At 42.1% G+C, this 115,766-nt stretch overlaps 1 protein-coding gene across 1 annotated transcript; it reads left to right on the forward strand.

The window, feature by feature from the left end:
• Positions 1–14,677: 14,677 nt before the first annotated feature.
• GCH1 (GTP cyclohydrolase 1) lies at positions 14,678–67,775 on the forward strand. The gene is made up of 6 exons (XM_082647076.1): positions 14,678–15,141; positions 40,750–40,859; positions 52,496–52,551; positions 63,645–63,676; positions 64,733–64,817; positions 65,593–67,775. The coding sequence occupies exons 1-6, from the start codon at positions 14,802–14,804 to the stop codon at positions 65,717–65,719; spliced, it is 750 nt and encodes a 249-aa protein (XP_082503202.1). The 5' UTR covers positions 14,678–14,801; the 3' UTR covers positions 65,720–67,775.
• The last annotated feature ends 47,991 nt before the right edge of the window (positions 67,776–115,766 follow it).

The raw sequence follows: 115,766 nt of genomic DNA on the forward strand, positions 1-115,766 counted from the left end.
AATCACCTCCTCACAGGTGAGAAGAAGAAATACACAGCCTGGCAAAGCAAAGACTTTAAACACTCAAACTCACAGGGTGATAGCAACTGTCACAGAAGCCCAAAGCCTGGAGTGAGGAGGAGGATGAAGAATGAAGAAAAATATACTAAAGCAAAGTTAGAGTGTAGTAGCTGAGAGCTAGAACACCTGGATTAATCCTGGCTCTGCCACTCATTAATTCTGATTGTGTGATCTTGGACAAGTGACCTAGCTTATCTGTGCCTTCTGTACCTAGAAAACTACTATAATAATAGTTTCCCACCTATGGAATTATTATCATAATAATCATATGTTATCGGATGGTAGTAAGGATTAAATCAGTTAACAAATTTCTTAGAACAGTGACTGGCACATAGAGGGCATTCAAAAACTGTTAGCTATCATCATTGTCTTATGGTTTCGTCGAGGGCTAGATATCACAAAGTCCAACCTCACTTTTTTTTTTTTCTTTTGCGGTACGCGGGCCTCTCACTGTTGTGGCCTCTCCCGTTGCGGAGCACAGGCTCCGGACGCGCAGGCTCAGCGGCCATGGCTCACGGGCCCAGCCGCTCCGCGGCATGTGGGATCTTCCCGGACCGGGGCACGAATCCTCATCCCCTGCATCGGCAGGCGGACTCTCAACCACTGCGCCACCAGGGAAGCCCCCAACCTAATTTTTTAATCAATCTGTAAACTGTTTATTTTCCTGGAGCAAGGCATAATAAATTGGCAGATAAGTAACAGTAAAACCAACAAAAGCAAGGTCCTCATTTATGTACATTCTGAAGTGAGACAGATAGAATGATAAGAGCTTCCCATTTAGTTATTCAACAAATTTTTTAAATCTTTTTTAAATTTAATTTAATTTTTATATAGCATGTTCTTACTAGTTATCTGTTTTATACATATCAGTGTATACATGTCAATCCCAGCCTCCCAATTCATCCCACCACCACCGCCCCCCAACAAATTTCTATTAAATAGTTTCCATATGCCAGGTACCATGCAGGGTATTTGGAATTATTCCTCTCATTTATATGCCTTAAGTAGAATGCACTCTATAACGTAAAATGCAAAGAAAATATAAAGGATCATTCTTCTTACCCAATAAGAGGTCTGGGTGTGGCAGACCTGGTCTAGAATAACTTGGCAATACTATCAATGAACAAGGTCCCAGCTCTCTTCCTCTTCTGCCATCAGAGTGATGACTGACGTACTGCAAGAAAGGTACAGCAGAGAACAGTCTGACCAAATGCTTTGCCTTGCTGAAACAGGGACCACTAGCCTTCCAGGCTCCAGTAGGTGGATCTTTAAAGCCCTCTGTCAAACACTTAGTTTCCCATTTTACTTGCAGCATTCCACTACAGGCTAGGAACTGTGTTTGGCTTCTAATGACAGGGACTCAAACGCCAGTGGCTCAGTAAATTGTTTCCCTTTTCTCAAATAATGGCAAGCTGTGGTGAGGTGATCCAGGGCTGGAACAGAGGTTCTTCTGTGTCACTGGGGACTCAGGATCTTCGTATCTTTCTGCTCAGTTATCCTGAGCATGTACTTGGGGCACAAGATGGCTAATCCACTTCTTCATGACCTCTGCGTTCCTAGCAAGAGAAAGAACGTGAAGGGCAGGAGGCACCTATAGGCTGAGCACCTATCTTCACCCTTTCAAAGGCCTTTCCCAGAAGTGCCACCTAGCAACGGATATCTCATTGGACAGAATATGTGATCATTGCAGCTCCAGGAAACTTGGAAAATTTGTGTTTTTTAGCCAAGTCCAGGCACACTGCCTCTCTGAACTAAGTTGGAGATATTTCAGTAAAAAAAGAAGGGGAGAAAGAGTATTGGGTAGGCATCTAGCAGTGACTTCCAGAAACCAATGGTCCACCCAGTACTGGGCTTCATCTCACTATATGAAGATGCATGACTGGCTTCTAAGATTTGATCCTGCAAAGGACCAACCATGGTCTTGGAAACATCAGATCAATACAGATTCGCCTATATCTTCCCAGACATCTCTTCTGGTAATAAAGATGTTTTCAATTTATATAGGATTCTTTCTCTGGTTATTTAACAAGTTAGTGGGATTTAAAAATGTATTAAAATTGCTTCAGATCCATCACTGTCGTGAATGATGTTAGGAAGTATTTGCCAGAAGCCAAACATTTGAACAGCTTTAAGCACGGCATCAGAAAAACTACAATTACACTCAGGAAAGATCTGCTTGACGTGCGACATCAAAATGCAGTTCCCCGGGCAACTGAGACGGAGATGCATTCAATAACGCAGAGCTTCCAAGAATTGCTAAGATCATCCAGAATTTGCAACACCATTTATTTATTTTTCATTGACAGTTAAATTACCACTTGAAAGCATCTGCTGACTAGCAAACAAATCCTTGATTCTGGATAAACTAGGCATCCTCCAGAAATAACTCCCACACTTATTGATAGAGGGGATCAGGGAGAAGACATGAGCCGTGGAAATATGTGGCTGGATGTACAGCCTTGCCATCAGACCCGGCTGTGTTGGAGATGGCACTCTTTGCAGATAAATGTTGGTCAGTGTTCAGGTCATCTTTGTCTCAGATGACAGAGCGCCAGCCCAGTGTTCTCATCATACATGAGTCTGACAACCTTTTATTGAACTGTGCCATTTCACAATGCCTGGTTGGGAACTCAACAAATAAGGTGTTTACTAGGAAACAATATTCAGCAAAATGCATTGTCTAAAGTATAATTCTGTACTTCCATGATCGGGGGTTGCACCAACTGTGCTTAAAAAAAAAAAACCAAACTCACAGTATTTACAACACAGTATTTACAATACAGTATTTACAATACACTTAACACAATCTATTACTGAAAAGCTTGAAACAAATCATATTCTTATGGATTTACATTATAATTTCAGAAATATTTTATTTCAACTTCTGATTAGTTTTCAGTTAATAAGAGATAACACTAAGTTTTTTCTGGTCTGTACTTAGGTTCCCTTAAGTAAATTAGCAGTTAAATACTCATTTTCCAAGGGATCTTTCTATAATCAGAATATTCTTTTTGTATTTTAAACACTCTTGCCATTAACAATGGCTAACATTTATCACTCAATTGTTCTGTCTCTAGTACTGTTGCTAAATTCTCTACATAGATTATCTCAAACTCCCACAACAAGCCTATGAAGAATATTCTATTATTAGTATACTCATTTTACAGATGAGGAATCTGAGGCTTAAAGAAGTTAAGAAATGTGCCCGTGGTCAACAAGCTGATAACCGATGGAGGCGAGGGCACGAACTCAGGGAGGGTGACACCTCAAATTGTTTCTTAACCACTACATGACATGGCCCTTATTTTTTCTAATTTGTGAGCTTACCCGGTTTTACTTTTTTTTCTTAATAAATTTATTTACTTATTTATTTATTTTTGGCTGCATTGGGCCTTTGTTGCTGTACCTGGACTTTCTCTAGTTGTGGCGAGCCGGGGTTACTCTTCATTGCAGTGTGCTGGCTTCTCATTGTGGTGGCTTCTCTTGTTGTGGCGCATGGGCTCTGGTGTGCTGGCTCAGTAGTTGTGGCTCATGGGCTCTAAAACGTAGGCTCAGTAGTTGTGGCCCACGGGCTTAGCTGCTCTGCAGCATGTGGGATCTTCCTGGACCAGGGCTCGAACCCATGTCCCCTGCATTGGCAGGTGGATTCTTAACCACTGTGCCACCATGGAAGTCCCAACTTATTTCTTTTGCTACATGCAAAAGGATATACAATTGTCCCAGTACCATTTGTTGAAAAGGCTCTTCTTTACCCCATTGAATTGTCTTGGCACCCTTCTTGAAAATCAGTTGAGATTAGGAACCAAGATGGTGGAGTAGAAGGATGTGCTCTCACTCCCTCTTGTGAGAACACCAGAATCACAACTAGCTGGACAATCATCGACCGGAAGACACTGGAACTCACCAAAAAAGATACCCCACAGCCAAAAACAAAGGAAAAGCCACAATGAGATGGCAGGAGGGGCGCAAACACAGTAAAATCAAATCCCGTAACTGCTGGGTGGGTGACTTACAGACTGGAGAACACTTATACCACAGAAGTCCACTCACTGGAGTGAAGGTTCTGAGCCCCACGTCAGGTTCCCAACCTGGGCGTCTGGCAATGGGAGGAGGAATTCCTAGAGAATCAGACTTTGAAGGCTAGTGGGATTTGACTGCAGGACTTCGACAGGACTGGGGGAAACAGAGACTTCACGCTTGGAGGGCACACACAAAGTGGTGTGTGCATCGGGACCCAGGGGAAGGAGCAGTGACCCGAGGGGAGATTGAACCAGACCAACCTGCTAGTGTTGGAGGGTCTCCTGCAGAGGCAGACTGTGGCTGTGGCTCACAGTGGGGACTAGGACACTGGCAGCAGAAGTTCTGGGAAGTACTCCTTGGCGTGAGCCCTCCCAGAGTCTGCCATTAGCCCCATCAAAGAGCCCAGGTAGGCTCCAGTGTTGGGTTGCCTCAGGCCAAACAGCCAACAGGGAGGGAACCCAGCCCCACCCATCAGCAGTTAAACAGATTAAAGTTTTACTGAGCTCTGCCCACCAGAGCAACAGTCAGCTCTACCCACCACCAGTCCCTCCCATCAGGAAACTTGCACAAGCCTCTTAGATAGCCTCATCCACCAGAGGGCAGACGGCAAAGCAAGAAGAACTACAATCCTGCAGTTTGTGGAACAAAAACCACATTCACAGAAAGATAGACAACATGAAAAGGTAGAGGGCTATGTACCAGATGAAGGAACAAGATAAAACCCCAGAAAAACAACTAAATGAAGTGGAGATAGGCAACCATCCAGAAAAAGAATTCAGAATAATGATTGTGAAGATGATCCAGGACCTCGGATAAAGAATGGAGGCAAAGATCAAGAAGATTCAAGAAATGTTTAACAAAGACCTACAAGAATTAAAGGACAAACAAACGGAGATGACCAATACAATAACTGAAATGAAAACTACACTAGAAGGAATCAATAGCAGAATAACTGAGGCAGAGTGTGGATAAGTGCCCTGGAAGACAGAATGGTGGAATTCACTGATGTGGAACAGAATAAAGAAAAAAGAATGAAAAGAAATGAAGACAGCCTAAGAGACCTCTGGGACAACATTAAATGGAACAACATTCACATTATAGGGGTCCCAGAAGGAGAAGAGAGAGAGAAAGGACCCAAGCAAATATTTGAAGAGATTACAGTCAAAAACTTCCCTAACATGGGAAAGGAAATAGCCACCCAAGTCCAGGAAGCACATCCCATACAGGATAAACCCAAGGAGAAACACGCCGAGACACATAGTAATCAAATTGGCAAAAATTAAAGACAAAGAAAAATTATTGAAAGCAGCAAGGGAAAAACGACAAATAACATACAAGGGAACTCCCATAAGGTTAACAACTGATTTCTCAGCAGAAACTCTACAAGCCAGAAGGGAGTGGCATGATGTACTTAAAGTGATGAAAGGGAAGAACCTACAACCAAGATTACTCTACCCGGCAAGGATCTCATTCAGATTTGATGAAGAAATCAAAAGCTTTACAGACAAGCCAAAGCTAAGAGAATTCAGCACCACCAAAGCAGCTCTACAACAAATGCTAAAGGAACTTCTCAAAGTGGGAAACACAAGAGAAGAAAAGGACCTACAAAAACAAACCCAAAACAATTAAGAAAATGGTCATAGGAACATACATATCGATAATTACCTTAAACGTGAATGGATTAAATGCTCCAACCAAAAGACACAGACTGGCTGAATGGATACAAAAACAAGACCCATATATATGCTGTCTACAAGAGACCCACTTCAGACCTAGGGACACATACAGACTGAAAGTGAGGGGATGGAAGAAGATATTCCATGCAAATGGAAATCAAAAGAAAGCTGGAGTAGCAATACTCGTTTCAGATAAAATAGACTTTAAAATAAAGAATGTTACAAGAGACAAGGAAGGACACTACATAATGATCAAGGGATCAATCCAAGAAGAAGATATAACAATTATAAATATATATGCACCCAACATAGGAGCACCTCAATACATAAGGCAACAGCTAAGAGCTATAAAAGAGGAAATCAACAGTAACACAGTAATAGTGGGGGACTTTAACACCTCACTTACACCAATGGACAGATCATCCAAAATGAAAATAAATAAGGAAACACAAGCTTTAAATGACACAATAGACCAGATAGATTTAATTGATATTTATAGGACATTCCATCCAGAAACAGCAGATTACACTTTCTTCTCAAGTGCGCATGGAACATTCTCCAGCATAGATCACATCTTGGGTCACAAATCAAGCCACAGTAAATTTAAGAAAATTGAAATCATATCAAACATCTTTTCTGACCACAACACTATGAAATTAGAAATGAATTACAGGGAAAAAAACGTAAAAAAACACAAACACATGGAGGCTAAAAAATACATTACTAAGTAACCAAGAGATCACTGAAGAAATCAAAGAGGAAATCAAAAAATACCTAGAGACAAATGACAATGAAAACACGATGATCCAAAACCTATGGGATGCGGCAAAAGCAGTTCTAAGAGGGAAGCTTATAGCTATACAAGCCTACCTCAAGAAACAAGAAAAATCTCAAATAAACAATCTGACCTTACACCTAAAGGAACTAGAGAAAGAAGAAAAAATAAAACCGAAAGTTAGCAGAAGGAAAGAATTCATAAAGATCAGAGCAGAAATAAATGAAACAGAAACAAAGAAAACAATAGCAAAGATCAATAAAACTAAAAGCTGGTTCTTTGAGAAGATAAACAAAATTGATAAACCATTAGCCCGACTCATCAAGAAAAAGAGGAAGGGCTTCCCTTGTGGTGCAGTGGTTGAGAGTCCGCCTGCCAATGCAGGGGACACAGGTTTGTGCCCTGGTCTGGGAAGATCCCACATGCCGCGGAGCGGCTGGGCCCGTGAGCCATGGCCGCTCAGCCTGCACGTCCGGAGGCTGTGCTCCACAACGGGAGAGGCCACAACAGTGAGAGGCCCACATACCACACACAAAAAAAAAAAAAAGAAAAGAAAAAGAGGGAGAGGACTCAAATCAATAAAATTAGAAATGAAAAAGGAGAAGTTACAATAGACACCGCAGAAATACAAAGCATCCTAAGAGACTACTACAAGCAACTCTATGCCAATAAAATGGACAACCTGGAAGAAATGAACAAATACTTAGAAAGGTATAGGTTTCCAAGACTGAACCAGGAAGAAATAGAAAATATGAACAGACCAATCACAAGTAATGAAATTGAAACTGTGATTAAAAATCTTCCAACAAACAAAAGTCCAGGACCAGATGGCTTCACAGGTGAATTCTATCAAATATTTAGAGAAGAGCTAATACCCATCCTTCTCAAACTCTTCCTAAAAATTGCAGAGGAAGGAACACTCCCAAACTCATTCTATTAGGCCACCATCACCCTGATACCAAAACCAGACAAAGATACTACAAAAAAAGAAAATTACAGACCAATATCCCTGATGAATATAGATGCAAAAATCCTCAACAAAATACTAGCAAACAGAATTCAACAACACATTAAAAGGATCACACAACATGATCAAGTGGGATTTATCCCAGGGATGCAAGGATTCTTCAATATATGTAAATCAGTCAATGTGATAAATCATATTAACAAATTGAAGAATAAAAACCATATGATCATCTCAATAGATGCAGAAAAAGCTTTTGACAAAATTCAACACCCATTTATGATAAAACCTCTCCAGAAAATGGGCAGAAAGGGAAACTACCTCAACATAATAAAGGCCATATATGAGAAACCCACAGCAAACATCATTCTCAATGGTGAAAAACTGAAAGCATTTTCTCTAAGATCAGGAGCAAGACAAGGATGTCCACTCTCACCTCTATCATTCCACATAGTTTTGGAAGTCCTAGCCATGGCAATCAGAGAAGAAAAAGGAATACAAATTGGAAAAGAAGAAGTAAAAGTGCCACTTTTGCAGATGACATGATACTATACATAAAGAATCCTAAAGATGCCACCAGAAAACTACTAGAGGTAATCAATGAATTTGGTGAAGTTGCAGGATACAAAATTAATGCACAGAAATCTCTGGCATTCCTATACACTAACGATGAAAAATCTGAGAGAGAAATTAAGGAAACACACACATTTACCATTGCAACAAAAAGAATAAAATACCTAGGAATAAACTTACCTAGGGAGACAAAAGACCTGTATGCAGAAAAGTATAAGACATTGATGAAAGAAATTAAAGATGATAGCTACAGATGGAGAGGTATACCATGTTCTTGGGTTGGAACAATCAATATTGTGAAAATGACTATACTACCCAAAGCAATCTACAGATTCAATGCAATCCCTATCAAATTACCAATGGCATTTTTTACAGAACTAGAACAAAAAATCTTAAATTTGTATGGAGACACAAAAGACCCCGAATAGCCAAAGCAATCTTGAGAACGAAAAACAGAGCTGGAGGAATCAGGCTCCCTGACTTCAGACTATACGACAAAGGTACAGTAATCAAGAGAATACGGTACTGGCACAAAAACAGGAACATAGATCAATGGAACAAGATAGAAAGCCCAGAGATAAATCCAGGCACCTATGGTCAACTAATCTATGACAAAGGAGGCTAGCATATACAATGGAGAAAAGACAGCCTCTTCAATTAGTCGTGCTGGGAAAACTGGACAGCTACATGTAAAAGAATGAAATTAGAACACTTCCTAACACCATACACAAAAATAAACTCAAAATGGATTCGAGACCTAAATGTAAGACCGGACACTATAAAACTCTTAGAGGAAAACATAGGAAGAGCACTCTTTGACATAAATCACAGCAAGATCTTTTTTGTTCCACCTCCTAGAGTAATGGAAATAAAAACAAAAATAAACAAATGGGACCTAATGAAACTTAAAAGCTTTTGCACAGCAAAGGATAACATAAACAAGATGAAAAGACAACCCTCAGAATGGGAGAAAATATTTGCAAATGAATCAACGGACAAAGGATTAATCTCCAAAATATATAAACAGCTTATGCAGCTCAATATTAAAACAACAAATAACCCAATCCAAAAATGGGCAGAAGACCTAAATAGACATTTCTCCAAAGAAGACATACAGATGGCCAAGAAGCACATGAAAAGCTGCTCAACATCACTAATTATTAGATAAATGCAAATCAAAACTACAATGATGTATCACCTCAGACAGGTTAGAATGGGCATCATCAGAAAATCTACAAACAACAAATGCTGGAGAGGGTGGTAGAAAAGGGAACCCTCTTGCGCTGTTGGTGGGAATGTAAATTGATACAGCCACTATGGAGAACAGTATGCAGGTTCCTTAAAAAACTAAAAATAGAATTACCATATGATCCAGCAATCCCACTACTGGGCATATATCCAGAGAAAACCATAATTCAATAAGACACATGCACCCCAATGTTCATTGCAGCACTATTTACAACAGCCAGGTCATGGAAGCAACCTAAATGCCCATCAGCAGACGAATGCGTAAAGAAGATGTGTTACCTATATACAATGGAATCTTACTCAGCCATAAAAAGGAACTAAATTGGGTCATTTGTAAAGATGTGGATGGATCTAGAGCCTGTCATACAGAGTGAAGTAAGTCAGAATGAGAAAAACAAATATTATATATTAAGGCATATATGTGGAACCTAGAAAAATGGTACAGATGAACCGGTTTGCAGGGCAGAAATTGAGACACAGATGTAGAGAACAAATGTATGGACACCAAGGGGGAAAGCTGCGGGGGCATGGGGGTGGTGGTGTGATGAATTGGGCGATTGGGATTGACATGTATACACTGATGTGTATAAAATGGATGACTAATAAGGACCTGCTGTATAAGAAGATAAATAAAATAAAATTCAAAAAAAAGAAAATATCAGTTGAACATAAATATAAACATTTATTTCTGGTAGAGAAATATGCTTATATCTTTGACTACATTCTCTCATTTGTTGGGTTCTCTACCTCAGAAACACTGATTTTTCTTATGCTAGATCATCCTTGTCTTCTCTAACAACTTTCATCTTTGTCTTTTATTCTGCATTCATTCCCATGCCTTTCTTCATGTCAATAATTACATTTTCAACAGTGTCTATTTTGTACATGGTTCTAATTAATCCCATAATAATGATGGTCCTCTATTTTCTTAGATTTGTAACTCCTTTTTCAATTCTATCATTTTATTATCTTGGTTTTTGTGTAATTTTTTTTTTTTTTTTTTTGCGGTACGTGGGCCTCTCACTGCTGTGGCCTCTCCCGTTGCAGAGCACAGCCTCTGGACGCGCAGGCTCAGCGGCCATGGCTCACGGGCCCAGCCGCTCCACGGCATGTGGGATCTTCCCGGACCGGGGCACGAATCCGTGTCCCCTGCATCGGCAGGCGGACTCTCAACCACTGCGCCACTAGGGAAGCCCTTGGTTTTTGTCTTATTGAACTCAATGTTTTTATTAAGTTTTTCTGTAGCAGAAAACATTTATGAGCCTCCATCTTCCACCCTGCGCCAGCTGTCAGTGCGACCATAGCCACGTTCCATCATCGTTCTGCCCTTGCAGCACCCCAGCCTGCAATGTTGGGCCCCAGTGGGGACCCGGGCATGCCGGTGGAGGCAAGCGTGGAAGGTGGGGACAATGACTTCAGGGAAGCAGAATACGCTGCCATTAACTCCATGTTGGACCAGATCAACTCCTGTCTGGACCACCTGGAGGAGAAGAATGACAACCTCCACGCCCGCCTCCAGGAGCTGCTTGAATCCAACTGGGGAGGCCCCCAGTGATGCCAGCCCCTAAGCTCGGGAGCCCCCAGCCATGCCCCAGCCCTACCTCCCTGGGCCAGGCTCTGGCCTGAGCACTCATCCTCTGGCTTAGACACCTTCTCCAGGGCTGGCCTATGGGTCTCCTGGGGGTCTGCCTGCCTAGGCCACCCTCTGGTACTTCCCTTGGCGTGCCTGGGTCAGCCCCCACCTCTAGCACCTCCTCTTGGGGCCAGGTGTGGGCCAGTGACCCACCCACCTTGCCCACCTGCCCAACTCCTGCATGCTCCCTAGTCTGCCCAGGCCTTGAGTGTCCACATTAAACGGGTGTCCAACACCAAGCAAACAAACAAAACATTTGTGAAGAATTTTCTTCTATTCTGTGAGTTTGTTTTCAGTTGCATTTTTTGATGTTGTGCTTTTTATATGATACATTATTATCTTTCTTTGTTTAGTTTTGTTCCATCTGGCCATTGTACAGTATGTTTGCACGGTTGCCATGCTGCTTCTCTGCCTCCTGTCCCTGCCTCATATTATTGAGGGTGACTTCTTTGTGTTTCCTATTACAGTGGAAGCCTGTTTGTTTCCCTCACTCTGCTACAGTCTGGGGCTGGAGGAGGTTGTGTTGTATCTTGTTTTCCCTGAGGGATCGTGACGATTAGGACAGAATTCAGCTGTGGTGGCTGGACTCTCCATTAACGTCCCCTTTTCAGCATCTGCCCTTTCTTCCGAGATGGTATTAAAGATCCTCTACCAGGGACAGGTGATTACCTGGCGTATGTCTGTTCTTCCCTTGTGAGGTACCTTTGGGCTATGGATAGTTTTCTCAACTCAGTGAGGTGCCCTCGAGCCTTCCCTTCCATCTCAGAGTCAGCTCAGTGTTCACATTCTCCCATTTTCTCTCTTGTTCCATTCCTCCTCATTCAGAAGAGAAGAAACGTAAGGGCTTCCATTCACTTTGCTTCTCCCTACATTTGGGGGATTTAGTGAGACATCTCAGGATTGCATTGACTCCACAGGCTAGCTTCTGGAAGTTAGGAGTGGAACAAGGACACTTTTCCTGCGTCCACCTTGTTATTATCTATGTCCAATCTTTAAATTATTTTTATTTTTATAAATTTATTTATTCATTTATTTAATTTTTGGCTGCATTAGGTCTTTGCTGCTGCACGCCGGTTTTTTGTAGTTGCTGAGAATGGGGGCTACCCTTTGTTGCAGTGCGTGGGCTTCTCATTGCGGTGGCTTCTCCTGTTGCGGAGCACAGGCTCTAGGCACGCAGGCTTCAGTAGCTGTGGCTTGCGGGCTCTGGAGCACAGGCTCAGTAGTTGTGGCACATGGGCTTAGTTGCTCCGCGGCATGTGGGATCTTCCCAGACCAGGGCTCAAACCCATGTCCCCTGCATTGGCAGGCAGATTCTTAACCACTACGCCACCAGGGAAGCCCTATGTCCAATCTTGATCCAGAATCTCCTCCAAAGTTTGGATTTCAAATAAAGAACCTTCATCAAGCACACTTGGAGAAATTTGCTTTTTTCCAATTACTATTGCCAAATGCTTAATGTTAGTTTACCTGTTACCCTTGGCAAGTGACTACATATGTCTGTAGCCCTGCAGTATTTTCAGTCTTTGGTGCTGTGTATCTCACTCATCTGCTTCTCTGTTTTGCTACTGCCCTAGAAATGGGAGAACTTAAAAAAAAAATTCCTTGGCTTTTTGATAGAAAGCAACTCGCAGGTTGAGTCCAAGGTGAAAATGAGTCCCCTTACTGGGTTAAAAACATGAATGCTGTTGTAATTCCTGGTTGTGAATGCTCATAGTTTCACTGCTGAACCATTTTATGCTAATTAATTCTGTGGGATATATCCCTCCTCTTTTAATTTATTCCCTCTTCTTCTCCCATTTCTACTTATAACCATCCCTGCCAACTACCTACATTTCACTGTTAAACTGTTTGCCTAGTGTTCATGATTTTAAAGCTTCCTTGTATTGCCTTTGGGCATTTGGCTGAAATACACTGCCTCCAATTTACAAGTAAATGTAGAACAAATCCAGAGACCTTGTACTGGTAACTGGCAATAAAAATGCTAATGACTTAGTGGCAGTGTTTATAAGAAAATGTTAATTTTTAGGGTAAAATTTCATTAGAAATTGCTTTGGGAAATATATTAGTTAATGTTTACAAGTGTTTTTAAAGGAAGGCAAATGATTGCCTCTAAAAAAAAAAATCTCATGGAAAGCATCTCCATTGAATCCCTCTGTTTTAAAAATACTTCACTTGGTATCTTTATTTTCATTTGTTAAATACAAGGCCATCCTTTAATGTTGTCTCCAGCTTGAAATAGTTTGAGACCCAGTGGATAATTCTGACCAGGAAGTATCCTTGGACAGTGGGCAGAGCAGTTACAGGGAAAAAATATTATAGGACCTTGACGAGGGGGACGGGTTGGAACACTGACAATAAATAGTAGGAGAGTGACAAAGAGGCTTTCCAAGGGATGTTCATATTTCTTGATCTATGTAATTTGATATTTACTGTATACAGAAATCCAATAACTATTTTGAAAAACCCCACTTACACCAATAATTCTTCTACTTTAGATTAAAGGTACCTAGGAGGCTAGGTATTTCCCATATTTCTTTCCTTAATGTTTAGAACAGGAATATGCCTGGAGCAGACATCCAATAAATACAAATTACTAATAATAATGACTGAGCTACTTTATTAGCATAGAATAATTCCAGGGGCTTCCCTCCTGGTTTGTCTGATCCTAAGCCTTTAAATATGTGTTTATATGTCAGAAAATCAGCATTAGAAACTCTCTGGGGCAAATCATAAAATATTAATTTGATACATGTTTTAAAACTCACCTTTGGTGTTATGAAATAATCCCTCTAGTGAGAAAAAAAAAGTCCATTTAAAAAATCTTAAACAGTCAAAGCAGATGTCACTGGTTAAGAGTCCAGTTGATCAATAACGTTTCACAATCTCTATCAGCATCAGGAGAAAGGCACTTAGCATGTCACTCTTAAAACGATCAGCACCAAATTTCCACAGTTGCGTTTCCACAAAACGCAAATGGGTTTTTAATGAGACCCCTAATTTTTCTTCGCTCGCAAACCCATTTCTGCAGGGTCAAAGTTCTGGCCACCACAGATACCGTCCTCCTAGATATAGGGACTCACTTAAGGACCACTTGGTGTAACATTCCTCCTGACAGCGGCTGGAGGCAGGTGCGTTGGACATGTTTTTAACTAACGAACGCAATCGTTTCAATTCATATTATTCTGTTGCCCTAAAAGTATGAGTTGGTTTCCATACCTACATTTTAACCCAGTCTCTTCCCCGGCGAGGCCACCTGTTTGCTCATCTTTCACAGGGCGAGGCGACCAGAACACTTCTGATGCAGCGTACTCTTTGCCCTAAGAGGAGAGGGCTGACGGGGCACCCAGACCTTGCCTCCCCTCGCCGAGGTTCCAGCTCCGAACACCTGCCCCCTTTAGGATTCAGTTCATCCGGCAATAGCCAGAGGGGTCCAACCCAATCCTCCCGCCTGGCGCGGGAGGGACTCGGACAAGGTCCGCGGGAGGGACTCGGACAAGATCCGCGCCACGGACTCGGACAAGGTCCGCGCCACGGACTCGGACAAAGTACGCGCCACAGGGGCCGGCTTCCAAAGGACCCGGCGGGGGGCGGGGCGAAGGGGCGGAGTGAGCTCCATGGCGCCAGGAGCCTCGGCCAATGGAAACGCCCCGCGGCGCCGGCCGAGCCGCCAGCCCATAAAAAGGAGGCGCTCCGGCACTCCTCAGTCTCTTCTGTTCCGGGCTCGGAGCCTACCCCTGGCCCGAGGCCTACGTTATTCAGGTGATTGCGGTCACAGTCCATTGCCCGCCGGCGAAGTTCAGTTGCAGCCCCTAACGCGTACGAGGGTCCCTCCGGGGCGGCAGCGGCAGGTCTATGGAGAAGGGCCCGGGGCGGGTGCAGGCGAAGCCGCGGGACGCCCGGTGCAGCAATGGGTTCACCGAGGGGGAGCCGCCGCGGCCCAGGCCCAGTACGCCCACCGAGAAGCAGCCGCGGCCGGAGAGCAAGAGCGTCCAGCCGGCGGACGGCTGGAAGGGCGAGCGGCCCCGCAGCGAGGAGGATAACGAGCTGAACCTCCCCAACCTGGCGGCCGCCTACTCGTCCATCCTGCGCTCGCTGGGCGAGGACCCCCAGCGGCAGGGGCTGCTCAAGACGCCCTGGAGGGCGGCCACGGCCATGCAGTTCTTCACCAAGGGCTACCAGGAGACCATCTCAGGTCAGTGCGCCCGCCGGCCGGCGTGCCGGTCACTGGGGAGGTGGCTGCAGGAAGCGCGCGCCGGTTCCAGTTAGTTCCCGGAGTTGCTCACTCTTGGCGGAGGAAGCCGAGTGCTGTCACTTTTCCGAACCCCGCCCTCGGCCCTGGCCCAGCCGTCCGGCCAAGGAGAGGGCCCTGCGTGGGACGCATTTCGGCCGCGGTGGGAGTCAGCGGCCTCTCCACCCGGGGACTAGTTGAAGCGGCCCTCGCGGGGTCCTCCCCGCTCGCTGCACGCGGCCCTCTCCTCCAGCCTCGGGTTGGCGGGACCGCAGTCACAGAGCCTCCCCACGTCCCTTACCCCCGCCCCCGGGTGGGAGCCTGGAGCCCTTGTCGCCTGAACGCCCAGGGCCGGATGCCCGAGGAACGTGCACCTGGGCTCGTGGAAGTGACGGCTTCCTAGGTCATCTCTGCTCTGGAGGTCTCATTTTTGGTAGGTCTGGGGTGAAGCCTTGGCTTTGTGTGTCTGAAGCCGGGGGTGATTCTTTGCTGCAAACTCGGGGACCCTCACTCTTGCTGGCTTGCCAGGGTACCCGGGTGTTCCGAAGGTCGTAATTCTCTTTTGTTCACATCCAGTTCACTCCAGCTCAGGACTTGGCCAGAATTTGGCATAGTTCTGGGCATGGGCTTTCCTGGAGTTTGAAGTGTGAGGTTTTTGGGGGGTTAGTTTGCTGCTTAAAGCGTTCTCCGCCTTTTCTCCCCCACTCCCCAAACCCCAAAGCAGGAAAGCGACTTCCTGGAAGTCTGGGAGGTTCGCTGGGCTGTGGGACCCGGAGTCTCTCTATCACGCACTTCCCACCCACGCATCCCAAAGGAGCCGGGTTGGCCCAGTGCTTTCGGCGCCTGAGGAGGGTCAGGCTTTTGCCCAGGAGGCCGGGAAGTAGGGGGCGCGGGGTGGCGGTGGAAAATGATTGAGAACTTCGCTGCCTAATTGCTGGGTGAGCGATGTTGGTCACTAATTAAAAAAAAAAAAAGTTAAAAAAGATCTGACTTGCACAGCTCGGACCAAGGGCGTTGTTTTCCAGTCCACATCTTCTGTACCTCTTGGTGACATTTATTCCTTTGGTCTAAGAAGCCTTCTGCCTTCACCATTTCTCAAAGAATAACAGTGCTGCTTTGCAAGGTAACCTCCCTGCTCAGATTATTTCCCCAATCAAGTTTCTGGAGACTTCCTGAATAGATTCTGGGGAAAACAGTTATTTTTGCCCAGTCTCCCCCACCCCAAAGGAAGGGTGAGAAATCAGTGTGAGAGGGGTGAGGCACATAAAGGAAATGACACTACATTTTAAAGCCAAGAAATGGATATCTAGTTCTTTGTCCAAGTTTACTTTTTAAACCTTTGTTGGTAAAAGTTTGGAGCCTCAAATACAGAATTGCAAAATGCGAAGACTGAAGAATACACATTCTTCATTTGGTGAATATTCTACCATTTGGTGATATTCCACGAATGTAATGAAGAAACATCTTCTTAGGGCCTTGCTCAGTCTGCCTCTTGTGGACACTGAAAGTGTCCGCCGCACTTGGTCAGGCTTTGGGAATCGCCCTAATAGAATTCACAGGAGAGAGGGATTTCTGACCTCGAGAGTAGGGGAGGTCCTCCTGACTTTTGAGACCGAAAGTGTCTCAAAAGGTTTACTTAAGAAATGATTAGCAGAAGTTTGTCTCATGAGCCATAGGACTAATGACTGCAAAGAACACTTCATTCTACCTTAGAAGACAGTTCTAGTCAAGTGTTAATTTATTATTTAAAAAGTCCATGGACCTAGGAACAGAAATCAGATGAGGGGGACTCTAATCATCTCCCTACCCAAGAGGACCTGGGGGAGAGGGTGGAATGGGGAGTGACTGCTCAATGGGTTCCAGGTTTCCTCTTGGGATGATGCAGATGTTCTAGGACTAGAGAGTGGTGATGGCTGCACACATTGTGAATGTGCTAAACGCCACTGAATTGCACATTTTAAAATGGTTAAGATGATTGTTATATATATTTTACGACAGTGAAAATGTCACAGACCATTTAAGAATTAATAGCCATTAATTGAATACTTTTTATGCTCTAAGTGCTTTTTGTGGATGGTCTTTGGTTAAGCCTCATTTTTGAGGTAAACACTGTTCTTTTACCCCATGATAAGGAACCTGAGGCAGAGAGGTTGACAGCTTCAGGTGGTAGAGCTGGTGTTGGAATCTAGGCAGCCTGAATGCAGAACTCTTACCTGCTTCCTTATGTTGCTACTTGGTGAGATACGTCAGTGTATCTTCTCTACTAAGCATTTCACACTGAGTTTGGACCTAATACTTGGGTCACCAGCATTAAAATAAGGTGGAGTAGAATGGAGAAAATCAGTCTATCATATGTAGTAAGGGTAAATGTTTTGAGAAGCTTACAAGTAGGTTTTATAGGTATGATTTTTTCTGGTATGTACTGGCTCCGGTTGTAGAATGTAGTATTTCTTGTATTTGTTGTGGTCAAAAGTTTGAAAGCCTCTGTCTAGAGGATCACACTTAAGGACTTAATATTGATTTCTTAGAGGTACATAAATAGAAGACAGACAGGAGAGGGTGACAAGGATGATGCTGAACTTAAAGGAATGAACCTGAAATGGTGGTGGTCCAGACCTTGGACCAACCTGGGTGGGAGAAGGAAGGATACTTTAAATCTATAGAAAATACAGAAGTAAGTAATAGAGAAAACACTCCTACCCAATCCCTAATTTTTATTTCTTTAGAGAGTATAAGTCAATGACCACTATAGATTATTTTGGATAGAAGCAAACTTCTTTGAAACTGTCACTTTTCTATGCTTGTAGATAAGATAGTTAACATCTTTTATATCTCTGTATATTAATTACTTGTTACTAGTGTTGACTTAAGTTTTTTAAAATATAAAATAAATAAAATAAGTTGGTACTTTACATTCCCCAAATTATTTTTTTTAGCTCCTCTTGAGTGAATTGATGCTAATTTCTGATGTTTGGGGAATTTGTCAGTTCTCCCTGCACTGCAGTGTATTTTCATGACCCTTGCGTGGTACAACTTTCTTTACTTTCCAGTATGTACCTCATTATGGGTGCATCTGTGGTCACCTGTAATGGGGCTCTGTCAAGGTTGTGCAAGTCTCCTGGTTATTGTTCACCACTGGGCTGTAGCTTGTAGTGGAGGGAGGGCTGGAAGAAGACACGATCACCTCTCCCAGGAATGGCTGTCCTTTGAATAGCATCACAGGGTAATCCTTGGACCAGCTCATCTTTATCTGTTGCTATCCCATTTCAATTTAACCATATCCTAGTTCTCTTACATATTCAGAGAACCTTTGATGAGATCTTCTTTTCTATATATTTCCTGTATTTCCACTATTTTTTAAATTCAGAATCCTAATTAAATTGGAGGGTCTGCTGTTGCCTGAGGTCTTTGATCTTCATGTTCTTGTGTCTGACCCTTCTCTTTCCCTGTCCTCTCCTGGGTATAAATAGGAACAACCTCTTAGATAGTATTATCCATCAAAGGTTAAGTGAATGTAACTTGTCTCATCAGTTGTCCTTTTTATAAGTTTATGGGAGTACACAAGAGTCTTGAGTCTTCTGTCACATTTCTAGTTGAAGTAGGTTTTAGCTTGTCTTATCCAGGATGCCAAGGCAGTTTTCATAAATCAAGTTGACAGTGTCCCAAATTTGGGAAGCCTGTGAGCCTGTATATAATGCAGGAAGAGGAGATGGTATCACAGGTGATGGACTTCTTATAAATTTATTTATTTTATTTTTTAAATTTATTTTTCGCTGTGTTGGGTCTTCGTTGCCGTGTGCGGGCTTTAGTTGCGGCGAGCTACTCTTCATTGCAGTGCGCAGGCTTCATTGCGGTGGCTTCTCTTGTTGCGGAGCACGGGCTCTACGCACGCGGGCTTCGGTAGTTGTGTCACACGGGCTCAGTAGTTGTGGCACACGGGCTTAGTTGCTCTGCGGCATGTGGGATCTTCCTAAACCAGGGATCGAACCCATGTCCCCTGCATTGGCAGGCGGATTCTTAACCACTGCGCCACATGGGAAGTGCCAGTGATGGACTTCATGACTGTTTCCCCACCCTGCCTCAACCATGTTCACTACAAGATGACAACTATTCTCTAAAGCTAAAGCGAGGCAATTAGATAGTTTATTTACACAAAAATGAGTCTTAGCCACTTCATACTGAAACGTGCCAGCACTCACAAAAGGTTTTTCTTTTTGAATCATGGACGTCTGTGATTTACCAAATCAGACTGCCATGATGAACTAAGAATTGTAACAACTTCTAAGATGTGATAATACTTATTTATCATAGCCTCCCATATTGTGGGCAAAAGGTAAGTTTATGTCCCATGTTTTAAAGTAGGTTGTAGAAAAGTTAATCTCATTATTGAGAGGTGCTATTTTAGAGGTGTATAGTTCATTTAAATCTTGATTCACTAATAAGCTTCATTTTCATTTTGTTAATGAATACTTCTTACATAGGACTTAGTTCTGTGTATTGCCAGAAAAGGTACTATGAATAAAGAAGAAAAAATAACAAGACCATTGAAGTTTATGACTGGAACTTGGGAGTAGTCAAAGTTGATTAAAGCTGTTAAGAGTCATTGAGCATGGAGGAGAAAATCTAGTCTTACTAGTTTCTTTTAAAAATGTATTATCAGGGGCTTCCCTGGTGGCGCAGTGGTTGAGAGTCCGCCTGCCGATGCAGGGGACACGGGTTCGTGCCCCGGTCTGGGAGGATCCCGCATGCCGCGGAGCGGCTGGGCCCGTGAGCTATGGCCGCTGAGCCTGCGCGTCCGGAGCCTGTGCTCCGCAACGGGAGAGGCCACAACAGTGAGAGGCCCGCGTACCGCAACAACAAAAAAAAGAAAGTACCACAGTCTGGACTGTTTAAACAACAGAAATCTATTGTCTCACAGTTCTGGAGACTAGAAGTCTGAAATCAAGGTATTGGTGGAACCATACTCCCTCTGAAAATCACAGGGAATGGGGAGGGGAGTGCGGTCCTTCCTTGCCTCTTCCCAGCTTCAGGTGGTAGCTGTCAATCCTTGGTGTTCCTTAGCTTGCAGCTGCATTACTCCCATCTCTGCTTCTGTCCGTGTCCAAATTTCCCTCTTTTAAGGACATCAGTCACATAGGAGTGAATCCACTTTACACCTGTATGCCTTATCTTAATTTAGCTAATTACGTTACTCTATTTCCAAGGTCACTTTCCAAGGTACTGAGCTTTAGGACTTCAACTTAACCTTCAACACAGTTTAACCTATACCAATGTTAAATGCTATTATTCATAAGACTGACTGGGAACTTTATAATTTCATTTAATTTATTCACTGAGTGCCAACCACTGCGCTGAATGCTGGGAAACAGGCTCAGCAAAACCAGATATGGTTCCTTCCCTCATGGAACAGACAGTCTATTAGACTAAAACAGATATTCATCAGAATCACATGAATGAGTGTGATTATAGATGGAGAAATCTAGTGATAAAAAGAACACAGCTCAGTGAGAGCATTTACCAAAGGAACTTGATCTATGCTAGGAGATGGGAAGTGTGGATGCTTGAGCTGACATCTGAATAACAACGAACACTCCTGATTACTGTGTGCTGAGCACAGTTGTGAGTTCTTTACATGTATTGCCTCACTGATCCTCACAATAACCCTACGGGGTAGGTAATATTAGCCGTGTTTTTAGGGATAAGGAAACTGGGGCACAGAGAGAACTTGCACAAGATCATATCTGAAAAGTAGCAGCACTGGGAGAATGATAGAGAATGAGAATCATCATAATCTCTCATAGTCTATTTAATTTTAATCATAATATTTTACTGATTTATTTGAATCAACTCCCCTCCCCTTCCCTTTTTGTATCTTCTCTGCTGTTTTCTTTTCTTTTCTTTTCTTTATTTTTGGCTGCTTTGGGTCATCGTTGCTGCATGCAGGCTTTCTCTCGTTGCAGGGAGCGGGGGCTACTCTTCATTGCAGTGCATGGGCTTCTCATTGCGGCGGCTTCCCTTGTTGTGGAGCACAGGCTCTGGGCACATGGGCTTCGGTAGTTGTGGCACGTGGGCTCAGTAGTTGTGGCTCGTGGGCTCTAGAGAGCAGGCTCAGTAGTTGTGGCGCATATGGGCTTAGTTGCTCCGCGGCATGTGGGATCTTCCCGGACCAGGGCTTGAACCCGTGTCCCCTGCATTGGCAGGCGGATTCTTAACCGCTGCGCCAGCAGGGAAGCCCTCTGCTGTTTTCTTTGTCCAGCTCTAGAAACTCTTCTATGCCTGGGCATTCCCCCACTGACTCATTTGCAGTATACCTCTATTTGAGTCCAGTATTTGGTTGAGTCAGGCTGCAGTAATAAAATTTGCCAGGAGAGGGCAACTATCTAATCTTTGATGAATCCTAGGTTATGAATCCTAGATTATATGAACAATTCATAAGTCCAGCTTATGTAATGAATATGTTCCCTACGGTTATACATTCTCTACTGAATTTAGGGCAATTAGATGGAGGGATAATTTAGATTGGGGTTAATCAAAGATTGTCTGAATCAAGGTAAATTTGTTATACTCAAGATTGAGAGGACATTTACTCACTAGAATTTGGTTCTATTATAGCCTCAGTCACAGTTTTTTAGAAGAAGGACTGTCTGTACTCACCTTTGAATGCCTAGCAAATTGCCCAGCACATGTAGATGACTTGATGAATGTTTGAATTAATTTCTTAAAGACAAGGATACCTTCTTGGGACTTCCCTGGTGGTCCAGTGGTTAAGACTCTGTGCTCCCAATGCAGGGTGCCCGGGTTTGATCCCTGGTCAGGGCACTAGATCCCGCATGCCGCAGCTAAGAACCTGCATGCTGCAGCTAAAGATCCCGCAGGCCGCAACTACGATTCCATATGCAGCAACTAAGACCTGGCGCAGACAAATAAATAAATATTGAAAAGAAAAAAAGACAAGGACCCTTTCTTAACACTTGTCTTTCTTCTACCACAGTGGTCTGTGCATAGGTGCTCAATAAATGCTGGCTTTTTTATACACTAAAGAAAAACGTAGGGGATTAGCTTTATGGAAAAGCCATGGAAGTTATTTCTACTGGATCTCCTGAACACTTCTCTTCTAGGCCAGAGGTCATCCTTTAGACATCTTTGTGTCCTTCATAGAGTCCTGTGCCTGTAGAAACTCACCTGTTTGGCGAGATGGCTTCTTCTATATCCAGTCAACATATTATTCCAAGGTATCAATTGAAGCAACTGGGGTGTTTCCCTGGCACATCAAAATTCTCATGGGGAAGAATCTCTAGAAAATCTGTCAGGACTGCAGTTTTTAAATTATTGTAGAAGTGTTCAAATGTACACAAAATTAGAATAGTATAATGAGTTTCTATGTGCCCATCACCCAACCTTTAACATAAACATAGGTTTGCTTTGTTCCTCTTGTCACACGCCTTCCCCCACTGAATTATTTTAAAGCAAATCCTAGATATGTCACTTCATTGATAAATACTTTACTGTATCTTGAAAATAGAGACTTAAAAATATTATCATACTTGAAATCAACAGTAATTCCTTAATAGAAAATATCTAACCAATATTTACATTTCTTTGATTTTTCTCACAGGTATCTCTTTACAAATTGGTTTGTTTGAATAAGGATTCAGACAAGATTCACGTATTATATTTGATAAATGTCTTCAAGTTTTTAAAAAATTTGTTAGTTTGGTATTCATTTTTATCCCCTAACAATTTGTTGAAGAAACAGGGTCATTTGTCCTATAGAATTTCCCACATTCTGGGTTCTGCTCGTTATTTTTCTCACGATTTAATTTAACATGTTCCTTTAGCTCCTGTGTTGCTTATATACTAGCAGTTAGATTTAGACGCTTGCCTTCCTGCTTCTCCCCACTCCCACCCCCACCAAATAACTCTTAAATGTAGTCAAGAATACTTCACAGGTGGTGACATGTGCTTCCATCAGTAAGCAGTTAAATATCTAGTTGTCTTTTTGTGATGTTATAATCGATTAGCTTTAAGTGTTATCAGCCGAAGTTGTCCATTACAGAGCTTTTCACCAGCATTTCACTTGACTTTAGAAGCCATTGGTGATTGCCTAGATCCAGTATTTTTTAGAAGTTGAAAAATAATGATGTTTGGTTCTTTAATTCCTTCTGAATTTATTAACTGGAGTTCGTCTATAAAGAAGATATATGGGAACTCTTTAGGCCATCTTTGCAACTATTCAGTAAGTTTAAAAGTATTTTAAATAAAGCTTAAAGATATATAAGGTTGTTAATTTCTCTGATATATTTCTTTAATTCTGCACTGGAGATTGACCTAATTATGCCTCAATCTAGAAGCCATAAAAGAAAATAATTGTTACTTTATATAAAAACTAAGAACTTTTACAGGTCAAATACTAACAGAAATGACAAACTGGGAAGAAATATTTACAATTCATATTGTAGACAACAGGATAATCATACTAATATAAAAGAGATGCTAGAAATTAATTTGAGAGAAAGGCCAAAAACACAATTGAAAAATTGGCAAGACATGTAAGCAGACAATTCACAGGAAAGGAAATACAAATGACTTTTAAATACATGGAAAGATGCTTGACCTCACCTTCAATAAGAGAAATGCACACAGACCACCCAAAGATATACTTTTTCCTTGTTTGATTGGCCAAAGTCTAGAAACTTGATACTGCATTACATTATGGAAGTTATAGGGAAACAAATATTACTGTTGAGAGTGTAAGCTATCTTTATGGAGGATAATTTGGCAACATCTATTAAATTCAAATACACATATCCTATTTGAAAATCCTGCCTCTGGGAATTGCATACATGAAATGACATATGCTCAAGGTTAGTCACTGCAGCCATGAAAAGAACCATCCTATATGTGTCTAGTCCCTTAGAATGGCTAAATGATGCAGAGGAGTTACGTTGGGGGGGACAATAAAATGTTTATATTGACATTAAGAATTGGAGGATACACAAGTGGTTATATGTTAATCAGGGATATGAACTGGGCAGATGGCAGACCAGAGTAGAAGCAAGACTTTTCACTATATTTTCAGTTTGTTATTTTTGAAGTATGTACATGTATTTTCAGATAGATAAATTAAAAACATTGTGACAAAGTTGTTTCAAATCTAGGAGCAAAGGAAATACAACTTTTTAAGGGCTAGCTAATAAGAAAAATCTAGTTACTGAAAACCTTTACCCTGGAATTAGAGAAAAATAGTTAGATGTATATATTTGCAAGCCTGATCTTCATTGTGATCCATGTAGTGTAAAGAAAGAGACTGAGTTTGAATGTGACCTTGTCCCTTAACTATCTGTATAATTCCTGGCATGTCTCCAAACGTAATTTTCATCTTTCTCTTTTTATAAAGAATGGTAATACTTGCTTTGCCTGGGCTCTTACAAGAATTAAGAAGGTATGCGAAAAGCACCTGATGCTTAATATATTCCTTCTTTTGTGATGAGGAAGAACTATGGGGTTGGATTAATTGGAAAGTGTTCTAAGAATGTGGGATACTCTGGAGCCCTGAGCCACCATGTAAAAAGTCCAGTTACTCTGAGGCTGCCATGCTGTGAGGAAGCTCTGCCACATGGCGAGGCCACAACTGGGTGTTCCGGCTGATGGCTTTAGCTGGGGTCCCACCCAACAGCTAGCACCAAACGCTAGAACTGTGAGTAAAGACTCCTCCAGGTGATTCCAGTCCCCAGCCAACTAGTCATCCCCACTGAGCCCCAGACATTGTGGACCAGAGGCCAGTCATCTCTCCTGTGCCTTGTCTGAATTCCTGACCCACGGAATCCCAGGACATAATAAAATAGTTGTACACCACTAAATTCTGGGATGTTTTGTTATGCACCAAAAGCAACTGGACCAGATTTTGAGATGAGGGTGGTTAGAATTTGCATTTGTGCAGAGGAAAAGGGAGTGACTTAAACAGGCCAAGAGATGGCATGGTGGTTTAAGGCTAGAAATTCAAATTTGTGAATTATCGGTATAAATCTGAGAGTTAAGCTTGGAGAGTGCCTGAGCTCCTCAAAGGAGTGAGAAGAGGAGATGTCAGCATTCCGACACTAAGGAGAATGAGAGAAGAACCAGCAGAGACTGCCCGAAAGGGAGATGTGAGAGGCAGGAGATCCAGGAGTGTAAGTGTTGGCAGAAAATGGTTTTAAAAGGAATGTGGAACAGAAGGAAAAGGTCCCGAGACATAGTAGACTTGAGTCAGATTGCCTGGCTTCAAATCCTGTTACTGACCAGCTGTGCCTTAATTGCTTCATCTGTAAAATGGGGCAGTTAATAGTAATCATCCATCTTATAGGGTTATTGTGAGGATTAAGTGAGTTAGTACATATAAAGTGCTGAGAGAAATGCCCAGCATGTATGAAGTGCTATAGACATTTTGTCTGTGTTAGCAGTGAGTACTGAGATTTTATTTGAAGGCGTTGTTCATAGTTTAAATAGCTTAATGTGTTCAGAAGCCAGACTGTAGGACTTTAGGGAGTAATATAACAAATTACAGAAAATAAGAAATTTTTTGAGGGTATTTTTTCCTGACTGGTAGGATCATGTGAGCTTCCCCTTGGTGTGTATCAAGGCAGCAATGTGCTGGTTGTTGGTGAATGAAAGTGTTAGGTGTTGAAGAGAAGAGTATGGGCACCCAAACCCTGGGAAGTGGGCCAGGTTGTATGCGTGTGATCTCATATGATCCTCCTGTCAACTTGGAGGCTGTACTCATTATAAAGAGTTGGAAACTGAGAGGCCTCTGGTCAAGTCACTTGCCAGAGGGCACAGAGCAAAACCCAGGTGTGTGTGATGACCGTGCTCATGTTCCAGTGGACACCGTGCCCCCTCAGGTTTTAAGTGCCTATGTTACATTTTCATATGAAGATCCATTTAAGATGTGAGCAGTGTAATTCATCGGCATTCTGTTTTTCTTCTTGAATTCTAGCAAACAGAAAGCCAAGTAGTTTTAGTTTGAGGCATTTCTTAACATCCTGACTTTAAGATAGTTCATGAAATTTTAAATCAGGGGAATTTGTAAATAATTGCAAAAAAACTTAGCTAAATTACATTCAGTTCAAAGGTGGATTAATAACTAACAAACTTTTCCCCACTTAATCTTTTCTTGTTGTTGTTGCGGTACACGGGCCTCTCACTGCTGTGGCCTCTCCCGCTGCGGAGCACAGGCTCCGGATGCGCAGGCTCAGCGGCCATGGCTCACGGGCCCAGCCGCTCTGCGGCATGTGGGATCTTCCCGGACCGGGGCACGAACCCGTGTCCCCTGCATCAGCAGGCAGACTCTCAACCACTGCGCCACCAGGGAAGCCCTCCCCACTTAATCTTTTGAGGGAGATATTTGAAAACCAAAATTTTATACATTTTGTCTAAAGCACATTTAATTATATTTTGATCATTTATACTTTACAAATGTGAGTCTGTTTTAATGGTTTTACTATTTGGAAACTTCAGTTCTGTTTTAAATCTTTGTTTTTAGGGTTTGTACTTTTTCTTAAATGCAGTTATAAATTCTTAATCTTTCCTTTTATTTAAAGTAATTTTTTCTGTAACTACAATGGTATGTAAGTTTGAGATACAATTTATTTTATCTTCTCTTTGAATAATTAGGCAAAATAATACAACATAATTATGTTGTATCTCTACCACTTACCCAGTTGTGTTTCCTACAGCATGTTTGCAACTGTGTTGAAGTGCATACAGTTGAATGTTGTATATTCTTTTTTTTATTTGTTTGCTTTAAAGCATACACGACATAAAGTTTACCATTTTTAAGTATATAGTTCAGTGGCATTAAGTACATTCGCATTGCTGTGCGACCATCACCACAGTCTATTTCCAGAACATTTTCGTTATCCCAAACTGAAACCATATTCATCAACCAATAACTCCCTGGTCCCCTTTTCTCTCAGCCCTTGGTAACCTCTGTTTTACTTTCTGCATTTGAGTATTCTAGGGACCTCATATGAGTGGAATCATATCATTTTGTCCTTTGTGTCTGGCTTATTTCACTTAGCATAATGTCTTCAGGGTTCGTCTGTGTTAAGAGCATCGTTTTAAAGTTAGAAAAGAACCGTTTGGTCCTTGTTTGAGCCAGTAACTCATCTGTAGAATGCTGTATGTTCTTAAATTTATAAGTATTTTATTTTCTTATTTTAAGAAATCTTTAGAATTGAAGATATATTAGCTGTGTGCATATTTATTTATCAAACATCAGGCCTGTGAATGACCCTGAGCTAACGGTTAAAAGGGAAGCAAAGCTGGTTGGCATCGGCTTGGCCCTCAGGGAGCCTCTGGTCTGTGCTAGCCGGGACCAGCACTAAGTTCCTGCAGAGAGGAGCAAGTGGGGTCCTGAGTGGTCAGAAGGAAGGTGGGTTCTTATGGCAGAGAGACTTGAAACCACAGATGACTATGGAGGAGGTAGATTTTGAGCTGAACCTAGAAGGAAATTCATTTTGAATTTTTTTTTTTAAACAAATAGTCCATGATAGTTAAGAGAAGATTACTCTCTTAGGTGTTCTGGAATAAAAGGAATACACTAATATTCATAGTTTTCTGTACCATAGAGTTAAAATTAAATGAAGCTTTCAAAGCAGGTTTATTTTAAACTTTTTAAAGATCAGCATGGGAAGGCATTAGGGCTGGCTTCTTTCTCTGATGTTTCTAAAGTCCATTTTGACCAGTCAGCCCTTCTAATGAACAACTTTACCTGAACACATGTTGCTTGTCCAGGCTTTATAATCTGGTCGTTCATTTCCTCTTGCAATTCTTCCTTCTCATTAATCCCCTTGGTTACTCGTGCCCCAGGTCCTGACTCTTATACTTCCTGAATATCTCTAGACTCTCTTACCTTCTCTTGCTCTGACTCTTAGTCATCTCTCACTTCTTTACTGCCTGTCTTGCCTCCTAGCTTGTCCTGCTCCCATCCATCAGTGCCAGAGTGATTTTACAGACATCGAGTAGATAGATCTCTTCCTTCCAGAAACACTTGACTTATTTCCTCCTGTCTTTCCTCACCACGGCTGTAATGTTTCGTTGTGTTCCAGCCTGTTGCCTGCATTTTTAAATTCTCTTCCATCACCACCTCCTCACGAGGGCAAGTGAGCATTTTAATTTAGTGCATAGCTTAGTGCATAGCCTGTTTTGAAAATCCACTCTGTCTCCTTCTCACACTGGAGCTGGAGACTGAGGCAGAAGTCCTACATGAGGCTTGTTCTGCAATATTTAGCCCTTATGCCTGCTCTCTTCCTCTAACTGTTCCTCTTTTTTTTGTTTTTTTTTTTGTTTTGGCTGCTAACCATGGGAATCCTCCCCCCTGCCACCTCCACCAGTCAACACCTTTTGCCTCTCTAGAGTTCTATGAACAGACATCCAGGTTTAGGTGAGGAAATTGGCAGTTGCTGAGTTCTGGGTTGACATGTTTTGAGATCTAGTTGGTCCAGATGCTGTTTCAGTGAAGTTCATGGCTACTGATGTGAGGCATGATCATACATGTATTAGTTTTCATTCCAAATAGGAATCAGAGCCCAGTTCAACAGAGGCCATTGACAAATGTCCCAAACAAGGAATTTGTCACTAAAATAGCTTAAAAGACAATTACACCGATGGTATAGTTTATGCACTCGCAGTAAGATGTTCATGAGCAGTGATGAAGGTACTGGGTGCTGGAGTTCAACTGAGAGGCTGCAAACTCGGCGAGGACTCTACAGAACTCCAGACCGCTTTAAGGTAGAGCTGCTGTAGATCACACCTCTCTAGCTGACCACCCCTTCAAGATATAAGTGCTTCTGTTAATGCACAGGCAACTGTGGAGGAGTGCCACTCTGGTTGCCCATCAAAAACAATTTGCCTTTCAGCCATAAGGGTAAGGTGCAGTTAGCTGACAGCCTCCAGCGCCTTCAGGATTTGCCTCAGTGGAGGCCAAGCTTAGCCCATGCTGTTTTTTTCTCTCATTTTAATATCTAACTCTTTCTATACCCCTCCAGCACAATAAACTGAGCCTTTTCAAGGGTGGCCCTTTACAAGTGAAGTAGTTTATAAGAGGACGACAAGTCTTTTAGCTACATATTTAGCATGTTAGAAATGTTCACTGATATAATATTGATGCTAAGGGTCCGTTGGGTGTTTCTCAAACCATTTTAGTGTTAACAAAGACTCATCCTGGTATAATGGGAAGAACAACTACTCTGGGTTAGTCACAGCATCTGCACTAACGAGTTTATGACCCTGCACAAGTCACTTTCAAGACTATTGTGGATCTGGTCTGCGGGGAAAGGCAGTTAGACTAGAGTTGGATTGTCTCGCCAAGGTCTCTGTAGTATGGGCACGCTTGTTGGCATTCTCTCTTTGCTCACTCTGTTGACTTCCAGCAGCTGACAGGTGAGGTCCTAGCAAGGACCTTAGGCTTCTTTTGTTGCTAGAGGTGCTGTTTTCCTTTGAAACATTCAAGCCACACAGATGGTTTCTACGGTAACAGGTCTCTCTTATTTTTCTTGTGACGCAGATTTTTTAAAAGGTTCTTCATCGATATGCTCTTTAGGGTTGGTGATCTTCTAACCTATAGCCCCTTTGCTTGGACAAAACATTTATTTAAAGACTTTCCCCTCAGGAGTATTGTAGACACTTCTCCAAGAAGAGTAAGTAGTTGCTAGTCATACTAGCACTTGAGGTTTCAGTCTATTAATAAAGCTTTTTATCAATTAGAAGAGGAATTGTTGGATTCGTTGGTTAAACAGTAATGCCAATAAAACTGATATTCTGTTAGAATCATGACATTTTATTTTACTTTTAATTTTTATTATGTAAAATTTCCAAACACAAAAGTAGACAAAATTATATGAGGGACAGCTGTATACTTACTACCTAGATTCAAAATTAACATTTTGTCATATTGGTATGATCTGTTCTTGTACTGAGAGCAAATCAGAGATGTGTATTTAGAGGTGAAATGTCACCCTTGAAGGTGTTTTTCTTCTTAACCGTTTATACTATCCTATACTAACTAGTAATTCCTTCTTATCATTTAGTACCTGATCTACATTCAGATTTCCCCAGTTGTCCCAAATGTCTTTCACTCATGATTTGTTCAAACTAGGACCCACTCAGTATCCATACGTTTGCATTTGATTGTTAGGTTTAAATCTAGAAAAGTTCCTACTACCCTCCTCCCCCCGATTTATCAGAGATTGTCAGCTATCCTGTAAGATACTCCACCTTTGAGATGTGTGTGATTCTTTTCTTCTTGTTTTCATTTAATTTGTTTCTCTATCCCTCATATTCCTGGAAACTGGAAGTTAGGTCTAAAGACTTGATTAAATTCAGGGAAAGCCTTTTTATTAGGAATGCTGTTTTCTTCATGCAATATCACAATCAGGAGAGACACAATATTTGGATCTTGAAGATTGTAAGATTCTAGTTGGTTTGAAAAGCTATCTTTTACTGATTTCCTAGAATAAACTTCCATAGAGAAGTTCCTTTTTTTAAAAAAAAGCCTTTTTATTAGTTTGAAGATTTAATGTGATTCTCCTTTTCCCCTGAAACTGTTCCAGTTTGATTTCGGAAAGTAAAGGTCAAAGTAGCATTAAATTACTGAATTTTCCTGCATATAAACCAAATAAATAGTTGGCTAAACAGTATTTTGTGACTGAGGTGCACCAGCTCTGGGCTCTAGCAGATGGTTGTGATCAGGCCACTCTTCCTAGCTGCTCTCCTAGGCTGGCGGTTAGCTTGACCCTCTCTTCTCCTTCAGCCTCCGTATACATAACTATTGATATTTTATTTTTCTTTTAAAGAATCGGATTTGCTCTCTTCATTTCCTTTGCTGTTCTAGGCCTTGTCACCTCATGGCTGCAGCAACTCCTGATTTGGCTTTCCAGCCACTGGGCTCACCAGGTTCAGACTTCCGGTGGCTGGTGATCAGGCTCTCACCTGGAAGTCAGAGGACAGGCGTCAAAATCCAGCCCTCAAACCAGCAGTTGGCTCTTCTTCAGCAGGCACAGCATCAGTTTCCTCATCTGTCAAATGAGGATAATAACTTCTGACCAATGCAGAGTGTGGCAGGACTTGAAAGAGGTTATGAACTAAATGTAAATTTTAACTTGAAAAATGCTCTAAAACAGAAGGGAATTTGGTTTCTGCCCAGTGCATGACCCATTCAGGCAGTGTACCTCTCCTTTTATTGTTTCTCACCTCTGTATTTCATCTCATATAGTACCTCCCTTCTTCACGTCCTCTAGAAAACCCTCTCTTCCTTTCCTCGTATCCATCCTTAAGGCCTGGCTCAAATCTTTATCCAATTTAGCCGTATTTCTTCTCCTGGCCCATAATTTTCCCTTTTTGTAAACTGTTGCTTTTGTAGTTTAGCTATAGTCATTATCCAAATATTTTTACACATAGACTTCTTATTTCCTCAGATCTTAAGGTTCTTGAGGTCACAGTCTGATATATTTGCATCCAGCTTGGAAATTAGTACAGGATTTCTATGAAAACATGATCATGTTACCTTTGAAACTGGTTTCTAGTGCATTGGCTGTGGGGGCCAAATGGTGTCTTTAAATGGCTGATATTTTTCCTGGGAGATGGGTACAACTTTCTTGTGTGAGGTCCTCCTTCCTCTATGTTTTGCTGGGCCATGTGGCCCTCTCTGCCACCCGCTCTGAAGGTGGCTCCAGCTTCTTCCCTTTGTCTCTCCTGGTCACTCACCCCACCACCTCCAACCTCAGTCTCTCTTCCAGGCCTCCTGGGCAGAGCTCACAGTGTTCCGTGCAAGTTGTCACCCTGTGACTTGGGGACTGTAGTGAGGGTTTATGGTGAAGAATTATATTGCCCACTGTTTGGCCTTGCTGAACAGCAAGTTAGAGCCAGTAGTGGGTCCATTTTCAACCTTCATCCTCTTTCACCCCTTAAAATCCTACGCTTCCAGCTTGACTGGTTATCGGAATCATTTGGGTTTTTAAAAGACGTAATCCTGGGATCACCCCGACACCCAGTGAATCAGACTTTATCAGGGTGGCTTGGGAAGCTGTGTTTTCCAAGGCTCCCTATGATTGGCTGTATTTGGGAGCCACTGTTCTAAAAGATGATCCCTTGTCCCTTCATCATTTGTCATGAATGATAGAGACTTGCACACCCTGCTGGTACTTATTTGTCGGATAGCATTACAAATGGTTCCATGACATCCGTCAGTGTGAAATCTCACGGCATAAGTGAAAGTAGGATGATAAGGGATGAGCCTATTAAAGGCTTTGAAGCAAATGAATAGTTTATCAGATTGGTGTGCTCTTTCTCTAGAACTGCTGCACACCAGACCGTGTTACCATCTGTTTTGTAAATTCCATTTTCAGTTAAACAGCTGGATTGTGAAAGGTATACAGAATTATCCAATTAAAAAACTAAATTTGGGCTTCCCTGGTGGCGCAGTGGTTGAGAGTCCGCCTGCCGATGTAGGGGACACGGGTTCGTGCCCCGGTCCGGGAAGATCCCACATGCCGCGGAGCGGCTGGGCCCGTGAGCCATGGCCGCTGAGCCTGCGCGTCCGGAGCTTGTGCTCCGCAGCGGGAGAGGCCACAACAGTGAGAGGGCCGCGTACCGCAAAAAAAAAAAACAAAAAAAAACCCCACAAAACTAAATTTGACAGGTGTGTATTTTTTTTAATGATTCCTTGAATACACTGTGTTTCTTTCTTTAAACAGCCTTTTTAAGGATCTTATTTTCCACAAATAAGAAACTTTTACCACAGATTTTCAGAGTAGTTAAGCTGTGACCAGAATGAGAGTTCTTTGGCTGAGGTAACTTTGAGAGTTAATAGTGTATATGATTGGGAGCCTTCAGTTTTATCCATGAATAAATCTGAATAGTTTAAAACAGGTGCTTTTGTCTTCCTCAGTACAGAAAGCCACTAGCCGTTGTTGTGCACGTCTCAGAAGCTGACCAGTGGAGCGGGAGGGTAATCCTGTTGTAATTTGGCATTGATCTCCAACACTCGCAGACTTGTGCAAACCAGGAACCTGGGAGTCATGTTGAATTCCTTTTTCAAAACCTTACTTGTGAGGACCCTGCCACCCAGGGCACAGTCGGCACAGAGCTTGAAAGAGAACTCGGGTCTCTGGACTCTTTTAACTCATTCCTTCTACTTTACCATACTATACTTCTTGAACTACTGTGCCTGTGGTTCCCTAAGAGCCAGTTAAGTAATTGTGGGTAGAGGGATTTTATGTGCTTCCATTTTCTCATTTCAGTGTTTTAATGTCTTATAGATAAACTGTAACAAACATTACTGTTGTGATCAAGGAAAAGGTCTTAATTAACTTCACATATGAAACTTGTCTCTCAGGGAGAGATGTTGTGTTCATAAAAACGGCTGCTGAGAGGATGGGAAGAGCATACTGCTACTGTATTTGCTGAAACATGCATATCAATACTCTGTTGAGGGCAGCTAGCACATTTATTTCCATAGCCTTGGTTATGTATTTTTTCCCCAGCTTTATTAAGATATAATTGATATGTAACATTGTATAAATTTAAGATGTGCAATGTATTGATTTGATACACTTATATGTTGCAATATGATTACCACCCTTTTAAGATCTACTCTCTTAGCAACTTTCAAATATTTAATACAGTATTGTTAATTATAATTAAAAAGCTATGTGTTAAATCCCTAGAGTTTATTCATCTTCTAACTTGAAGTTTGTACTCTTTGACTAACCTCTTCCCTTTTCCTCCACCCTCCCAGCTTCTTGTAACCATTATACTCTGTTTCTACAGGTTCGGCTTTTTTAGATTCCACATGTGAGATCGTACACTGTTTGTCTTTCTCCGTCTGACTTATTTCACTTAGCATGATGCCCTCAAGGTCCATTCATGTTGTCTTAGCTATATTTTAGTTGCTTAGATGCAACATGGGAATTTATCTCTGCCAAGGATGGCAGGAAGGAAAATTTCCCAAATAAACAAACTTTGACTTTCTTTGCAATGCACTGGATCTTTCCTGCTGACAAACTTGCAGTTTATGAAGTACGTTCATGGAGCATATCAGAGCTGTGCAGCAGCTCTGCCTACTTCAGCAGATGGTGCGAATGGTTGTCTAAAGTCATCTTAGTTTCTGTCATTATGTCAGTCTGTGGAATATTCGGGTTCATGCTTATTTTGGCCAGTTTACAAATATTAGCTCTGTCTTGTTAAGTGCAAAAAGCTGTGCCTGTTGGAATACTAACAAGAGGTGTATTACCATGATGGAAATGAAAGCAGAGATAGTGATTTTCTTTTCTCTTTTAATTTGTTTTAATGTTGCTCGTACTCATAGGACAAACTTTTCAAACAGGAGGTAGAAAGCAAAAAGTTTCAGTGCCACACTCAGGGCAGAAGCCTTTGTTTTAATTGCAGAGTGTGATTTAGGGAGGTTTCTGAAGGCGTTTGCAGCATTGCGTGAAGCAGGCTGTGTCTTTCCTGTGGAATCCTTCTCTAGCCCCAGTCTTGTGCAAGGGTAACCTCAGTTGCTTGCTTTTCTTTCAGGAAAAAAACAAAACACCAGCATGTGTATGAACTCCTCAGTTTAAAAAATCTTTTTTTTATTAATGAAATATCTCAAATATACAAGAAAAGGTATAAAGAACTAATTTAGCCAACATTCATCCGATTTTAGCAAACCTCAATATTTTGCTATAATTGCTTTAAAAAATACAGATAAAGCTCTTAGTTATCTCTTTCTGATCCTGCTAGCCTCCCTGTGCAGTTAACCACTATCCTGAATTTGATCTCTTACTCTCATGCCTATGTTTTTACTTTCATTTTATGAGTGTGTCCACAAACAACAGGTAGTATTGTTTCTACTTCATTTAAATGGACATACTCTTGTCAATGAAAAAAATTAATCAATAGTCAATCTAAGTAAAAAATGGAAAATTTTATTTGAGCCAACCTGAGGATTATAACCTGAGAGACAGTCTCTCAGAGAACTTTGAGAACTGTTCTGAAGTGGTAAGCGGGGAGGTCAGTACATATGTGATTTTGACAAGGGATAATCAAGCACACATCTTGGTCGAAGGTTACTGCTACTCACAGGGAAGAGATACGTTAGTTAATGGTTTTAGTGCTTTTCTAAGTAAGATGTATAATTGTTCTTCTGATGCACATTTAAATTCCTAATATTTGTTATTACCAATAATGTTGCAATGAGAATTCTTATGTTCCCTTGGCCACATGAGTTTCTTTGGAGTCTTCTAGTTTAAGGAAGTAAATCACAGGGTAAAGACTGAGATATTAATTAGATAAAATGGAAGATCTCTGTTTAGCTCTGGCTCTGTGCATGGTGTGTAGGGTATTGTGTGGAAACTCCAAAGCCTTCAGCTACAACACTTACCTCCAAGGTTGGGAGAAATCAACACAGATAAGTGGTACCAGGAAGTACAATGAAGTAAGTACTCTATGCTGGTTGAGGCAGCTCTAATGTTAGAGGGTTTGGGCCAGTGATTCAGATCTTTCTCCACTAAATCAGGTGGGCTTATCTTTGTTAGCCCCTTGAGTTGGTTTAATTCCAGCCAAGAGCGAAGAGGCCTGATGCCTTGTTAGGTCTCACTCTCTGCGTCTTGTTCTCTCTTAATTCGAAAACCAGTAAGCAGACCCCATTCTCTCTTTCCTGTCCCTTAGGATGGACACATGTTCAGCATTCCAGGTCTTCTTCCATTGTCTAAATGCTGTCCTCCAGGAAGATGGATCATCTGTGCGATTCTGACTTCCTCAGAGATCTCTAATTTTTGGTGCTGATCACAAAACATCCAGGATAGTGCTAATTACTGTTAACACTCATGCAAAAGAAAGTTCCTTAGATATAATTTTCCTTTTGTGTGGAATTTCCCCTAGGAGTTTCCTTTTACCCCAGCAGAAACAGGTCTGTGTTCCTTCATATATATGATGTATCAGTAGGAGCATTTTCAAGATGTAAAGATTCTATGTAGCAGCACAGAACATGGAATACCTCAAAACAGCGGCTCTCAAAGTGTGGTTCCCAGACCGGGAGCATTAGCATCTTCTGGAAACTTGTTAAAAATGCAAATTCTCAGGCTCACCCAAACCTCCTAAATCGGATGCTCTGGGGGTGGGGTCCAGGGATTTGTGTTTTAACAAGCTCACTGGGGGAGTCAGAACTTCTGCTTCAGAGGGTGCTTAAATACTTTGGGTCATTCGTGGGCCTGCCTTAATGCACTTTCAGGAAGGGACAAAATGCTTGAGGGGTGGCTGCCCAGCAGTGTTGTTTGTTGTCATTGCTTAGTCATTAATGACATGAGAAAGGTATACTTTTATACTTTCTGTGTGTGGTGTTGTTATAGATAGGCCTTCAACTTTTGGAGGTGGCTTTGGTTTCTTTTGTTGGTTATGACCAACAGTGGGAAATAGAATACCATAAATCCTTGTTTCCAGGGTTACCTCCTTGCTGCTGATAACAGACAGGAAATTAAAACAATCCATGAGTGTTTTGTTCTTATTAGCCACAGATGGTAGCTTTCAGATAATGTTGGAGCAAAACATAAATAAATATAGCAGGGAGACTTCATTACTGAAGAAAAATGATTAGGCTGGGTCAAGTTTATAGTCTGGATCCATTTTAATGAAATAGGATAGAGGCAAAGCATCAACGCTCCATTATCGCACAAAGCATCACAATGTATGGGGTCGCTAGTTGTTTTCTTTTTAGTTTAGTTTTGAGTATGTAAAACATTTACATGATTTCAAAGTCAAAATTATGTAACAAATTTTATTCAAAGATGTCTCATTTTATCATATCCCTTTTTGCCTGTTCTTTTAGTCCTTTATGGGTAATCATTTTTATTTGCTTTTTGATTTATTCTTCTAGTGTTTCCTTTTGAAGATAAGCATATATATGTGTATATATGTTCGTATCTCCTTTCGACTTTTACACAAAAGATTTCATAATATACCACAGCTTTTAAACTTTTCTTGTTTTTTTTTTATTTTTTGGCCACACTGCGTGGCACACAGGATCTTACTTCTCCAACCAGGGATAGAACCAGTGGCCCTGGCAGTGAAAGTGTGGAGTCTTAACCACTGGACTGCCAGGGAAGTCCCTTATGCCACAGTTTTTTTTTTAAGTTAGCTCTATTAAGGTGTAAGTTATATTCAATAAAATTTACCAACTTTATGTGCACAATTTTAATTTTGACAAACTCATAGCCACCAGTACAACGAAGGTTTAGATGGTTTCCATCAACCAAAAAAAAATGTCTTCATATCTTTTTGCAGCCAATCCTCTGTGGTCTCTGGTAAACTTTCTGTCTGCTTTCTATCACTATATTTGCTTTTCCTAGAATCTCACATAGTTTTTTGTGTGTGCAGGTCTTTGACTTCTTTTACTTAGTATAATTCTTCGGAGGTTCAACCATCTTAGTACATGAATCATTATTTTATCCCATCTTATTGCTGAGTAGTGCTCCATTGCTTATATATTCCAGGTGATGGGCATTGTTCTGTTGTGTGTTTTTTTTAATTAATTTATTTTTAAAAATTTATTTATTTATTGGCTGCATTGGGTCTTTGTTGCTGTGCACAGGCTTTCTCTAGTTGCGGCGAGCGGGGGCTACTCTTTGTTGCGCTGTGTGGGCTTCTCATTGTGGTGGCTTCTCTTGTGGAGCATGGGCTCTAGGTGCACGGGCTTCAGTAGTTGTGGCTCATGGGCTCTAGAGCGCAGGCTCAGTAGTTGTGGCGCACGGGCTTAGTTGTTCCGCGGCACGTGGGATCCTCCTGGACCAGGGCTTGAACCCGTGTCCCGCACATTGACAGGCGAATTCTTTTTTGTGTGTGTGGTACGCGGGCCTCTCACTGTTGTGGCCTCTCCCGTTGCGGAGCACAGGCTCCGGACGCGCAGGCTCAGCAGCCATGGCTCACGGGCCCAGCCGCTCCACGGCATGTGGGATCTTCCCGGACCAGGGCACGAACCCGTGTCCCCTATATCGGCAGGCGGACTCTCAACCACTGCGCCACCAGGGAAGCCCATGGCAGGCGGATTCTTAACCACTGCGCCACCAGGGAAGTCCCTCTGTTGTGTTTTTTAGAAGTTTTTATTCTGAAATAATTTTAGACTTACAGAATAATGATAAAAATAGTAAGAGAGATTCTCTATATACCCTTTTCCAAGCTTCCTCTAATGCTAACATCTCCCATGGCCATGGTGCAATCATCAACACTATGAACGAAACTACAGGCTTTATTTGGATTTTAGTTTTTCTGTTGCTTTTACTTGTCATGTGTCTTTAGTCTCCTCTAGCGTGGACAGTTCCTTAGTCTTTCCATGTCTATTTTTAAATCATTTATTTATTTTTTTGGCCACACCGCGTGGCCTGTGGGATCTGAGCTCCCCGACCAGGGATTGAACCCAGGCCCACAGCAGTGAGAATGTGGAGTCCTAGTCACTGGACCACCAGGAAATTCCCTCCATGTCTTTTTAAAAAGAGTTCTTCTTTAGATATTTTGTAGAATGTCCCTCAGTTTGTGTGGTGATTAGACCGCAGTTACAGATTTTGGGGAAGAATTCCACAGAGGTGATGTGCCCTTCTCATGGTCTTATGTCAGGAGCTACATGATATCAGTATGTCTTATTACTGGTAAAGTTAACCTTAATTATTTGATTAAAGTAGTGTCTGCCAGGTTTCTCCATAGTAAATTTATTACTTTTCCTTTTCTGCAGTCTGTTCCTTAGAAGCAAATTATTGCTTTTTAAATTCTGGTGTACATCAATGTGTATGGGAACATAGCTTAGCAACTCTCTTAATCTTAATTATAGTAATAGTAATAATATTATCTATCGCATACCCCACCTGCATATTTCTAAACACAAGTGGATTATCTCATTTAATCCTCAGGATACCTCTCTGAAGTAGATACTTTTTTCATGCCCATTTTATAGCTGAGCAGATTGAGGCACAGAGTGCCTTGCCCAAGGTTCTGCAGTTAGCAATGGAGCCAGATGCTAACATAAGCCTAACTTGAGGGCCAGCATTTAACACGTGCCATATGGTTGTTGTCAGAGCTTAGAATGGGGATGCTCTCATTTTTTGCCAGAGAAAACAAACGAACACTTCCTATATTTGACAATTCTCTTTTGTTCTTTAAGAAAAATTTTTTTGTTTTTACTTTCAGGAAGATTCCTTGTGTGACTAAAGATTTTATTTAGTCAGCTATGCATGGCAGTAACATTACATTAAAATCATGGAGAACTCCAAGATACTTTGGGGAGCACTGAGGATCTATTTTTGGACTTCTTTCAAAAATAGGACTGAAGGTTAGGACAGAGTATTCAGAAGAGAAAACTGCTTTTGGAGGAGTATTTACTTAAAGAATGGCCCTGAGCCTTTTCCTCCCTGGATTTTTTTAGCCTCTCTTAACCAGGGTGTCATGTTTATCTCTGTGTCCAAACCCCACATGTTCACTTTTGTTTACCACACTAATAACTGCTGTATCACACAAATATGTCTCTGAATAGCCTAAATCGGGGGATGACAACTGTGGTTAACTGATAACTCAATATCAGTGAGCCTCTCTTCTGGTAGCAACGGAGCCACTGAAGGTCAGGCTGTGTGGGTGGACATTTGCACATCTTCCCTGTGACTCACTCAGCAGCCTGCCTTTCCAAGGGGAAATAGCAGTATGTGGCTACAAAGCTCTGTTCATCTCTTCCCTTCTGTCTCATGCTGTGTAGATTGGGTATCCCCAAATCCTTGAAATCACATACCTAGATGACTTGAATGTATCTAGTCTGCCAAGCTGTTCAGATATGAGTGCAGTTTTTAAAAATAAAGTTTTTGTTTCTAAATGTCTGTTGTAAGCCTGGCCCTATATGACAGAGTCCACAGGTTAAACAAGACACTGTTCATCACCCAAAGCCAACCTGGACAGGCACACACATAAAAACTATAGAATTGATTTCCTTAGGAAGGGAGGAGGAAGGCAACTGTTTAGAATGAGTCTGATGCTTGCATACAATAACTAGAAAATTTTATAAGAATAGAAAATTATTTGGGGTGGTAATAACAGAGGTCAAGTTTATGGGTATCTGGATCTAGCTTCAGCAATCAGAGAGGTAAGAATTGGTTTTTTCTCAGATATAGTTTTCTACACATTTGTTATAGAGAAAGTGTTAGGTACAGGAAAATGTAAGGAAGGAAGTGAAAGTAGACCATTCCTATCACTAGAAATACCCACTCTTTTGTTTTGCATAATCTATCTCCTTTCTTCCCTCTCTCTTTTTCCCTTCCTCTCCTATGCTACAAATACATTGGTAATCCTGCATTTTTTATGTAATACCACATCATAAGGATTTTCCCCACCATTTAAAGAAAAAGACTTTGCTAATGTGGTGGGAGAAAAATAACTAGTTTTAATTTGCATGCCATTAATATTTTAGTTAGGATTAACATTCTTATGTTGACTGTCAATTTACACGTACCTACAGGGTGTTAGCTTTTCTATTCTTTATCTTACTGTAAAATTGGAAATGTTACTAAAGCAAGCCTCTGATTTCAGATGTCCTAAATGATGCTATATTTGATGAAGATCATGATGAGATGGTGATTGTGAAGGACATAGACATGTTTTCCATGTGTGAACATCATCTAGTTCCATTTGTTGGAAGGGTAAGTTTTTCTATGTTGTCTCCTAACAGTGTTTAAAAGCACAATGACAGTTTTAAAGTTAGGATAATTATATTTTAAATTGTCACCTGCTAATTCCTAATATCCCAGATATTTAGAATTACACATAAACAGTTACTCTTTATCAATCCTACTAATCTAATAGCTGGAAATTAACAAAATAAAAACAAAGTAGCAGAAGGCCCTCTGGGCAAGCATTTCACAGTAAATACCATGTTAATAGGTTAAAATAATGAGATTAAAGACCATCTTTTTTTTTTTAGGTAGCTGCTGCAGGCTCTGAAAACCTTTGCCCTTTATTTTGACTTGATCCAAGATATACTTTTGTATAATATGACATGAGCAGTAATGATTGCAGAATGTCTTGTGGCAGAGGTTATAGTATTAGTGGGTTTAATTTGTTTCCAACCCTTTCTATTTTAGGAAAAATGAATCTGTGAGCTAGATAATGTTATCTAGTTTGCTGTAGTTAAACATACTTTTGAGAACATGTGGGTTACCAAGAGTTGTCCTTTTCTCTTCCCTCCCCCCATATAATTTTATTTTATTTTGACTTTTTATTAATAATTTTCAAATGGAAGACTTATAGGAAATAGTGGTATGAATATCTAAACACCCATCACCTAAATTTAATGTGTTAACATTTGCTTCATATTTTTTTGTTAAAGTATTTTTTCATTTTTTATAGAAGTGAAACGTAGAAAAATGCACAAATCATTAGGGTACTTCCTACTACCTCACAGATCAAGAACTAGAACATTATCAGTGTCCTAGAAGCTCACCTTGTGCCCCTTGTTAATCCCTAACCCATCTTGTCCCCACAGGTAACTAGTATATGGATTTGTAACATTATAGATTGATTAGTTTTGCTGGTTTTTCAATTACTATATATAAATAGGTGGGGTCTACAGAATGTACTCTTTTGTGTTTAGCTTCTTTTGTTCCATATTGAAAGAGTCATTGATGTTATGTTATTGCCCGTCATTATATTTTCATTGCTATATATAATTCCATTGTACAAACATACCACAATTTATTCTGTTCTTGGAGGACATTTGTATTGTTTCCTCTCTCTCTCTCTGTTTGGGTTTTTTGGTTGTTGTTGTTGGTGGTTTTTTTGTTTTTGGCTATTGCAAACAGTACTGCTATCAGCATTCTTTTGGTGCACAGATGCATATATTTCTTTTTTAAATTTTTATTTATTTTTTAATTTTCTGAAAGAATTCATTTATTTATTATTTATTTATTTACCGAGCCACACAGCATGTGGGATCTCAGTTCCCTGACCAGGGATTGAACCTGGGCCACGGAAGTGAAAGCCCAGAATCCTAATCACTAGGCCACCAGGGAACTCACTAATTTATTTTTGAATTTTAGTTGATTTACAATATTGTATTAGCCTCAGGTGTACAGTAAAGTGATTCAGCTGTATGTGTGTGTGTGTATTTTTTTTCAGGTTATTTTCCATTCTAGATTATTATAAGATATAGAATATAGTTCCCTGTGCTATACATTAAATCCTATTACCTATGTATTTTATGTATAGTAGTTTGTATCCTAATTTATCCCTTTCCCCTTTGGTAACCATAAGTTTGTTTTCTATGTCTATTAGTCTGTTTCTGTTTTGTCTATACATTCATGTGTATTATTTTTAAGGTTCCACATATAAGTGATATCATATGATATTTGTCTCTCTCTGTCTGACTTAATTCACTTAGTATTGTATTCTCTAGGTCACCCCACGCTGCTACAAATGGCAATACTTTATTCTTTTTTATGGTTTAGTCGTAGTCCATTGTATACATACACCATATCTTCTTAAACCAATTGTCTGTTGATAGACACTTGGGTTGTTTCTGTGTCTTGGCTATTGTAAATAGTGCTGCTCTGAACATTGTGGTGCATGTATTTTTTTGAGTTAGAGTTTTAATCTTTTCTGGATATATGCCCAGGAGTGGGACTGCTGGATCATATGGTAACTCTAATTTTTGAAGGAACCTCCATAGTGGTTGCACCAATTTACATTCCCACCAACAATGTAAGAGGGTTCCCTTTTCCCCACACCCTCTCTAGCGTTTATTATTTGTAGACTTTTTGATGATGGTCATTCTGATCAATGTGAAGTGATACCTATTGTGGTTTTGATTTGCATTTCTCTAATAATTAATATGTTGAACATTGTTCATGTGCCCGTTAGCCATCTGTGTGTCTTCTTTGGAGAAACATCTGTTTAGACCTTCTGCCCATTTTTTGATTGGGTTTCTTTTTTCAGTATTGAGTTGTATGACTTGCTTGTATATTTTGGATATTAACCCCTTGTCGGTCACATCGTTTGCAAACATTTTCTCCCATTAGGTAGGTTGTCTTTTTGTTTTGTCGATGGTATTCTTTGCTGTGCAAAAGCTTGTAAGTTTGATTAGGTCCCATTTGTTTATTTTTGCTTTTATTTCTTTTGCATTGGGAGACTGATCTAAGAAAATATTGCTATGACTTATGTCAGGGAATGTTTTGCCTATGTTCTCTTCTAGGAGTTTTATGGTGTTGTGTCTTATATTTAGGTGTTTAAACTATTTTGAGTTTATTTTTGTGTACAGTGTGAGGGAGTGTTCTAATTTCATTGATATACATGTAGCTGTCCAGCTTTCCCAACACCACTTTTTGAAGAGATTGTCTTTTCTCCATTGTATATTCTTGCCTCCTTTGTCATAGATTAATTGACCATAAGTACATGGGTTTATTTCTGGGCTTTCTATCCTGTTGCATTGACCTTTGTGTCTGTTTTTGTGCCAATACTATGCTGTTTTGATTACTGTAGCTTTGTAGTATTGTCTGAAGTCTGGGAGAGTTATGCCTCCAGCTTTGCTCTTTTCCCTCAGGATTGCTTTGGCAATTCTAGGTCTTCTGTGGCTCCATATAAATTTTAGTATTACTTGTTCCAGTTCTGTGGAAAATGTCATGGGTGTTTTGATAGGGATTGCATTAAATCTGTAGATTGCTTGTGGAGTAGTATGGCCATTTTAACAATATAAATTCTTCTAATCCAAGAGGATGAGATATCTTTCCATTTCTTTGAATCATCTTCAATTTACTTAGTTTATTAATGTTTTATAGTTTTTAGCGTATAGGTCTTTCACCTCCTTGGTTAAATTTATTCCTAGGTTGTTTTTTTTTTAATTGGATGTGATTTTAAACAGAATTTTTAAACTTTCTCTTTCTGATATTTCATTGTTAGTGTAAATAAATGCAACAGATTTCTGTATATTAGTCTTGTATCCTGCTACCTTGCTGATTTCTTTTATTCTGATAGTTTTTGTGTGGAGTCATTAGGGTTCTATATATAGAGAACTGTGTCATCTGAAAATAGTGACAGTTTACCTCTTTACTTCCAATTTGGGTACCTTCTCTTTTTCTTATCTGATTGCTGTGGCTCGGACTTCCGATACTATGTTGAATAGGAGTGGTGAGAGTGGGCATCATTGTCTTGTTCCTGAATTTAATAGGAAGGCTTTAAGCTTTACACTATTGAGTATTATATTGGCTGTGGGTTTGTCGTAAATGGCTTTTATTATGTTGAGATATGTTCCCTCTATATCCACTTTGGTGAGAGTTTTTGTCATGAGTGGATGTTGAATTTTATCAAATAATTTTTGTGCATCTATTGAGATAATCATGTGGTTTTTGTCTTTCCTTTTCTTAACCTGGTGTATCACATTGATTTGTATGTTGAACCATCCTTGCAACTCTGGAATGAATCCAACTTGATCATGGTGTATGATCCTTTTTATGTATTATTGGATTCAGTTTGCCAACATTTTGTTGAGAATTTTTGCATCTATATTCATCAAAGATATTAGCCTGTAATTTTCTTTTATTTGTAGTGTCTTTGGTTTTGGTATTAGGGTGATGGTAGCTTCCTAGAATGAATTTGAGAGTGTTTCCTCCTCTTCAGTCTTTTGGAATAGTTTGGGAAGGATAGGTGTAAGTTCTTTGTATGTTTGGTAGAATTTCCCCAGTGAAGCCATCAAGTCCTGGACTTTTGTTTGCAGGGAGGTTTTGTTTTTGTCTTGTTTTGTTTTGGTTTTTTTTGCAGTATGCGGGCCTCTCACTGTTGAGATCTCTCCTGTTGCGGAGCACAGGCTCCAGACGTGCAGGCTCAGCGGCCATGGCTCACGGGCCCAGCTGCTCCCCGGCATGTGGGATCTTCCTGGACTGGGGCACGAACCCGCGTCCCCTGCATCGGCAGGCGGACTCGCAACCACTGCGCCACCAGGGAAGCCCAGGAGGTTTTGTTTTTAAATTTTTTTATTACAGATTCTGTTTCACTTCTAGTAATTGGTCTGTTCAAATTATCTTTCTTCTTGACTCAGTTTTGGCAGGCCATTGGTTTCTAGAAACTTGTTCTTTTCTTCCAGTTGTCCAATTTGTTGGTATACAACTGTTTATAGTATTGTCTTACGTTTTTTTTATTTTTTATTTTTGGTATTTCTGCAGTATTGGTTGTTATTTCTCCTCTTTCACTTCTTGTATATTTGGGTCCTATCTCTTTTCTTCTTGGTGAGCCTGGCTAGAAGTTTGTCTATTTTATCTTTTCAAAAAACCAGCTCTTGGTTTTATTGATCTTTTCTATTTTTTAAAAATCTCTATTTTATTTATTTTTTTCCTGATCTTTATGATTTCCTTCCTTCTGCTTACTTTGGGTTTTGTTTGTTCTTCTTTTTCTAATTCTTTAGGTGATAGGTTAGGTTGTTTGAGATTTTTCTTATTTGAGGAAATCCTGTATTGCTATGAACTTCTCTCTTAGAACTGCTTTTGCTGCATTCCATAGATTTTTGTAAGGTTGTGTTTTTATTGTTGTTTGTCACAAGGTATTTTCTGATTTCTTCTTTGATTTCATCATTGACCTATTGGGTTTTTAGTAGCATATTATTTAGTCTCCATGTGGTTTTTTTTGTTGTTGTTTTTTCCTGTTTTTCTTTGTGGTTGATTTCTCATGTCATATCATTGTGGTCAAAAAAGATGCTTGAAATAATTTCTGTCCTCTTAAATTTGTTGAGGTTTGTTTTATGACCTAGTATATGGTCTATTCTAGGGAATGTTCCATGTGTGCTTGAAAAGAATTTTTTTTCTAATAGATATCAGTTAAGGCCAACTGGTCTAGTGTCATTTTAGGACCTCTGTTGCCTTATTGATTTTCTGTCTGGAGGATCTATACATTGATGTCAGTGAGGTGTTAAAAGTCTCCTACTATTATTGTTTTCCTGTCACTTTCTCCCTTTGTTAGTATTTTTATATATTTAGGTATTCCAAAATGGGTGCATATATGTTAATGAGTATAATATCCTCCTCTTGTATTGATTCCTTTATTATATAATGTCCTTGTCTTTCTTTATGGACTCTGTTTTAAAGTCTATTTTGTCCAATATGAATATTGCTACCTCTGTTTTCTTGTCATTTCTATTTGGATGAAATATCTCTTTTCATCCCTTCACTTTCAATCTGTGTGTGTATCTTGCCCTGAAGTAAATCTCTTGTAGGCAGTGCATTTTAGTTTCTTTTTATTCAGTCTGCCACTCTATGTCTTTTGATGGGAGCATTTAGTCCATTGACATTTAAAGTAATTATTGATCGGTATGTACTTATTGCCATTTGAAACCTTGTTTTCCAGTTGATTTTGTAGTTCTTCTTTGTTCCTCTCTTTATGTTTTTCCTTTTGTGGTTTGATGGTTCTTTTTTATATTATGCTTGAGTTCCTTTCTTTTTGGTTGTTGTGAATCTGTCATGTGTTTTTGATTTGTGGTTATCCTGGTTTTCAAGTATGTTGACCCATAACTATATCTACTTGCTTTAAACTGATAGTCATATCATCTAAGTTTGAACATGTTCTAAAAGATCTACATTTTTATACTCTCCTTTCCCATATTTTATGGCTTTGATATCCCATTTTACATCTTAATGTTTATTCTTTTGCTGTTAATTGTAGTTATAATTGCATTTACAAATTGTTTTGATTTTTTTTTTTTTGCAGTGTAAATAGTGTAAACCTTATTTACAATGTCATCTTAGTTTCAGGTGTACACCACAGTGATTCAGCTATTGTTTTTTAATCTATGTACTGGCTTATTTAAGTGATCTGCAGTCCTTTTATATATTTGCTTTTCTTTTTTTTTTATATTTTATTTTTGGCTGCATCAGGTGTTAGTTGTAGCATGTGGGATCTTTCATTGCGGCATGCAGGCTCTTCATTGCGGCTCTTGGGCTTCTCTGTAGTTGTGGCACACAGTCTCCAGAGCGCATAGGCTCTGTAGCTACAGCACACAGGCTCATTAGTTGTGGAGCATGGGCTCAGTTGCCCTGTGGCATGTGGGATCTTAGTTCCCTGACCAGGGATCGAACCCACATCCCTTGCATTGGAAGGTGGATTCTTAACCACTGGACCACCAGGGAAGTTCCATATATTTGCTTTTCCTATTGTGATTTTTCCCTATCCTATAGATTCTTTTATTTTAAATTGAGAACATTTTTAAAAATTAATTTAATTTTGGCTGCATTGGGTCTTCATTGCTGCACACAGGCTTTCTCTAGTTGCGGAGAGCGGGGGCTACTCCTCGTTGCAGTGCGCAGGGTTCTCATTGCGGTGGCTTCTCTTTGTTGCAGAGCACGGGCTCTAGGCGCGCAGGCTTCAGTAGTTGTGGCTCATGGGCTCTAGAGCACAGACTCAGTAGTTGTGACGCACGGGCTTAGCTGCTCCACGGCATGTGGGATTTTCCCAGACTAGGGCTCGAATCCGTATCCCCTGCACTGGCAGGTGGATTCTTAACCACTGTGCCACCAGGGAAGTCCCCCTATAGATTCTTGCTTCTCTGCTATTTAGAGAAAACCTTTCAATATTTCTTTAAGGGTAGGTTTAGTATTGCTGAATTCTTTTAGTGTTTGCTTGTCCGAGAAATTCTTTATCTCTCCTATTCTAAATTATATTCTTGCTGGGTAGAGTTGCAGGGTTTTCCCTTTCAGGACCTTGAATAGATCACGCCACTCCCTTCTGGCGTGCAAAGTTTCTGCAGAGAAATCTGCTGCTAGCCTTATGGGGGTTCCCTTGTAACTGACTTTTTCTCTTGTTGCCTTTAGAATCCTTACATTAACTTTTGCCACTTTAATTATGATATATCTTGGTCTGGGTCTGTTTGTGTTCATCTTGTTTGGAACCCTCTATCCTTCCTGTACCTGAATGTATTTCATTCTTTAGGTATGGAAAGTTTTAAGCCATAATTTCTGATACATTTTTGATCTTCTCTCTTTTCTCCATCTGAAACCCGTTACGAGTTGGTTGGCACCCTTTATATTATCCCATAGTTCTCATATGGTGCTTTCTTTTTTGTTTGTTTGTTTGTCTTTCCATCTGCTGTTCTGATTGGATGAGTGCCATTATTCTATCTCTCAGATCACTTATTTGTTCTGTTTTATTGCTTCTAGATTGTTTTTTATCTTGGGAATTGAGTCACCTAATTTTGATTGGTTCCTCTCTAGTTTCTAGTTCCATTACAGTGATCTGCATTTCTATCTATAATCCTTTAGCATTTTTATTACCTATATTTTAAACTTGGGGTCTAGTTGGCTGGTAAAGCCTGTTTCATTATTAGTTCTTTCAGGGGATTTCTCTTGTCCTTTTAATTGGGAATAGTTCCTCTGCTTTTTCATTTTACTTAACTGTTTCTCCTAAATTCATAAAGTTAATCTGCTGTGGTCTTGAAGGGGTGTTTTAATGTGGGAGTGTCCCTGCGTAGACTGTGTGAGTCCAGTATTTTTGATGCAAGGGCTGTTTTTGGTATGCATGCCAACCGCGCCTTTCCTCAAAGTATACTGGCCATCATCCTCCTGATAGCGGATGTGATTGGTGGTGTGTCCAGAGCCTGAGCTGGATGTCGGGTGGGGCCTTGTCTTTGCTCCGTGGCTGTCACACACGGGGTGGGGTGTGCTCCCCAGTTGTTGGAGCAGAAGCCCAGAGGGTCAGGTTCAGTAAGGCTCCACGTTCCTTGAATGCATGCCCTGTCTCAAAGCATGTGGCTGCTTAAGCAGGTGAAGCCCACATGGTCACAGTGAACCCAGGCACCGCCCACACAGGTGTCCACACCTCTGCTCAGCAGCAGCCCAAGGCCAGACCCTTTCTCCGTTGTGTTCGTCCCAGGCCTATCTCTAGGCTGTGATGTGGAGTGGGCTGGTGCAGGGGGCCAGGGTGTGATGACCGCAGGAATCCAGGTGCCTGGGACCTGGGCTGCCTCTGTGGTGGACCTCTTCCAGGACCTAGCTGCCCCAGATCTGGCACCGAGCTGTATAGTGTGGGGGTGGGCGGACCTGGAGTGCTCCTGGCAGGTAGTGAGCCACTGTTTACTCCTCCCCAGAGGCTGTCCACCCAAGACGTTTCTGTGGTGCCACCCAGTGTGTGTGCTGACCAAGTCTGCCATGGCTGGACTGCCCCTACCATGTGAATGCTGACAGTGGACTTTGAGTTTTGGCCCAGACCACACCCCAGGCCCTCTGGACTATCTCTTTGCAGCTAGGCTGGGTCCTCTCTCAGGACTTGTCCATCTGGGATTCAGTGCCTAAGCCCTGTGTATACTAGCAGCACCCCTCCCAGCCCTGGCAAGCGTTTTGGACTGGAAGTGTGGCCAGGTGGAAGCCAGCAGTGCCCTCTCTCCTGATTGCTGGCCAGCCGGCTCGCTCACTCCTTACAAGCAGAATCCAGGCCCCTCTAGCCCTTCTGTCTATTCCAGCAAACCTCCCAGCAGGCAAGGGGGCCCCTCAGGGCTTGGGCCTGCCCCTGTGGACCTTCCCTCCTTCACAGATCCCTCCCAGGGGCACTGGTCCTGTGCTGATGCCTTTTTTTTTTTCTCATCCTACCTGGTTACACAGAGAACTTTCTTATATAACCAAAGTTATAAGAAATCTGCCAGTTTCCAGTTGGTTTTCTGCATGAATTGTTCCAGGTGTAGATGGATTTTTGATGTGCCTGTTGGGGGAGATGAGCTGTACGTCCTTCTGCTCCGCCACCTTGATCCTCCTCTTGCATGCATTTCCATTGGAATATACCTAGGAGTGGATGTACAGGGATACAGGGTATACCTGTGTTCAACTTATTAAATACAGACTTTTAGTTTTCCAAATTGGTTGTACCAGTTTACATTTCATATACTCTCATGAGACCTAGTCACTTCACATCCTCATCAACACTTGGCACTTTCAGTCTTTTTAAGTTTAGTATTCTGATGTGTATGTAGTGGTATCTCTTTTTAAAACCTTTTATTACAGAAAATTTCAAACATATCTAAGAATAGGTATATTAGTATATAACGTTCCATGTTCCCATCAACCAGTTTCAACAGTTATCAGTAAAGGACCAATCTTTTTCTATATACGTCCCCACTGGACTATTTTGAAGCAAATCCTAGATAACATTGTTTTTTTCTATAATTTCTTCCAGCATATTTCTCTAAAAGATAAGGATTTTTTTTAAGAAACATAACTGATTTGATTATCAACCTAAAAAGTTGGCAGTAAATCCTTCAATATATTGAAGTATGTTATAGACAACACGACTCTTCATTACTAATCATTAATACCTATCTCTAAAATATTACTTATCCTCAGTAGCACTGCCATAGACAAAAGTAACAGTAATTCCTAAATAGCATCTAATAACTGATATTTACATGTTTCCAGGTGTCTCAGCTGGCTTGTTGGTTTAAACCAGAATCCAAATAAGGGTTACACATTTGCACTCACATTGCATTTGGTTGTTATGCATCTTAAGTCTCTTAATCTACAATAGTCTCCTCTGCCAGCCCCACCTCCATCCCCACCCCAGTGACGTTCTTTACCTGAGAAACTAGGCCAGTTGCTCTGTAGCGTGTCTCCGTTTCTGGATTTGCTCCATTCAATCTCTGCATTTTTCTATAAACTGGATTAGATCTAAAACTTCCTAAGTTTAAGATTAAACATATTTGACAAGAGTAGTTCATCGGGGTGCTGAGGATTCTGTATTCCATCACATGAGGAGGCGTATATGGTCTGGTAGTCACACAACTAATGATGCTGGGCCGTGACAGCAGGGCTATGTATTTTCAGAAATGAGGGAACCTTTGAGCTCATGGCTACCTTTTATTTTAAGTGAGAATACCAGGCCCAGGAAGCTGTGAATTGTCCAAGAGGACATAGGGAGTTAGTGACTTGGCTGGGGTCAGACCCAGGAACTTGAGCCTGTACTCAGCCTCTCTCCACTATATCCTCCTACCTTCTGCTCTGATTACTTCTGTGTCTGTGTTCTTACTAACTCGGTTTTTAAACATACTGTTCAGTGATGATTGCCTAAAGTGGCCATTTACAGGAATTCCCTGGTGGTCCAGTGGTTAGGACTCCACGCTTTCACTGCAAAGGGCCCAGGTTCGATCCCTGGTCAAGGAGCAAAGATCACACAAGCCACACGGCGTGGCCAAAAAAAGTAAAAAGTGACCATTTAAATGACAGGATCTTTGGGAAGACTAAAAATATTATAAACAAATAAATTATAGCTCTGTATATAAGTGTATAAATGTCAAGTGGTACTTCTGTACCTTGGTTCTATGGGAAAGTTTCAACTCTAATTTTTCTTTGACATACCCAATGTTCAGATGCTATTTAACTTTCTCCTTCTGCTGAGCAGGAAGGCAATGAATTGGTATTCTCAGACTCCCAAAGCATAGTGCCTAATAGATGAAAAAAAACCACTAATTACTCCTGGATTATTCAAGTGTACAGTAAATATTAGGTGAACAAATGCAACAAATGCTGGCAAACCATGATGCAAATGAGTTGAAAATTTTATATTACTTAAATTGATTGCCTATAAGTGACCATTTATTAATCTTTTTGGAGAACTAATATTCTCTCATACTTAACACTTGGCTGAAAGACATGTAACTTTTTCATATTAGGTATTAATCAGTGCTTTTTAAGCCATAGAAATGGCTTTGCCTTATAATAGTAAGTCCTACAAGAACTTAGGCCTTAGGATCCAGATTTCTTCTGAGTCACAACTTGTAGCCGTGTCCTTTTCTTCCTGTCAGGAGGATGGTGTTCTCTAGCAGCTTAGAAATGGGGCTGCCCAGGATGACAAAGAGCACAGAGACCCTCTTTCTGTGCAACAGGGCAAGGTTTTTAAGGCCACCATGATGTGTAGAATGGCAATATTTATACTTACAGTTTCAGCCATTTAAAGGAGGTTTTCTTAGCTACATTTTAATGTTGCTGTGGGATAATTAGCATTTTCCTGAGAAAGTTTCCCCTCAACAGAGGAAAGATTTTAAGAATTGTATCAAGAGCTTAACTTCACCAGGAAATACCACACCTATACTTCAAATTTGTCATTTTATTAATAGTCATTCTTATTTTCCTTTTACTTAATTTATGTGATTTTTTAACTGCTTATGTAAGTGCTTCATTTTCTATGTCTTAAAGCTTCTAGATGTTTTAAAAATATGTTTTCATTGTGTTGAACCGCACTGTAAGTATACTGTATTATGTTTCCTTTCGTCACAAAGAAGTACTGTGTTTTCACTTAGCTCATGATTTCTGTCTCTTCTCTGAAGGTCCATATCGGTTATCTTCCTAACAAGCAAGTTCTTGGCCTCAGCAAACTTGCTAGGTAAGTATGACTGTGTAGTGAATAAGATGACAGGTTTATAGGACCTGCCCCTACATGATGAGAATCTTATCAGGCTTTGTCTCTTGATCAATGTGGATCTAACTTGGAAGGTACATTCCAACTTACTTTATAGTTGCAGAGACAATATATAGACACTAAGTATGGTCTAAGACAGACTAAGAGGACCTGAAAACACAAATGCCCTTTCCTTCTCGCTCCCCTATTGCCTGCCTGCCTTCTCCACCTCCCACCTGCACATCCTTGAAGCCTTACCTCACACTTCTCTCAGTAGAGCCTTCGCTGACTGGAGAGGACCTGAGGGTGCATTCAGTTCCGCCCCCATTCTTTAAGGGTGGTTTAGCTAACTGCGGGGGAGAGGAAACCGGCACAGAGGTCTAACTGCACTGCTCTTTGAAGTGGGGGCCTTAACCCTGCCTTCCACTTGGGTACCTCCACACATCTCTGCATCCTGTAGGGCCAGTTGGTTTACGTCTGGCTCCGTTGCTTCTACAGACCCAAGACCATGCCTTCCTTGGCTTTTTCAGATTCCCCCCCCCCCAGCTCTATTCTGAGACAATACTAACTCTCTATTTCTCTTTCTGCTACAGTCTTTTTTCATTCTTTATCCTGTGGGTTCTGGCCTTTGCTACCATTTTTTAGTTTTAGGAAAGAGTGGTGATATATACAAGCATGGTCTCCTGGGTTTAACTAGAAGTCAAATTGAGGGTCGGTGTTCATATATCTCTGATAGGGACAATAAAATATTGGGGAATAGACCTAAATACCCTTTTGTGTAGTTTCCTTGTATAGAGTTAGCGAGTTGTGGGTGATGGGGAAATATTGGGAGGTGTATGTGTTAAAGGAGAGTTAAAATGAAGGAGCAGGTAATGAAATGACATCAAGAGTCCCCCTCCTTCTAAAAATAAACCAGGCTAAGTTTGGATAACTTGATTGAGGTGAAAGTGACCATATCAAAATTGGAATAAACATACCTCTGTGACCAACTGACATCTGTGGCTCTGATATGTTCCTGCTTCTTCTCCACTTAGACAATCCTGAAATGGTGGTCCAGATCTTTTTCAATTCTGTGTTGGACTCTGTAAACACCGCCCCTGCAATCTGATGCCTGCTCTCCACAGCTGTTCGTTTTACGTTGTTTTCACTTCTACTTTCTTACTCATTTCTTCTAGGGATTAAGGAGAAAGTAGGTAGAAGAGAGAAATTTAACTTCCCTAGTTTCTGACTAGTTTCCCTAGTTTCATTCCTACTTGGCAATCTCACTACCAGACAGGACTACTTGGTAGCATGAAAGGATGTTCTTACATCATAAATATAATTGCTTCACTGCAATCAGGCTCTTAATACAAACGCAAACATGTTGGTGCCTTTCAGTGATCTGTACCCAATGGCAGTGCCAAGGAGTGGCTGAAAAATAGTATTGGTGGTGATGGGGGTCATCAACCTTATTATAATTTCTATTAGCAACCTCCTCTCCAATAACTTACTCCCAAGCTATAAAGTTATATCAGCTGAATACAAGTGTCTTTATTATAATTGGTTATTCTTACTGTTTTATAATACATAGTCTAAGATCAGCAGGCTTGCTGTGCAAACACAGCTGTAGGCTCACTCCCCTGGTTCCCCCTCTTCCAGCAAGATGGCTAATCCTCCACCTTATATAGAAATCCTGGCACTGCTCCTGCCTGTATCAGACTGCCCACGTGTGAAAGGTGTCGCATAGACAGTCTTCCTGTTATAAAAACTTGGCAGACCACACTCGGCCATGGTCTTAATGTAAGCAGTCTTCTCTAGAAGACCACACTATGTAGGCCGTGGGTAACACTTTATAGAAATGGATTCGAGAGTAATCTAGTGAGATGTTGGAAAAAGTGGTGACTTGGGGGTAGAAGGGAATAGCCTTTGGTTATTTCCTTTCCTAGTGAAAGGAAAAGCTCTCCAATAATTAAGCTTTTATGAACAAAGGAGTTAATTATTAGCATGGGGATTTGTTCTTACACTAATAGGATTAAAATGTAAGGAAAAAAATGGAGCAGTAAACCAAAGAACTGAACTCAGATATTTTGTAAAAATTTTGAATAAAGGGTCTATTAAATGAAACAGGAGACTAAGATATTATCCAACTGCTTATTCCTTATAAGAAGTTGGAATATTTAGGGAATGAAGAGGAATAAATAAGGCTAAATGTCTTAGCAAAACTTCACTGCTCATTTTAATCTTGTATGTGAAGTTTGTTATATGCTTGCCTTTAAACGAATGACCTTTCAGTGTCAGGGAAGTCAAATATCAAACAGTAAAGCTTTAAGTAACAAGAAAATGCCAAAAGTGAGTTGATCTGGTTTAACTCTAGTAGAATTCTAGAGTAAATTTAGTTTGAATAGAAATTCCTTCTGTTGCTGAAAATCCATTGAACATGTATTCATTTTCTTGAATTAGAAAATTGAGTGAACACAATTAAATCTTGAATATAGACTTGTAGTGCCTCAGGTAGCCATGGTTCAACTGTTGGGCACCTGTGAAAGGGCAATGTGCCAGTTATCATGGCTGCTAGAGGGAAGTAGGACAGAGCCACTGTCCTCAAGGAGAGTGGACAGTACTTGGCAGCAGGTGCCAGACGTGCCTGGTTAGGAGGTCTGAGTTCAGAGAAGCCAAGATGGCTGTGGCCAGGCAGGACTGAGGAGACCCAGAGGTAGAGGGCTGAACAGAATTCTGAACAGAAGAGAAATTCCTGTACGTGTAGTTAATGCCTAAACAAAGGCAAATCAGAGGGTAGGAGCAAGGCATCTCCCAGTGGATGGGGAGCAGGTTGATTGATACAAGAGATTTAGGCAGAGGTGACTGGGAGATAGTGAACAAGGGTAGATTAGATCACAAAGGGAACATTAGATTACAAAGGGAACATTTTCTTGTTTCTCTATGCTATAAAAGTAACATACCAGTTAAACTTAAATACAAGTGAGTGAGTGGAGGGAAAACTTTTCTTTCCTATTTCCATTCCCCACTAGAGATCTTTCACTATCCTTCTGGAAGATTTCAGTGCAAACACAAACATGTAGCCTTAAAACTACTAGCTAAACAAGGCGAAAGGGGATCATATCCTATATTCTATACTACTATTTTTAAAAACTTAAAGTACCTTGAAATTCCTTGGACGTCTTTTAGTCTAAAAAAAGTTCCTTTTAATGGCTACATAGTATTTCTTTAATATAATTCATTTAACCAGTCTTTGATATAAGTATAGCCTACAGTTTGAGACTACTGTCAAAAATGGGAAAAAGAAGAACTTTGGTGAACACGTCCTTATCTATTTCCTTACTCTTGAGTCTGTAAGATTGGAGTCGGATTTGCTGGGTTAAGGTTAGCTAACTTTTTGATATTACCAAATTGCTCTCCAGAAAAGATCATACTGAACTATACTCTAATAATAGATTAAAGGTGTGTGTTTCTCTACCCTTTTGCCAACACTGGCAAACATTGAAGAGTGTGAAACCCAAACAGGTAAGTAAAAAATGGTACCTGTTGTTTTAATTTGCATTTAATCGTGTGAGGCTGATTTTTTTCAGGGACTTCCTGCTCTTAGTCTTTGCTAATTTTTCCATTGGGTTGTCTTTTTATTACTGATCTGTATGAGCTCTCTGAATACTAAAGCTACAAATAATTTGTCCAGGCTTGTCATTTGTCTGTTTTCTAGTAGTATTTTTCATGAAGTTTAAAACCTATGTAACCATAAACTCATGTATTTTTGGATTATTTTTATGGCTTTATTTTTATATTTAGATCTTTGCTTCATCTGGAAATGTATTTTGGGGCAAGGAGTAAGGGGGAATCCATCCATTGCTGTTGTATGCTCACTGACCCCCTGTAACACCTCCACTTCCCTCACATCATCACCACGCTGCCTTCTTGCTATCCTCGCTGCCACTCTCTGGGCCTTCATGTTCCTCCTGGGTCATGTGTTAAACTCCTAACTCCTGTCCTCTCATCTCTTAGGATCCCTAAATCTGCTCTCATATGCTGCTAGGATGTTCTTTCGCAAGTGTGGATTTGACAAAAGCTATGGAGCTGCGAAGGGGCAGCATTAATAAAGTTCAGGCTTCTTACCTTAGCTGACAAGTCCCACTGTGATCTGGCTGTATTCTTGCTCTTCTTTCACTTTTTGCTCTAGCCACACTTGAGAATTTGCAGCCCAGTGTCAAGTCTAGCTTGTCAAGTTATATGAAGGCATCAGAAACACTTCGAAGGTTTGCAAGGGTTAAATTATACCATCCATGGGTTCTTCTTGCAAAAGTATCACCAGATTACTTTCCCAGTTGCCAGAGGAGGAAGAGGAGAGAAAGCATAATAATGCAAGAGAAAACAGAGGATCGAGCACAGATGTTATAAGACCAGTAAGTAGGCTATTTAAATAAGCTGTCCACTGGGTTAAATCTAGTATCCAACCATGTCCCACTTTTAAAATAATAAAATGTTAATAAAAATCAAGGCAAAATTTATCAAAGGGGATAAAGTGAGTCCTCTTATTTTGAGAAGGTTGTATAATAAAAGTGGTCATGAATCTTCATCAAATGGGTTCAAAACAAAACATGAACTGGCTAAAATGCATAGAGAAACTGACAAACCTGAAAGGAGTAGGAACACTAATTACCTCTCAGTCTATGAAGTGGACAAAAAAAGATATACACAGCAGAGTAATAGAATTTTGGCCAAAAGGTAAGCTTAAACTTTAAAAAATTGAAAAGGCTGTTGTGTAACAAGAAAACTAGAAATTCAAGATTAAAAACCCAACTATTTAGAAGTCAAAAATTGTTTAAATTCCTTAGACATGATAAAAAATCATGATGCTAACACTACATAAATTGTATACAGTATTTACTGCAAAGCCATTCTTTGGAACTAACACCAACCCTCCCCAAACTCTTCCAAAAGATTTAAGAGGAACCCTTCCAAACTCAGTTCAAGACATTATCCTGATACCAAACCAGACAAGGCCACTACAAGAAGAAAATTACAAGCCAATACCCCTGATTAATATAGATGCAAAAATCCACAATATATTAGCAAACTGAAATCAGTAATTCATTAAGAGGATCACACACTATGATCAAGTGGGATTTATTCTAGGGGTGCAAGGATGGTTCAACATTTGCAAACCAATCAATGTGATACACCATACTAACAAAATGAATGATAAAATCATCTCATTAGATGTAGAAAAGCATTTGACAAAATTCAATATCCATTCATGATAAAAACTCAGATTAGAAAGACAACCTACCTCATTGCCTGTGTAATAAAGGCTATATATGACAAGCCCACAGCTAACATCTTACTCAATGGTGACAAGCTTAAAGTATGAAAATCTATCATAAGTTGCTTATAAGTCTGAGAGAATAATTCTATTTAGAAATGAGGGGTTATGTAACTAAGAATATGCTTTAAAAACTTTAAAAAACAGGTTAAAGAAAAAGATGGACAGGAATGAAGCAAGCATTAGAAAACCTGGATCAGCTAGTAACCATTAGAAAAAGTAAAATTAATGTTGGGAGAGCAGTGGAGGGGAAGGGGCTGGACCCAGTCAATTTACTAGGCATTCTTTCAAACTTCTAAGTAACCACTAGTTTTCATGTTGTGTAAGTAATTCAAGAGCATGGAAGAACCTGAAAAGCTATACAGTTAATTAGATGAAGCTGTCTGTCCCTGATAACAAAGCCTGATAAAGCTGTTAATTATAGACTACCCTCAATTATGAGTAGTCATAAAAATCCTAAATATCAAAAAACCTACTTCAGTAGGCTACAAGTACTGTTTTCATCATCCAAGGAGCTTTACTTCAAGAATACAAAAATAGGTTACATTAAAATTTGAGTACTGATTCCAAGAGTATGGTAAATAGATTGTAATGATATCTTGGTGTAGCATACTAAGATATAACGTGTATTAACATTTCACACATTGGGGGAAATATGAAGCAGTTATTGTAAGAATCCACAGGAATTACCCAGCACTGGGGCCAAAGTCAGGGTTTTGTCCTCCCTATTTTCCCCTAAATATTCTGGGGAGAGCAGGAAGAACCACCCCTAGGCACATAGTCACTTAGGTGTGGGGTCAGAATTCAGATTACCTGTGTGGTCCTCAAAAAACCCAAGGCAATTATGTAAGATGTCACTAAGGAGGTAGCCTTCTAGCACCTAGCAGAAACAAGTGCATGTTTGGATACTTTTATCCAGGCTTCAAAGAATTCCCACAAATGTTCCTAAGAGCATGTGTTCACTGAAAGTAAAAGAAAGTCACCATGAGCCAGATTCAGCTTAAAACAACTGGTCAAATAGGGCAGATTCCAGAGTTATCAGATACAGAATATACAAGTGTGTTAGAAAAATAAGAGTACTGAGGGGGCTTCCCTGGTGGCACAGTGGTTGAGAATCTGCCTGCTAGTGCAGGGGACATGGGTTCGAGCCCTGGTCTGGGAGGATCCCACATGCCACGGAGCAACTAGGCCTGTGAGCCACAACTACTGAGCCTGCGCGTCTGGAGCCTGTGCTCCACAGCAAGAGAGGCCGCGATAGTGAGAGGCCTGCGCACCGTGATGAAGAGTGGCCCCCACTTCCCACAACTAGAGATAGCCTGGCACAGAAACGAAGACCCAACACAGCAAAAATCAATAAGTTAATAAACTCCTAAAAAAAATACTGAAAGTTTGACAAAGGGGCAAGAAACTTTCAGAATTAACTAGGCAGATTGGAAAAGGAACCAAATATAACTTGTAGGAAAAAGAGATGAGGTAATGGAATCCCAAGTCCAGTACACTCACATCAAACAGATTTGGCACAGCTGAAAATGAGTTAACCCAAAGAAAGGTCTGAAGAAACTACATGGAATACAACACAGACAGGTGGGAAGTATGAATGAGAGTGTAAGACATGGAAGAATAAGAAGGTATAATATGCCATTCATTGAAATTCCTGGGGGTAAGAGGCAATGGGGTAGGTGTACTATTAGAGAAGTTAACAGCTGAGACGTTTCTAGAGCATATGCATCCTATCAGTCTTCAGATTCAGGAAGCCTAATGGATCCCAAATAGGAAAAATGAAATTAAACCCCCATCTAGACACAGCATAGGCAAGAGTGCACATACTCAAATACCATAATAAAGGCAGCCACACAGAAAAGTGTTACCTACAAGGTAACAGCAACTAGACTGACCGTTGATTTGCCTGTGGCAGTATTGAAAGGCAGATAAATGTCGGTGTCAAACTAGAATTCTTTTCCCAATAATTACCTCTCAGCAAATTGACAGATGAGGGCAAAATAAAGTTTGTTTTTTTTTTAATTCAGTGAAGCTATATGTTGGGCTGCACCTTACAGGCCTGCAAGCCTTGTAGTTGCCCAGCCTCAAAACTGAAGAAAGAACCTAGAAACATCAACAGTTTAGTGGACAGAGGGATCTTCCTAGTCCGAAGAAAGGTCCTGGAGCGACACCTCACCGTGCTCAGCAACAACCTTCTCTACTCGGGGTAGAAGGCTACCACTTATAGGGGAAATTGATGTCAGGTTGGCTCATGAGTTACCAGGGAAACTAGCGGCTAGGGCAGGGGGCAAGCACAAAGGCGGTAACTGATGAAGCCCTATAACTAGGAGGATTGGATAGTCATGTGAGTGAAGCAGGGACTGATCAAGCAAGAGGACAGACATCTTGAGTGGCCTGACCATACCCTCTACCCTTACATACCCTGCACGACCCTTACAATCTTGGTCCACCCCTCTTGCGCAGTGTCCCTGGGGTCAGGTATGTCGAGGGGCACTGCAACCAGATACCACAAATGCAGTACAGACAGCAGCAGCTAAAGAGTAGCAAGAGAAAGCAGGGCGCTTAGCAGGTCCATTTACCATGGAAGCCCAGAGGAGGAGGACAACAGCATCTCACCGTAGACTCAGCAATCAGACTCATTTTGCAGCGAGCCCACTGTTGCCACCCAGCCCTGGAACAGATTCCCTCCCCTCAGGCAAGGGACAAAATATATAAGATGTTTAGCAGGCACAATACAGGGGAGGTCATGACCATTAAGCAAAACATAAGCAGTAATAGCATCCTGAGATAACGCGGGTTTTGTCCTGGCCTGCAGGACCACATCGCCTGTCCACCCTCAGTCCCCACAGCCATGCCTAGTATTGGAGAGGTGGTGTAACAACCGACCACAGGGTTAATATAACGCCGCCTTTCTCCAGTAGGGGCCCAGATTGATTACCTCAGCAGTCTTCGGTGGGGCTGGGTAGGAGACAGGTGAAATCGCTAAGTCCCTTTCTAATCCTATTTCCCAATGGGGTGGCAAACCCAAACCACCTGGGACTTACTGTCAGTTCCAGGGCCATTTTATAATGTGTTCCCCTTGGGGTTAGATCCTATGATAAGGGCAAAAACAAGTTATTGTCCTTCTGTGGTCAACAGCTGAACTCAGATGGTGTTGACGAGTTACCTCTGGGTGAACATGACGTAGACACTGGTTATAGTTATAGTTTGTAGGGCTTGAGTTAGCCTCCTGGCCCATGCATTGAGAGCTGGTTTCCCATCTCAGTTGTTAAGTAGTCCATTCAGCCTTTCAATTAGCCGGCAGCAGTGAGGTTGTAGGGCAGGTGAAAATGCCAGTGTGTCATTTCTGTCAGCCCATTCCTGAACTTCGTAGCTGGCAAAGTGGATTCCTTGGTCACTGTCGATGTCCACGAGGGTCCTGTATGTCACAAGCAGCTGTTCTAGACCCCAAATCATGGTTTTGTGCATTGCTCGACTCGGGAAGGCCTTTTGTAGCGTCTTCCACCTACTGTAATGCACGGTAGACTGCGTATGGCTGTTGTTCCATGACACTATATGGTTGCTCCGCCCCCTTCCACAGCTGGGACCAGGAGCCCATGGGTACTCGTATTAGTTTGCCGTTGCCACAGACCCCAACCAAATCCTCCCAGGTAACTGGCCACGTCCAATTCACAAGCCTGCCCCTGAGTTAGTATCCCTAAAACCTGTGTCTGTAATTGTTTAGGGATGGTGAGTTGGGGTATGCTTACATATTCTAGATATTCCAGGTCCTTGAGTTTTGTCTGTGTTCACCAGCCAGCCCAGTGCAGTCAGATGAGCTATGAGTGCGGGGCTGGTACTTTTTTTTTTTTTTTTTTTTTTTTTTGCGGTACGCGGGCGTCTCACTGTTGTGCCCTCTCCCGTTGCGGAGCACACGCTCCGGACGCGCAGGCTCAGCGGCCATGGCTCACAGGCCCAGCCGCTCCGCGGCATGTGGGATCTTCCCAGACCGGGGCACGAACCCGTGTTCTCTGCATCGGCAGGCGGACTCTCAACCACTGCGCCACCACATAAGCCCGGGGCTGCTACTTTTAAATTGGAAAGAGACTGTGAGAATAACAGGCTATCATCAGTATAATGGAAGAAGAAGGCATCTCTCATGGCAGTCAGCTGCCACAGGGCCCCACATGGCTAGTGGACAGCCACCTCGCGATTCCCGCCCCCCCCCCAACTTTCCGTTCCTCACCAGTATTTCCCGACATCTCTGCATTCACGGGAGTTTCCTCGGCCTCCTGGCTGGCTCAGCAATTATTGGGCTGCGCCTAGAAGGCCTGCAAGCCTTATGATTGATAGCCCAGCCTCAAGACTGAAGAGCGAGCCCCGAAACAGTGACAGAGACATCAGCGGTTTAGTGGAGAAAAGGATCTTACTAGTCCAAAGCCAGGTCCTGGAGCAACACCTCACCGTGCGCGGCAACAACCTTCACTACCCGGGGGAGAAGGAGGCTACCATTTATAGGGGGAATTGACATCAGGTTGGTTCATCAGTTACCAGGGAAACCAGCGGCTGGGGCAGGGGGCAAGCATGGAGGCAGTTACTGATTAAGCCCTATAATGAAGAGGATTGGATAGTCATGTGAGTAAAGCAGGGACTCATCAAGCAGGAGATGTAGAGAGAGCAAGACAGCAGCCATCTTGAATGGCCTTCATACACTATGTGATTATCTTTAATGCTGAGAAGACAGAAATCCGACACCTATTCTTTACTTGAAAAAGAAAAACAAACTAGGAATAAGAAATGATAAACTCTGAGCATAAGGGCCCTGTTCGCCACATAATCATATACACAGTAGGCACTCAATAACGAATGACACTCGTCCGGCACAGTCGCCAGCAACAGGCAGCCACCCGGGCTGGCAGTGAAATGTTAGAGGCATTCCTGTTAGGGTAGGCAGCCCCCCTGTGACTGACTTCATTGGCTGTCGCAGGTATAAAGAAGCAAGTCATCAGTTCTGTCTGAGTGGCACAGTGGGGGAAAGAGCCATAACATACCTCATAGGTAAGCTGATCCTTAAATTGAGTCCAAATTCATGACTAAAAGGCCAAATTTTAAAGAAAAGACCCTTCACGTGAATTGCAATCCTCAAATGTGTAATTCTGTAGCCATTTTACAGCCAGAGTAAAAGATGTTGAAAGGGGAAATTCATCACTTGACAGATTGTGTTATGAGCTAAGATCAGGGGCTTTTATTTGGAGGGGGTGGTTAATCCTACTGAGTGCTTATGTAGACCTATATTATAAAGAGATGTCTGAAGAGGTCTGTTTAGCTCTCATCTAATTATCCTAATAGGTTTAGTTGGTACATAGTTGATATTTGTCTGCTATTAATTAACAAATAGTCTTTATTTTTAACTTGCGCTTTAAGCTCTTATTAAACAATATGATTAATTAGAACACGTGAGATGTGACCTAAAATTGATGACATGGGAGCTTGAAAATTACTCACCTCTAATTGTTTTTCCTAAGTGAATGTTACACTTAATTCTCTCTGTCTTTGGGGACTTACGGAAGTACCACTGTGTCATGGTTGGTGGTCTCCTTTAGACCTTCCCTCTTCTCATTTCCTTGTAGTTTTTGTATCTTTCTATCCTCCTCCTATAAGCATTTATCTCCTGCCCAGACCCTACAATTACTTCAATAAAGCAATTATTCTTTAGACTTATGGGGAAGCCTTGCCAATTTCACTTCAAACAATTTATAATTAACTAAAACAATTCTTTCTTTTCTAGGATTGTAGAAATCTATAGTAGAAGATTACAAGGTAAACTTTGAAACTACTTTATTTACAGAAAAACATTTTTTATTAAGGAAAAAGTATTTTTTGTTCTTATTACAAGTGTAATACATATGGCTTATAAAAATCAAGGGAATTCCCTGGCGGTCCAGTGGTTAGGACCCGGTGCATTCGCTGCGGTGGCCAGGGTTCAATACCTGTTCAGGGAACTAAGATTCCCCCAAGCCGTGTGGTGTGACCAAAAAAAAAAAGAAAACTTTATAGGAATATAAAACAGAAAGTCTGCTGTGTTTCAAGCCTCCAGAACAAATCATTGTATTTGCACATTCCTTCACATTTTATTGCATATACCAACATTTAAAAAATCAATCTACTTTTATTATAGTATTTGAAAATTGGTGTCACCTTCTTTTTCCCCTACTTTTTCACTTACCAAATCTTAAACATTTTTTCACATACATGTAACCATCTCATTCATTTTGCTGGCTGTTCAGCATTCCATTGTACAGCTACGCTGTGGCTTGATTTAACCAGTTCCTGCTCTGATATTTGGGGATTTTGTCGGTTTTCAAATAGAGGCAGTGCTGAACACTTAATGTTTTCAAAGATGTTGTTTATTCAGCACAGGAACTACGTTATTTAGGTTAAATCGTTGATTTTCAACATTGCTCTAAGTACAATTCAATAATTGGGCTGTAGCTCCTTTGTTAACCCTGCTTCAAGCTACTTATTCATTTACTTTACTCTGCCTCCACGGGGGTGCTTGTTATCAATATCTGGTCAGTCTTTCTGCACACCTAAAGAGACAGTCGTCATTCTGATCTGTTCCCTCCAGTGGTGCTGGTGGGCACTGGGGGTTCCTTAGTTCCCCTTGGCACCTGTACTGCAGGTGAGGGGACTGAACAGGGGCATCCTGTGGCCCAGACAGCAGAGCAAGCAAACTGGTAAAAGGTGGTGCGTCTTGGCTCTTAAACCTCACCAAAGTCTTGCTTTTTAAGATTTCAAATATTCTAGAGACAACAAAAGCTTCCAGGTCTCTGTTCGTGTCAGACTCTTAAACTGAGCTCCTTGTCACATCCACAGTTCAAGAGCGCCTTACGAAACAAATTGCTGTAGCAATCACAGAGGCCTTGCGACCTGCTGGAGTGGGGGTAGTGGTTGAAGCGACGTAAGTCCGTGTTTGCCTTTAATAATGTCCCAGTGGTGTTTTGGGCTGGAGGTGTAGAGAGTCATAGACTTAGGTGTAGTGAATTTGCACAACAGTGCAAATCAGTCTTCTCTTGATTTCTTCTTTAGCTCTTTGTTGCTAAGAGCAGAGTTTTCCCGATATTTTGCGACACATTTGAAAAATAAAGAGTTGTACTTAAGAATAGGTACAAAGGGCAACTGAAGACACTTCTTTAAGTTAGAATGAATTAGGAGAATTGCGAACATCTGTGGGCAGTTTTCACCCATTCTTTTGTCATGGCGTGAACTGTGCACTGTGGGTGCCGTCCAGCTTCACCCACTGTGGTCACTGTTCTCTGGATTCTGCCTGGTGAGACCACCGTGCCTCAGTATTTCTCGGAACACCTAAGCTAGCTTAGTGCTGTCTCGGTCCTGAAGATGGATCAAGTGAGAATCCTGAATTTCTTTTTATCTAGAAGTTGTGTATCTCTGTAGACACTTTGTATTAGTTTCACCCAGGAAGAAAATCCTATTTTTCCCCCTCCGACTGGATGCCTTAAGGACTCAACCACTGATAAGAATAAGAGCTGTAAGTCTTAGGAACTTAAAAAAAAAAAAAGTTTTAGACCAAATTTGTCTAAGAAGCGACATTTTGATATACTTGGTAACTGTGAACTCAGTTGAATCAGATTTAATCTTTCGGGCTGCTTTTATTTTAAAAACCAAACCAGCAACTGTCTACTCCTTGAAGCCACATTTGTTGCCTTGTTTTGTAGACACATGTGTATGGTAATGCGAGGGGTACAGAAAATGAACAGCAGAACCGTGACCAGCACGATGCTGGGGGTGTTCCGCGAGGACCCGAAGACCCGGGAAGAGTTTCTGACTCTCATTAAGAGCTGAACCTCAGCATGTGCCACATGGTTTACAGATTGTGCAGCTAGTAGCATCATTTGGTCTTAATTGTTTGTACATTCCATTGCCAGTTGTTGCTTATCCCTTGTCACTAATTGTATTTAATAATTATTTAAAGCAAGTCAAATAAAGGTAATTAATAAAGGGGTAATTAATCTACTTTCTTCTTGCCACCTTTTAGTGGCAACATTCAAGCAAACTGCCAATAGTGTAAGTTACTTGCATAAAACCACTGCCTTTCAGGTAACCTGAGGGTGCTGGGAAGGGAGAAGAATTCATGTGTTTTGTTCAGAGTATGGTAATTTGATTCAGAAGCACAGGTGTGTTGGGAATGGGAGAAAACTATGACCAATATATTTATTTTATCCTCCCCAAACAAAAATGGCATAGTGCTTAAAATAATTTATGTACACTGTGCAGCATTGCTCTGCAAATTCAAAGTCCAACAGCTCCATTTTAATCATGTTTATTTAACTGCCAGTGATACTTTATTTTTTATATATTTATTTTTTAACTATCCAGTTGTAACATATGTCACCAAGGGAAGGTGGTGGAATATCTATGTTTTTTAATTTCACTGTGAGTTAAAAAAGCAATTTCTACCTTCTATTCTTTTTAAAATTCAAGTACAGGGAATTAGTTCCTGGAGTTGTTTACGAGTGTATTCTCATGTCAATATACAGGGATTTAGACATTTAACTCTCTGTGCCTTGATGAGAATATCACACCATTTAGAGTGTAGATACCTTTGCCTTTTTTTTAAAAGCCATTATTTTATAAGACTTAGTACTGACCTTGCAAATAACTAGCTCTCACAGTTCTACCTTTACACGTTTCTTGGGAGCTTACTTTGTGAGTTCCTTGTAGATGCCTCAAAACTTTTTTTTTTTAACTTATCAAATATTTTTCTAAGTATTTACAGAAACTTTTGAAAGTGTCCATCATTTTCAGGTCTGCAGAACCATAGCTTCCGTGAATATGAGAGAATGCAGAATTGCACTGTGGACTGCTTTGAACTATGTCCCATGTCTAATGAAAGCTGTATTGTTGGTGTCTGTAAAAATGCACCGTCATTCTCTGGAGTGATTGGAAGCTACTGGAAGCCAGTGTTCTGGTTTCCCTTGTGGTCCACGTGGATCTTGTCTTCTGTGTAACTGTTCAAGTGGGATAGGTCTTTTAGTGCAGGAAGCTGCTGCCTTATTAATGATTATCTTAAAATTTCCTCCACTGGGGCAGTGTGGGCCAAATTAAAACAAACAAATGAAAAAAAACCCAACTCTCTGCAAAAACAAACACAGTTATTCCATGGAGAAGTCTCTTATTTGGTTGACACTGTGCTCTTCAAATTTATCCTGTTACCAACAAGGATTAACTACAATGCTTGCTGTAACTCTGGTAGCCCTGTCTCTGCCACTCTGCTGCCATTTGGCTTATGCTAGGGCCAGATGGCAGGTTTTTTGTTTGTTTGTTTGTTTTAATTCTAAATCTTCCCTACTTCTAGTTCCTATATATATATATTTTTCACTTGGAGTTTCTAAAGTAGAGTGGTGGTTGATTCTGAGTTCCTTTTAAAATCTAACCTGATATAAACATTATCCTGCTTAACATTTAGAGATAGAATTAAACATTCAGCTCACATTTGGTATTTTAAAGTTTTTACACCTGTGACTTGGAGGACCAAAGAAATTGTTAGCTGTTAATTCATCTTTCTGAGATCAATTGTATTCCTTTTTAATGACTGTTTATTCTAACATTCCTTAGAAGTGTTCTCATAAAGGTCTACAGTATCCACAGTATTGGTCTAGAGTATTGATAAATGCAAAGTAATTACCTTGTCTGTTTTACTCTGGTCTGTAGTACTTCAAAATTACTTTTTCATATCCGTGGGCTTGAACTCATTTGGGGGATTTTTAAGAATTCGATGCATTTAAATACACTGTTCAGTTTAATTGTTCAAATTGTATGTATATTGTTCCTGAAGTTGGTTTTATTCAAATTATTAAAGTGTTATGGCTGTTCTTGTGAAAGTAGTTTCTTTTTGAACCACTGCTATAGATAAATCAATAAATTCAATTATTTTTACTGCATTCTGTTTTAGCAAAGATACCCTTCGTAAGGGCTTCTCTCAGCCATCAAGCTATTAGAATATAAATCCCAGACATAAATTTACCCCAGGCTCTCTGTTTCCCTTTGGTATTCAGTTTGGGTATTACTGTCCTCGCCCTATTGCAGTTATGGGAAGGACAGATCTGGGTTAAGAGTAAGGAATCTGAATGGCCCACATGTCCTTGTTCTAAGCCTAACTTTGCATAACTGCAGCTACTGAGAACTCCACTGCTTTCTGTGTGGGAGCAGCTGAGGAGGGAAGAGCTGGCTGGGGCAGGGAGCTGGGCAATGCAGGGAGTGGAAGAGTTTCCCTCCCTTTTATAGGGAAGAGCCTGCCTGGGCAAAACTTCCAAGTAGTAGCAAAGGTTTTGCTGCCTCTTTTCTGTCCATGCCTGGTGATCACATCATTCCCTCTATTGGGTGGACTTCCCATTCCCTGCTCCACCTAGGCAGAGGCCCCAGCCGTCACTGATTGTCAGCCTGTCCGGGTGCTGGGGCCAATGGAGTGGCCTGCTGCTCTTTGAAGGACCCTGTAGCCTGTAGGTAGTGAACCTAATCACCTAAACTAGGAATGCAAGAAACATTCCTTTTTTTTTTTTTTTTTTTTGCCCCACCATGCAGCTTGTGGGATCTTAGTTCCTCAACCAGGGATCGAACCCATGCTTTCAGCAGTGAAAGTGCAGAGTCCTAGCCACTGGACCACCAGGGAATTCCTAAAACATTCCTGAAACCACAACTCACACGTGTCAATAAAACAATGAGCTGCTCAATAAGCCCAAGTTGCTGCTCCTGAGTTTTTTCACTAAAGATTGAATTGGCTGAAAAAAGAACAGAGCTGGAGAAATCACACTCCCTGACTTTGGACTATACTACAAAGCTACAGTAATCAAAACAGTATGTTACTGGCACAAAAACAGAAATAGATCAGTGGAACAGAATAGAGAGCCCAGAAATAAACCCATGCACTTATGTTCAATTAATTTATGACAAAGGAGGCAAGAATATACAGTAGAGAAAAGACAATCTGTTCAATAAGTGGTGCTGGGAAAACTGGACAGCTACATGTAAAAGAATGAAATTAGACCATTCTGTAACACCATACACAAAAATAAACTCAAAATGGATTAAAGACCTAAATGTAAGACTGGATACTATAAAACTCCTAGAGGAAAACATAGGCAGAACACTCTTTGACATAAATCGCAGCATATTTTTTTTGGATCTGTCTCCTAGAGTAATAGAAGTAAAAGCAAAAATGAACAAATGGGACCTGATTAACTTAAAAGCTTTTGCACGGCAAAGGAAACTATAAACAACATGAAAAGACAACCTATGGAATGGGAGAAAATATTTGCAAACCATGCAACTGAAAAGGGATTAATTTCTAAAATATACAAGCAGCTCATACAGCTCAATATCAAAAAAATAAAAATAAAAAACTGGGCAGAAGACCTAAATAGACATTTTTCCAAAAGACATACAGATGGCCAACAGACATATGAAAAGATGCTCAATATTGATAATTATTAGAAAAATGCAAATCAAAACCGCAATGAGGTATCACCTCACACCAGTCAGAATGACCATCATCAAAAACTCTGCAAATGATAAATTCTGGAGAGGGTGTGGGGAAAAGGGAACCCTCTTACACTGTTGGTGGCAATGTAAATTGGTGTAACCACTATGGAGAACAATATGGAAGTTCCTCAAAAAATAAAAATAGAGTTACCATGTAATCCAGCAATCACACTTCTGGGCATATATATCCAGAAAATACGAAAACTCTAATTCAGAAAGATACGTGCACTCCTATGTTCATAGCAGCACTATTTACAATAGCCAAGACATGGAAACAACCTAAATGTCCATGGACAGATGAATGGATAAAGAAGATGTGGTATATATATATATGAATATTACTAAGCCATAAAAAAGAATGAGATGATGCCATTTGCAACAACATGAATGGACGTAGAGATTATTATACGAAGTGAAGTAAGTCAGACAGAGAAAGACAAATATATATCACTTATATGTGGAATCTAAAAAAAATGATACAGATGAACTTATTTACAAAACAGAAATAGACTCACAGACATAGAAAACCAACTTATGGTTACCAAATGGGAAAGGAGGAGGGAGAGATAAATTAGGAGTTTAGGATTAACCTATACACACTACTATATATAAAATAACAAGGATTTACTGTATAGCACAGGGAACTATATTCAATATCTTGTAATAAACTATAATGGAAAAGAATCTGAAATATATATATATGGATCACTTTGCTGTACACCTGAAACTAACAAAATATTGTAAATCAACTACAATAAAAAAAAATTTTTTTAAGATTAAATTGGGTGAGTTCCTTGTTTTATCACTTAATGGAAAAGCAGTTGCAGACACCAAAGGTTTTAGAGAAGGCGGTCCATCAACACAGAACACCAAGATTCACCATGATGGGCCTGGTCCTGCTGATGGTGAAGAGGAAGGTCTCAGTAGATGAGCTCAAGGGCACAGTGTAAATGCCTGACAGCCCCAACCCTTCCAGGGGCACTTGCTTTGTGTTTTAGTCTTTATTATGGAAAAAACGTACAACAGTAGACAGTACATGAGTACATGAGCCTCGCGTACCCATCATCCAGCTTCAGTAAGTCTCAACTCATGGTCATCATGATTCCTCCATCTGGATTTCAAAACAAATCACAGACATCCTTTCACGCATAAATATTTCAGATTAACTAAAAAAAGAGGAGAGACTTCCCTGGTGTTTCAGTGGGTAAGACCCCGTGCTCCCAATGCAGGGGGCCCGGGTTTGATTCCTGGTTGGGAACTAGATCCCGCATGCATGCCACAACTAAGAGTTTGCATGCTGCAACTAAGAAGCCTGCACACCGCAACTAAAAGGTCCCATGTGCCGCAATGAAGATCCCGTGTGGCATAACTAAGACCCGGCATCAAAGTACAAATGAGGTCTATACACGGCAATTGCTTGATCTGGGTTTTTTAAACCGTGTTAAAAACACTTAAAATTTACCATCTTAACCATTTTTAAGTGTATGGTACAGTAGTAACTATATGCACATTGTACAATAGATCTCTAGAATTTTTCATGTTGCAAAATTGAAACCCTCTACCCATTGAACAACTCCCTCACTTTTCCCCTCCTCCAGACCCTGGTAACTGTTATTCTACTTTCTAAGAGTTTGCTTCAGATTCCTCATATAAGTAGAATTAGCAGTATTTGTCTTTTTTGTGACAGGTTTATTTCGGTTAGCATAATGTCCTCAAGAGTCATCCATTTTGTAGTATAAGGATTTCCTTTTTTTTTTTTTTAAGAATTTCCTTCTTTTTAAAAATTGAATAATATTCCACTATATACATATATACTATATTTTCTTTATCCATTCATTTGCTGATGGACATTTAGATTGTTTCCACCTCTTGGCTATTGTGAATAATACTGCAATGAACATAACTATGCAAATATCTCAATATCCTGTTTTCAATTATTTTGGATATATACCCCAGAAGTAGAATTGCTAGATCATATAGTAATTCTTTAAAATTTTTTGAGGTAACGCCATACTGTTTTCCATAGCTGCTGTACCATTTTATATTCCCACCAACAATGCACGAGAGTTCCAATTTCTCCACCTTCTTGCTAAAACTTGATATTTTCCAGTTTTGTGATGGCCATCGGAATGGGTGTGAAGTAGTATTTCATTGTGGTTTTGATTTGCATTTCCCTGATGATTAGTGATGTTCAGCATCTTTTCATGTGCATATGACTATTTGTGTATCTTCTTTGGAGAAATGTCTATTCAAGTACTTTTTATAAATCGGGTTATATGATGTTTTTGTTGTTGAGTTGTAGGAGTTCTTTATATATTAATCCCTTATCAGATAAATAGTTTGCAAATATTTTCTCCAATTTTGTAGGTTTCCTTTTTACTATGTTGATTGTTTCCTTTGCTGCACAGAAGTTTTTAGGTTTGGTGTAGTCCCATTTGTCTTTTTGCCTATACTTTTGGTGTCATATCCAAGAAATCATTGCCCATTCTAATGTCATGAAGTTTCCGCCTCTGTTTTCTCCTGGGAATTTTACAGTTTCAGTTCTTAGGTTTAGGTTTTTAATCCATTTTTAGTTAACTTTTGCATATGATGTAAGGTAAGGGTCCAACTTCATTCTTTTGTATGTAGCTGTCCAGTTTTCCCAGCACATTTGTTGAACAGACTATCTTTCCCCCATTGTGTAGCACTTGTACCTTTGTCAAAGGTCATTTGATCATACACTTGAGGATTTGTTCTGGACTGTTTGATTCTGTTCCATTGGTTTATATGTCTGTGCTTATGCCAGTACTACATTATTTTGATTACTGTAGCTTTTTTTTTTTTTTTTTTTGCGGTACGCCGGCCTCTCACTGCTGTGGCCTCTCCCGCCGCGGAGCACAGGCTCCGGATGCACAGGCCCAGCGGCCATGGCTCACGGGCCAAGCCGCTCCGCGGCACGTGGGATCCTCCCAGACCGGGGCACGAACCCGTGTCCTCTGCATCGGCAGGCGGACTCTCAACCACTGCGCCACCAGGGAAGCCCTGATTACTGTAGCTTTATAATATGTTTGGAAACCAATTGAGACCTCCAGCTTTGTTTTTCTTTCTCAAGATTGTTTTGGCTATTTGGGGTCTCAGAGATTTCATATGAATTTTAGGATTTTTTTTCTATTTCTGCAAAAAAAAAAAAAAGCCATTGGGGTTTTGATACGGATTGCAGTAAATATGTAGCTTGCTGGACCTTTTAGCCATATTAAGTCTTTTGATTCATGAACATGGGGTATCTTTCAATTTATTAATGTCTTCTTTAATTTCTTTTATCAATGTTTTATAGTTTTTCAGTGTACAAGTCTTTCACCTCCTTAGTTAAGTTTATTCCTAAGTATTCTATTCTTTTTTATTAGCAGACTTTATTTTCTAAAGCAGTTTTAGATTCACAGTAGAATTGAGTGGAAGGTACAGAGATTTCCCATATACCTCCTACCCGCCCCCACATGCCCAGCCTCCCGGTATCAACATTCCACACCACAGTGATACATTTGTTACAACTGATGAACCTGCACTGACACATCATAATCACTCAAAGTCCATAGTTTACATTAGGTTTCACTCTTGGTGTTGTACATTCTGTGGATTCAGACAAATGTATAATGATATGTATCCACCATTATAGTGTCACACAAAGTAGTTTCACTGCCCTAAAAATCATTCATGTTCCGCAATTATCACCTATTTTATTCTTGCTGATGCTATTGTAAATGAAAGTATTTTCTTAATTTCCTCTTTATTTTTTTATGAGTTAACTGCTATTAATTTGCTATTTATTCATAGCAAATTCAAGGACATTCATTTGCAGTTGCCATTCATATAGATGTCAAAAATGCCACTTTTTGTTGTGTATACTGTGAGAGGTTAATTTCCTCTGTAGATTGTTCATTGGTTGATGTGTTTTCAAAGCCTTTAAAAAATATTTAATTAATTAATTTATTTGTTTATTTGGCTATGTTGGGTCTTAGTTGTGGCACGTGGGATCTTTGTTGCAGCATGCAGGATCTTTTCGTTGCGGTGCACAGGCTTCTCCCTAGTTGTGGTGTGGGCTCCAGGGTGCGCAGGCTCAGTAGTTGCGGCACGCGGGCTCTCTAGTCGTGGCGCACAGGCTCTAGAGCACACGGGCTCAGTAGTTGCAGCACGAGGGCTTAGTTGCCCCGTGGCATGTGGGATCTTAGTTCCCCTACCAGGGATCAAACCCGCGTCCTCTGCATTGGAAGGTGGATTCTTAACCACTGGACCACCAGGGAAGTTCCTCAAAGCCTTTTTTAAAGCTGTAGATTCACCTCTTGCTCCCTCAGTCCCATATTCTCCTTTACAATTTATTTGGTCATTTGCTTTTGAGAAGCCCTATGTTTACCCCAAGGAATGTCAAATGCTGGAATGTCCATGGCTGTCCAACTAAGTGAAACTTCAGCTGACCAGAAGACAAAGGGTTGTTCTCTTCTACAATACTCCTCCATGACCTTGTATTCCTACTCCCGAGGCAGCCCCCCTCAGCCTGGTCCTGCTCAGCCTTTACCTTAGACACAGCTCTCCTTTGTTTTGTAACTCAGAGTCACCCTCCGAGGTATGGAACAGAGTTCTCTCCTTTTTTGGGAGGGTCTGTCCTTTCTGGATCATACACTTCAGTTTTAAAACATCTACCACGTGACTTCCTTGGCTTCATTGTGGTGTGTTCCTTGGCTGTCAAGATTTGGGTTAAGGAGGAAGTGTTATTGTAGGACTGGAATTGGTGAATCCCACAAGACTGGACATCACTTTGTGGGCCTATTCCTGGGGAATTCCAAGGTTTGGGTGACGGTCAGAGTGTTTGGGTGCCTGACTTCAGTTATATGTCCATGGCCCTCTGAGTAAGAATACCAGGCTCTGGCTGACTGGGGTGGGGAGAGAAGTGACACACCCAGTCTTGTATTTAAGTAGCTTCTTTTATGCTCTGCATAACAGTGTAGTTATGACTTGCTTACAAATCCTGTTGGGATGACTCCTAGCACATGCAGTACACAGCCCTAATGCGTCCATCTGCTTTTCCTCTTATTTCTACATTCTCCTGTTTGGTTTAAGCAATGTGTCCACAACTCTGACCTTTTGAGAAATCCTTGAACTTCAGGAACTGACCGTGCTGCCCAGAGAGCCATGGTTTGGCTGTCGATCAGTGTTGAGAAGGCTGTGTTGAGGGAGAGCTGTGATGAAATGCCAGGGTGTGTATGAAAACTTCCTCTGAGGCTGTCACACTTAGGCTTTGTTGATTTCCTCCTGATTTTAGAATGAGTTTCTTCTTCTTTCTCCTTTTCCTGGATCTTTTCATGTTTGAAAATGTGCCAAATCAATAGACAAATGAGATACTTTTCTTTCTAATTTGTCTTTTCGAGGGGTTTCCAATGTCACCTATGTGATGACACTAATCTTTAAAGTCATATTTGATCTTGACTGGTAAATTTCTTTATGGGGATTTTTCTTTTTTGCAGGGCCATTTCACTTCTAAAACCCAGAGATAAACTGAATAGGAAACAGAAAAGCTAGTAGATAAAAATCAGTTTAAAACGATCAGGGACCACAGAATTATTTCATAGTGGCCATTTGGAAAGTACCTTTAACTAAGGACAGCTAATCTCAGAGAAAAATTTCTCATTTCTGGGTCCTTCTGAAAGCTGATTCATCTGTGAGCATGGAACATGTGAGCTTGAAGTTCTCATCCAAATCTTATCTGACCTTCTCTTGCTTAACAGTTGTCAAAATCACCTCCTAATGAAGGAGTAGGAAAGAGAGACTTCTTATGTCAATGCTTGATTATTTTAACAGAATTTCCATATAAATTTAGTAGTTAGAAAATAATTAGAACATTAAAAGTATCTGGTGCACTTGAAGTATCGATAGGTCAACAATGAATTCTCGGGACTTCCCTGGTGGCTCAGTGGTTAAGAATCCACCTGCCAGTGCAGGGGACACAGGTTCAATCCCTGGTCCGGGAAGATCCCACATGCTGCGGAGCAACATGCCCATGCACCACAACTACTGAGCCTGTGCTCTAGAGCCCGTAAGCCACAACTACTGAGCCTGCGTGCCACAACTACTGAAGCCTGCGTGCCTACAGCCCGTGCTCCACAACAAGAGAAGACACCGCAATGAGAAGCCCATGCACCGCAATGAAGAGTAGCCCCTGCTCGCCACAACTAGAGAAAGCCTGCGCGTAGCAATGAAGACCCAATGCAGCTAAAAATAAATAAATAAATACATAAATAAAATTTTTTAAAAAAAGAATTCTCATGGCCTTTTTAACTAGAACACTGTAAAAGAGTGTTAAATTAAAATCAAGGGACTTCCCTGATGGCACAGTGGTTAAGAATCCGCCTGCCAATGCAGGGGACATGGGTTCGAGCCCTGGTCTGAGAGGATCCCACATGCCACGGAGCAACTGGGCCCGTGTACCACAACTGCTGAGCCTGTGCTCTGGAGCCCACGAGCCAAAGCTGCTGAGCCTGTGTGCCACAACTGCTGAGGCCCCTGCACCTAGAGCCCATGCTCCAGGCTCAATGAGAAACCCCGTGCACCGCAACGAAGGGTGGCCCCCGCTTGCTGCAACTAGAGAAAGCCCGCGTGCAGCAACAAAGACCCAACACAGCCAAAAATAAATAAATAAATAAATAAATTTAAAAAGAAATAAAATCAAGGTGAAACCCTGAATCCTGAGAACTGATAATTTACGTTTCCTGCATTTTAGTTTTTTTGAGGATGGAAGAGAAATCTTCCAGATTTAATGTTGTGTGTGTGTGTGTGTGTGTGTGTATATGTGTGTACACGTGTGTATTATGTGTGTATGTGTGTACATGTGTACGTGTGTGTTTGTACCCTACATTAAATCTGGAAAAATTGTTATAAAGTGCTACTTCTTTTATGGGATGTATTAAACTTTTAATAGTACTTTCCACAAGTAGTATTTCCTCAACAGCTTTCTTAAGAATATTTATTTCATTTTATCGGTGAGCAAATTGGGCCTCAGGGAGGATTAGATGACTTGCGTTCCTGCCACTGGGTTAAAGAGTGGAGGTTCCTGTCTTGACTCTCCATCTGTTGGTCATCTTGTTAACCAGTGGGCCTAAACCATGAGGTCACCTCTAGCTCACCATTGTAGCTGGTTAATCTTTTCCAGTTGACCTCTGTAACTCTGAGGCCCCACTTTTTTGAATTGGAATCAGATTTGCTTTTAAATTTTAGATTTTATGATCATGGCGCAGCCACATTTAATTATTGTGCGGTATTTGCTAAAACTGAATTTCCTGCCCACAGAATGTATTGGCCTCGATCTGTGGAATCAGATTTTTGAAGATGTATGCAATTGGCTTTGCCCTTTGAACTCAAAAGTGCTGCTGGGAGTAACTTTAAGATAGGGCTGTGAACTGGCCACCTGTAGTTCCATCTGATCACACAGTCTTAAATGTTCATATTTTTAAAATACTGTGTAGAGATTTTAAACTGGTAATACGTGTACTTAGCACAAAATTCAAACAGCACAAAAGGATGTTAAGGAGAAGCTTACCCACCTCCACCCTTGAGTGAGCCAGGCAACTGCTATCACCAGGGATATTTTATGAAATGCTTTACTATTACTGCACAATGAGAACCCTTCCCTTCTCCAGCCAGCTGACTGTATGTTCTCCCCAATGGTAGGCTGCGTGCCTCTAAAGTGGTGAGTGGTCTCTGTAACTGTCAGAATGTAAGATCCACTACAATGATTATTTCTAGTGTTCTTTTTAAGTCAATGTTAGGTGCTTTCTCAAAAAATTGTTTAGCAGAAACTTCTGCCCCCAAAATGTGTTCATTTTACAGAACTTTGACTATCTTAGCAAAAGAAGAATGCTTCTGGTGAACCGAGTGTCTAAAGCAGAGACTCTTTTAAAATTTGGTTTTCTTTCACTTTTCACCCTTTTTTTTGGAATAGGCAATACATTCGTTTGCATAAAATGTGAACTCACAAAAGGATATACAGTGAAAAGTCTCTCTCTTTTCCCAGCCACTGCTGCGGACACCCAAAACCACTATTTTTGTATCACCTTCTTAAATATACTTCCAAAAATATTTAAGGCACATGTAAGCAAAGTCATACACACAAAATTATTTCTATATTATATATATTACATATCTGTTTGCTTATTTAAATCAGGGGTGCTTGACCATGTGTGTCCATCAAAATCACATGGGGAACTTTCAGATAATCCATGTGCCTGCACCCTAGCAGGACTTATTCACTATTTGTAATTGTTATTTTAAAATAAATCACAGGACTTCCCTGGTGTACAGTGGTTAAGAATCCACCTGCCAATGCAGGGGACATGGGTTCGAGCCCTGGTCTGGGAAGACCCCACATGACACGGAGCAACTAAGCCTGTGTGCCACAACTACTGAGCCTGTGCTCTAGAGCCCGAGAGGCACAACTACTGAGCCCGCGTGCCACAGCTACTGAAGGCTGCACACCTAGAGCTCGTGCTCTGCTACAAGAGAAGCCACCGCGATGAGAAGCCCACGCACCACAACGAAGAGTAACCCCCGCTCTCCGCAACTAGAGAAAGCCTGTGCGCAGCAACGAAGACCCAATGCAGCCAAAAGTAAATAAATAAATTTATTAAAAATTGCCCTTGATTATTCTGGTGGGCTCCCCCAGTTGTGAACCACCAGCCTAAGATACAACCATTCAGACCTCTGGAACCCACCAGGAAGCTACTGGGCCCATACCCAGGCGATTTGGGCAGGAGAACAGCTGTGTGGATCACTCTGTGAGAGATCGGTTCCACCACCCAGGGTTAAGGGCATCTGCAACCACTCAGTTGATAAGTCTAAAGGTAAATTGCCCCTTAAAAGGGACTGTCTCCAGATTAATATGATCAGTGCTGCAATTACCTGTGTATAAATCACTTAGTTCTCTGGCCTGATTTTTCTAAACATATCCTACTTTTCTTCCTCTGATTTTTAGTTGTTCATCATACAAAACATAGAAAATATAGTAAGGCATAAAGAAAAAGATGAGGTACCCATAATTACATAGCCCAGAAAGAACTACTGTTGACATTTGTTTTATTTTACTTACTTTTTAAATTGTTCAAATAATATATGGACACTTCTGGAGTATTGAAGCAAATCTATCCAGACATTACCTGTATGTGCTTCAGTATGTAACACTAATGGATAAAGGGTAAGGAAGGATTTAAAACACACACACACACACACACAAACACACACACACACACACATTATTACACCCAACAAAAATCTGCCATGATTACTACTTATCATACCCATAATGCATTGACCCCCTGGATTGTCTCAAATTTCCTTTTAGTGTTCATTATTAACACTTTGATAGCTACTCTGCCAGTCTTTGCCTCCTGCTTCTCCCCATATAACTGTACAATACTTGGATACTGTAAAGTACACATAGCCTTTCCCTCTCTTATCTTGGTATCTTATATTGTAGATTTGTTTAAATGGTTACATGACATTCCATGGTAGAAATGTCCTAATGTCGCAATCAATTTCATAATGATGGACGTTTAGGTTGTCTCTGTTTTTTTATTACTATAAATAATGCTACAGTAAACATCTCTATTTCTCAAGAATAAGGCTCTAGATATGGATTTACTGGGACAAAGAAGTCACCACCTTTTCTCTCTTCCCCTCCCCTAAGTGACAAGAATAGACGGCTTAGGGTGAGCTATTCGCTGCTCATCCCCTGCAATGTATAGCTATCCTCTGTCTTATAGCTAAAATTTTTATAGCACACACATTAATTTCTTTCTTTACCTAGGGGTACTTTATACCTCATTTATCTTGGCAGGTTCACATTTTTAAATGGAACATTTTATCAAAACGATTGTAGCTTTACATACAGTTGTAAGAAACACTATGCAGAGATCCCTTGTATACTTTGCCAGGTTTTCTTTCCCCAGTACTAAATTTAGCAAAACTATCATACAATCTCTCACAACCAAGATGTTGACATTGATAGAATTCACCAGTCTTATTCAGTTTTCTCTACTTATACTTGTATTGACACATGTGTGTATTAAGTTTAATGCAATTTTATTTTTTATTTATATATTTTAAAATAAATTTATTTATTTTATTTATTTATTTTTGGCTGCGTTGGGTCTTCATTGCTGTGCGCGGGCTTTTTCTAGTTGCGGTGAGCAGGGGCTACTCTTCGTTGTGGTGCGCGGGCTTCTCATTGCGGTGGCTTCTCGTTGCAGAGCACGGGCTCTAGGCACACAGGCTCAGTAGTTGTGGCTCATGGGCTCTAGAGCGCAGGCTCAGTAGTTGTGGCTCATGGGCTTAGCTGCTCCGCAGCATGTGGGATCTTCACGGACCAGGGCTCAAACCCACATCCCCTGCACTGGCAGGCAGATTCTTAACCACTGGGCCACCAGGGAAGCCCAAGCTTTGTGCAATTTTATCACACTTATGGGTTGGTGTATCCACCACCATAGTCGATATTGAATGGTTCCAATGCTGCAAGTCCAGAGATAAAGCCACGCACCTATGGTCACCTAATCTATGATAAAGGAGGAAAGAATATAAATGGAGAAAAGACAGTCTCTTCAATAAGTGGTGCTGGGAAAACTGGACAGCCACATGTAAAAGAATGAAATTAGGATACTCCCTAACACCTTACAGAAAAATAAACTCAAAATGGATTAAAGACCTAAAGGTAAGGCTGTATACTCTAAAACTCTTAGAAGAAAACATAGGCGGAACACTGTCTGACATAAATCGCAGCAAGATCTTTTTTGATCCACCTCCTAGAGTAATGAAAATAAAAACAAAAATAAACAAATGGGACCTAACTAAACTTAAAGGCTTTTGCACAGCAAAGTGAACCATAAACAAAACGAAAAGACAACCCTCAGAATGGGAGAAAATATTTGCAAATGAAGCAACTAACAAGGGATTAATCTCCAAAATATACAAACAGTGCGTGCAGCTCAGTATCAAAAAAAAGACCCCAGGGGCTTCACTGGTGGTGCAGTGGTTGAGAGTCCGCCTGATGATGCAGGGGACACGGGTTTGTGCCCTGATCCGGGAGGATCCCACATGCTGCGGAATGGCTGGGCCTGTGAGCCATGACCGCTGAGCCTGCACGTCCGGAGCCTGTGCTCTGCAACGGGAGAGGCCACAACAGTGAGAGGCCCACATACCGCAAAAAAAAAAAAAAAAAAAAAAAATGGGTGGAAGATCTAAATAGACATTTCTCCAAAGAAGACATACAGATGGTTAAAACGCACATGAAAAGATGCTCAACATCACTAATTATTAGAGAAATGTAAATCAAAACTACAATGAGGTATCAGCTCACACCGGTCAGAATGGCCATCATCAAAAAATCTACAAACAATAAATGCTGGAGAGGGTGTGGAGAAAAGGGAACCCTCTTGCACTATTGGTGGGAATGTGAACTGGTACAGCCACTATGGAGAACAATATGGAGGTTCCTTAAAAAACTAAACATAGAGCTAACATACGATCCAGCAATCCTACTCCTGGGCATATATCCAGAGAAAACCATAATTCAAAAAGATACATGCACCCCAATGTTCATTGCAGCACTATTTACAATAGCCAGGACATGGAAGCAACCTAAATGTCCATCAACAGAGGAATGGATAAAGAATATGTGGTACATATATACAATGGAATATTACTCAGCCATAAAAAAGAATGAAATAATGCCATCTGCAGCAACATGGATGGACCTAGAGATTGTCATACTGAGTGAAGTAAGTCAGAGAAAGACAAATATCATGATATCGCTTAGATGTGGAATCTTAAAAAAGGCTACAAATGAACTTATCTACAAAACAAAAATAGAGTTACAGATGTAGAAAATAAATTTATGGTTACCAGCGGGTAAAGGGGGAGGGATAAATTGGAAGATTGGGATTGACAAATACACACTACTGTATATAAAATAGATAACTAATAAGGGCCTCCTGTATAGCACGGAGAGCTCTACTCAATGCTCTGTAGTGGCTTATATGGGAAAAGAATCTAAAAAAGATTGGATATATGTACATGTATAACAGATTCACTTTGCTGTACACCTGAGACTAACACAGCGTTGTAAATCAACTATACCCCAATAAGAATTTTTTAAAAAATCCTTTGTATTCCCTTATTGTAATCACACCCCCTCCCTTCACATTTTAAAAAGACTCTTGATAAATATTCCAAATTACTTCCTGGCAAGGTATTACCAGAATTGGGTATCATTTAAAAATGTAATATATTACTAGGGGGACAATATTTTCACTGTCCTACCTTTATTTAACATAAAAGACTTTAACAGTCTTTTAGTGCATTTATTATCAAATTGGGTCTCAAAGAGTATTACAAATCCTCTCCTAGAGAACATGGGACAGCCGTTTCTTTCATTTCTCTGGTTATCCAATACTTTGAAACATTATTTTCAGCAAAAATCAAATCACTGAAGCTGCCAAATGCAATACGCATACAGACTTCGACCTTCAACAAACCTGGTACTAACTTTATAGAAACTCTTTTCATGGAGTTGAGACAATAGTATTTTGCTTAGTGAGGTTTTCTGGCTAAGGACAGACTGGAAGACTGCTAAAATTATTTCTAACAGGGATTTGATCTAAATCAAAGAACATTTACCCTTTCTAAGTACACCTTAATGAAAAATAATTTTATTTTCTTCGAGTGGGAGGTAATCTCTGGGAGGAGGGCCCCTCACAGTCTCTGTCTCTGAGAAATGAGCATATTCTTTCTGCTTGTTACTGGTCAGGGTAATCCAAGTCATCACGGCAGCAGGCTCCTTTTGTGGGGTCAGAATTCTTACTGGTCTAGAGTGAATCAGTGGGGATCTACCTTGTATTATAAGCTATCATTTCTCCTAAAGGCAGAGCATAGCTGAACTTGGAATTGAGGCGATCATAAACAACAATATAGGGATGAACTTGGACTAGAAGGGATCTAAAGAACAGTGTAGGGGGGGATAGGTGGGATTAGAAGGGACTGTCCTCAAACAAATATATCATGGGGAGTTATGTGGGCCAGAAAGGCAATTTAGGATAAATCATTCCCCAGTTAGCCTGGAAAAATGAACACATACAGTGCATAGAAGATACAATTTAATTTTAGCCATGTAGTCGTGCACATTTTAGATTTAGAAATCATGTATGGAATATAAGCAAAGAAGATCTGATTCTGAAAGACTCTCTCTCTCTCTCTCTCTCCATATAGACATATTTAAATTTAAAACATTAAATGCATATATCCCTTGCCTCAACAATTCTACTTTCGGGAATTTATCCTCTACATGTATTTGTATACATGTGAAAGTGACATTTGTGTACAAGGTTGTTTGTTGCAGCATTGTTTGTAATAAGAAATCTCTTATTTATAAGTCAGCTCTGAACCCAAAATATGTGAAATGATCTCATGAAGTTTGGGTTGTGATTTTTAGCATCCTTCTACCCAGAGATAGATCAGAGTTTGATCCACTGTCCTTTTTTTTTTTTTCCACTGTCCATTTTTATCCCTTGGGCTCCCATGTAACAAAGTTCTGAGGTTGGGCAGGACTCTTGGTTGGTTCTTTTTGAGAACCCTTCAAGGAGTCAGTTAGCTTTTCATTATAAGTGTAGCATGTGGCCGGGAGCTGTGGCGTTCTCAACTGTATTTTACACTAGAGATTCGAGCAGGGAGGTTTGGGGGAATTTGTTCTTTGATTAAATGTTCTGTAAGCAGAGGAAGTGAGGGATGCAGAACTGTCTTCATCATCATTTCCTTCTTACTCTTTTCCCTCAGGATCAGAAGCAAAAGGCCAAAATCTACCTTATATAAATGCCACATGAGATATTACAATTTGGAAGGGAAGTTCAGGCCTGAGTTCCTGTAATTTTTGAACAGACTGTTTATTTTTTTAAGCAACATCTGTGTTTCACAGTCTGTTTTAAAGACATGTAATTGCTCTCATAATTTGCAGTGTCCTGAGTTTGGGGAAGATCATTGTTGGAGGTCTAGAACTTCTGATAGTATTGGGACACAGCGTTCCCCTTCTTAGATTTTAAATACATGCAACAAAACAAAATGAGGTATAACTTGGAAATATAACCATGGAATACTACTTGTCTCTGTGGTGAGAAATATTTACGTACTCATCATGTAAACACTGATTACTGAGGTATCTAAAAATTGTGAGAAAAACTCTCTTAGAGGAAGGAATATGAGTTAAATCCTCATCTGTCATGACGCAGCTTAGAAAACATCTAAACTGAACAATCAAGAAAGAGCAATTATGCTCAATTTTTAGGTAAGTAAATACAGGAGAAACAGCTAACTTTTCAGCTATTAAGATTTAACAGCGACTTTTAAGGAGTTGTCTGTTTAACTGGGGCGGTGGGGAGGACTTTTGCTTGAATTATAAGCCTTCTGTCACTATTTGACTTTTTAAAAAATCATATGCCTGTACTTAATTAAAAGTTAAAAATATATCTATATCTTTTTTTTTTTTTTTTTGCTGTACGTGGGCCTCTCACTGTTGTAGGCTCTCCCGTTGCGGAGCACAGGCTCCGGACGTGCAGGCTCAGCGGCCATGGCTCACGGGCCCAGCCGCTCCACGGCATGTGGGATCTTCCCGGACCGGGGCACGAACCCGTGTCCCCTGTATCGGCAGGCGGACTCTCGACCACTGCGCCACCAGGGAAGCCCTATATCTATATCTTTATCTACATATATAGAGCCAAGAGAATAGGGTGACTATAGTGTCTGTAATGATTATTTGAAATACCTTTGAATGTTACAACTAAAGTAAAGTTTTGGGGGAAAAATGATAGAAGTGAAGTATGTGAATTCTTGGATGAAATAAAGGAGTCATTGCTTTCATCTAACCTTAGTTGGCCTGAATTTTCGCATCTTTATTTCTCTGTAATTCATGGGCCTTCTGTGTTCGAGAACACAGCTTGGCAAACTTTTTCTGCAGAGGGCCTAATAGTAAATATTTCAGGTTTGGCAGGTTACATGGTTTCTGTTGCGGCCACTCATTATAGTATGAAAGATACCCTAGACAATACATAAGTGAATGAGTGTGGTTGTGTTTCAGTATAACTTTATCTATGGACACTGAAATTTGAATCTCATATCATTTTTCTGTGAATATCTAATATTCACATATAACTTAGTGTTCTTTTGGTTTTTCTTCTTTATCATTAAAAAATGTGAAAATCATTCTTAGCTCCTGGACCTTACAAAAGCAGGTGGTGGGCAGGATTTGGCCAGCAGGCCGTAAGTTGCTGACCTCTGCTCTAGCTGTAAAACAATTGTGTTGTTCCCCCCAAGCATAGCAAAGAGCTGTGGCCATCTGGACTTCAAGGAGGAATTGGCATGGAATAGGTCAGCATCCGTTCCCCAGCATTCATAGCTATGGAAATGATCTTTAAATTCCTCACTGGTTGTAAAGAGTTAAACTCTGTTTCTTGTCTCCTCCTCCATTATTCTCATTTATTTTTAATGTCTAATTATAGAAACATCTCTGTGAATGAAGCTATATTTCAGTGAGTTCATCATTGCTGGAAATTTCATTACCAGAGATAGGAATAATAAGGTGGTCATAGACATAGAGCCCTGAGTTCCCTTTGCTCCAGGAGAGCTGGATTGGGCCACCTTGGCTCCAGCAGCTTCTGAAGGGTTGGGCAGAAAGGAGGCTTCATGGATGTCAGGCTCTGTCTCCACCCACACGTGACCAGCCCAGGTGAGTCCTGGGAGTGAGGTCCTGCCTGCCCTGAGAAGACCTCCCTAGAGACAGCACATAGCCCCCTGCCTTGTCACCATAGTTGCCATCAATGGGGAGGACACAGATCTTCCCTACATGGCTTTGTTCCCTTCGGTCTGTGTTTTGTGTTGGAATATAAAGATGAGTGAGACTGCCCTGTCCTCAAACCTAGTGAAGGATGCATGTCAAGAAATATTTGAAGAACATAAAGACCTCCAATATATGTGGAACCCACAATGGAGAGGGGAGAGTGAAAAAAGAAGGTGGAAGAGGTAGGCAGAGGTCCAGTCACAGAGGTCCCTGCCTATGTCCTGCCCAGGAACTGATCTGGAAGCTGTGGAAAGCTGGCAGAAGTGTGGGTTGTCATCAGAGTTGGAGGACAGTGAGGTGAGCTATTTAATTCATTCAGAGAGGATAATGAGACTTCAACTAGATCAGTGGCAGTGGAGGCTGAGAAGGAGATAGCAGACAGATTTAGGAGGTAGAACATGGAAGAGCGTGTCTGCAAACAGCTGAAGACAATTAGTGTGGGACAACCCCCAGTTTGGGGGGCTTGAGTGTCTGGGAATCACAGCATCACTGATCACTGAAGTAATGATAGTAAGAGAAATGGGCTTCGGAGGGTACTGGGAGTGAGGAGAAAGGTGGCTATGGAGCCTTCGCTTAGACATGACCGTTGAGATGGGACATCCAAGGGCAGATGTTTAGTAAATAAAGCTTAGGAGTGAGGTCTGGGCTGGAGGCAGAGATGTGAAAGTCAAGTGCAGACCAGTGGAGCCGAGGTCAGCCAGGGAGAGGATACAGAGTAGGGAGACTGGAGACGTGAGAACTCCCCAGTGACCATCCACAAAGGGACTCAGGGAACCCTGAGAGATGGGTGTGCCCAATGCCAAGAATGGGGTTTCCAAAAAGAGTGAATGTGAGGGAATCAAGATGGATGTGTGCATAGATATGTGTCTGTGAGGATGTTTATTCTGGAGTTGCTCCTAATATTGAAAAGCTGACATTGCTTAAATATCTAACAACAGGAACTAAATCATGGCATGACCCTATGGTAGACTACCAGGCAGCTGTTAAAATATGAAAATGTATATGTAAAACCTCAGAGCAAATATACCAAAGTGAGTAATAGAAAATTCTCTTTTATTATTTATTTAGTACTCATACAAGTTTTCCTATTTGCCTCTTCTCTTTTTCAAATTATATACCATGAACTTGTATTGCATTGATAAGCACACCCATGTAAGTAGGCAGGACCACACTGCAGAAGTGCTGTTTGGGTCTAGTACCGGGGAAATCATTAACCTGGTAGCACCAACGCTGCTCGAGGAGCGGATGGGAACAGAGGAGGTAGAGGCTGCAAGTGTAGATTCCTTTTTGAAGAGGGTCGGTTCTAAAGGGAGAGGGAGATAAAGGGGCCATATCTAGAGTGGATGAGGAGTTGGGGAACTACATATCCAGGTAGGAGAGTCTTGACCAGGTTCATAGGTTAGAGAAAAGAATTAGTCTCTAGGGAGATGTTGAGGGGTACAGGTATGAGACAGGATTATTGATGGGCTAGGGGCTCAAGGAGAAGGAAGGAAGAAGGGTCTAGAACTTGTTTTAGGGATGACTTGTGGGCAGGATATGGGAAAGAGGATGGAAAGAATGCAAAGACATTTGATGGTGTATGAGTGTGGGGAGCAAGGGTGGAGCCGGGTGCCTACTGAAGCATTTCTGGGTGAGAAGATTTCATGTCTGGGATTTGCTTTTAAATACTCTGTTGGGGGTGGGGTCTGGATGGGGGGTTGGGATAGATGAGACAAGATTAGCAAATTAGTGATAATCGTTGAAGCTGGGTAATGACGGTTGACCATATAGTCCTAAATACTTTTGTGAACTTTCAAAACGTTCCAAAATTAAATATTTAAAAAGCAGTCTTCTTACCCGAGGATAGCTGCAGAGTCTGATCCAACTCCTACCTGTGGCTATTAACCCAACTGTTTCCATTTACCTACCCCCACATCCCAGACAGTAGATACTTCAGCTTCCTGGCTGCCTCATTCTTGTCCCAGCCCCTCTGGGCAGGAAGGGGCCCAGGGCAAGTTCCTGCTACAAATGACTGGCTGTTTCTGAAGCAAGGGCTCAGTGGCCAAACTAGACACCTTAAAACAGAAGGGAATCTTGAATGCAGAACCCCCAGGTAATCTTGGGCCAATAGCATCGAAACATGCAGTAAACAGTGGGCTGTGGCTCCGCTTGAGCCCCCTTTTACCACCCCCCACCCCTGTATTATGCTGTCCAGAGGTTCTGTGGGCCGAGGGGTCTGTGGGCTTGAAATCACAGTAGAATGATAATTTGGGGAAGAATTATCACTTTTGTGCTTTGCTCAGGTGTCCAATTCTCCGTCCCAGCAGCTGGGCATCATTCTTAGAAACTCATCTTCTCATGTAATTATAGTACCCAGAATAAAAACTTTAGACCTTTTTTCTTGAGATGATGCTTTTAAAGATTTTGGCACAGAATGAACGTTCAGTGAATGCTACCTCATCACCATCATTCCCTGACTGCATAGAATAGAACTTTCAAGAGTCATAAAGTTTTAGGGCCGACACCTCAGAGCTCATTCCTTTCAGATCACTCATTTTGTAGATGAAGAAACTGGGGGAGCTTGACTGACTTGTCCCAGGTCACACAACTGTTAGTGGCAGGTTTGATGACAAACTTTTCTCCTTGAACATCCCAGAGTGAGTAAATCTGTTTGTAATCCTTTCAAACCCTGGGCCCAAGTGAAGAGTGATATGGTAAAAGAAACAGTGTCCAGGATCCCAAGGCAACTTAAAAACAGCTCAAGTCCATTGCTTAGCCTTCTTTACAACTGTCAAGAGCAATACTACAAAGCTACAGTAATCAAAACAGCGTGGTAATGGCACAAAAACAGACATATGGATCAGTGGAACAGAATAGAGAGCCCAGAAATAAACCCACACACCTACAGTCAATTAAGCTTCAATAAGTGAGGCAAGAATATACAATGGAGAAAAGACAATCTCTTCAGCAAGTGGTTTTGGGATAGCTGGACAGCCCTGTGTAAATCAATGAAGTTAGAACACACCCTCTCACCATACACAAAAATAAATTCAAAATGGCTTAAAGACTTAAATATAAGACATGACATCATAAAACTCCTAGAAGGGAACATAGCCAAAACATTCTCTGACATAAATTATATCAATGTTTTCTTAGGTCAGTTACCCCGGGCAATAGAAATAAAAGCAAGAATAAACAAATGGGACCTAATCAAACATAAGCTTTTGCACAGGAAAGGAAACCATAAACAAAACGAAAAGACAACCTACTGAATGGAAGAAAATATTTGCAAATGATGCGACCAACAAGGGTTTAATTTCCAACATATACAAACAACTCATATGACTCAATAACAAAAATACAAAGCAAAACAAAAAACAAACAACCCAATCGAAAAATGGGCAGAACACCTAGAATGACATACAGATGGCCAACAGGCACATGAAAAGATGCTCAGCATTTCTAATTATTAGAGAAATGCAAATCAAAACTATAATGAGATATCACCTCATACCAGTCAGAATGACCATCCTAAAAAAGTCTACAAATAACAAATGAGGGAGAGGGTGGGGAGAAAAGGGAACCCTCCTACACTATTGGTGGGAATGTAAATTGGTGCAGCTACTATGGAAAATACTATGGATGTACCTCAAAAAACTAAAAATAGAGTTGCCATATGATCCAGCAATCCCACTCCCGGGCATACACCCAGACAAAACTATAATCCAAAAAGATACATGCACCCCTATGCGTAGCAGCACTATTCACAGTAGCCAAGACATGGAAACAACCTAAATGTCCATCGATGAATGAATGGATAAAGAAGATGTGGTACATATATACAATGGAATACTACTCAGCCATAAAAACGAATGAAATAATGCCATTTGCAACAACATGGATGGACCTAGAGATTATCACACTAAGTGCGGTAAGTCAGAAAAAGAAAGACAAATACTATATGATATCACTTATATGTGGAATCAAAAATATGACACAAATGAACTTATCTACGAAACAGAAACAGACTCACAGACATAGCGAACAGACTTGTGGTTGCCCAGGGGGCTGGGGGCTGGGAGGAGGGATGGATTGGGAACTTGGGATTAGCAGATGCAAACTATTATATATAGAATGAATAAACAGCAAGGTCCTGCTGTATAGCACAGGGAACTATATTCAATATCCTGTAATAAACCATAATAGAAAAGAATATATATGTGTGTATAACTGAATCACTTTGCTGTACAGCAGAAATTAACACAACATTGTAAGTCAATTATACTTCAATAAAATAAATTAAAAAAATAAAACTGTCCAGAGGATTCCATAAATCACATAATAAATCATAAATCACAGAAACAATGATAAAACCTCTTGCCTTCATGTACCACGTGCGCAGTGTTTCCAGCTGCCCAAGAACATCCCTCACTGTAATTCAAACTCTTCCCAAGTACTGCTCCCCTCTCCCTCCTCTCACCCATTCCTCCAGGAGAAAGGACCCTCCCTGTTTGGGACGGGGAGGCAGAGGCAAAGTCTCTTGGCATTTGCAGGCTGGCAGAGGAGGCAAGGCTGTGGACACTTTCATAATAAGATCTTATCATATCCTTAGAAGAGCAGCTGGGAGTGAGAGGGTAGTGATGATGGGTGGGGCATACATGCCCAAAGTGGGACCTTTTCAACAAACATTCAAGGAAAAAACATTGACTTGCAAGTTCTGAGACAATGATGAAAAGATGTTGAGAGAGCAACACTGTGGGATACAGAAAAGGTAGTCAAATGGAGACGCTTTTTTAACATGCTGGGTCCCTCAGCAAAATGACAAATGGTCCAGTGCATCCCCCACCCATAGCTTAGGACTAAGCTACACGTCTGTACACCTTCCTAGATCCTCCTCCATCAGCTTTAGAGTTGGTGCTGCTAGATGAAGCCTTTCCCTGCCACACATGGGTATGTCTTATTGGGCCTCTTGGCTATGCTCCCTTCCCAAGTAAACTTGAGATTTGGGGCCGGTCATCCTGATGTCCTGGCTTACCTTCTTGTTGAGCTGGAGCATTTAGTGGCCAAGGAAGGATGAATATCCAAGACATCGCCTATGGCTAGTCAGGGCGGGCCCTGCCCTCTAGGGATCCTGTGGAGGGCTGACCATGCCGTGCTGGGTTCACGGAGGTCCATGGAGGGAGCACGTGCTGAATTACTGCAGCTCTGTCCAGGCTTTCCGGAGGATTTGGATGGAGTTGGAATCATTCAGCCTATAATTCTCTGTTTCTGTCTATGTGAAAGAAATATGAAGGACTGAACCATATCTACCTTCCTAGAATATATGTGCTTTCCAATAAATGTGAGATGAAATGAAGGCCAACAAGCACACACACACATTCTGCAGATAAATGAGTAAAGAGCTTTTATCTAGTCTTGTAATTAAGGATTAAAATGTTTTACTCTCACGCAAAACCTGCCATGTCTCATCCAGAGTAATTATAAAATTCATCATCATCGTGACTGAGCCGTGGCTCCTTCCATCCAGGGCAAGATGCTCCCAGATCACCAGCTCCTATTCCACATGGGAGGTGGGCGAGAGCGAGGACTGTCTCCTGGTCAATCAATCTGGCACCCTACTGAGCTGGGATTGTTACGCAGCAGCCACGGTGGAGACAACAGTCCCCCAGGTGCACGCAGAGTGTAGAGAAGATGGGACCAAGGCATGTATAGCGATCTGAGAAGGGAGCGTTTCTCATAAGCGCCCACTGTGTTCATTTCTTCATTCATTCAACAAATCTTTAATGAATGTCTACTATATACCAGACACCAGGGGTAGAGCAGAGAAGAAAACAAATTTCCACCTTTTATGAAGGGTGCCTTCTAGTGGGAAGAGAGAAAACAGGAACAGAGGATATATGGCATGTCCTAGGGCTGAGTGAGAAGGACAAGGGGAGGGAGAGTGATGGGGAGATTGCTATTTGGGGTAAGTGTCCAGGAAGATCTTTCCAAATAGGTGGCAATTGAACAGAGTGAAGAGAGGATGAGAGATAAGAGGATACCTGTGGGGAGAGACTCCGAGGGAGTAGGAGTGCCAGGGCCTGAGGTGGGAGCGCATTTGAATTTGGTATATTTGAGCTACAGCAAGGAGGAAGCAGTGTATCTGCAGTCCAGGGAGAGAGAGGTGGGAGGTGGGGCCAGTCTGAAGGCCGTTTAGGACTTTCACTGAGTGAGATGGAGCCGCTGGAGGGGGGCGATCAGAAAAGTGGCCAGGTCTGACAGGTTTTACAGGGGCGGGGTAGCTGTTCTGGGGAGAATGGAGTAAGGGGGGAAGCTGGGCGTAGTTGGTGGCTTATTGGCTCATGATTTCCAAGTAAGAGATGATGGTGGGCTTCCCTGGTGGCACAGTGGTTAAGAATCCGCCTGCCAATGCAGGGGACACGGGTTCGAACCCTGGTCCGGGAAGGTCCCACATGCCGCGGAGCAACTAAGCCCGTGCACCACAACTACTGAGCCTGAGCTCTAGAGCCTGCGAGCCACAACTACTGAGCCCATGTGCCACAACTATTAAGCCTGCACGCCTAGAGCCTGTGCTCTGCAACAAGAGAAGCCACTGCAATGAGAAGCCCGTGCACCGCAATGAAGAGCAGCCCCCGCTCACTGCAACTAGAGAAAGCCCGCGCGCAGCAACAAAGACCCAACACAGCCAAAAATAAATAAATAAATAAATAAATAATTTAAAATAAATAAATAAAAGTCCCTTTAAAAAAAAAAAAGAGAGATGATGGTGACTTGGACCAGGGTGGTTTTGGTGGGGGTGAGAAAAGTGGAAGATTCTGGATAAATTTTAAGGGAGAGCCCACAGGACCTGTTGACAGATTGCCTGTGAGATGTGAGAAAAGAGAAGGTTCCAAGGGTGACACTAAGACCGTTATCCTGAGCTACTGGAAGAATGGAGCTGAGGCTCTAGAAGGGACACAGCTAAACGAGGCTGATCCAAGGGCTGGGGGGCCAGAGGCACATGGAAGCAAGGCTGAAAAACTGGAGTGTACCTATTTACTTATTTATTTTTTACGTATGCACGTATCTCTTCTTTTTCAAATTCTTTTCCCGGCTAGGTTGTTACAGAATATTGAGCAGAGTTCCCTGTGCTATACAGTAAGTCCTTGTTGCTTATCCCTGTTGGAGTGTACTTATTGATGTACAAGTGTACTTGTTCTAATGAGGAAGAAGTTGCAAACTGGTGGCCCATGGGCCAAATCTGGAGGGCAGACGTCCTTGGTTTGGTTCTCAAGGTATTTATTAAACAGCTGAATTAGCTGGTGAGGTTTAAAACTCATGGCATTTTATATAAAAATCTGGATTTCCTGCTCTTTTAGAAAAGTGGCAGATCTGGCAACCAGGTAAGAGCTGATTGGCCCTGAATGACAGCTGTTCCCTCCGGCAGGGCGCGCCCTGTTTAGTGGGCAGTCACGCCCCTACTCCCTATTATCTTACAACTGAGGCTACCCTTTCAGTGCCCAGTCTTCTCATTGGAAAATGGGAATAACAGTAGTACCTACCTCTTGGGGTTGTTAGGAAAATTAACGGAGATGATTCACGTAAAACAACTAGAACGGTGTCTATTAATTGTTCAAAAATATTTGCTCTTATTACTGTCATGACTATTGTTGTGATTATTAGCTGTCTGTTCTTACAGGTCTCTGAGTTTGTAATGCTAGCAATGAGGATTTCAGAAAGCTGGAAGAGGATTCTGACAGGGGCTGAGAGGTGAGTGAAGCTTCCCTTAATAAACGATGGCACCAAACCAGAAAGCAAGAGAGGAGGCAGCACAGCTCCCAGACACTTTAGAAAACCGTGACTGCCCGAGCGCCATTGGCCCCACAGATCAGGGTTCATTTCCCTTCTTTTGCAGAGCTCAGCACAGTGGCCTCAATCACCCGGTGACTCATCTAATAGCCCCATGAGTTTGCCCAGCTTGCGGCATCACAAATTACATTTGCAGCCTCCTTATCGGGCAAGCTAGGAAATTAAACCTAAGCGGCTATGGTGTTGCTAAGTAATATGGCTGCATACACAGACACCCGAGGCTCAGACCATCACAGCCCCATTAAAGCATCATTTCCTACTGTGGCTAATAAGGTTTGAAACCTTCAAAGGAAACCTGCTGTTCTTTTTTAAGGTCAGAAAATGGGGTAACTTGGTTATAAGCAAGAGATAGAATTTCCCTTCCTAGATGCTAGGGGTGTGTGTGTGTGTGCGCGCGCGCGTGCTGGAGATATTAGCTCATGGCTGATGGAGGCGGAGGGCGGGGGTGGGGGGAGATCAGAGACAGCCATCTTGCCATCAGGGCCCCTCTGCCCTGGGCCATGAGAGCCTGGTCAAATCTACCTCTGTGTCTGGCACCTGGCCCTCTGGAGGTGTTTGCAGAGTGGCTGTTGGCTTCCTTCTTCCTGGGGATACTTCTCAGTGGGTGTGGCACTAGGTGACGGGAGCATTCCTGGCAATTTCTCCCTCAGGGCAGTTTTTTCTTTAGGGGGCTTTTCTCTTTCTACAGCAGAGCCCTTGAGCCCAGAGTGGGGATCCTGGCCCATGGGATGCTTGGGCAGCTGAGCTGGTCCAGGGGTTTCCTTTCCTCATTTCTCTCTGGTCAAACCATCTGTGTCCATTTCAGGGTTCTGCTCCTCCTGGATCCACCAAGTTTAGAGATTGAGGGCACAGCTCCCGAGTCAGGCAGTAGCTCCACGGCCGCCTTAGTTCAGGCAGGTAGGGACTTAGCATCTTAGTATCTTCACCCACCCCACGTAGCTCTTCTGCAACTCCATTAGTTACACTGGGCGGGGAAGTTGTCCAACGATTTGGGGCCATGTGGTCAGAGGTTTGGGGCATCTGGAGCCCTCCCCAGCTCCCCTCTCTGGGAGGACTCCCTCCATCTTCTCTGATTTGGACTCCTGGGATGGGGCAGGAGGGTGAAATTCCTCCTCCTTAATTTGTATTTTAAATCACATCTTCTCCACAATGCTGAGGATTATTCTTCAAGACTCCTTCAGATAGGCTGGGCCTCACAGGACTTCTGGTTACTGAGACAGAAGAGGGTGGGGCTCGTAGGCACCCTGGAGGGAGATTCCTGCAGCACAGAGGATGCGGCCTGATCTGAGCTCTTGAGAATCTGGCCTAGCCAGTCCCCATCTTGCCAAACAGAAGAAAGGGGAAGGGAATTCCTTCTGGCATTTGTTGTCTGATGTGAGACTTGGCTGTGCCCAGAGGGGACAAAGACTTTGAGGCTGGGGATGTCTCCCAATCAAACCTTCCATGAGGATGCATTCTTTCCACTTTTTTGGCCAGCTGCAGGCTCGGAGCCATCTCCCTGGGGAAGAGCTGTCCTTGCTTGAACCAGACTGCCCTGGGGGGCTACCTGGGCTGGTCAGTGCTCTGAAGGTTTTCCTGACATCCCCCTGTTCCACCCTCACATATCACACCAGGAAGCACTTCACCAAGCAGGGGTCAGATTTCAGTTCAGCCTTTTGTTTTAACAAATAATTGAGTTTAGATATTGACATTCAATCCTTAACTGCTAACATCCCATTTAGTAGTGCTTTGCAAACCTTGTGTAGCTGTGCACTGTGATTTGTTTCATAGGAATGTGCCTTGGTGCTTGGGTCTCTTTGGTTAGTTCTAATATAACTATTTTTGCTAACTGTTTTCACTACTAATTGGCTACTTAATAAGTTAAAGGGCCGCATGTTTTCTATCTCCTCTTCCACTATTTCCATGGAAGAAAATGCTGGCTATATTTAAACAGTGCCCATTTTATTTCTCTGGAGAGCAGACACTTGCTGGGTTGAAAAGATGTGTTTCCCTGGGTGGTTCCTTTATGACTTCTGTTTGTCCTGCTGCTGGAAAAACTTCCAAAGTGTGAGCTGGCTCTAAGCTGAGTGTCTCCACGGCTCTGCTGACCTTCTGGTGAGTTGCTAAGCACATACATCTGCCTGTCTATGTACTTGCCCATTTCCAAGATTGTCAACTGCAGCTGAATTCCCTGGGCTGGTAAAGGGATGGGACCAGAGGCCCTGCCCACCCTGGCAGGGTCCCAGGCCTGGACAAGAGCAGCTTCAGGGCATCCTGATTTTCTGAGGGCCCTCAAGGCATCACTCTCACCTGTGGATAGCAGCTCCTGGGTGGAGTGGCCTTTCATTCTTGAGACGGTCCCACCGCATTTAGAGGTGTTTCCATCACTACTGCTGTTGGAATATCCCGGCCGAGTCTAGGGTACCCACCCTTCCTTCCTTTCCTTCAAAGTGAAGACTGGTAAGAACCCTAGAGATGGTGATGCACCTTTAACAGTGAAAACCTTTTACAAAATTCAGATCATAAACTGTTGTACGTTCATGGTGGAAAAATGCTGGAAAAAATAGAAAAGCACTATAAAGATGTAAAAATCACCCATAACCCAATGTTAACCCATAGATAACCACTAATAACATTTTGAAACATTTATCTCAGAATATCTATATCTATATATACTCATATTTACATAGGTATATATATAATTTTTAAAAATGGGATCATACTATTTTGCACCTGCTTTTCCCATTTAACATTGTACTATAAACATGCTGCCATGTCATCAGATTACACTACATCATCATTTTGATTGCCTAATGTTCATGATATGAACATGTCCTGATTTATTTAACCAGTTCCCTGTTAGGTGAACTTTAGGTTGATTCCAATATATATATTTTTGCCATTATAATCACTGCTGTAATGAACATCCTTGAGGTTTCCTCTTTATGTCAAAGTTAAGCACATTTTAAAAGACTTTGATTGATATTCCTAAATTATTCTGAAAGTGCATATTCCTGACCAGCTGTGTATAGACGCTTTTTATTGCAATTTAAAATATACTTGTCGGGACTTCCCTGGTGGCGCAGTGGTTAGGAATCTACCTGTGCAATGCAGGAGACACAGGTTCGAGCCCTGGTCCAGGAAGATCCCACATGCCGCGGAGCAACTAAGCCCATGTGCCACAACTACTAAGCCTGCGCTCTGGAGCCTGCGAGCCACAACTACTGAGCCTGCGCGCCTAGAGCCTGTGCTCTGCAACAAGAGAAGCTACCTCAAAGAGAAGCCCGCACACTGCAATGAAGAGCAGCCCCTGCTCGCCGCAACTAGAGAAAGCCTGTGTGCAGCAACGAAGACCCAACACAGCCAAAAATAAATAAATAAATTTATAAAGTTAAAAAAAATTTTTTTAAATAAGAAAATAAAATATACTGTCAATTTTATAGGTGAAAAATGAGCATCTCCTTGTTAATTTTAATATCTTGGATTCCACGAGGTTAAACATTCTCCTTGAGGTTAATTGGCTGGCAGAGATATCTTGTGCTCCCTTGCTTCCAGACGATGGAATTTAAGTGTCATTAGTTATCACTTAGCAAGATGAAATTGGGGCGAGCTGCCAGGGAGCTGAGGGCAGTTAAAGTAGTCGCTAGTAGCCTTCAGAGCCTAAAACCAATCTTCCTAAGTGTCTGTTTTCAGTCATCCCTGAGTGGGCCTTCTAATCTGAGGGCAGGGCTGGATGGAGCATGATATGGGATGCAAGAGGCTTGGGGTGGCTTTGGGATGCAGGCAGGGTGCCTAGCTAACTAATAGACTGATTTTCTACAGCTCCAGTCCTTCCCCCTTTTCTTCCCCTCATTCATGCAGAAAACCATATGTCAAAAATTTTTCATTGTGTTTTGTGGTGTCTGTTTCCTTGATGATGGGGTAAACAGAGTGTTTGGGGCCAGGGTTGATATTTCGAGTCTGAGGTGGGTGGATAATCTGTTGAGTAGGTAGTTTAGGACCAGCTGTGTATGGATGCCAGGCTTCTGGTGTTTCTATGTATGCAGGTCCTCAGGCCCAGGTGATGGGCATGGGATCCTCTCTGAATCAGACCTATAATCTGTAATATGTAACCAGCAATGTGTGGGGAGAACTAGCAGTCCTGGGGTGGTGTGGCTGGGCTTTGAGGAAAAGTAGATACTCTGTGCTCTTTCCATGATACAAAAATGACTTTAGTGCAACTCATTCTAGTTAGAAGGTCCAGGGATGGATCTCGATGGCAAAATCACAAGGTGTTTTGTCCCCAGTTCCAATAACTGAGTTTATGAGGAGAAAAGCAATGGCTGTGGCCAAGGCCTGAGAGGTAGGGAAGTCTGAGGGGACACTGGTTTCCCTCCAGCCGAAGCAGGTGGTGTGAGCCACGCCCGTGAAGCCTGGGCTAGAATGGCCCCTCCATCATCCCAAACCGGCAAGTGCTCCCAGAAGAGCAGCCGAGGTGTGAGAGAAACTGCATCATTACCCGGAATGTGGGAAAGAGGATGGAGGTTTTATGTATAATTTCCTGTCATCCAATATAGTCATAAATAAGCTCGGAGAGGCAACCTGTAGGAGAACTAAACACGAATGCCTCTCGTTTCTGAGGCGCTGGAAACTGAGAGGAATTCAAATTGCATCTTTCATGTTGGGTTATGACACTCAAGTAACTTGGCCAAAGCTAACTATAGTCGGCTGACATGAAGGGCCCTGCAAGGTGACATAATGCCATGGGGATGAAGACTTTTCACCATGGAAAAAGCAGGTTCGGCATAGGTAAGCTCTGAACTCTTCTGAGGTGATAATCCTGGACTCCCCGTAGTTCTTTAGGGGCCAGGGGATGAGGAACCCAGCAGGAACCGCCTCACACCAACGGGCCCGCATCACAAAGGGGATGAGCCTAAGAATATCAGAGCATCATGACGGGCATGTACATCAGCCCTCCTTGCTGGGAAGGGACTTGGGGGTCTTTTGGTGTTGAGTGCACAGAGGAGAGGTTTTGGGAGGATGGGTGGCACACATAGTTGGCTGCCATGGAGAGGAAAACTGCCTCCTGGAAGGCATTTGGTCAAACTTAGCACTGTGCCAGTATTTAATATTAATCACCATGAAACTGCTTTGTGTTTTTCATAGGGCTTTCTAGTAGATCTGGTTTGATCTTCCTAATATAGAATATTTTCCACAGGGTTATTTAATTTCAGTTTTTCAGTCGGTATTTGACCAACTGCTCAGCCTCATGGGATGGGCAGTTTTATAACAGGCGTGTTGAGGAAGCTATGTGTGTTTTCCAAGCCATGACAGAGCATGTTTGAGGAGTCAGGCATGGACCCCCAGTCCTGATGGGGGCTGCGTACGGCAGGGTGAGGATCACAGAGTCAGACCACAGTAGATGCCATTGGAGGCTTAGCTTCCCTCCGCCTTGTAGGCATTGAGACCTTGTTTTCTGCCCCAGGATGTATATGTAACTAGAATAGAGATCCTTTCACCTGAGACCTCTTGTCTTTGAGGTTTCTGGCAGGTTATTTAAACTCTCCAGCCCTTAGTTCTCATTTGTAAAATGAGATAATTATAGTATCCATCTCAAGGAATTGTGTGAAGATTAACTGAGTTAATACCTTAAAAAAAAGAGCAGTTAGCACAGGGAGTTTGCACTCAATGCATATTAACAATTATAATGACAAGGATGATGACCGTGAATATTAGATTTCACAGATGGAGGCAGCCTAGGATCCTTGGACAGTTTCCCTGTCTCCAAGCAGGGTTCCAACCAATACTTATTTTACACCTTCATGGCCTTGCCAGGGACATGGTCAAGAGCCTAAGGGGAAAGGGCTATGGTTCTATCTACTTCTGGAAGGGGCTGATGGAAAAATAATCAAGCCTGTGAATTCACGAAATAAAAGGTCAAATGGGAAACTTGACCTTGAGAATTTCATTAATCTCTCCAACTACACTGAAGGCAGCAGAGAAGTGACTTCTCACAAGGGACCCCAAGAATTGAAAAAGCAGATGCTGTCCTCAAACTCTTGGCTCTGCTACTTATCAGCTGTGTGACCTTGGGCCAGTTACTTAACCTCTCTGAGATTCAGTCTCTTCATTTGTAAAATAGGAATAATACGTTACAGAATTGCTGGAATTACTAAATCAGATGATATCTGTAGAGTTCTTGGAACCTGCTGAGGGCTCAATAAAAGCCAGTTTTCATGTATGTTGTCGTGTTTATTATAAATGCTTATTATTATAAGCTACTTTACAGCTTACAGTTGACAAGTTGGAAACTGGTTACTTTCACGACAGGGATTGTCCTATGATGGTCCTCTCTCTCACCTTGAAAGATGTTAACACTCAGGGGAGTTCCCCCACCTTGGCTGGACCTGACCCTCTGAGCCTGGTGCTTGTGCATGTGAAGATGGGGAGAAGGTACTTCCCACCTGGTTGCACAAGGGCTGGGACCAAGTCATCTTGCCTCTGCACGGGTCAGAAACGGGGAATGGCGCATGGTTCCTATTGGATGATAGGGACTTCTGAGGATTTTTTGAGGTGTCCAGACTCAAATCTTCCTCATCGCTGGCTCATCTTGCTGGGCAAATACATAGGAGTAGAATGGAAGGATTACGGGGTAGATGTGTGCTTAACTTTGTAAGAAACCGCCAGCTGTTTTCCAGCCTGGTTGTCCCATTCGATGTCCCCACCTGTTCGGTTTTATAGTCGCTTCGGCCACATTTTCTGGTCTTCCTCATATATCAAAGTCAGTTCTTTCAAACTTCAAAAAGTAGATATATATATTTTTAAGAAGCAGAACCTTAAAAAATAAAAAAGGTCATACCTACACCCTTAATAAATAAAGCAGATGAGGAGATAGAAATTTGGCTGAAGGGTTAGGGAGGTGCATGGAGCCTGAAGGCCTCTGTTTGCCCCAGGGCCCAGGGGAGCCCAGAGCGATGACCCCACTCTAGGTACAAGTCTGAGTCAGCTTTCATCAGATTTAACTTTCAGTTGAGTTCTGAGTCGACCACAGGAGCAGTGATACTGGCCAGGCCTGGGCTGCCCACATCTCTGCCTGCCGTGCCCAGAGCTCTCCTCGGGGCCCTCCAAGCTGGCGGCAGAGCCGAGGCCCCCGGAGGTGACCAGGCACAGCAGCCCGGCTGTGGGGATGTTTCCTGCTGGCTGGCATTGGTCTTTCCACCACCACGTTGTGTCCCTTAAACTAGCTCCATCTCCTAGACAAACATCAGAGGCTGTGCGACTCCAGACACCAGGAACAAAGAAACAAATTGGGAACATCGTGCGCAAAAAAGATTTTAATAAAGATTAAACCGGCTCCGTGCATAGATGCTGCCACTCTTCTTATTGTGATCTTGACAGTGATGTGGGACAAGCAGGCAAAGGCTGGGCCCGAGGCAGTTCACATTCCTGGCACTGACGCCGAGCGCAGCCTGAGTGGCGGCTGACAGCAGACGGGCCTTTGCAGGGGTGCTCCAGGGCTCCAACCCTGAGCTTTCTCAGGGCGCCCTCAGCTTCACTCAGCCACCCCGGGCAGGGGCCTGAGATGCTGCATTTCACCAAGCTCTCTGCATACTCCCTCCTCCTCCTTCTACTTTCTATTATGGAAACATTTAAACATGTACCAAAGTAGATAGAATCATATCATGAACCCCATCTACCCACAGCCCAGCTTCAGCAGTTACCAATATGACAATCTTGTTTCATCTCTACCCCAACTCATGCCCCTCCAAGTTATTTTGAATCAAGCCACAGACATCCGATTATTTCATCCGTAGACAGCTCAGTACATATGGCTAAGAGATAACTTTTTTTTTTTAAAGGCATAACCATAGGATCATTATTACGCCTTAAAAAATGAGCAATGGTTTCTGGGTGTTTCTAATGCAGAGTCAAGGGTGAGGACCACAGGCCAACTGGGAGATCGCATCCTCTGGTGGCAGGAGGCATGCCTGACGTGGTAGAGGAAGCTTGGCATTTTTAGAGGAGGCTGGCAGGAGCCTGACTTCTAAAAATCCACACTCACAAGAGAAAATAGAACAAAGTCAGGCTGACGACTTGCACCGCACAAGGGTCCCTGAGTATTAGGCCCAGGAATCTTGTCCTCTTGTAGTCGAAGACTTCTAGTTATTTTTCAGACAAATTTTGTATTTTAACCTAAAGGGCAGCTGATGCTGGGTTCCATCGGGGATAGCCTCTTGAGGGCTACCGGTCTGATGTCACTCTGCGGGCTCCCTGACATGACCCTAGGTTTCAAATGTCCAGTCAGAAAACCGGGATTTGATTTGTGGCTCTGCCGTATGAAGTGCTGGGTGGTTTCCTTGTCTGTGTTACAAGGATGACAGCATTGCCCCAGTCAGCAGGCAGCAGTGAGCGCTTGAAGTAATGACAGTGGCTGCTGTGCCAGGGAAGCGTGCCGGGAGAGTGCTCCCCTGCGTGGCTGTGCTCACCGCCTGCCCCAGAGCCCGGAGCCCGTCCAGGCCTCACCTCCGCTCCCAGATCTCCAGTCATGGCTTCTTCCAGGTGCTGAGTGGGAGCCAGCTGGGCTTCCCGGACACCCAGAGCCCCCAAGGCTGGTGGGCTGCACAGGCCCTGCTGGGACTCTTGCTTCACCTCCTCACCTTCTGGAACCCTCCAAGCGTATGGTGTGGATCTCCTTAGTTGACTGTCTTCTGTGCTGGGGAAGGTGTCCTTGCCCACACCTCCCAGTCCCCTCAGCAGTAAGACTGCTTTGGCCTTGACTCACCAGGTGTCCCTGGATTCCAGTGGGGGACCGGGAGAGAGGAGAGGGAGCTCTGCTGGTGAAGGAGGCTGCATGAGGGGGCAGCGCGTCGCCAGGGCCTTCTCTTGCCGTCTCTCCTCACAGGCTGCTTGGTGGTAGAGGCCTCCAGCAAGACGGGCTCGTCGGTGTGTAGACAGTGCAGTGAGGCCAAGGTCTCAAAGGTGCCCTGGTAACAGAGCCTCTTCCTCTCCGCAGGAGCCAGAGTGTGTGCAGATCCTTGGAGAGCGGCCGAGGGAGGGGCTGGTGACTCTGAAGTCCGGGGATAGAGGTCACTTCTCTGCCTCTTTTTAGATGCTTGGGGAGACCAAGGTGCGTCCCCAAAGGGCCATGTATGTCCAGGAGCTATGGCTGGAGGGACATTCTACCTTTAGAGCGGGGAAGGCTCCCCTCCTCCATGAACCCCGTGCTTCCAAGGTGGTTCACGAGAGCCTCCTGGCACAGCTCTGGCAAAGGTGTTTAGGGCCTGTCCAGCAGGTCCGAGTTGTGACTTTGAGGGTTTGTCGAGGAGGGGCATGCTATAGGAGAGACAGCCTTGGCTGTGGAGTCAGGAGGCCCTGGGTTCCATTCCCTGCCAGTGGTGGAGCCTGGGGTCAGGTGGTACAGCCAGATTGGAGGGAAGATGGTGACATCTCTCAAAATCACAAATGCACATATCCTTTGACGCAGCAATTCCACTTGTGTGAAAGGGGCATACGTGCAAGGAAGTTCATTGTAGTGTATCTTTTCTTTTAAAGAATGGATGCACTCATAAATTTATTTTATTTTTGGCTGCGTTGGGTCTTCGCTGTTGTGCACGGGCTTTCTCCAGTTGCGGTGAGTGGGGGCTACTCCTCATTGCAGTGCGCAGGCTTCTCATGGCGATGGCTTCTCTTGTTGCAGAGCACGGGCTCTAGGCACGCGGGCTTCAGTAGCTGTGGCACGCGTGCTCGGTAGTTGTGACTCGGGGGCTCTAGAGCGCAGGCTCAGTAGTTGTGGCGCACTTAGTTGCTCCGCGGCATGTGGGATCTTCCAGGACCAGGGCTCGAACCTGTGTCCCCTGCATTGGCAGGCGGATTCTCAACCACTGCGCCACAAGGGAAGTCCCCATTGTGGTGTATTTGTAATAGCAGGAGACTGGCAACGTCAAAATGCCCATCCATGGGCAATTAAATGACCTGTGGTTATTCCATACAATAGACTCTTGAAAAGAATGAGTCAGCTCTATACATTTACTGCTACAGAAGGACCTTCAGTGATATTGTTGAGTGAAGAAGGCAAGGTTGAAAAGAGCGTATAGCATGCTACCTTTTGTGCTTTTTAAAAAGGACTCCTTTGATACGCATAGAATATTTGTGGGCAAGTTGCAAGAAACTAAAAACGGAGGTTGTCTCTGGCGTGGTGACCCGGGGGGACAGTGGGGGGGGAGATGTGTTTTTACTGTGAACTCCTTTGTAAGATTTGAGTTTTGTACCATGTGTATGCATTTTAAATAAATACATGTAAATAAAATCTCTGGCATTTCTCTGGTATTTATGGGCTGGCTGTGTGACTCTGGGCAAGTTGCTTACATGCTCTGAGCCTCATCTGTAAAATCAGATAAGATTAAAGTCACAGTGAGAACTGGTGGATGAGAAGAGCCTTGTGCAGGATGTGGACATAATGGGGATTCAGTGAGAGGAGCTTCCATGATTGTTTACTGGTTATGTTTAAGTTGTTACCATCTGGATTCCCGGGGGCGGGGAGAACAAGTCAGGCTAGGAGAGACATGATGGGGGAGGCTGTGGGCACCTCAGAAGCAAGCATCGCCTCTTTCTCACCCTCGCCTTCTCTGCAGCGCCCCCATCAGGCACAGAAAGGTGTGCTGACTTGAGTTGTGCTGTTCATTTGCGCTGTGCTGTTCCCGAGCACAGGTACAGGCAGCTGAGCCAAGACTGTCCACCAGAGGGCATCAGCTGCCGCGCTGCCTCCCCTCCCGTTTCTGGAACCACTTCTTCAGCCGCCAGAATGTGACAGGAGGTTTGCCAGGGAAAAGATTTAAGGTGAGCTTTTCTTCCTTTTTACGTCCACTGAATACGCTGATTGGTTTCACTTAGGCCTGGGGGATTCTAGTCACCAAGGTGCTGCAGGAACTGGAGTAACACCCCTGGGGATGGGTGTGTGTGTGTGTGTGTGTGTGTGTGCATGCATGGGCTCGCAAGGTGTATGACGTGTGTGTGTGTGTGTGTGTGTGTGCATGCATGGGCTCGCAAGGTGTATGACGTGTGTGTGTGTGCGCAGGACCCTGGGTTGTGAGTTCCAGGTCAGTTAGCATCTGCCTGAGGGTTGAGTCTGCCTGGAAACAACCAAGCCTCCCCACCCCTCTCTGCCCCCAGCAGTCAGAATGCCTTACGTTCCCAGATCCCACCATCCCACCCTGGACTGCGACCTCTCCCTGGCTCTGAGTCTCCCTCATTTCTTACCTCCCTGTGGCTTTGTCAACAACCTCTGCCCAGACAGTAGAAGGAAGGAATCCCCAAGGAAATGCCATGTCCCAGGTTCATCATACTCCAAATGTTCTTCCCTCTGCAAGATGACGTCCCCCAGCCCTTACTGGCCGGGGCACTTAATAGGCTGTGTCAGCGCCCTTTGCCTCCACCTGCCTGCTCACAGGAGATACAGGGGGCTAGAGGACGTTTTCTCTCAGCAGCCCCTGGGTGGCATCATTGCGGGAGCTCACGGCTCCTGTCTCTAAGCCTACAGCCACGGCTGTAGATTCCAAGGAGAATGAAGAGAAGGTCAGTCCATAGGATGCCTGGGTTTGTGGGTTTTTCTAGGCTGGGAAGAGTGCTGGGAACGGCCCTGAGTTCTGTCTTTGTAGCTTATGACTCTTGCCATTGGCTGGTGAGGCTTGGACTGGACCGCACTTGGGGTTTGTAATAATGATAATAATGTTAGCCACTAACAGTCAATAAGAGCACAACCTATGTGACAGGCACTGTTCTAGGTGCTCTGCACACATCAACTCATTTGCTCCTCTGAACAGAGGACTAAATATTTACCTCACTATGTGTTTAGAACCCCACTGGGTATTACCCCTATTTCACAGATAAAGAAACGGAAGCACAGAGAGGCAGAGTAATTTCCCCAAGGACACAGAGCTGGTAAGAGGCATAGCTGGGACTTGAACTCAGGAAATTGGGCTCTGAAGCCCCAGGGATTTGAAGCCAGTCTATTCAGTCTTGCAGCACTTTCTTCAAGGTACCCAGACGGGGAGTAATCCCATTTTCAAGGTGAGAGAAACTAGATTCCAAAATGGGCACAAAGTTCCTGCGTTCCTAAGATCTTCTCAGAGTCCTGGTCAAGGAATACCCCCTTCGGAAAAAATATGAAGAGCAAAGTGTCTGGAAAATGCGCCCAAGTTGGGATTTGGGGCCCATCTGGGGGAGCTGGAGGCCCTTTCCGGCTCAGGGCCAGGGTCCTGTGGGCAGCTTCTCTGAAGGGACATCTGAGACCACAGTGGGCACCAGGCACCTCCCACACCTCTGTCGGCGGCAGAGCGGAAGTAGGAAGCAGCTCGTCCTCCTGGGGCTCCGCTGGCTGCAGGGAGGTGTGGAGCTGGAGCCTCTCCACTCCCGGCATATCCAGAGGGTAGGAGGCCGCCGCAGGCACTTCTGCTCTCTAGCACTTGTTCCTTTTTATTTTATTTTTTGGGTCAGACCCTCAAACGGTCAGGTTGCTGGCTTCCTGCTGGCTCTCCATTGAATCCAACCTTTGAATGGGAGACTGAGTCAGAGCTGCCTCAAATACGCCTGGAAGGTGAGAACTGCTGCTCATAAAAGCACTTTTCATAGCATTAAATTCCTCTGCTTTGGAGTCTTTGAACCTGGAGTGATCCACAGGCTGCAGCCCAGCTGGAGACGTGTGATAAAAGAACTTGGCCTGCTCAGAGCCCAGGGGGAGCTGACAGAGGAGGAGAGTTTAATGCAGTTGAGGCTGGGTCTGATTCTGAGGTCTGGTGATTCCACCGTGTGCCACGGGTGGGACAGGAGGTCAACTGGCCAGTCAGGATACCACCTGGTCCCATGAGGCCACTTCAAGCTCCTCCAGACTTTGAGAGCTCGAAGAGAGACAGTGAACTTAGATAAAGTGACCAGAGTTTGTCTTGATAATGTGCCCAGGGGGGTAAGGGCACTGGCCAATCAGGGAGCCTAGGACCTCACCCACCTGGGCAGAGGGGAGGATTATACTTTCCTGTGCCTGTGAGGAGACAGTGAGGAGAACTTGGGGCTGAGCAGCTGAGCAGTGGCCAAAGTGTTCGTGGCGGAGATCGCAGGAGGCTTGACTACCTCCTGAGGGCAGTTCCAGGCACCTTGGGAATTGGGAGCTGCACTGACCATTGTCTCAATCTCTCTTTTTTTTTTTTTTTTTGGCTGCACCGTGCAGCATACAGAATCTTAGTTCCCTGACCAGGGGTAGAACCTGTGCCCCCTGCAGTGGAAGCACGGAGCCCTAACCACTAGACCACAAGGGAAGTTCCCAGTGTTGCCTCAATCTTAATGAAAGTGTCCCTGACAGCGTGGAGTCAAGGCCCGTTCTCAGCCCATCATGTACCTGAGTTCTACTTCGTGTTTGTTCTCTTGCACCGACTGTATTTTAGTTCCCTAGGGAGCACTCCATTTCACCAAAGCTGGATGCCCCAGAGCGCCCTCCTTTCTCCACCTGTCTGGCTTCACCTACTCTTGCTGCTCTCATTCTGCAGAGGACTCTTTGCAATTCCTCTTGAGGAACTGGGAAGAATGAGTATTTATTAGGCACCGTCATAGTCTGCATTTAAAAATATATTTTAAAATGCCTGAGAACTTATTAACCACCTTTGTGCATGCTGTGAATTTGATATTTGATCTCAGCTACCTCATTAAATATTTTTGGAAAAATAAATCCTCAACAGGAGATCAGTCAAGATGGCAAAGTAGAAAGACCCTGAGCTCACCTCCTCTCATGGGCACACCAAAATCATAACCATTTGCAGAACAACCATTGATGAGAAAGACCAGACCCTACCAGAAAAGATGTTCTACAACTAAAGACATAGAGAAGGAACCACAGTGAGACAGGTCGGAGGGGTGGACTCACGATATAGTCAATTCCCATATCCCTGTGGGTGATCCACAACCTGGAGAATAATTACATTGCAGAGGTTCTCCCACAGGAGTGAGAGGTCTGAGTCCCGCATCAGGTTCCCCAGCCTGGAGGTCCTGCACTGAGAAGATGAGCCCCCAGAGCATTAGGCTTTGAAGGCCAGCAGGGCTTACTTTCAGGAGTCCCAGAGGGCTGGGCAAAATAGAGACTTCACTCTTAAAGGGTACACACAAAATCTCACATGGTCTGGGACCCAGGGCAGAAGAAATTTGATAGGAGCCTGAGTCAGACCTACCTGCTAATCCTGGAGAGTCTCCTGGAGAGGCAGGAGGCAACTGCAGCTCACCTTGGGGACACAGACACTGGTGGCAGCCATTTTGGGAGCTTCTACCATACGGACACTGATGCTGGCAAGTACCATTGTAGAATCCTCCCTCTAGCTTATTAACCCCAGGACCCAGCCTTGCCTTGGCCCTACAGCCTGTAGGTGCTGGTGCAGGGACACCTCAGGCAACTAACTGGTGGGGACACAGCCCCACTCATCAGCAGACAGGCTGCCTTAGGACCCCCAGGCCCACAGCCACCTCTGGACATGGCCTGGTCCACCAGAGGACCCAGGACCCAGCTCCACCCACAGTGGGTAGGCACCAGCCCCAGAATCTCCTGGGCCCTGATCCAGCCCTCCAGGAAGCCTGCTTTAGCCCCTCTACCAGCTTCAACCATCAGGAGGCAGACACCAGACTCAAGAAAATCACTATCCCACAACTTGTGAACCCAGTCTACCCACCAGCAGGCCAGAACCTGCCCTGAGAGCAGCTAGGCCTTGACCCTGCCCACTAGAAGGTCAACACAAGCTTTGAGACACCCCAGACACTGTACCCAACTGTGTCAAGAACAACCCCACCCCACCCCCAGAAATCTGACAACAGCTCGGGGACCCCTGGGCCCTGAAACAAGACACCAGGACCTGGCTCTGCCCACCTTTAGGCCAGCACTAACCCCAGGACCTGGCTCTACCCACCAGCAGGCAGGCAACAACAACAGAGTCTTTTGGACCCTGACTCCATCCGTCACTGAGCCAGCACTAGCCCTGGAGCCACCTCCTGGAGTTCTGTAGTCAGCCACCTCATGACATGGTCCTGTCCACCAGCAGCTGGCAGCCTCCACAGGAGGCAGAGCCTGGCCACCAACCGGAATGGGGGCCAGCCAAGTCTACCAGACCACCCACATAGTCAGCACGCCACAACAGAAGGACACACACAGCCCTTGTAGGGGGAACCCTTAGGGCATACAACACAGGTGACGAGGGGAGTGTGCTGCTGGGAAACATAGGACATCTCCTACAAAAGGCCACTTCTGCAAGGTTGGGAAACATAACCAACCTACAAGATACATAAAAATACAACAGCAAATTAGGCAAAATGAGGTGACAGAGGAACATGTTCCAGATGAAGGAAGAAGATAAAACCCCAGAAGAAGAACTAAGTGAAGTGGAGATAGGCAATCTACCCAAGAAGGAATTTAGGGCAGTGATTGTAAAGATGATTAAAGAACTCAGGAGAAGAATGGATGCACAGAGTGAAAAGTTAGAAGTTTTCAACAAAGAATTAGAAAATATAAAGAACAATCAAACAGAGATGAAGAATACAATAACTGAAATGAAAAAATACACTAGAAGGGCTCAACAGTAGACTAAATGATACAGAGGAATGGATCAGTGAGCTGGAAGACAGAGTAGTGGAAATCACTGATGCTGAACAGAAAAAAAAAGAATGAAAAGAAATGAGGACAGTTTAAGAGACCTCTGGGACAACATCAAGTGCACAAATATTTGCATTATAGGGGTTCCAGAAGGAGAAGGGAGAAAGAAAGGGGTTGAAAACATATTTGAAGACATAATAGCTGAAAACTTCCCTAACTTGGGAAAGGAAACAGACATCCAAGTCCAGGAAGCCCAGAGATTCCCACACAGTATTAATCAAAGAAGAACACACCAAGACGCACAGTAATTAAAATGACAAATATTAAAGATAAAGAGAGAATATTAAAAGCAGCAAGGGAAAAGCAACAAATAACACACAAGGGTATTCGCATAAGGCTATCAGCTGACTTTTCAGCCAAAACTCTGTAGACTAGAAGGGAGTGGCATGATATATTTAAAGTGATGAAAGGGAAGCACCTACAGTCAAGAATACTCTACCTGGGAAGGCTCTCATTCAGATTTGATGGAGAGATCAAAAGCTTTACAGATAAGCAAAAGCTAAAACTTCAGCACCACCAAATCAGCTTTACAAGAAATGTTTAAGGAACTTCCCTAAGTGAAAAAGAAAAGGCCACAACTAGAAACACAAAAATTATGGAAGGAAAAAGACCATTGGTAAAGGCAAACATACAGTAAAGTTAGGAAATCATCCACACACAAAGCTAGTAGAAAGGTTAAAAGACAACAGTAGTAAAATCATCTAGATCCACAATAAGCAGTTACGGGATACCCAAAACAATTAGATGTAAAATATAATATCAAAAACAGTAATCATGAGGGAAGGACAGTACAAATGTGGGGTTGTTAAAATGCATTTGAGATTAAGAGATCAGCAACTTAAAACCTCATGGTAACCACACACAAAAAACCTATACTAGATACACACACACACACACACACACACAGAGAGAGAGAAAAAGGAATCCAAACATAACACTAAAGATAGTCATAAAATCACAAGAGAAGAGAACAAAGGAAGAAGAAAGAAACAAAAATAGACCTACAAAAACAACACCCAAACAATTAACAAAATGGCAAAAAGAACATATATATCAATAATTACTTTAAATGTAAATGGACTAAATGCTCCAATCAAAAGACATGGAGTGGCTGAATGGATACAAAAACAAGACCCATATATATGCTGCCTACAAGAGACTCACTTCAGATCTAAAGACATACGCAGACTGAAAGTGAGGGGATGGAAAGAAAATCAAAAGAAAGCTGGGGTAGCAATAGCTTTATCAAATAAAATAGACTTTAAAATAAAGACTGTTACAGGAGACAAAGAAGGATACTACCTAATGATCAAGGGATAAATCCAAGAAGAAGATATAACAATTGTATATATGCACCCAACATAGGAGTATCTAAATATATAAAGGAAATATTAACAGACATAAGGGGAGAAATCAACAGTAACACAATAATAGTAGGGGACCCCACTTACATCAATGGAAAGATCATCTGGACAGAAAATCAATAAGGAAACACTGGCCTTGAAGTAAGTCAGAAAGAGAAAAACAAATACAGTATGCTAACACATATATATGGAATCTAAACAACAACAACAACAAAATGGTCATGAAGAACCTAGGGGCAAGACAGGAATAAAGATGCAGACCTACTAGAGAATGGACTTGAGGATACGGGGAGGGGGAAGGGTAAGCTGGGACAAAGTGAGAGAGTGGCATGGACATATATACACTACCAAATGTAAAATAGATAGCTAGTGGGAAGCAGCCACATAGCACAGGGAGATCAGCTCAGTGTTTTGTGACTACCTAGCGGGGTGGGATATGGAGGGTGGAGGGGAGGGAGATGCAAGAGGGAAGAGATATGGGGATATATGTATATGTATAACTGATTCACTTTGTTATAAAGCAGAAACTAACACACCATTGTAAAGCAATTATACTCCAATAAAGATGTTTAAAAAAACTGAACAAATTTTTAACAACAACAAAAAAAAGGAAACACTGGCCTTAAATGATACATTAGACCAGATGGACTTAATAGATATACAGAAAACATTCCATCTGAAAGCAGCAGAATACACATTCTTTTCAAGTGCACATGGAACATTCTCCAGGATAGATCACATGCTAGGCCACAAAGCAAGCCTCAGTAAATATAAGAAAATTGAAATCATATCAAGCATCTTTTCCAACAACAACGCTATAAGACTAGAAATCAACTAAAAGAAAAATACTGCAAAAGCACAAATACGTGGAGGATTAACAATATGCTACTTAACAACCAATGGGTCACTGAAGAAATCAAAGGGAAATTAAAATTACCTGGAGACAAATGAAAATGAAAACACAACGATCCAAAATCCATGGGACACAGCAAAAGCAGTTCTAAGAGGGAAGTTTGTAGCACTACAATCCTACCTCAGGAAACAAGAAAAATCTCAAATAAACAACCTAACATTACACCTAAAGCAACTAGAGAAAGAGGAACAAATAAAACCCAAAGTTAATTAAAGGAAAGAAATCATAAGGATCAGAGCAGAAATAAATGAAATAGAGACTGAAAAAACAATAGAAAAGATCAATGAAACTAAGAGCTGGTTCTTTGAAAATATAAACAGAATTGATAAACCTTTAGCTAGACTCATCAAGAAAAAAAGAGGGCCCACATCAATAAAATCAGAAATGAAAAAAGAGAAATTACAACCCATGCCACAGAAATACAAAGGATCATAAGAGACTACTATGAACAACTATACACCAATAAAATGGACAACCTAGAAGAAATGGACAAATTCCTAGAAAGGTACAATCTCCCAAGACTGAACCAGGAAGAAATAGAAACTGTGAACAGAACAATTACAAGTACTGAAATTGAATCAGTAATTTAAAAACTCCCAACAAACAAAAGTCCAGAACAAGATTGCTTCACAGGTTAATTTTACCAAACATTTAGAGAATAGTTAACACTTATCCTTTTGAAACTATTCCAAAAATTTGCAGAGGGAGGAACACTTCTGACTGTATTCTATGAGGCCACCATCACCCTGATACCAAACCCAGACAAAGATATCACAAAAAAAGAAAATTATAGGCCAATATCACTGATGAACATTCATGCAAAAGTCCTCAACAAAATACTAGCAAATCAAATCCAACAATACATTGAAAGGATCATACACATGATCAAGTGGGATTTATCCAAGGATGCAAGGATTCTTCAATATCTGCAAATCAATCAGTGTTATACACCACATTAACAAAACTGAAGAAAAAAATCATATGATCATCTCAATAGATGCAGAAAAAGCTTTTCATAAAATTCAACATTTATTCATGATAAAAACTCTTCAGAAAGTGGGTATAGAGGGAACAAACCTCAACAAAATTAAGGCCGTATATGCCAAAACCACAGCAAACATCGTACTCAATGGTGAAAAACTGAAAGTATACTCTCTAAGATCAAGATCAAGACAAGGATGCCCACTCTCACCACTTTTATTCAACATAGTTTTGGAGCTCCTAGCCACAACAATCTGAGAGTAAAAACAAATAAAAGGAAACCAAATGGAAAGGAAGAAGTAAAACTGTCACTGTTTGAAGATGACATGATACTATACATAGAAAATCCTAAAGACACCACTTGAAAACTACTAGAGCTCATCAATGAATTCAGTAAAGTTGCAGGATACCAATTAATATATAGAAATCTGATGCCTTTCTATACACTAACAGGTACTATTAGAAAGAGAAATTAAGGAAACAATCCCATTTACCATCACCTAGGAATAAACCTACCTAAGGAGGTAAAAGACCTGTACCCAGAAAACTGTAAGACATTGGTGAAAGAAATTGAAGACAACACCATCAGATGGAAAGATATTCTGTGTTCTTGGATTGGAAGAATTAATATTGTTAAAATGACCATATTACCCAAGGCAATCTATAGATATTGCCTTGGGTAATATGGTCATTTACCATAATATTTCTGTGAAAAGTACCAAGGGCATTTTTCACAGAACTAGAACAAATAATTTAAAAATTTGTATGAAAACACAAAAGAACCCAAGTAGCCAAAACGATCTTGGGAAAGAACAGAGGTGGAGGAATCATGATCCCTGACTTCAGACTATATTACAAAGATACAGTAAGCAAAACTGTGGTACTGGCACAAAAACAGACACATAGATCACTGGAACAGAATAGAGAGCCCAGAAATAAACCCACACACTTATGGTCAATTAATCTATGACAAAAGAGGCAAGAATATACAATGGAGAAAAGATAGTCTCTTCAATAAGCATCCAGCTACATGTAAAAGAACGAAATTAGAACATTCTTAACACCATATACAAAAATAAACTCCAAATGGATTAAAGACCTAAATGTAAGACTGGAAACCATAAAACTCCTAGATGAAAACATAGGCAGAACACTCTTTGACATAAATCATAGCTATATTTTTTTGGATCTGTCTCCTAAAGTGAACGATACAAAAGTGAAAATAAACAAATGGGACCTAACTAAACTTAAAAGCTTTTGCACAGCAAAGGAAACCATTGACAAAACGAAAAGACAATCTACTGAATGGGAGAAAATATTTGCAAATGATATGGCCAGTAAAGGGTTAACATCCAAAATACATAAACAGCTCATACAACTCAACAACAAAAAACAAACAACCCAATTAAAAATGGACAAAAGATCTAAGTAGACATTTTTCCAAAGAAGACAAGCAGATGGCCAACAGGCAAATGAAAAGATGCTCAACATCATTAATCATCAGAGAAATGCAAATTAAAATCACAATGAGATATCACCTCACACCTGTCAGAATGGCTATCATCAAAAAGAACACAAATAACAAACGTTGGGACTTCCCTGGTGGCTCAGTGGTTAAGAATCCACCTGCCAATGCAGGGGACATGGGTTCAATCCCTGGTCTGGGAAGATCCCAAATGCCACGGAGCAACTAAGCCCATGCACCACAACTACTAAGCCTGCGCTCTAGAGCCCACAAGCCACAACTACTGAGCCCTCATTCCGTAACTACTGAAGCCCGCATGCCTAGAGCCTGTGCTCTGCAACAAGAGAAACCACCACAATTAGAAGCCCACACACCACAACGAAGGGTAGCCCCTGCTCGCCACATCTAGAGAAAGCCCGCATGCAGCAACGAAGACCCAACGCAGCCAAAAATAGATAAATTTATAAAAAGAACAAAAAACAAACAAATGTTGGCAAGGATGTGGAGAAAAGGGAACCCTCGTACACTGTTGGTGGGAATGTAAATTGGTGCAGCCACTGTGGAAAACAGTATGGAGGGTTCTCAAAAAACTAAAAACAGGGACTTCCTTGGTGGCACAGTGGTTAAGAATACGCCTGCCAATGCAGGGGACATGGGTTCGAGCCCTGGTTCGGGAAGATACCACATACCGTGGAGCAACTAAGCCCATGCACCACAACTACTGAGCCTGTGCTCTAGAGTCCACCAGCCACAACTACTGAGCCCACCTGCCACAACTACTGAAGCCCATGCGCGTAGAGCCCATGTTCCTGCAACAAGAGAAGCCACCACAGTGAGAAGCCTGCGTGCCACAATGAAGAGTACCCCCGCTCACCTCAACTAGAGAAAGCCCGCTTGCAGCAATGAAGACCCAATGCAGCCAAAAATAAATAAATAAATTTATAAAAAAAAACCTAAAAATAGAGTTGCCATATGTTCTAGCAATTCCACTCTTAGGTATAGGTCCAAAAAACAAAACAAAAACAATAATTCAAAAAGATACACACATCCTGATGTTCATAGTAGCATTATTTATAATTGTCAAGACAGGGAAGCAACCTAAGTGTCCACTGACAGATAAATGGATAAAGAAGATGTGGCATATATATATATATATATATATACACACACACACAATGGAATACTACTCAGCCATAAAAGGAGTGAAATTTTGCCGTTTGCAACAACATGGATGAATTTGGAGGGTATTACACCAAGTGAAATAAGTCAGAGAAAGACGCTGTGTGATATCACTTATATGTGGAATCTAAAAACTACAACCAACTAGTGACTATAACAAACAAGAAACAAACTCACAGATATAAAAAACAAACTAGTGGTTACCAGTGGGGAGAGGAAAGGGTATTATTATACAACACAGGGAATTTAGCCAATATTTTATAAGACCTATAAATGGAGTAGAATCTTTAAAACTTGTGAACTACTATGTTGTACACCCGTAACTTACATAATATTGTACATCAACTATACTTCAATAAAACAATAAAATTCCCCAACAGTTGGGAATTGGCCAGACCCGATTCCCCCAGGGTAAGGACCCCAGGATCTTACCCACCTGGGTGCAGGGTAGGACTGTGCATCTCAGCTCCCTTGAAGTCAGATGTGGCCATGTGACTAGCTTTGGCGGATGAAGGATGAGCTGCCGCGATACTTCTGGTGGAAGCCTCACCCTTCTTTTCCTCTGCCGTGGCAAACATCAACACTCCAGGTGGTGGCAGTTGTGCCGGCCTCAGTTCCAGGGTGAGCTGTGTGGAGTAGAGACCCCAGCTGAGCTGGGGTGGACGCGCTGCTCAGTGAGAAATAAGTCTTTGTGGTTGTAAGCCACTGACATTTGGGGGGTGTCTGTTACTGCAGCATAATCGAACTTACGATGACAGACGCGTGGATAATCAGATGGATATTTTCAGGCTGATGGATCCTTCGGCTAATGTGTTATATATCCCAAGAAACAACATGGATTAACCTAATTAAAGTACAAGTCATTTCCAAAACTGAGTCTTTGTGGTAGGCATTGCAAGCACAATTGCAAGTTAGTGGGGGGGAGAAATTTGGGAAGTGGCTCTGAGCCTGCTGAAACCCCACTGCTTACTCTGCCGGGCCTAGAGGATTCCCATAGGTAGGGCGTCCAAGGACTGTGAGGGTCAGGTGCTTAGTTCTCTAATGAGTGAATGGAGACAGCTGCCTTCTACCCTCATCTTCTAAAGAGGCAGAA

Source organism: Grampus griseus (assembly GCF_964374135.1).
Source record: "Grampus griseus genome assembly, chromosome: 2".
NCBI lineage: Eukaryota > Metazoa > Chordata > Mammalia > Artiodactyla > Delphinidae > Grampus > Grampus griseus.

What these genes read in the sequence shown, in the direction of transcription:
- GCH1 (XM_082647076.1), top strand. Translation starts at nt 14,802, where the DNA reads ATGGAGAAGGGCCCGGGGCGGGTGCAGGCGAAGCCGCGGGACGCCCGG. An exon ending in CTACCAGGAGACCATCTCAG is followed by an intron (nt 15,142 to 40,749) that starts GTCAGTGCGCCC and finishes CTCTGATTTCAG; the next exon opens with ATGTCCTAAATGATGCTATA. An exon ending in TAGTTCCATTTGTTGGAAGG is followed by an intron (nt 40,860 to 52,495) that starts GTAAGTTTTTCT and finishes TCTTCTCTGAAG; the next exon opens with GTCCATATCGGTTATCTTCC.